Raw genomic sequence first — 144,179 nt, forward strand, 5'->3', positions numbered from 1 at the left:
TACCACAATTTTAATGAAGCCAAGGGGGGAAGAACGACTTTTTATACACACTAACATATACGTATTATTATTTACACTTATACTATTGTATTTTCATTATAAAAATTAAACATAGGTATACAATGTATATGCAGTCAATAATTACGATAAAAATAACACTATTCTAATTATTATGTACACTATCTTAGGAATAAAATTGTCTTCACTAACTAATACTGCTTTTTCGTATGGTAGTCTTCGAAACATGGATATACGTAAAATGCAAGATTGCAGTCGGTGCACATATATTTCGTGTCACTTCTTTTTTGAGCTCGAACTGCTGTATGTCTACACACATGGCATTGTCGTTGAGTTCAGTTTCTAACGGGAATATTTGCTCTTATACCTGAGTTAGTTGAATCGAATTCATGAATAATGGGCGTAAACTTACCCTGATCCCATTTACGATGATCAACTTTTCTCTTTTTGGATGTTGAACAACTAGGGAAAGTTTCATCCCCATCAGATTCGTCGGATGAGCTATCTGAATGTATTGGCAAATCATAAAGATCCTCGTAAACATCTTCATCTTCACTTTCGATTAAAATGTCAGCAATGTCTTGTTCATTCAAAGGGTTAACCATTTTTTTATAAAAGTAAAATATATAAATTGAACTAGTTATCAATACGAATCACAAAGTCAAATCACAGTAAAACACTGTCCAAATTATGAATAACCTAAAATAATAAAATGTCAATGATAATAACACTTTGTAGTCGGGCGTTTCAAACAATGGACTCTAGCCTATAGCGGATGTTTTTCGCGATTAGCACAAAAATATATCCTCATCCCTTTCGTTAGTATCTGAAGAAATTTTCGAAGGGTAAAAGAAAATATCAATTAAATAAATTCCACTAAAAACACGTCTGTTTTGTAACTCTGTATATCATAACTAAAGCACGTGTATATTAGCGCCACTCTATCTTCACAAGTAACGAGTACCGGGAATACATCCAATTGCTAAACAATTTTTGTGTTATCTCTCATTCAGGAAATGATTATTGTCATAACATCCTCGGGATTATCTCATAAAAGTAAAGGTCCAATGAATTTATAAGACGCCATAAAAATATAATAGGTACTCATATTCCCAGTTCAACTAACAAACAATCTTTGAAATTTAACACGATAAAATTGCCTAATTATTACGCGCAATCTCTCATTGAGCTGCGCAAAAGTATGTGTGTATATAAAAGAAACAACGGCTCATCTTTTTTTTGTTACATGTGTGTGTAGTTTGTAATGTCTTCAAGCGTTTAGATTAAATAGTCACGGGAAATAATGGGGTAACTTTACCTTCCTCGCCTTTGAAGTGGAGCCGGCGTAAAGGATATTTTTACCCGTCCCGCCGATAAGCACCAGTCGGCCGCGAGGAAAAATACCATTCCCGCTCATAGTGTGTATACAGTATAACGAATAATATTTCAAATAGTTCATAACACTAAGATTCACTATTGAATTTTGTTCAAACTGTCAAAAACTGTATTCAAACTGAAAACAAACACTGTCGGTACAATATATGTAATAAATATTCACATTCAAACACGTGAGGTAATTTTTAATGCAAGATGATTAGGTTATTCAGTGTAAAAACAAACAAAAACCACAAATTTCACTTCACAAAAGACGTCACTCGCAATAAAAATGTTGTTTACCACCAACTGCCAGACGGTGACGTCACGGAATATTTTAATTGTGAATAACTCCGTTGGTAATGTACCTAAATCGATAAAAACTTTTGCAAGTTATGACAAATTGTCCCTAGATAGCAGTAACTATCGGTTTTCCGGAAGAAATTCAATAGTTAATTAATTTTAGGCGCAACCGTACGGGTACGGTCATACTCCTTACGAGGATTTTTTTTCTCACCGTACCTGTACGGTCATACCACCGGACAGGTTAACAGATTTTTGAAAATGAATTATTATTATTATCTTTATTTAAGAAAGTTTGCACATTACAACTAAAAATGTATTAAGATTTATATTGTACATTAAAATACAAAAATAATATGAAGGTAAAAAAGAAAATAAAAGTACAGTTAGTTGAGGTTTCTCAAATATCGCCTCACTAGGCTAGCCTGTGTTGAGGCAGAATTTTTCAAGTTACTTCCTAATACCTTTGAACATACCTATACTTGTATTAAGATGTATTCACTCAATAACTGCTAATTTGGAGGAATGCACCGGTAAAGGTCCTATTCTTATTTTTGATCCAAGTTTTTACATTGTCTTTGAAATTTTTTTGTGAATCACATTGTTTTATACTGTCTGCAAGAATGTTGTAGAGTCTTGTCGAAAAGTATTTAAAGTTTCGTTGACCAAGAGTAGTATGCGTTATCGGTATTTGTAATAAGTTTTTGTTGTTGCTTCGAGTACATCGTGTATTTGAACTTTTTTCGTAGTAATTATGTATATTTGTGTACAGATGAGTTAGGATAGTAACAGATTGAGTCTATTTCATTTTTACTACACATAGAATTTAATATAAAATCTATGTATTCCAGCAGGTTGTTCTCCACCGAAAGTTTTCTTAAAAAGCCGTTTTTTTATGGTTAGTACTGCTGTAAAAAGTTGATCAAGAACTATCTTCTCATACATGAACAATTTATGATTTAAGAATTTACTGGAAACATAAGAGTGTTTCTTACTTGCCACATTTTATATTAATTTTGTGAGACAACTAGTCTGGATGTATTGTAAAGTAATTATATGTAACTCATTTACAAGACGGGACGACGCTCTTGCATGGAACGACACTTCATTCAGCCTTCCTCGTGACTTGTCTGTTTTTTCCGCCCGGCCACCAACACTCTGTGCGGTATATTTGATTCTATTCGCACTGAAATTGGCAATGGATCTATCCTAAATGACGACGATTTTTTAATTTGTATTATATTGTTTTGTGTATTTTTTTAAATAATAGAAGAATTTTTTCACTATCAAAAATATAAAGACTTGTTTACTTTCATTTTAACTTCATTCAATAAATGTTTCGTATCTGCCAGGCAACCTGTGATGGCTATTTTTTTTACATCTAGTCTTCTTTGATTTAAAATATATTTATTATTACAGATTATATATTACAGATTATATATATATATATTTATTTTTTCTGCACAAGAGTTCCAACTGCTCCTGCTACTAACCGGAGCCAGTGAGACTACGACATCCCCAATCGGTGTATGTTGTGAGGCTGAAGGGTACCTATAGGGAGAAGAAGGAGAAGGGAGAGAGGGAGGTTGGTAAGTACCTGACTATTCAGATCTGGTCATTTCAATTCTGAATGGTGGTCTTTAACCAGGGCTATACTGAAAGCATCTGGAATGTGCCCCAAGTATACTTAATACATTATTATTCTTGAATTAAATGTGAAATAACACAATTTAATTAAATAAAATTTACTTGCGCATGCAGGGATTCGACCCGGCGACACCCTGATTCATAGCCGAGGAACATGCCCGTCTACCCCGGAGGCCGTCAAGTTCACATGTATTAGAACTAATTGTGATGAAATTTTGATTGTTGTTAATAACGCGCAAGAGTACCAACTGCCCAAAGCCAAAATTTTTCCTAAAAATGAAATTTGTTGAATTTGGCATCATGGTAGGTCTCTTCAAGATCCATGTTCACTCCTTTCTCTCCTCAAAGAGATACTCCACACAGCATCCCCGAAGATGACATTCCTCAGTTATCTCCTCCCGTGTATAATGGTAGAAAAAACAGGTGTATTTTGTGTATATATTTATTTTTATATAAATAAACAGCTTCTCTTATAAACATAATCAGATTCAAGTGCCGGAATTTTATTTTTATTCATTTCCGGCATTACCAAATCATCATATCGATAAAATAATATTCGTTATTCTCTAATTATTATTAAATATTAAAATATATTATTTGTAAATGCTTAATGTTACAATAATAAACGATTCGAATCGGCGTACATTTTGAAATACAGACGAAAATGGATCATATTGTGAGAATTTATACTGTTTACCAGTAATGCTGCAAGAATTTACACTTTTTACCAGTAATGCTGCAAGAATTTACACTGTATATTATACTGTTTACCAGTAATTTAACATTTTGCACTGTTTGTGGATGACATTGCATGAGTTTATACTGTTTACCAGTAATGTTATTAGATTTTGCGCTGTTTACAAGAGTTTATCCTGTTTACCAGTAATGTTACAAGATATTTCACTGTTTACAAGACTTTATCCTGTTTACCAGTAATGTTACAAGATTTTGCAGTGTTTGCAGATGGACATTACATGAGTTTATACTGTTTACAAGTCACATTTCAAGAGTTTATACTGTTTCCCAGTAATGTTAAAAGATATTTCACTGTTTACAAGAGTTTATCCTGTTTACCAGTAATGTTACAAGATTTTGCGCTGTTTGCAGGTGACATTGCATGAGTTTATACTATTTATAAGTCACATTTCAAAAGTTTATGTTGTTTACCAATACTGTCACAAGATATTTCACTGTTTACAAGAGTTTATACTGTTTACCAGTAATGTTATAAGATTTTGCGGTGTTTGCAGGAGACATTGCATGAGTTTATACTGTTTATAAATCACATTTCAAGAATTTGTACTGTTTACCTGTAATGTTACAAGATATTTCACTGTTTACAAGAGTTTATCCTGTTTACAAAATTTTGCGCTGTTTGCAAGTGACATTGCATGAGTTTATACTGTTTACAAGTCACATTTCAAGAGTTTATACTATTTAACAGTAACGTTACAAGATATTTGACTGTTTACAAGAGTTTATACTGTTTACCAGTAATGTTACAAGATGGATGATAGGTGACGTTGCAAAACTTTATACTGTTTACAGCTGTAGTTTATAAATTCATTCAACATTCTCAAGAATCTATTTTCGTCTGCATTATAAAATAATACATTAAATATATATATTACTTAGTAATTTTAAACTAATTTATAATATAATAAATTGTAGTACATTAGCTATTTATAAAACTAACTTACTTGGTTTTACATAATATGTTCCTAATATGAATTTTTATGCATTTTAATATTCTGTTTTAATATATTTTTAATACATTTTATAAATTCTTAATATTTTCTTAGATTTTAAATAGATGATACACTTTCTTGAGATATATGTCTGATTCGGAGAAATCATAAAATTAACACACATAATTTAATTGGAAAATAACTACTTACGCTATAAAATATTATTGAATTGTTCATAGTACGTAGTAACAATATACCCTTGGGTTATGTCTATAAAGGCAGGCAGATGAAACACCAAACCACAATTTAATGCAGATGATATCAGAGTATGCTTTAAAATAAATAAACACATAATAAAAAAATCAATTAATTAAATTAAATTAAATTTCTTAATATTAAACGAAAACTTTGGTCAGAAAATACGTAAGTTAAATATTATATATATGTATATTTTTTTCTAAATAGGAATTTTTAAAAAAAAACTTTAAAATAACTTTTTAAATATAAATTCTAATAATAATCATAATTTGTTTCAGGATTGCCCGGACGTCAGTCAACATCCTTGTTGTAGTTTAAATAAATTACACAGCGTTTGGAAAATCATTGAATAATAATTATTATGAAATTAGCAACAGCGCCAAATTGAATACAGAAAAAATTATGCCAATTATATTTTTGCACAGCACCAAGAATTGAACACGTTAGGCTGCGTATAAACACGCAAACCAAACTGTCGAGCGAAATCGTGACTTATGCGAAAGGAACGAAGGAACCGCAAATGTCACAAAACAGCCCTTTCGGTTGCTTCGTTCTTTTCCCATAATTCGTGGCTAGCTCGTAATTTTTTTTTTCAAGTGTATAAGCAGCATAACGAACTACAATAACTGGAATTCTTAAACTATTTCAGAGTAAGAAATTTTGTACGTTTACCCCATTTGTTTCAAGCAATCTGGCAGTTTTTTTTTTGTACTCGATTACTGAGATTCTACTGCGTTACATTTCATCATTACATATCTTATTTTTCAGTATCCTATACATTCCGTTATTAGTAATTACATTCAGTAATCGGGAACTATCAAGTAGTATAATATAATGTCTGATTACTGAAATTCAACTGTATATCTTTTCATGTTATGGCGTACATTCCAGTAATCCGGCACCATTAAGTTTAACATACAGGGTTTTCCAATAAGAGGTGTTATTTTGAATAGCCCGCTATTTCGGTAGATGTTACTTTTGAAGCTGTCATTTTTTGACATTTGACTAGTAGAAACTACGCCATTAATAAAAATGAGACGATACACGCTTCAACAACGCATTGAAATTATTAAAATTCACTTGAGTGAATTAAATGCAAATCATCTTGAGTGATGAGACCCATCTCCACCTCGGTGGCTTCATCAACAAGCAAAATTGTCGCATCTGGGGCTCGGAAAACCCAAGAGTTATTGTTGAAAAGCCTCTCTATCCTCAACGTGTGACTGTTTGGTGCGGTTTATTGTCCGGCGGAGTCATTGGACCTTACTTTTTCGAAAACGAGGCTGGAGCAACAGTTACGGTGAATGGATTGCACTATCGAGAGATGATTAATGATTTTTTTTGGCCGGAATTGAATGGTATTGATCTGGACAACGTTTGCTTTCAACAAGACGGCGCTACGTGCCACACAAGCAACGAAACCATTGATCTTTTACGATTGAATATCAAAATAACACCTCTTATTGGAAAACCCTGTAGTTCCTGAATGCAGAGAATACACTACATTACTTTTCACATTCATGTTGCAGTATTTAATACATTCCAGTAGTAATCGGATAAATCCATTAGTAATCGGACAAATCCAGTAATCCGGCACCATCAAATTTAATATAGTGCTCGATTACCAAGATTCTACTGCAATAATGTTTAATATTTTCCAGTAATCCAGCACTGACAGTTTTTTTTATAGTTTCCGATTACCGGTATTCTAGAACCATCACTAAAAAATATATCAAACATTTATTACATTTAATATAAAATCATTTTATAAAAATTAATAGTGCAAAAAACGTTAATAATAATACTTAGTACATAAAAACTTTATAATAATTACATAAATCAAAACAAAATATATTGCTTCAAACTTAAATTATCTCAAACTTATTTTGATAACTTCAACACATTTCCATTCCCGTCCATCTCAAAATACTTAATAAATAAAAGCACGAAAACGTTTTTTAATCAATAAAAAATAAATCATTTTGTACTAATCTGTACTATAATTCTGAAATTTGTATAATTTTTTTTTGTCTGTCGCACAAAAATCTGCAAATGATACTTTTCTAGATCAACGCAGTTATTTTCAGCTTGCAATATTGCCTTTACGCCGAGCTATGATTCTTTGCAGTTTCCGTTGTAAAATTAACAACGATATTATGGCATTAACAATGTCATGTTAACGTCTCATTGAAAGTCTTTAATTTGTAAAAAAAAATATATCTGCGTGTTAACACCTCAAGCGATGGATACCCAAATTTGGGTAGGTACTTTTTATGAATTATAAATTCAACGATTTTTGTAAATTTTTTATAAAACTTAAAATATGGAATAAACAGTGTATTACGTTGTTCATAATGTTAGGTTCAATTGTATACACAAAAATAAAAATAATAATTTTATTAGACTTTAAAACTTTATCTTTTAAAAATATTCAGAAATAAAAATAATTTGTCATTGTTCGAGCACGGAGAAATTTCGTTTTTAGCCGCAGGACGCTATAGACCCACTGGCCCTAGACGATTGGATCTCTTGTAAGGTGAGGTATGATAAAATAATTTTTTTATGTAAGAATTTAAAAAAAAAAATTCCATCAAAATTCTTCGACAATCAATTTAAAAAAAATTAAAATAATAATTTTCGCTTTATTTACATTCATGTTTCCAGGATTTTTAATGGATATTCACTTTTCCCTAATGATAAAATAAGATTCTTATAATGTGAAATTGCATAATATGTATATACAGGGTGTAGCAATACATAATTAACTGACAGACAATTAATTTGTAGTAAAAAAGACATTTTTTGCAATTAAAAACAATGGGCGGTTTGATAAATTCCCCTATCTATTCCCAAGGATGCTGTCCTTGTTCTACCGGTATTACAATGGAAGATGCTCCGAGGAACTAGCGTCAATTATTCGGAAGCACGTCAAAGGTACGCCCAACATATGCACACGGTTGACATTGTGTCGCCTCTAAGACACGTTCTTGAGTTCAACAGCTTGGCCTTGTTCACTCCTTCCTCTCCTCAAAAAGATAAGCTGCACAGCATCCCCAAAGATGACATAGGCCTAGGGGGAAGGTATTTTCCTCAGGGCCTCCTGTGTGGAAAACTGGGTGGTGCATCACATGATACGAACTTCGTCTCTGATATAAAACACATAAGTATAAGTTATCCGAAAGCAAAATGACGTCCACATTTTTTACGCCAAATACGCTCGAGAATCGCCCGTTAAAATCTGTCGGGTACGTGATGATACACCCTGTATAAAATCTGTCCGGTATGTGATGATACACCCTGCATAAATAAAAAATAAAAAACTTTCGTTCAAACATCTAAAACATTAAAACTACCAAAGATAAAATCTAATAAAAAATAATTGTTCCTACACATATAAAACTAGTGATTGTGTCAAATGACTGTAAAAAGGCGATATTCATAATATATATATTATATTATAATAAATATATAACAGTACAAATAAAAACATATAAACGTTTGTCATAGTGTACATAGTGACTCTATTGTGTTTAAAGCGTAAAATACATGAAACACAATGTGGGCGTGCGTTTTGACACAAAAGTCTGACCATTCTTTGCTTAAATTTCAAATACAGAACTGTGTTCCATCATCATTATGAAATGTTCATTGTGATCAAATGTAATGACGATATACAATGTCAGGTAGTGTAAGAGACAGAGCGCGTGCTAAATGGGCTGGAATCAAAAAGTACTAAGTGGCAACATCGTTTTGCGTTCAAATCTACATGGAAAAGTGTCGTCTATTCAGTGGTAAAGTCACTATAACACTAAGGACGGGTTGTTTCGGAGAATTTGAAAAATTCTTCAAATTGCAAAGCTAATTTTCAAGTTCTGTGAAAGGTTTTTTCAAGTTCTGTTATTATTTCAGTTCTGTCAAGCAACTAGTCTGTAATGATATAATGATAGAACTTGAATGGGACTTTAACAGAACCCGAAAATTAACGTTGAAATTTGATGAATTGTTCAAATTTCAAAATTATTTGACGGCATCAGTTGGAGGAGTAACATAAAGAGTCACTACAACTGATGAAGTAACAGTATAAAATTGACTATGACTGCATCAGCTGGAGGAGTAATATAAATAGTCACTACGACTGATGAAGTAACAGTATAAAATTCACTATGACTGCATCAGTTGGAGGCGTAACATAAATAGTGACTACGACCGATGAAGTAACAGTATAAAATTCACTATGACTGCATCAGTTGGAGGAGTAACATAAATAGTCACTACGACCGATGAAGTAACAGTATAAAATTCACTATGACTGCATCAGTTGGAGGAGTAACATAAAGAGTCACTACAACTGATGAAGTAACAGTATAAAATTCACTATGACTGCATCAGTTGGAGGAGTAACATAAATAGTCACTAGGACCGATGAAGTAACAGTATAAAATTCACTATGACTGCATCAGTTGGAGGAGTAACATAATGAGTCACTACGACCGATGAAGTAACAGTATAAAATTCACTATGACTGCATCAGTTGGAGGAGTAACATAAAGAGTCACTACGACCGATGAAGTAACAGTATAAAATTCACTATGACTGCATCAGTTGGAGGAGTAACATAAAGAGTCACTACAACTGATGAAGTAACAGTATAAAATTCACTATGACTTCATCAATTAAATTACAACAACATTAGAGTCACTATGACAACATAATAATTACTTGCGGCAACAACGGCCAATCGATAACATTATTATTTATTATAAGAATCACTAAGACCCTACATTAATTATAGCAAAAAAAATATTCAAGGCGATATTTGACAATATATTCACTAACTTACTATATTATGAAGATTTCTAAGCCTCCTTTTATAATATATTTTTTTAATATTCGACCCAGTTTTCAACACAATTGTCTTTAGAGTCACTTTGACAGTGACACACGTCACTTCAGCGGTCAAACTGACCGTTTTTAGTGTCACTTTCAACTTAACAATAGTTTTCACGCACATTTCTACTTTGTTCAGTTTGGCATTCGTAGAGATATAAGAGAAATACTCACATACTGTAGAGAATTACCTTTAATTTCCTCTCTAATCAATTGGAATTATAGAGTCAATCATATTTTTAAATGCAGCATGGCTTGAAAGCCAATATGACAATATTTTTGGGTCATTTTGACACTCAAAAATAGTAAAAATGACACAAAAACGAAAGAATGAAATTCAATATTATTAAAACCATAATATGAAGTAATCTGTTTTGGTTTAGGATTTTGACCTTTGGACACTAAAACTGAAAACATATCACTTTCACTTTGGACACCACAAATTACGTGCAAAATTATTTAAGCACACATTCAACAATATTACGTGTTGTCAAACAAATTAGCTAGCAAAATCAACAACAGATAATAAATGATGTTTGGCGTATAAATAAAATGATTTTTTTTACCAAGTTCCTTCAAATTAAATCTCTTAATAGATATTAGCACATAAATCCATTGTCAAATGTTTAAATATGAATCATTTTGGCTGATTGATTCAATCAATCAATTGATTGATTAGTTTCAATCCATCAAACATTGATTTTATCCAAAAATTATTTATTGGTTGGTGTCAATCCATCAATTGAATGATTCAATTCAATAATTGATTTATTCAATCCGTCAAACATTGATTCAATGCAACAATTTGTGGATTTAATTGAATATAAATTAGCTGATCGAAATAATCAAAATAGTGATGGATTGATTCAATCAAATTATGGAGTATATCCATAATTGATTAAATCCATCAATTATTGTTTGATTGGTCTGAATCAATCAATCTGACAATTGATTTGTTTTCAATCCAACAATTTATTGATTAAATCTATCAGTTAATTGATTCAATATAATAATGGATTGAACCAATTGTTGCATTGGACCAATCTATTGACGGATTAAAACCAATCAATCAATTGTTGCATTGAAACAATGGATTGAAACCGTTCAATCAGTTGTTGAATTTAATCGACGTATGATGGATTGATGAAATCCATCATTTGATTGATTCGCTCCACCAATTGAGTCGCAAATGTTAAAAAATAATGGACAGCCCAAATGACGGTGAATGAATGGATTAATTCGGATGCACCGACCTGGTGTAACCCCCAAACTGGTACAATCACGAACTCGTTGAACTGTCGTCGACGTCTTCAATATCCTCCACATCGTCATCTTCTTCGTCATCATCATTGTCACCGTTGGAGCTGGTCGGGTTGATGATGTCCGTCTCTTCCTGGAAGTGAACCTTACGCTTGTTCGTCGCCGCTGTGGTCATCGTCAAGTCCGGGTGATTCTTCAGCAGCTGGGAGACGCTGATAGCATCGTTGCCGGACGCGGCGTCATCGGCAGTGTCGCCCTTTAAAAACTTCATATTTACAACACGGATCGCCGGTGATTTTAACATGATCGACTTTGGATCGCCCACAATCGATTTGGCATCAGGATCGACCGATTGATTCAGCTTAGGCGAGTCGATCGAGCGGTCGTCTTTACCGCTGGATCCGTCCTCTTCATCGTCTTCATTATCGTCGGACTGCAAGTCCGTTTCGTATTTTGGACACTGTTGTTTATCCGTCTTCCCATTGTTGGCCTCGTTGTCTTCGTGGCTTTGAGGGGAAGTAGAGGCTTCTTCCTTGATTGAAGTGTTGGGGTCTATGGTGTTGAGGTAGCTGGACAGCGTCTGAGGCGTCACGTTGAGCATCTCAGCCGCCTTGAAGAGAGTTATGTCTTTCATCTGCAGTTTGATGAGAATTTCGGCCCGACCTTGCTCCGTCCAGAAGTCTTGTACCCTATGGATAAATGTAACAAGGTCGTCAATATATAATAACAATAGATATTAGCCCTCTCATACTAGATTACATTAACTTCAATCTAAAAGTAACAACACCTAAGCCCGTCGTCCAACGGGTCGGAAAGCAATCAACCGAGTCCTGTAAGACCCTGCACGGAAAATGAAGTTCGTTATAGTCTGCAGTGTAATTCAGTGAGGAACTTTTCTGCGCAGAGTCTTGAGAAACTTGATGTAAACTTGTTGTTCAAACTTCTAAAAACATATGCGAAACCAGCAAAGATCGTTCATTTTGTGGCAAAAGTGTTGTCGTAATTTGTTGCGTAATGTAGTTATTTTGCTACAAATGTAAGATTTTCATCAATTGTTACTTTTATCGAACCTATCTATAAGATATATGTATTTTTTTAATATTCGTATAGCTAATTAAATTGGCCGTTAGAGCCCCCTACCTAAAACACTTCTAACTGCCTCAATTTCGCGTTTGAAATGATCTTCACACAACTAATCTAGTGAGAGTTGGGACGAACTTGCTCTGAGTAGACCAACAAAAGGTAAAAGCAATGATTCTTCCATCTTTCGATTTGAGATAATGCACTTTCATTTTGATAAACGTTTTCTTAACCTTCCAGCGGGCGCGCTGTCGTAAAATTTACGACAAACGCGCCTTATCGCTTCCCCCACTCTTGCGACTTAGTTGTAAGCATCGAGCTTCGAGCTATGCTAGAGTCAAATCAAATGTCAAACATTTACCGCAAGATATAAATGCTTTTCTCAAAGTGAATTACGGTAGGGCAGTTGAACCGATAACAGAAGAAGAAAACAGAAGCTTTCCAAAATGCCGTTTTTGTCGGTTATGTGCACTGGATAAGAAAAGATCCTCAGCATCAATGAAGTGTTGCCGTTGCCAGTCCTTTACATGCAAGAACCATTCTTCAGTTGAGGTGGTTTGTAACAATTGTAAGGATGATAATATTGATTCTGACTAAATAGGTCGATAAAATATTTAGTTTTGAAATATTAACATGTTTAGAGTGTTGCTTCGTTTTTTTTTAAGAAAGTCTTATATTTTTTTTTGTAAGTGCTGCCTTTTATGATTTTTCATATCCTTAAAGAAATTCCCTAACGTTTGTATAAAGAAAACACCACTTACATGGAGAAAACTTGATGACGTAAAATTTACGACAAGCGCCCGCTCAAGGGAAATTTCTCAACGCGCCCGCTGGAAGGTTAAACCAATATTTTTGTTTGATTTTACGATTCACATGCCTTTAACCTTTCCCTTACTGTGCTAAAAAAATCCATGCGTTTCGGTGTTGTGTAGTCAATACACATCTCAAAATAAGCGATTTAATATCGGAAATAATTGTAATTTAATTGCTGAAAACATGAAAAAACCATTGTCAGATGCTAAAAAAACATACGAGGAGTCCACATCTAACGACGGTCCGCGACCGACTGGCTGGCGGCTGGCACACACACAGCTATGCGCTCGTAGGTATCGACGGTCTAAATCAAAATACAACTGCGGACATGTGGATTTCTCATGTTCCCGCATAGCGAACTAAAGCGGGACATCAATAGCGTGTCATTTCCTCGCACAATCTTCGCGTAGCAGTGTCACACAGTTGATTGTATTGGTGTATTTGTTTCCGATTTTTAACAAAAATCTCTGATTTTTAATTGAATTTGAAAACTATGTAAAATAATATTTTTTAATTCAGTGCATAAATGTATAGCAGAGGAATACCTAAAACCTGAACCCAGAATTTATTATATTTATAGAGTTATTAAAGTCAAGGTGAAAAATCCCATACTAAGAAATGATATTCCGCGGCAGCTCCCCAATTGATCTGACCCCCTCTCCTTCCGTAGGAAGAGGAAGATAGCATAGTGTGACATCTCAACATATAATCTGTGTAGGCCACGCCCACATAAGCATTATTTTTAATAAGCTCAAAAATATGTCTCTAGCAAAAGATATATTAGAAAAAGTTTATAAAAGATATTTTAGAAAAATAATGGGGTAGCCTTATAAATTGATCAGCGATTGTAAAGATGACCGCATAAAACAGAACATGAAAAAAGAATTGGAAGAATAAGGAATGTGTGTCTAAAGGTATGAAAGAGAAAGCATGATAGTGTTTTACCTTCCTACACTGTAACGACTATTCCTTTGCAAATAATAACAGTATAAATCTTATTATTTTTTGACGATAAACTAATGTTTATAAGACAAGGTTTTTATGCATAGCACAAAGGACAACAAATGATTATAAGCATTAATTACTCGCCTGAAATATCCATACAAATTGAAAATATCGCCCGAGTAAAAATAAATTCCGCCGACGGGAATTGAACCCGCACCTTCTGATGTCAGGTCAGGTGCTCTGGATCACTGAGCTACGTCGCTTATTAAATATTTTTATTAGTATAAATCGATAGATATTTAATGGATGATCAGCTCATCATCTCAAAACGAGCACAGTTAGGTTTGGTTAGGTTGTTTCTTTTTCTACAATGTTTTGTTGTGTCGCTGTTCTGTTTAGTGAAACCATAAAAAGCTTGATGGGAGAGGGGACGGTACCTGTAAGGCCGGTTGATGCAGCCAAAGCAGTCTCGGTAGCGGCCGTAAAGGGTGCCGTACGACACGCCCAGCATCTCCGCAGCCTGCTTCATCTCCAGCTCCTTGCAGAACACAGCCTCCATCACCTGCGGATCGGAGATTCATTGTTATATCGAGACAATCCAAAGTACAAATAAACTTAATAGGGATTACCAGGAGGCCAAGATTTGGAAGAGACAATACTCCATATGATGAAATTGAACTACATTATTGGATAGAATCAAACAAACAATTTCTCAAAGTATTTTAACCTCTCAGACAAAGACATTTATTTACTATGTGTTCCTTTGAGAACTATCAAAATGTGATAATTTTTGTGTTATTTACGAGTTTTGCTAAAAGCTTCATAACTCACGTTTTGGGAAACGTAGCCTCATTCTAAAAAATGTTTTGGAAAGATTATGAAATCCACTATCGTATTGTATTGTTATACGTAAATATTTGCGTTTCTAAATATACATTGTATGAAAACGTCAAAAATATGTAAAAATTGCTGACCATTATTTCAAAGCCGTGAAAAATGTACTTTTTTCTGAGTATCATAAAGAAATAACACTTTATATATTGAAGAAATATAATTAAAAACTATTAGTCACCTCAAAATATTAACCGTCCAAACTAAAATATTTTTAATAAATTATTTAGAATCACAATAAATTATGAACGAACAAGATGACAGATCCAATCGGCTTAGATAATGCACCTCTACGTTCCATAGATATTCTTGAATACAGACGCGTAGCGTTATTTATTATCGATACTCTGTTTTTTAAATCATGGCAATCCGTATACTAGTGATGGAAATAAATCGATTTTTGTAAAATCTTGCGCGTTTACGTGAAAAGACGTTCTAATGTCTTGACCGCTATTATCATATTTACATCTTTTGACGTTCTAATGTTCTGAGTGGTTAACTTGCAAAAAGTGTATTTTTATAAAATAATCAAATTAATCTACGAATTATATGCAAAAATTATACCATACTTTACAGTTACCCTTAATAGCCAACAAGCTTTACAACATGACAATTGTTCTTGTCTGCAGATCACAATTTGTTCAAAAGCTGAAACAGACTAACGGCCGTTGTTCCCAATCCTACTGATCAACTGTTGAGCCGAATGTTTGGCTCAACACTGCTCAAACGCACAACTTCGCTCTTTCCAACGAAAAGGTGACGGACTGAGCGATTAACCAATTTAAGGAATCCAAACTATTGGATTAAACTTGCCTCAGTAAATGACTAGTTATAAAAAATGTCGGCAGAGTGAAAAATATTCGCGACGCCAAGACCCTTTGGCATAAAGTCAAGGTAACATTTTATTTTTAACATATTAAATGCGTTTGTTTAAACAGTACAGTATTTAAAAAAAAATATATGCAACAGTTAATTCGTCAATATTAATTTAACATTGAAAGTTTTTATTTTGATGTGATTTTATTGTCTATGAAAGTGGGCGGGGCCACTCAAGATAATCAACAGTAAAGATGTTTGGAAACAGGCGAATCGAACGTTACTGAACAAATCACTCGGCTGATCGGAGCCTGAGATCGATCGTTCGAAATGTTGGGAACAACGGCCGTTAGAATCGGCATTTAAACTTTGAACTGAATGCGAAACAACTGGGTCTAAATGATTTTTGTCCGTCACTAAACAAGTGAAGAAATATTATAATAATTACGATTTCTAGCAGTCTTGACTTGACTTGTCACTTCTGGTTTCTTTACCTTTACCCGTCTTTGGTGTTTGCTTTCATATACCAATTCAATTTCTCAACAATCTATATAAATAAATTTGTAAAAGTTCTTCACCAATTGCTTTGAAATTTTGACACAACGTTGCATACGAATACGCGTGTGTTTTTATATACTTTTATTAAATAGATGTCACCTGTGACAGGTAAAAACATGCCATTTTTGAAAAACATTTGTTGGACAAATTTGTTTTTTTTTTAAAAAACAGCGCCATCTATTTGACGTAAAAGCAAAAAGCCCTATTGATACTCATATAGCTAATAACTAATATAAAAAATAAGAATTGCGAAAGATTTAATGCATTTCTCTTCCATGATGTGTTTCGATGATGAAAATAAAATAAATTAAAAAATCACTCACTCTTTTAACATAGTCCTCAGCCCAAAACTGAGGTCTTCTACCCCGCACCAGGTAGTCGCTGAGCTTAACCACGTCCGCAAACTGCGCTAGGGTCCCCCCTGTCGCGGGGCCCGGAGTCGTGGGGGCCTCGGCCGCCACCGGCTTGTCCAGCGGGCTGCTGGTCGTCAGCGCCAGTGGATCCCCTGGGGGCACACAAAGGTTGGTGATGTTGCATTATACCAATATATATTCAAAGAACCGCAACTAATCAACTCCAGCGCGGTATGAGGTATGAGGAAGGTGCCAACCTTTGAACTGGGTAGAGTTCTGCGGTGAGGGGTGTGTGATGGGTGCATGGGGGCTAGACGGAGCCACCCCGTCCACCTCCATGACGGTGTCCAGGAACTGGGAGATGTCCCGTCCATCCAGGGATGCCTCCGAATACTCCGAAGACAGCTCCTCCGGATCCTGTACCAAGAGAAACAAGATTAAATTCAGCGAACAGAAACTACAAACATATTAAACAGGAAGAGATATAGCTTTCGAGAGAGAAAAAAATTACCACTCGATTATCAGACAACTACTATAATTCGCCGTTACTTTTACGGTTTTTTAGGGTTTTCCAATAAGGGGTGTTATTTTGATATTCAATCGTAAAAGATCAATGGTTTCGTTGCTTGTGTGGCACGTAGCGCCGTCTTGTTGAAAGTAAACGTTGTCCAGATCAATACCATCCAATTCCGGCCATAAAAAATCATTAATCCTCTCTCGATAGTGCAATCCATTCACCGTAACTGTTGCTCCAGCCTCATTTTCGAAAAAGTAAGGTCCAATAACTCCGCCGGACCATAAACCGCACCAAACAGTCCCACATTGAGGATAGAGAGGCTTTTCAACAATAACTCTTGGGTTTTCCGAGCCCCAGATGCGACAATTTTGCTTGTTGACGAAGCCACCGAGGTGGAAATGGGCCTCATCACTCAAGATGATTTGCATTTGATTCACTCAAGTGAATATTCATAATTTCAATGCGTTGTTGAAGTGTGTGTCGTTCCATTTTTATTAATGGCGTAGTTTCTACTTGTCAAATGTCAAAAAATGACAGCTTCCAAAGTAACATCTACCGAAATAGCGGGCTATTCAAAATAACACCACTTATTGGAAAACCCTGTACAATCGTGAGATGTAAATGCTGATAGATGTATTGAAAGAATGGCGAATGCAGGAAATTCCATTAATACAGGACTGAACGCGGTTCGTACCTACCCTGATGTACGGAACGTGCAGAGAAATGAGATCATAACGAGGCATATGTGTGCTAAAACCATGTTCAACCGTGTTACAAAGAATGGTGAACAAGATTGAAAAATGGACGCTAAGACAATTTTGACACATGAAATGGATGAACAAAGACATACGAAGAGAATTTATGATGCAAAAGCAAATGGTGGAAGTTAGGAAAGCCCGGGGAAAACGTTGCACGACCGAGATAGTGAAATGTTAAGAGTCTGAATAACAGAAGTATGAGACGGTGTATGAATATGCTAGAAGCAAGGAAAGTGCGCCAAGACAGAGTTGTGTGGCGGTATATCCTCTCAAGTATCTCCGATGATCTAGGTATCTTGGTGACTGCCGGCACAGGTCTGTGCCGAGGTTCGTACAGTCAATTTGGCATTCTCAGACTATAAAAATATTACCATTTGTTATTTCGGCTACTGGCATTAAACCTAGCTCTCTCATTCAAAATTTAGGCGTATTAGATTATCAAAAAATTTATATATAAAGATGCAAAAGTCGGTCATTTTAAATACATGTAGGATAACGAAAGATTTTTTAAATATTTATGTTGAGAGATCAGTAGGATTTATAGGCCCTGTTAGAAGTTCTACCGAGCCGAACCCTCTGATATGAAAATATCTGGAGTCGGTGAATTATTTTCCCATTTGATCTCTGGTGAGTTGACGTGTTGTTCTTGTATTGTTTTGTATTTATTTTGCTTATATAATGGACTTGCATAATGTGGATTGACCAGATGATCATTTGTGGAAAAGTGTGTGGAAGGGTTTAGTTTATCCTATGGGGAAGATTTAACCCGGACATAAAATCGGAAAAAGAAAATTATGATTTATTGTCTTCTTTTCTTAGTAAAATATAGAGATAATGATTAGGTTCACAATAATAATAGTAAATTTTAAAGTAAATATTTATATTTAAAAAGTGTTACCTCAATTCTGTCAGCGGGAGGCCTGACCCATTCTATCGGTAGTTCCTTCATGAGACTGAAAACATATAACCATCAATTTTAATATCAACCTATTGACACTACAAAAATAGTTTATTGAAACTATTCTATTTTATTATATTATTTATTTCTTATTTGTATTAGTAATATTTTCATTTAAAAAAAAAAAAATTAATTTAAAAAAAACCAATTATTGCACCGATTGTTTTCTATTCATGTTTATATCGTAAGACATTTCTCCAGAATGGGTTTCATTATTTTTACATAAACCTGCATACATGTCCTACATAAAATGAGCATGATATTCTTTGAAAATTAAAATATTTTAATTTTGAATGAAAATTAATTTCAACATGTACAGATAAATAAATTTTCTGGATAGTCAGAGAGGTAACATTCATGAAGTAAATATAAGCAACTACAGTGTTACAGTAGAACCCCGTTAATTCGAAAAACGCATAAATTTAAATTTTCGCCAAAAAAATATCCAGAGAAAAAATTTTCATACAAAATGGTTCTTTAATTCGAAATTCGTTAATTCGTAATTTATTTTTGTCGAAATTTTATGATTTATTTTCGCAAAATCAGATTTTTACGAATTTATTTAAAATATATGAATTTAAAGGGCCGGCCGCGACGGAAATCAGAAGCGAAATTTCAATTTAGATGGAAATATATTGTATTTTTACTAAATTTACTTGGAAAAAGTTATAAATTTACTTCGAAAAGAGCCGGAGTAGCGGAAATCGGCTGCAAAATTACGATTCACGTGGAAAAAACATATTTTTACGAATTTACTTCAAATATCTGAATTTAAAAGGACGGCCGCGACGAAAATTTGTCGCGAAATCTCGATTTACGCGGAAATATATCCAAATATCCGAATTTAAAAAACGACTGCGACGGTAATCGTCCGCTGAAATGTTTAGTATTTTACAATTACCGCCGACCGCGGCGATAATCGGCTACGAAAATTCGATTGACATGGGAATAATTCGTATTAATACGAATTTACTTCAAAGTTTGAAGGGGCGGCCGAGGAACTCAAATTTCAAAATTTCAAATTACGTCGAATTCGTTAATTCAAAATTTTATTTGTGATGTCCCGTGGATTACGAATTAACGAGGTTCTACTGTATCAGCGCAAGCGACTCTGATTTTCTCCTCAACACAGTTTTCAAAGCATAAAGGTTAAAATCGCATCGTAAAAAATTCTAGCATGAATAGATTAGAACATATTACCGAGCATGGCCATAAAAATTGTCCGTTAGAACTGTAAAAAACAGATTAAAAAGCAGGGAAATGAAATCTCACCTTTCTTCCGGAACTTTCTGCATGATTGCAATTTGGGGTGAATCCATTTTGATCTTTTTGGGGCTGGAGTGCTCTACTGTCAAAATATCGCTGAAATTGAAAATAAACACTATAACACATTCGCTGTATAGATAATCTACACAAGTGCGATCTACAGAGAATTTAAAAATTAAGCGCGAATTTTTAAGCGAAAACATCATTTTTATATGAATTTTGCAAATCATCGTGGGAAACTTTGACAGCCTCCGTGGTTGAGAGATTACCATCTTCGGCTACGATTCTGGACGTCGCGGGATCAAATCCCGTCATGCGAATTAAAATAATATAATGCGAATGCCAACGACTCACTGGCTCCAAACGGTTGAAAGACAACCATTCAGAATCGAAACATTACTTGAAAGTATCTGGTGACCGAATCTGAACAGCCAGGTACTTCACCATCTTCCTCCTCCCCATCTCCTTTTTTCTCCCCATTAACCTTCAGCCTCACACCGTACCCCAATTTTAAATGCAATAGTCTCACTGGCTCGAGACCTTTGGGACATCGGCGCGTAGATAAAAAAACAAATAAAAACGATCAGCACTATAAATAATACCTGTCTTGGGACATTTTAGGCTCCAACGGCGGTCGTCCTCTTCTTCTTTTGACCGCTTCCACGGGGGACGGAGTTTGGGTCACGTTTAACGGCGGTAATATCAGCGAACCTGCGCACAAATTACACATATAAGACATGAGAACCGGTATGGACAGTGCACTACCTGAGGGAACTGGTAGGACTACTAACGGGACTCTGCCACCTCAGGAGACACATGCAGTTGTTGGGAGTGCACTGATAGATGCAGGAAATGTAAATAGGATGAAGAGACTCCAATTCAGCTTTGATGACAAGCTCCAGCTCTGTTGCTCGAGTGAGAAGACACATTGTGGAACCAGGAGAGATAGCCAAATATCCAATTACAACCCTGGTCAACTTTATCAAGGTATCAAGGGATTAAGGATTAAGGGTTAATTTGTGTCAATTTCCGCTTTGCAATAAAATCCAAATAAATGTGACATTTCTGAAAGTATCCGAAAACTAAAAACTGTTTTTGAAAGGTGATGAAATACACATTCAAAATTTATTATTAGAAATTAATATCAAATTTTTAATCCAATTATAAAAAAGTTTTAAAATCGATTCACCCTACGTTTTTTCGTCTGAACACTGGACTAAAATTAATGATAACGAAGAAAAAAAACGCGCATTTTATTAGACAAATTATACTATAAACATTATTACCTCATTTTTAATTCGTTTCATAAATAGTAAATAAAATATTCAAAAAGTTTTTCTCAAATTGGAAAAGAGTGAGAGAAAACTAGAGGTTTTTTGTGGTTAACTTCAAGATTTGAATATAAAGCGTGGTGTTTTCTCTTTCAAACACCGCTTAGATCATATTTCTCACGATGAGAGTAAGGGAGATATAAGGATTTCAATGAGACCATAGTGCCATTAGCCCGAGAGGTTAAACCAATTAAAACTACTTACCATTAATGGCTAGCATTATCGGCTGAACGGGATGCACTTCTTCTATGTCCGCAATCAGCGGGTCTGTCCCAACCGAGCTCGTAATCGTCTCGGCCTTTGTAATGGTCGGGCCGGTCAAGGGCACCCCGATCGGGGGAGTCACATTGCTCTTGGCCGTAATCGCCGCCGCCACCGCTGTAATGTTGGACGCAATGTTTGACTGCAATTGGTTGGATGCGTAATTCAGTGGCGGTTCAATGTTTGAGGCATTGTTTGTTGTGGTGTTGGTAGCGTTAGAGTCCTTCCATGATACGTCAGCCAGTCCTTTGATTTTGAGTTCTTCAGCGGTTTTTAAAAGTCCTGCTAATTCCGTCTGAAATGGAAATGATAACAACGATTATTATTATTAAATAAGCAGGCAGCATATTAGTAGAATGGATGACATGTTGTGGAAGTTTGTTCCATGCTTCCACTACTCTATGTTAGTAGAATGGATGACATGTTGTGGAAGTTAGTTTCATGCTTCCACTACTCTATGTTAGTAGAATGGATGACATGTTGTGGAAGTTTGTTCCATGCTTCCACTACTCCATGTTAGTAGAATGGATGACATGTTGGGGAAGTTAGTTCCATGCTTCCACTACTCTATGTTAGTAGAATGGATGACATGTTGTGGAAGTTAGTTGCAAGCTTCCACTACTCTATATTAGTAGAATGGATGACATGTTGTGGAAGTTAGTTGCAAGCTTCCACTACTCTATATTAGTAGAATGGATGGCATGTTGTGGAAGTTAGTTCCATGCTTCCACTACTCTATGTTAGTAGAATGGATGACATGTTGTGGAAGTTAGTTCCATGCTTCCACTACTCTATACATATTAGTAGAATGGATGACATGTTGTGGGAGTTAGTTCCATGCTTCTACTACTCTATTTGCCAAGGAAGGATTTCCTGGGATTATTTGTTTTGTCATCGCATTGTATTATAAACTGTACATTGTTTTATATTATTTGATCTGTATTAGGTAAGGCACACTGTAGGAATAATTTTAAGAGCATGATCACTAATACTAATTACTATTTTTAAGTTAGTTATAGTAAAGCACAATTAAAGTGAAATGACACAAAACTGCGCTACATAAATGTAATGTTATATTTATCCTATTCACGGTCGGTAGTTTAGCAAGAAGCCAGTCACCACAGTATTCTGATGAGACTTACGTGGTGCACGCTGACCTCCCCCGTGTACATGAAAGCCAGCAGCTGGCGCAGGTGGTGCGGCTCGGTGCGGTCCAGCACGAGGGCGGGCTCGCCCCCGGCCGCCTCGTGGCTGTCCAGCAGCAGCGCCAGCAGGCCGGAGCAGGAGGCCAGCACGGCGCGGTGTGCGCGAAAGGCACATCCCCCGCACCACAGCGTCACATCGCAAAAGCTTCCTGGAACGAGACAGACGAACATGGTACAACAGATACACAAAAAATATACAGCCTTACTAATAAAAAAAAATCACTACCCAACCGTTGTTAACCCTTTGTGTGCCGGCTAAAAAAAATCGTCCACTTTCTGAAATATAACATGAAATTAATTATTGTTAACATTCTATTTTCGTAATAGATAACGAGTGAATAATCTACCATAAGAAAGTTTCCCTGATAATTTCCCATTAACTCAGGGAAATTAATTATTAGTTGGCGTGATGGAAATGTCAGCACTTGAGAAATTTTAAAAAAATGTTCTATTAACCTTTCCCTTACTGTGCTAAAAAAATCCACGCGTTCCGGTGCTGTGTAGTCAATACACATCTCAAAATAAGCGATTTAATATCGGAAAAATATGAATATTCATAGCTAATCGCTTATGTTTATTATGTTTTATATCAAATGAGATAATAATTGTAATTTAATTGCTGAAAACATGAAAATAACATTGACAGAGGCTAAAAAAACGTGCGAGAAGTCCATATCTAACGACGGCCCGCGACCGACTGGCTGGCGCACTGGACGCACACACACAGTATTGCGGTCGTAGGTATCGATGTTCTAAATACAACTGCGGAAGTGTGGATTTGTGATGTTTCCGCATAGCGAACTAAAGCGGGACATCAATAGCGTGTCATTTCCTCGCACACTCTTCGCGTATTAGTATCACACGGTTGATTGTATTGGTGTATTTTTCCCGATTTTTAACAAAAATCTCTGATTGATAATTGAATTTGAAAACTATGTAAAATATTATTTTTTAATTCAGTGCATAAATGTATAACGGAGGAATACCTAAAAACTGAACCCAGAATATATTATATTTACAGAGTTATTAAAGTTATTAGAAGCAATGTGTAGTAAATACGCAATATCAATCACAAAAAATAATTCAAAAGTCAACACTGGACGACAGCTAAACCCCAGGTACCGCCGCCCCGTCAAACATAAATTGGATAACTAACCTCTGCCATAGGTCACTACGATTGGTGATTTAGCAGGGGTGACCCTTTGACCTCTCTATCTGGTCTCTCTCGGCCTTGCGCCGCAGCACGAGGGATAGATCATTCGTTCGTCACTCCTGGACACACTGATCGCTAGGTTCCTACCCACCACTAATACACTTTTCCTTCTCAGAACTTCCTCATCTTCATTTCCTAATAAAGACCCTCCACAAAGCATCCCCAAAGATGACATAGGCCAGGAGAGAAATCAATTTCTTCAGGGCCTCCCGTGTGTGTAATGTAAAAAAAAAAAAACCATATGTAACTTTCATTTTTTAGACGGCTGTTAAACATCAGATTAAAGTTTATTAGTAAGATTTATACATAAACAGTTGTGTATTTAAAATTTAACACAAATGATATACAACTGTTTACAGTTGTGTAAATTTTAAACACGTTTATTAGTAAGACATTTAGACTGTAAATATGACGTCGGATAGAATGATTAAGATGATGATTTACCCTTCTCTAGAAGCTGTGAGAAGGTGAACTGGATATTTGTATTGTGGTATTTCCACTTAAGGCAGTACTGCTGTGGCAACATCCTGCTTTTTCAGCCAACCATCATCGGAACCGACAAATAACTGAAACCAATAAATATACATTTTATAATTAAAAAGTAAATCAAATATTTGCATGGGGTCATGTCAAGTGTCAGAGTAACAGAACAGTAAAGAAGATGTGGAAACGATAGGTCTTCTTATAGACAGACGAAAGATGTAGTAGTATCAGATCTTCTTGGTCCTCCAGCGAGATGCTCAACACCGTGGATGGTGGAGATGATGAACGACAAACTCCCCCAGGCCGACGCTTGACACCACGGTGGTGGAGATAAACGGTGGCGAATTCCTGTAGGCCGATGCTCAACACCGTGGATAGTGGAGATAAACAGTGGCAAATCCTGCAGGCCGATGCTCAACACCGTGGATAGTGGAGATAAACAGTGGCGAATTCCTGCAGGCTGATGCTCAACACCGTGGATAGTGGAGATAAACAGTGGCAAATCCTGCAGGCCGATGCTTAACACCGTGGATAGTGGAGATAAACAGTGGCAAATCCTGCAGGCCGATGCTCAACATCGTGGATAGTGGAGATAAACAGTGGCGAATTCCTGCAGGCTGATGCTCAACACCGTGGATAGTGGAGATAAACAGTGGCAAATCCTGCAGGCCGATGCTCAACACCGTGGATAGTGGAGATAAACAGTGGCAAATCCTGCAGGCCGATGCTCAACACCGTGGATAGTGGAGATAAACAGTGGCGAATCCTGCAGGCCGATGCTCAACACCGTGGATAGTGGAGATAAACAGTGGTGGAGTGTGGTCTTGGCGATGTAGTCGGTTTGTTAATCGCCGGTGAAGAGCATGGGACTTCCTGGACCCCAGTGTTTTGCGGTTATGGTGGAAACTGGATGAGTGGATCTCCGTGGTGGGCCCGACATGTGGATATCCACAGCAGACACGCCAAATTGTAAACTGAATTGTAAACTGAGTGCAGTGTGGCATGCTTTATATAGGCGCGGCGCTTTGTAGAGCCACCCGGAGGATTCTAGAAGTCGCAGGTAGACTGGAGCACTTTCATCGCGATACTAGAAGTTTCCTGGTGTGATTCACGCTGCCCGTAATAGAGAAAAGTCTCGAAAGTTCTAGGTTGCGCTGCGAATGGCTCGTATTATTCTGTTAGCAAACTAGATGGTAGTTGTTTCATTGCATAACCAACACCTCTGCCGGTCACCCCAAGCGGTTCGCTACCTTTAGTGACTTGAGCAGGGGTTTGTCCAGGTCTTGGCTGCGTTTGCCACCAACTGCGCAGCAGGCCACATTGGAAAAGGCCGGATGATGAGACCTTTCGACTTCTCTAGCGGGACTCTTTCGACCTAGACCTTGAACCTCAGTGGGAGAGATGGATTCATAAGTCTCAGATTCCTACTCACCCCACAGATTTAAAAGGGGATATGTGCATCAAGTCAATACCAACATTCAGGTGTTCCGTAAATGACATAATACCATGTTTACATTATACTTATAATAGAGATAGTAATTACTTATTAGGTATTTCATAAAATTGAAGTATAAACTGATTTTTGTTGTTTGTTTTTGGGGTGTTATGCCGTGTTGCGCTAACTCCTTCTTTAGCCGACGTTTCGGACAGCGTTGCAGTGTCCATCATCAGGGCAGATCCGGTACATCCGAAGATGTGCATCTACTGGATCTGCCCTGATGATGGACAGTGCAACGCTTTCCGAAACGTCGGCTAAAGAAGGAGTTAGCGCAACACGGCATAACACCCCAAAAACAAACAACAAAAATGCTTTTGGCCGTGAGAATCTAAAAACTTACCTATAAACTGATTGTATATTTCATTTATTGTCATTACATATTGGAAGGTGCAAATTTTCCTAGTTCCTTTTTCACTGTCAGCAAATGTCCAGGATGAAGACATTTTGGCCTACATTCAACATTTCAATGTACTTCACACAGATTTCAACAAACGTCCAGGATGAACACATTTTGGCCTACATTCAACATTTCAATGTACTTCGCACAGATTTCACCAAACGTCCAGGATGAACACATTTTGGCCTACATTCAACATTTCAATGTACTTCACACAGATTTCAACAAACGTCCAGGATGAACACATTTTGGCCTACATTCAACATTTCAATGTACTTCACACAGATTTCAACAAACGTCCAGGATGAACACATTTTGGCCTACATTCAACATTTCAATGTACTTCACACAGATTTCAACAAACGTCCAGGATGAACACATTTTGGCCTACATTCAACATTTCAATGTACTTCGCACAGATTTCACCAAACGTCCAGGATGAACACATTTTGGCCTACATTCAACATTTCAATGTACTTCACACAGATTTCAACAAACGTCCAGGATGAACACATTTTGGCCTACATTCAACATTTCAATGTACTTCACACAGATTTCAACAAACGTCCAGGATGAACACATTTTGGCCTACATTCAACATTTCAATGTACTTCACACAGATTTCAACAAACGTCCAGGATGAACACATTTTGGCCTACATTCAACATTTCAATGTACTTCGCACAGATTTCACCAAACGTCCAGGATGAACACATTTTGGCCTACATTCAACATTTCAATGTACTTCACACAGATTTCAACAAACGTCCAGGATGAACACATTTTGGCCTACATTCAACATTTCAATGTACTTCACACAGATTTCAACAAACGTCCAGGATGAACACATTTTGGCCTACATTCAACATTTCAATGTACTTCACACAGATTTCAACAAACGTCCAGGATGAACACATTTTGGCCTACATTCAACATTTCAATGTACTTCGCACAGATTTCACCAAACGTCCAGGATGAACACATTTTGGCCTACATTCAACATTTCAATGTACTTCACACAGATTTCAACAAACGTCCAGGATGAACACATTTTGGCCTACATTCAACATTTCAATGTACTTCGCACAGATTTCACCAAACGTCCAGGATGAACACATTTTGGCCTACATTCAACATTTCAATGTACTTCACACAGATTTCAACAAACGTCCAGGATGAACACATTTTGGCCTACATTCAACATTTCAATGTACTTCGCACAGATTTCACCAAACGTCCAGGATGAACACATTTTGGCCTACATTCAACATTTCAATGTACTTCACACAGATTTCAACAAACGTCCAGGATGAACACATTTTGGCCTACATTCAACATTTCAATGTACTTCGCACAGATTTCACCAAACGTCCAGGATGAACACATTTTGGCCTACATTCAACATTTCAATGTACTTCACACAGATTTCAACAAACGTCCAGGATGAACACATTTTGGCCTACATTCAACATTTCAATGTACTTTACACAGATTTCAACAAACGTCCAGGATGAAGACATTTTGGCCTACATTCAACATTTCAATGTACTTCACACAGATTTCAACAAACGTCCAGGATGAACACATTTTGGCCTACATTCAACATTTCAATGTACTTCGCACAGATTTCACCAAACGTCCAGGATGAACACATTTTGGCCTACATTCAACATTTCAATGTACTTCACACAGATTTCAACAAACGTCCAGGATGAACACATTTTGGCCTACATTCAACATTTCAATGTACTTCGCACAGATTTCACCAAACGTCCAGGATGAACACATTTTGGCCTACATTCAACATTTCAATGTACTTCACACAGATTTCAACAAACGTCCAGGATGAACACATTTTGGCCTACATTCAACATTTCAATGTACTTTACACAGATTTCAACAAACGTCCAGGATGAAGACATTTTGGCCTACATTCAACATTTCAATGTACTTCGCACAGATTTCAACAAACGTGCCGCACAGACAGGAGAAATATAACGACACCCGGTTGTTGGGTTAACGTTAACGGCTGTAAAGGTCATTATTATTATTGCGGGTCTTAAAGAGGCCCGGATTATATAAAGGACGAAAACAATCAATAATAATAATAATATTTGGATGATTTGTATAGCACCGTTTTATTGTGAAAAATCACCTCAAGGGCGCTGTAAAAATCTATAAATAGTGTAAAACAGTCGCTATCTGCGTCTGTCTGTTTGTGAGCTTAGTTCTTCTAAACTACGCAACGGATTTTAAGATTTTCAAAAGAAAGTAGAGAAAAGTCCATGTTTTGTAATTCTTTAAAGCGCTTACATTGCTAACGCTGGCTAAACCTTGTGAGATACATCAAAATAATGTACTACGGAATTGTATATCTTAAAAAGGCCTACAGAAAAGTCCAGGATGGTATAAGTCTATCTCCTAAGGATAACTCTCAGCAACGCTGGGTACAGGCCAGTTTATAATAATTTTCTAAAATAATTATCTTATTACTAACTATAGACTAGACAAACTATTATCAAGTTATGGCTAGCAAATTGCATCTACAGGTTCGTCCATCACTAATACAAAACTATATATACAATGCGTTTAACCAATGAACGTGATTCTGCTTTAGAATGTACATATATTATTATTTAATTTCATTCCGTACAGGCAGATAATATCGGAAGAAAATTTTAAGAGCTTCAAAATCTTAGATCTCCGAAAGTTCTTTTTGATTGCTTTGAAATTTTGACACAACGTTACATTCGAATACGCTTGTGTTTTTATATACCTATATTATATAGATGTCAACTGCGACAGGTGAAAAAATGCTTTTTATAAAAAAAACAGCGCCATCTATTGGACAGACATGCCACTTTTGAAAAAAGAGTTGGATGTAAAAGCAACACGCGCTATTGTTTCTCTATCTGCACTGACAGACTGAGCCACAGCGATGCGCAACGTACCTAATAACCGAAGAAAAAAAGAAGTGAAAAATATCTTTGACGTCAACAGGTTTAGGAAAATTCAATATTCGACATGGAAAAAATTATTCGGCTAGTGGTCTACGGAAAAAAAAAGTTTGGGAACATCTCATGTAAATGATGTGAGAAAATTGAGTTCTGTGACGGTCCATTCTCTCTGCCTACCACTCCGGGGAAACAATGTGATGATTAGTTATTTCAAATATTTAAGGAAGAAACTATTGGAAGAATTAACAGTAAAACCTTTTTATCATTATATAATTAATTGAAAACAAAACCTAATAAAAGTAATTTCAACAGTGGTAGGTACTAAAATGTTTATAGCCAAAATTATAAATTTTAAATTGAAAAATTGTTATTCTAATTTTAAAATAACCATAAAAAACCGATCAACAAAATTTCTAAAACGATTCAATTTACAAATAAATTATATAAAACATTTGGAGCACAAATTGAAACTAGGTACAAACAATTTACTTCTCAGGCCTCTGCCATATTTTTATAACGAAAAAATATATAAAAAGACACGTATTATAGGAGACAAATGTTACAGATTTTTGTTGTGTCGTATAAAAATAATTTTTTAAAAAAAATTCCAAATTCCATTCGGAACCTTTGGTATCATAAAGGTGCACATCTAGATTTGAATATAAAGCATGGTGTTTTCTCTTTCTAACACCGTTTAGATCATATTTCTCACCATGACAGTAAGGTACTTGACATAACACAGCTTTCTCTGTCCATCCACTCTGCATGTTCAAACCATCGGACAAAAATAATAATGAAACAAACATTTTAAATTGACAATCTTAATACATAAAAATTCAGCCGGCATATGTTAGTGTTCGCAAAATCAAAAAGTAGTCGACCGATTGTTCTTATTAATGCCAAGAGTGTTTAGAGAGAGGGTTTTAATGGTAGAAGGAGTCGGGGACGCCCAAGGAACACTTAACGCAATATCTCTGGAGTTGAATTAATCCCCTGCATATCCATTTTCTACCGATTTATAACAAGCTTCCTGTTAACTCTTTAAGTTTTTAAGTTCCAAAAAAAAAGAAGTAATTTTTGAAGATAATATCTATACATTTGTTATGCCGAAACGTTAATTATATGAAATTCCCTCGATAGAAAAAAATCGCAAATTAAGCTACAAAAATTATTAAAAACACACTTTGTTCTGTTATTTAATATGTTGCAGGCATGAAAAAATTCACAGTGTATCTTTAAATGCAACTAAAGCATTTGGCAAAAGATTTTTGCTCTATTTCAAACGAGTCGTGTTTTATTAAATATTTTCACTATTTATGCTTAATTATTATCGTTTTTTATATTAGCGCGCTCCCTCTAACATTTGTATTTACATATCTCGCTTTCAAACCAGCTTTGAACGCTTACTACTGGGCTTTTAAGTCGATGCAATGTAGTTTTTTAACAGTAACATTGTGATATACAGTAGTGAATGTTGGAAGAAGTCGGAGACGACCGATAAAGACATTAGCAATAGCGAAGCATTGCAGGAAACAATTAAAGCAGGGATTTCACATTTTCAGAAGAAGATAAATTAAATGAATGGTTAATATTATAAAGGTGGTCCATTAGGTACCCCAAATTTAAATTACTCTCCATCATAACTTTAATATTTCACAGTTGTCATCTGCTGTTACTGAGGTTACTAAAAATTAAATCTGGCGTATACGATGACCACCCTATACTAATAAAATGATATATATTTACATAACCGGCACGCTTTTAAAACAGGCACAAATTACGGAAATTAAATGTTTCGTCTCAAGTTAATTACTGCAAGAAACAACGATTTACGTCAGGATAGACGGTAAAAGATGTATTATAATTCCATTTTAAAGTTCTAAGTAAGTTAAAAATTTACCTGATAAAACGATCCCTTTATCGTCATTTTGGTTTCAGTTTGATTTTGTTTCGTTTCAATCTAAATACGCACAAATTACTTAACTAACCCAAACATAGAAACTAATAACATGTTTTGAGCATGTAAATAAGTGTTAATACGAAGCGTAATTTTCATAATCTGTGCCTAAAAATGCAACAGTTAAAAAAAACCTAAAACCAAAATAGTTCACTTAAAAAATTAAAATTGCATATGGAGTACAAATTTGGTATTAAAATAAACAGAATTTCAAAAGAAACAAACAACCGTAGCACAAATTTCACATATAAAATTATAAAAAAACAATAATAAACATAAATTCAAAATTAGAACTGACAAAACTTTAATATTAGAACTAAAATTCAAAATTAGAACTGATAATACATTAATATTAAAACAAACTCAAAATTAGAACTGACAAAACATTAATATTAGAACAAAAATTCAAAATTAGAACTGACAAAACATTCATATTAGAACAAAAATTCAAAACTAGAACTGGCAAAACTTTAATATTAGAACAAAAATTCAAAATTAGAACTGATAATACATTAATATTAGAACTAACTCAAAATTAGAACTGACAAAACATTAATATTAGAACAAAAATTCAAAAATAAAACTGACAAAAAATTAATATTAGAACATGATTTCAAAAATTAGAACTAACAAAACTAAAATGACGATAGTTGAAAATGAATCACAAAAATGATTAGGTTCAATCAAAACAGACTAATACAAACGAAAAACTTTGATTTAAGATGTGGCATTTCTAAAAGAGACAAAAAATAGCATAGCGACGTTGTACAATTTGAAATTCAACAATTTTTTGTCAAACTAGGGCCATTTTGTCAGATTCGTAGCCATCCGGATGTCAAAAACAAATAAATAATAATAATAAAAAACTAACCCAAAAAAACTAGTCCAAATACGGGAATATTTCACTTGTGAAGATTATGTGCATTTCCAACAATCATACGTAGTTTTCACTATTAAACCGAGTGTTATAAGTAATTGAAACGCTTTTGAAAAAAACACAGAGCACTCGAGAAAAGAGAAAGATCTACCTAATTAGTGGATTTAAAAAAACACGTAAAATGGACATTATTCCAAAAACTACCTTCTATATTCCGGTGAGATTCTGCTCAAATGGAGGTGTATTTTTGAAAAGTGAGCTCGTAAAATGATGAGAAAATCAATACGCCGCTTTCTCGGCCGCCGACGATTGTAAACTTGTGTATTTTTTTACATAAAAAACCGCAATAAAAACAAGACATAATTCTTACGAGACAGGGCGAACTGGAGTCGGCTAGCTGTCAGATACACAACACGAATATTACTCCGTACTAATACCAAAATAAGAGAAGCTCTCTTGAAAACAATACTAAATACCACACAACAAATAACACTATGAAGTAAAATTACAACTAAATAAATTTCATACAAAATATCATCAACATAAAACTCTCAACGCATTATTTTCATAGTTCTATTTTACGCCGCCAGTTTCTCTAGTAATTTCTTACGTGATAATTCTATTATGCTGCTTGTATTGAGATCACTCTCTTTGAGCGCATGCATTTTGGAAGCAGAAACTTTTTAACTATTGCCATCTACGTTTTAAAACTACAAGTAACTAAAATTTAGATTGTTTGAAAATAATTATTTTCTTTTGCCATGTTTGATACATGGTGATCGAATCAGAAAAGTGAGGAACTTTCTAACCTTCATCTTCTCGTCTTCTTCTCATTTCTACTCTCTTCAGTCTAACAAGACGCCAACTGGAATAAGTATTCGAAAAGTTTTAGAGTGTTTTATTTTGTTTATTTCTGTCGAATATCAAGTTTGAAACGTGATGCATGCAAGCAATGCATCTGTGTGAGTTATGTGTCCGATACAAATCTGGTTGAGATACATAAATAAATAAAAATTTATGGTAAGAAAATTGTATGCGTAATTTTTATAGTTCAAGTTTTTTCCGCAGTGTTTAATTTTTGGTTTGTTTTGAAGTATTGCTTCTGATATTGTCGTAGTAAAGTCAGCTTCTTGGTATTTCAAAATCTTATCTGACTCATATCTGTTATGAGATATTAGCTCTAAAGCATATATTTCTAGAGCATATATTCGCATAACATTGCTGTGTCAGTTGGAACTTTGTTTTTCCGAATTGCCGTTTGTATGAAATTCTTTTAATAATAACTACAATAACGGAACATTATAAAATGGAAAATGAACTATTCATTCTTTTCTGGGAGTAATTACTCATTATTTGTAGTAAATGAGTCAAGTTTCGACGACAAATGGATGAATTACAGTTAATTAATACCATTTTAGGCTGCATAATTAAACTTGCTAGGCGAAAATGGTCTTTAATAGTTGTTAAAATAGAGCGTACTTTTACCTATTTATCTATCAAAATGTCGAGCGGACGATCTCATTTTGGTTTTTTCGAATTTGGGACAATCCATTATTTTGTACGAAGGGGGACTTTATTTATTATTTAATATTTTACGTAATTATTTATAAATAAGTTGTGATTATTTAATTAACAAAAAAACGTTAATATCGTTATCTCAGTAACAAACAAAAGAAATATATACACTTGTTTATTTTTTGTTAATTCTACGTAAGATTCTCGACTGTTTGGAGTAGGTGAAACTATGTCACTCCCAATTAGGATATGTTGTTTGGTGGAAAGGTTAGATGTGGGAAAGTACTCGGATATTCAGATCTAGTCACCAAACATGGATAAAGCCATTTCAAACAATGCTTTGATTATAAATTGTATATTTCACTGGAAAAATCTGCGATTCCTAAATATGCTGTCTATTATAGATTAAATATAATTTGTTTGCACACGCGTTCTAAATGTGATTAGATACGTTTTGTGACTAGATATGAATATCCAGGTACTTCCCAACCTTCCTCTATCCCGTCTCCTTCCTTTCCCCAATGTCCGAATATATATATGGGATATACACCGCTCATTGTTCTACAACATTGTATTCAATATATCTCTCGTGTGGTATTAATTGTAACATGTGAACAATCAAATCTAACTTGAAACATCGATGTTTTGTGACTAGATCTGACTGGATGGGTGCTCGTAACCTTGCTCTTTCCCTTTCTGCCTCCCCTTCCCATTTCTTCCGGCTCAACTAACGCGACTAGCGACGTTGTATTCGACGTAATGATAATATAAGTTTTTTGAAATCGACTCTGAAATCTGAAAGCGAGTAGTAATGTCTACAAGGAGAAAATAAATTCAAATAAAATGACGTATGTATATCAAAAGGGACATATCAATTTAAATAATTAAAAAATTAAACAATTTTTTTTTTTCTTATTATATTTTTTTTAACTAATAATAATTCGGCTAGTGGTGTGAATTTAAAAATGCGTCTGATTCCTAGGTAAGTATCCGATACGTTTGACAATTTATGCATCTGTGCGTCCTTTTGTAAGATTCAACTTTTGTACCTGAAAAGTACCTTAAAACGTTGTAATTTGTAAATAAGTTATTTTTCTTTTTTCTTGTAGAAATCGCCTACATAATAATGTTCTCATTCCTACGAAAATACTAACAGTTCTATGTATATTATACTTTGATTTACTTTACCATTTCAAGTACTATTATTTAAATTTGATATTTCGTTGGTATTTTGCCATTACTTATTAGTTTTTTTTTCTTTATACAGGGTGTATCGGCAAGTACCCGACAAACTTTAACCAGCTATTCCTCAGCACATTTGGAGTAAAAAATGTCTTGGGCGCTTTGCTGTCCGGTAACATTTTTTTTTCATTAAAAACAAAAAATAAATTTAAAAAATCCACACTCCGTCACTGTCATTTGCATTGAATCTCGTGTTCAACAGCTGTTATTAGCAAGTGTGTCAAAAAGTGTCCTCGCTCTTTCGTACACACTAAATAATAATAGTTAAAAATGAGACGAATGGTGCCGTGCCATTTCGTTGTGATTGTAAAAGCGCGCCAACGTAGGTACGTACGTACATTATTCAACGAAACTCGAACAAAATATTGCCAGATGGGTTTTCAAACTTCGACAAAGGATAAAACATTGGTGACATGTGGTGAAAATATGAATAGTAAATTTTTTATTAAAAAAAATGTTACCGGACAGCAAAGTGCCTATAACATTTTTTACTCCAAATGTGCTAAGGAATAGCTGGTTAAAGTTTGTCGGGTACGTGCCGATACACCCTGTATAGTGACAACAGACATTATTTTTCTTCTTCTTTTTTAAAACATTTGTTTTATAATACATATTATATTTTATAATATATATATGTATTTATTTTCTATTTACCTGACGAGTAAATTATTTTACTGTTTTCAGTCTCACTGGGTTTTTCAACAAACATGAATAATTAAATGCATATATGAATGTACAATGTACATTCATTACTTTATACTTGAAACTTTTATTTATTTACAATATTATTTTATTTGGATTTTATGTTAATCTTAGTATTAGCATTTGATTTTTATCTTTTTTGTATTTAGTTATGCTATTACCCATTTATATTATGTTACACTTACATACACTGTCAATTTACCCTGTAAAAGCCCGATATGGAGTTTATGAATAATAAATAAAAATAAAATAAAATAAAAGTAAGTTTCAAATTGTATCTTATTTAACGAATTAAATACAAAATTTGTAAATTCTCAAATAGATTCAGATATACCTATACTGAAAACATTGCTCATAAGTAGAATTACTTTTTACTAATCTTCACTAATATGTAGATTTAGTGTTATTTTAGACTATGTGTGCCAATAATAATAATCTGAATATCTTATAATTACTAATAATGTTATGTACACATATTTACATTGTAATTGAACACGTATTTCTTGTTGACAAACTGCTTAAGAGGAAGCTACAAGCCAAAAATGTGTATATTCTTGATATACTTTATATTTTAGGTAATAGGAATTAAAATCGCTTGACAAACGGAGTCTAAAAACGTTCGATTTCAAGCTCAAAACTGGTTTTTATTTATTTGGTAAATAAATTTAAAAGAAAACAAAAAAGTTAATCAAGTGAAACTGTCACAGATAATCTTAGCTATAATACTGTATTTTTTAAAGTTGTTTACTTTATGCGTTCACACATTTCTAATGAAAAAATATTTCTTTTATTAGTACATTTATATATTTTATTGATTAATTTATTTATTTTATTTGTATTCTACTCAAGCGAAACGATGGGAAAACCTTCAATTTATCTAAAGCATATTTTTTGGTATTCATAATGTACACCAATTCGTTATAAAGATTAATCAAAATGGTGATTTGGCAATAAGCTTCGCCTTAAGATTAAAAACACACTTATATTAAAAAGTTTATGCTTACAAAAGATAAAACTGCACGCAGAGGACATTATATCAAAAAACACTGGTCATCGCATGACCTTAAGTCTGCTATAGTTTTTATTTTAATTTAACTGTATTTTAACTGTCTTAAAAAGCCTGCAAATTGTTGTTATCATTTTTATTTATTTATTTTTAATTATTATTTTTATTTATTTTATTTTATTTTTAGTATTTTTAACATTTTGTTAATTTAAATTGCCGTCGACTGTGAAAGTGGAGGTTTCTGAAATTATGGATACGACTGTCTGAAAAGGTGCGTTTTAAGTTTAGACCTAAATTCTGTCGAGTCTGCGATCATTCTCAAATCATGTGGCAGTCCATTCCAGGCTTTAGGTCCTGACACGGCGAAAGCACGCTCACCGAACTTAGTATCTGGTGTGCGCTTTGGTTCCTTCATCCTTCCGATAGCTGATGACGTTGCTGACCTAAGGGTTGACTGTCGGGAATTGGAATCTTCTGGAATACACAGTTCTGATAAGTAAGCCGGAGCCATTCCGTTAAGTGACTTAAATACCATCCAGCATACCTTGAACTGGATTCTTTCAGGACATTGGAGCCAGTGCAGATTTTTGAGATGCTCTGAAATGTGGGAGTATTTAGATACTCCGGTGATAAGCCTTGCCGCGGCGTTGAAAACGGATTGTAATTTGTTGATTTGACATTTGGGGAGACTTGCATATATTCCGTTGCAATAATCTAGATGTGAAACAACATAGGAATTGACTAGCAATTTAGTCGCCTCTGTTGGCAGGTTTCTCCGCACTGCTTTAATTTGCCTTAATTGAAAGAACCCCGTGATTACAGTGACATATAATATAACAGAACAAAGCGTATTTTTAATAATTTTTTGAGCTAACTTTGCAAATTTTTTCTATCGAGGGTATTTCATATATTTAACGTTTTGGCATAACAAATGTATAGATATTATCTTCAAAAAATTACTTTTTTTTGGAACTTAAAAACTAAGATTTAACAAGAAACTTGTTATAAATCGGTAGAAAATGGATATGCAGGGGATTAATTCAACTCCAGAGATATTGCGTTAAGTGTTCCTCGGGCGTCCCCGACTCCTTCTACCATTCAAACCCTCTCTCTAAACACTCTTGGCACTAATAAGAACAATCGGTCAACTACTTTTTAGTTTTGCAAACAATTTTTTTTTATTTTTTTTATAGTGAATACCTCACAAGAGTCCCAACTGCTCCCGTCTGGAGCCAGTGAGACTATGGCATCCCCAATTGGGGGATGTTGTGAGGCTGAAGGTAAGTGGGGAAGGGAAAGAGGAAGGTGGGGAAGTACCTGGCTATTCAGATCTAGTCACTAAACACGGCTAAAGCCATTTGGAGCAACGTTTCAATTCTGAATGGTGGTCTTACACCAGGGCGATACTGGTAGTATCTTCCACTCTGGAACGTGCCGCAAATATACTATATATTATTTTTTAATTAATTAATTGTGAAATAACACAAATTAATCAAATAAAATTTATTTGCGCACGCCGGGTTCGAACCCGCGACCTTCGGAATGGCAGTCCAATGCGTTACCACTGGACTATGCCGGCCGTCATATATACTAACATACATACGATGGCTGAATTTTTATGTAGATTGTCAATTTAAAATGTTTGTTTCATTATTATTTTTGTCCGATGGTTTGAACATGCAGAGTGGATGGACAAAGAAAGCTGTGATATGTCAAATACCTTTCTGTCATGGTGAGAAATATGATCTAAACGGTGTTAGAAAGAGAAAACACCACGCTTTATATTCAAATCTAGAAATTAACAACAGAAGAATTAAATTGTGCACCATTACGAAGCCAAAGGTTCCGAATGCAATTTTGAAAAAAAATCTGAAATATTGTGATTTTTTTTCTTCATATTTTTTTCGTTATAAAAATATGGCAGGGGCCTGAGAAGTAAATTGTTTTATAGTTTATTTGTAAATTGAATCGTTTTAGAAATTTTGTTGATCGGTTTTTATGGTTATTTTACGGCATAAAAAATGTATAGATATTGTCTTCAATAATACATTTTTTTAAACTTAAAGAGTTAACAAGAAACAAGTTATAAATCCAGAATGTAAAACAAATGGAAATTATAAATTCCGAATAAACAGGAACAAATTTATAGACAGACAAAAATTGACGTTAATTCAGAACACACTTATATTTACAGATGTCAGCCAACTTCCGTTATAAGAGACAAGCAGTAGAACGTGTCAAAAAAAATCCTTTAATTTTGTAAACTATGTTCAGTAAATTTTATAACGATTACCAAAATTTTATCAGAGCACCTTTTTACATGGTGCGTTTAATTTGTCGTCGAAACCGGCCAACATTTAACAGCTCCAACTTAAAACTCAAAATCGTACGTACAGACGCGCAACGTTGCGTTGTACAGTTTGGAAGTTTTTCCCGCTTCGAAGTGGCAACGTTGTTTTTTGACTAGCTAGCCACAAAATCAATATGGGATATGAAATTTTAGTTTATTTTAAAAACAGCCACGTCATATCGTGTTTGCATACAAGATAAGAATAGAATTTAGTATACCATACCGTTTTTTGGAACGATATTTTTTTTCACACCACTGTCGTTGTAGCTATGTTAGTACATATATTAAACTCACATTGCTGCAGGAAGTTAGTAACAATGTCAATGTTATTAACCCTTCATTACAAAGCTTCGTCAAATCGACTACACGAATCATTTTTGGCGTATTTTTTGATGCACAATAATTAAAGAAGTTGTTTTTGTTTTTAATTTTTGTATTAAGTGGTAGATCCATTAAGATCCTCAACTACAAATTCAAAAGTCGTGGATTTAAATATGTTATTTAACATTAAACATAATATAATATAATTTACGTTTGCGGCATTTTTCAACGCGGAAGATACTTTCAATATCGCCGTAGCCATAGACCACCATCAGAATCGAAACGTTGCATGAAATTGCTTTAGCCATGTTTTGTGGCACTACCTTCAGCCTCAAAAGATACCCCAAATATGGATTAAAAAAAAAAATTAATCCCACTCACAATAAAATTTCTCTCAGGGCCCATGACATCTTTGAGGATGCTGTGGGGAGGGGATGCCGTCACCGACAGCATAGACTGTTTTATCTTCTAATTTTTATCTGCTAATGAGTCCCAACTGCTCCCAATAGTCTGGAGCTAGTGAGATTATTGCATTCCCAATTGGGTTGTATTGTGAGACTGAAGGTAGCAGGGAGTGAAAGGAGATGGAAAAGAAGAAGGCGAGGAAGTACCTGGCTATTCAGACCTGGCCACCAAACACGGCTAAAGCCACTTCAAACAACATTTCATTTCTGAATAGTGGTCTTAAACCAGGGTAATACTGAGAGTATATTCCTCCCTGAAACGTGCTGCAACTATATGTGATATATATAGGGTTTTCCAGTAAGAGGTGTTATGTGTATTTAATTCCGGCCATAAAATGATTTTTTATGGCCGGAATGGGATGGTATTGATCTGGACAACGTTTACTTAAAAAAAGACGGCTCTACGTGCCACACGAGCAACGAAACCATTGATATTTTACGGGAAAAGTTTCCGGACCGTGTTATCTCTCGAAGAGGTGATCACAATTGGCCACCGAGATCTTGTGATTTAACACCTTGCGACTTCTTCCTTTGGGGCCACGTGAAAGAGGAGGTCTACGCCAACAGCCCAGCGTCGATTCAAGACCTCAAAGATGGAATTCGTGAGGCTATCGAGGACATAAGGCAGCCACTTTGCGATTTGGTTATGGAAAATTTCATGAAAAGGATATGGTCCTGTAGGCGTGGTCGAGGTGGTCATTTGACTGATGTTATTTTTCACTATTAACGGCATACCTTCCTCTTTATAATGAAATAAACATTCGATCATTTATATTTAAAAATGGCATTTTTCTTTGAATATCAAAATAACACCTCTTATTGGAAAACCCTGTATATATTTGTATATATATTATTTTCATAATTAGGATTTTAACCTGCGATCTTAGGCTTGCTAGTCGAAAGCCTTAGGTACCCCTCGACCACGAAAGCCGTCACTCAATTCACGGAGGAGTTGTTTGTCTGTAGCCATTTAGCATTACGTTTCGAATGCGTAGCCGAATTGACGAAGGTTTTTGAATTAGTGCATATTAAAAACATAGTAAGTAATTCAGGGTTAAGCACACAATCATTATTGTCTGTATTTAGTAACGTTAGCAAATACGTTTTGTTCTATGTACAGTGTACATACAGACACATATTGTTTTTATACCAGCTGACGCGTATCCGGGGTTGCTCGGGGAGTACAGTCATGTCGACTAGGCGTATCTGGTGGAAATCATATGATTGTATTTGTTTCACTTGATCGTGCCGTGTTTTTCAAGTTATACATACTTCTTACACCTCTTTCACTTCATGTACATGGTGGGGCAAAAGTAATCACTCGATGTTCTTTTGCAGTAATTTTTTTTTATGATAAACTTTGGTTCTGCTTGTTATTCCGCTTTTTTGAGGAGTAAACCGATTAATGTCCTTTCGATTTGTATTCTGCGTTTGTTTACTTCACAAATGTCAAAACCGAATTGACTTTTGGCGCCATTTGCAAAAGTGATAGCGTTTTCCAATAGGGTGATTTCTTTTGCCCCACATGTCTTGTCGATTTGTATTATGCGTTTATTTACTTCACAAATGTCAAAACCGAATTGACATTTTTGGCCCCATTTGTTATAGCGTTTTTCAATAGGGTGATTACTTTTGCCCCACATGTCTTGTCGATTTGTATTATGCGTTTGTTTACTTCACAACTGTCAAAACCGAATTGACATTTGGCGCCATTTGCAAAAGTTATAGCGTTTTCCAATAGGGTGATTACTTTTGCCCTACATGTCTTGTCGATTTGTATTATGCGTTTGTTTACTTCACAACTGTCAAAACCGAATTGACATTTGGCGCCATTTGCAAAAGTTATAGCGTTTTCCAATAGGGTGATTACTTTTGCCCCACCCTGTAGTATCATGATATTCACATTGTTACTGACATTTTGTAACAAGCCGCTAACAATAACACATGATTAAAAAACATGATTTTGCATTACTACGTATGGCATCGCCTTTAAAACTACTTATGTCATTCCACTGCAAGGGTAATGCGGTCTTTTACCACTAAAACCACTATCTAAACACCCCTGACACTAATAAGAACAAATTTTCAGTGAAATCGGGTAAATGGTAATAGGAACGCGTCAGGACAAACAAAAAACATTCATTTTAAAGTTTTTTTTTCTTGTTTTAGTAGAATGTTGTTTCTTGGTTAGGTCGGTAAAGTAGGTACCTCGGTTTCCGCAGTGCAATAAAAACATTTCCGTTCGAATGGCTTATAAATTTTATCAATAGGCTAAGTGACTGGATTATGAATTGTTTAATTTGATAAGGATTAATATTATGTTGGTCAAAATGGCTCACGCAGGGATAGCTTCACTCGACACCATCTCGATTAATAATATCGGTTCGAGTTAAATTGAAACGTCTGAACCACATGTTGTTCAATTTTAGTCGATCAACTAAAATCGCTCTGTCTGATGGGGCAATAAAGTTTTTGTTTTTTTTTTGTGTCAAAATTGATATAATAACGGTGTTGTACTCGTAAATGTAATGCGAATGACAAATAACATAAAAATACAACAGAAATCTCTATCGGATGCGTCACTGAGTTTTTTCAACGAAATTAACCTAGAAATCCCAGATAAGGGGAAATAATACGACAACTAAAAAACTACTAAAATTCTTAGAATTTAAATTAAAAAAATATTTTTTCTCTGTCATTTAATTATGTCTCACAAATTTCCCCAAATTGGTTTGCATTGCTGGAAAGATTTGAACAGTAAGGAATTCTAACCTTCCTCTTGCCTATCTCCCCTCCTCCCTCTACTTCATTCGGCCACACTACACACCACAATTTGGAAATACCAAGTATAGAATTATATTATACAGGGTGTATCGGCACGTACCCGACAAACTTTAACCAGCTATTCCTTAGCATATTTGGAGTAAAAAATCTTATGTGCACTTTGCTATCCGGTAACGTTTTTTTTTAATAAAAATTTTATTATTCATATTTTCACCACATGTCACCACTGTTTTACCCTTTGACAAAGTTTGAAAACCCATCTGGCAAATATTTTATTCGAATTCCGTTGAATAATGCACGTGTGTACCTATATTGGCGCACGTTTACAGTCACAACGAAATAGCACGGCACCATTCGTCTCATTTTTAACTATTATTATTTAGTGTGTGCGAAAGAGCGAAGACGCTTTTTGACATACTTGCTTATAACAGCTGTTTAACACGAAACGCAATGCCAATGACAGTGATGTAGTGTGGAAATTTTAAATTTTTTTGTTTTTAATTGAAAAAAAAATGCTACCGGACAGCAAAGTGCCCATAACATTTTTTACTCCAAATGTGCTAAGGAATAGCTGGTTAAAGTTTGTCGGGTTAGTGCCGATACACCCTGTATATTGGGATCTATTTTGTCGATCTAAAAAGAGTGTTAAAAACTGTCGAGTGGTTAAAAACGTTATCCCGAGTTAAGTCCGAGATCCTGGGTTCGATTTCCAGTTGAGACCGCTACCTTTTTTTATTTTTATGTGTCTTGTTCTGTTTCATGTTTCTATTAGATTTATTAGTATTATCTTCATCTGCATTTACTGTAACCTACCTCCCCATCGCCCCCCCACCAAAATTGATAAACGTTGTCCCTCTTCTATGTTACTTGTAAATAAACTGTAAGTCTGACAAATTGAATCAAAATATCTAAATAATATACGAGTAAAATAAAGTCGCTATCGGCGTCTGTCTGTTTGTGCGCTTAGTTCTTCTAAACTACTAAACGGATTTTGACAAGGTTTTCACTATCATTTAGAAAATTTCTTCCGGAAGGTTTATATATATAATACATGCATATTATATTTATAGAAAGTAGAGAAAATTCGATGTTTTGTAATCAAGTCGTAAATAAAATATTTTCGGGCGCTTACATTGCTAACGCTGGCCAAACCTTACGAAATACATCAAAATAATGTACTACGGAATTTTATATCTTAAAAAGGCCTACAGAAAAGTACAAGACAGTATACGTCTATCTCCTAAGGATAACCCCTAGCAACGCCGGGTAAACGTCAGCTGGAATAGAAAATGGTGGTATTAAAACTGAGTGATTTTATTATAAATAATTATCATAGAGAAGATTGACACCGGGCGGGCGGCGCACAGTGGGCTGAAAATCGCCTTTCTTAGACATAGAGACTTGAATTTTCAAGGGTATTTTTTTTGGCTAGAAATGGATTCTGCTGATCATTACTATGCTATAAAATTTCGTACGAAGCAATATGTAAAGCATTTAAGCATTAAAATGAATCATCAACATAAAAAAGTTTTTTTTTCAACAAGGATTTAAAAAAAAAAATCGCACGTTGCGCCACAATGTGAAGTATGTCAAAAAATTACAAATAAATAGTAGTATATCTGTGTGTAAAGATAGAATGGCCAACCTTATGATTCCAGAGATAGCCTCATTTTTAATGTCAGTGCCATACAATTTTTTCTTAAAAAATTGATAACTCCTTCATTTGTACACGCAATTGCTTCGTACGAAATTTTATAGCATAGTAATGATCAGCAGAATCCATTTCTAGCCAAAAAAAAATACCCTTGAAAATTCAAGTACCTATCCATGTCTATGAAAGGCGATTTTCAGCCCATTGTGCGGCGAAGATTTGATTTTTATACAACTCTTCAGCTTTAGAAATCTGGCACACTTGATCTTCAAAACAAGATGAAGATTACTGTGTTAAGTGTATTATGTCATTTACGGAACTCCTAAATATTGAGTTAAGGTAAATGGGGTCCGCTCGTATGTACCTCCATTTGAATCTCGTGGACCCGAAATTTTTTTCTCGCTGACATAGACCCCCAGCAAGCCGATATCGACCCCTGGGGGGGTCCATATAGACCACTTTGGGAACCTTTGGTTTAGGTTTACTTAAATTTATTAGTAGATGAATAATTAATTTCGTTTCAATTTAATTAATACAAGAAACAACTATTTACGTCGAGAAAGATAGTAAAAGATGCATTAAAGTTAGGTTAATATTCAATCAATGTTCAAAATTTCACTTATAAAAAGATTCCTTTGCCGCCATTTTAGATTTTTTTAGTATGGTTTTGACGTTTGCGAAAGTTTCAATTCAATCTAAGTATAAATTACTTAATTTAAAGAAACTAAGATCCCAGTAACCTATTTCGTTCATGTTCGTTCATGTCGTTCATGGGTTTTTCAATAAGAGGTGTTGTTTTAACCTTTTCTCGTAAAAGATCAATGGTTTCGTTGCTTGTGTGACACGTAGCGCCGTCTTGTTGAAAGTAAACGTTGTCCAGATCAATACCATCCAATTCCGGCCATAAAAAATCATTAATCATCTCTCGATAGCGCAATCCATTCACCGTAACTGTTGCTCCAGCCTCATTTTCGAAAAAGTAAGGTCCAATGACTCTGCCGGACCATAAACAGCACCAAACAGTCACACGTTGAGGATAGAGAGGCTTTTCAACAATAACTCTTGGGTTTTCCGAGCCCCAGATGCGACAATTTCGCTTGTTGACGAAGCCACCGTGGTGGAAGTGGGCCTCATCACTCAAGATGATTTGCATTTGATTCACTAAAGTGAATTTTAATAATTTCAATGCGTTGTTGAAGCGTGTATCGTTCCATTTTTATTAATGGCGTAGTTTCTACTTGTCAAATGTCAAAAAATGACAGCTTCAAAAGTAATATCTACTGAAATAGCGGACTATTCAAAATAACACCTCTTATTGGAAAACCCTATAAAACTTGTTTTTTTAGTAATTGTTGTTTGTAAGTGTAATTTCCATAATCTGTGCTTCAAAGTGCGGCGGTTAGATAAATAATGTCAATTTTATTTCTGAAACACGGCTTTGTTTTTGAAGTTAATAGAGTCCCTCACAGAATTTGAACAATTCATCAAATTTCAAAGCTGATTTTTAAGTTCTGTGATGGTTCTATTCGAGATCTATTATTGTATCATTATTGGCCAGTTGCTTCATACAACTGAAATAACAACAGAACTTGAATAGAACCTTCACAAAACTTGAAAACGAGCTTTGAAATTTGATGTCTTTATTAAGCAAAAAGTAGCTTCACCTGTTTTTTTCAAGTACCTAGGAACCTAATAAAATATTATTTTTCTTCCTTATGTTTGTAGCAAGTAATAATGATTCTTTATTTACTTCCAACTGACAGAAGGTGAGTGGTATTGGTAAGTGATGGTATGTCTGGGGAGAAGTCCTCAGATCTGGGGGATTTTCAATTTTAAAGGGAGAAAGTAAGAAATCTGGGGGATTTTGAGGATAAGGATAAGTGGTGAATCATTTAAATTTACTTTAAAGTTAATGTTCTTTATACAAATAGAACTGCGTCATATGCGCCTCACAATGTTTACCTCCTTTTTTGGTTGTTTTATTGGAAAATAGAATTTGATATTTTTTTGTTTTGAAAAATATCTGCTCTATTTGGCCCGGAGTATGTTAGAATTTGCTCTGAGTTTCAAACCAATTATAATTAATATAGAGAAACTGACTTTGAACACAGATGGCGCTAGTTTACACCTTATTTAAGGGCAGCGAAACTAGGTTATTTAAGGTCCAAATTTAATTTGGGAACTCACTTCTCTTCGATATTTTCTAGCTAAAGGAACGCAAAGTGGTGGTTGGTGGAGTGATCTCCACAGAGTGTCGCATAGCAATATAGACTTTGGAAAAAACGTAGCAATAAATCGGTGTAATTTCAATTTCTCAGAAGTGTTTTATTTTAAAAGAAGAATCTATTCTTTTGTTCACAAGTCCTAACTTTTTACATGGGTGTTTAAAATATTACTTGGCTATTATAGACTTAGAGGCCTTGTATTTTATCGGTAGGGAAAAAAATTGTTTACTTAAAAACCCTACTAAAATTGCATATTTTGGAGCATCAAATTTTTCTTCTCCAGCATCACCAGCAACCGACAGCGGCGATATAATACATGCATTTCTGTTTGTGTTATGTTGGGATCGGGGGGGAGATTCAAATGCGCATTATTGTAGGGAATCCCTCCGCATTCGCCTTTAAGGTTAAACGCAACGCTCGTTGTATTCTACGTGTTCACAGATGGCGGTAATTAATTAATTTTCTTTAAATACACTTTTGCAAGGTATTGCTTTACAGTATTAAGACAAATTATTTGTTTGCGCCCTCATATACGCAATATGAATATGAATAAATATTTTTGTCCATATAAAAACTCAATTCTATCGAGAAAGGCATACAAATACAATATTGGATTGAATCATCGGTAAAATATTGTATTTGTGTGCCTTTCTCGAAAGAATTAAGTCTTTAAACGAACAAAACTATTGATTCATATTCATATTGCGTATATACGGGCGCAAACAAATGATTTGTCTTCATAATGTAAAGCAATACCTTGCAAAAGCGTATTTAAACAAAATTAATTAATTAACGCCATCTGTGAACACGTAGAATATAACGAGCGTTGCGTTTAACCTTAAGAATATGGAAAATCGCAGAAAACCAATATCCAGGAGGAAACGGCCGTCAGTCAACTTGAAACATAAGCGGCCTTCAGTAACATCGGTAAATGATGTCCTGAATTTTGAGGTGTTTTGTCAGTTTTTATGTTAATATATACTAATGGTAAGAGAGAGAATAAAAATACATACAAATTATTAAATATTTATTTATTTATACGCCCATTGGGCTTTTACATACATAGTTCATAAAAAAATATTCTGACGATTGTAAGTTCACAATAGTAACAGTAATAATACATATAACCATATCCATTTGACATATTATAACAGCAAGTAAATAGTAAATGCATACAATATTTATTTATTTTGTCCTGTTGTACAAAAATAAGAATATTCCTACTCCTAAGGTATACAAACGTAAATTAGTTAAAAAGAAATGTAAATTTTATATGTAGATACTAGGTAGTGACAGCAGTAACATGATATCATACAACATATAGTGTATGAGGCCTTTGAATTAGAAAGTTAACGAAATAATTATTGGCGGTATTGTTATCAAAATATAGAGCGTTTGACAGGTAGTCGTAGCCTGTTAAATCGAGGGCGTTCAGTCTGCCTATATACATAAGCATTATAAATTTGGGAAGGGAGTCGGGAAATTATGTTAGCAGATTAGCGACGTGTAGAAGCATAGTTTGTCTGGAATGATTTGATTTGTGAAATATTATATGTAAGGTAAGGGGAGTTCCAATGTTTTCACAAACTAATATATCTATCTAGCTATGGCCCGGTAGCTTGACATACGAGTATTTAGTAATGGTTTTACTAGGCTTATCTTGTCAGGGCTGTAAGCTGGCCTGTATATCAGTTGCATTTAAAGCTTGGCTTGGGAGATATTTACATCTATCCAGTTGTTTTCTGATAGGAGCCATGGCAAGATAGATAAGCTTAGTAAAAATACTGATATACCGGCTTTATCTTTACTGATTGTCATCATTTTAGTTTGCTACTTTTACATTTAGTTTTTGTGTACCAACAGTTCTAATTTATCCCGATAAGGTATACAAAATACAGAATCAAAAGCTATTTTGTAGGAGGTAGTAACTATCATTTAATAGTATTGTTTTGCCAAAATCCTTGTAAGTCTTTTGACTAGCAAGCTGGAGGTCGCGCGTTCAAATCACGGCGTGCGTAGGTAAATTTTATTTGATTATTTGTTTAATTTCACAATTTACTCATTTAAAATAAAATATTTAGTATATTTGCGGCATATTCCAGAGTGGAAGATACTCTCAGTATTTCCATGGTGTAAGACCAACATTCAGAATTAAAAAATTGCTTGAAATGGCTTAGGCCGTGTTTTGGTGACCAGATCTGAATAGCTAGGTACTCCCGAACCTTCTTCTTGCCCATTTACTTCCTCTCCCCGCTACTTTCAGTCTCTCAACTTGAGTATGCCTTAGTCTCAATGGCTTCAGAGCAATTGGGACTCTTGTGCAGTTTGAAATTTTAAAAATTTGAAATAAAAAATTATTGAAAACAAAAATATCCAATCTTTGATATTTTTGTTCATTTTTCATGGATGAAGTACTGATTTTTTCGAATCTGGGGAGTTTTTATGAAATATGGGGAATTTTGAGGCTGGGGATATTTATTTTTTCGGCAGACCTCACTGATTGATATCTAAGCATATGTCAGATTACTGCGTGATGTGTCAAATTTTTCCAAATGTCATATGGAAATAAAAACCAAAACAAAATGAATAAAGCAATGGTAATTTTACAATACTTCCCGGTTAACGTGGAAATGTTTTTCTCTATTATGATAATAAAATAAAGAATGTGTCTTTAATGTAACTTGTTTATTTTTTAGGATTTAAAAACGTTTTCGAGTGACAACTTTGACGCGAAGGATTGGATAAACAGAGCGTATTCGGCCTCAGACAAACATGAAGACAAACAAGTAAATATCCACCCCTAGTTATTACTTGATTAACTTGTCGAATTCCGCCTCACGCTCTTGGTTTCAACTTAATAAATACAAGAAACAACTATTTATTTATTTATTTATTCATTTTCGGGAAATCGACAGTTTACATTTAATCAGTTTGTACATAAGTATTATTTAGTAAAATAAAACCAATTATGGATTTCCTCCTTGTGACTTTAACTGAGACAGCATAATATGGAATAAGTAATTTTTTTAGCACAGTAAGGGAAAGGTTAAACAAAAACCCTTTATTAATAATATTTAAGTCGAAATATGAACTTATGATCTTAAAATAGTTTCTTAGTTCTGGTTTAATTGAGAAATAAATTTAATAAAAACCATTATGATGTCAAAATATGGCATGAAGAAAAGATAAAGTTTTCAATTTTTTCAAATACTATCTAACTGATAAAAAGTGTTTTTATACACACAAAATACAATATGGTCTCCGCAACTCTATTCATATTACACATCTGTTATTCTGCCTCTAATAAGCACCTTGTATCGAAATACCAGTAAATTGAGCTATCTTTGTTTGCAGGTGTTTGTCAACAATACAATATCGACTCTACAACTCTACATGCAACAACTGAATCATGCTTTGGAAGAAACCACATCCCAAGTAAGTTAATAAAAAACAGTATAATAACCAACACATTACAAAGTGATAAAGAAAATTACAAATAAATATTATTGGCACACTAAATTACAGGTTTCGCCCAGCGACAGCTTCTTGTATTGCCCCCAAAATATTTAATTCCCTGATTATTGATACTAGGAAATCGAAAACTGGTGATCTTTATACCATAAGTGTTCAAAATTTATTTAAATACAAACGGCACGACATGTGCCACTATCATAAATTATAGTTATTATTTGTGTTCTTAAATATCAATAAATTACGACTCAATTTGGTTGGAGAGGTTTATTATAATACATACATCCAAAAAAATAAACGTAGAAAACACAAGCAGAACGTTTGCACAACGTAGGCAATTAACTCGGTATCGGTGTCAAGGTTGCTGTTACTGGACTGTGTACTGGTCCGTGCCGGGTCGCTTTAAACAACTCGGCTGGCGACGATGGAAGGTTCGCGAGACTACCGGTAAATTGACGAACCCTCGCATAATCCAGATTGTTCGGCACTGCTGTAATAATGCCTAAGCGATGGACTAGATACTTCTGGTAAACGCCGCCGAATCCAGACACATGCAATGTATTAGCGTAGATACTTCGGCGCGCGCTGCTGTAAGCAGGTAGGTACTGTCCGACACATTATTATGCATTGAACACCACAGATATACGTGCCTATAGATATGGCCGCCACAAATATAAAATTAAAAATCGTGCAGTACAAAGTATAAAGTATAATATAAGGTATGTAGTGTAAAGATTAAATATAAAGTAAAAAGAAAAAAATATAAAAAAACATAAGTACAAAAGATATGACAAAAAAATGAATATTAAAAAAAAATTATTTGCAATCCATTTATTGTCAGAATAACCAGTTACTTTTTATGGTTCAAGAAATGACAAAAAAAACAAACAATTGTAAATCAATTTTCTGTTAAATAAAAGCTTTAGTAAAGAGGAGCAGACAAAATGCCGATCAATTTGAAGAAATACAAAATAATGCACAAACATCGTCATGTCAAACATGCATATGCATGAAGTCATTTGGAGTTAGCGTCGATTATGTGGTCTCCATTTAGGCATTACATTAGACGTTAATTTCCCTAAAATAAAATATATAAATATAAATATCCCCTGCGAGGCAGAATTAGTCGGGTAAGTATTCTCGGAGGCAGGCCAACATCTGGGGATCTAGCAAGATCAAATTGATAACTTAACGATATCGGATCGATAGACTTAACTTACGACGATTTTATATCCCAAGCATGGTTGCGCTGTCGATAGCCAAACCGATATTGAAACAAAATAAAGAAGAAATCATTTTACCGTGGCAACACTTGGAAATCTGTCTATGGATTAACATTCCTAAACGTCAAACGGCTGTCAAAAAATTGACAATGTTGAATAAAATACTAACTTTAATATAAACGCGGCATCCAACGCGCGGACAGCTTTCTCATGTATAAATCTTGATTTAATATGTGACAGACACATTCTTTGGACATTTTCATAACCTCTGCTATCTCTCTCATTTTAATTCGGCGGTCGTTTAACATTATTTGGTGAAGTTTAGCAATGCTATCGTCAGTGGTTGCAGTTTTTGGACGTCCCGAACGTTCATCGTCTCCCAAGCTCTTACAGCCACGTTTAAATTCAGCTGCCCATAATTTCACTGTGGTAAATGATGGTGCAGAGTTCCCTTACACAGAGTCCAACTCATCTTTGATTTGTATTACCTTTCAAAAACAAAAATTTAATAACAGCTCGATACTCAATTTTTTCCATTTTCACAAAAACACACACATCGACTCACTCAAACGACTGTCAACTAAAAACTGCGCGTCCAAAATGGCCGAAACTTTGGTGAGTAACTGTCAAAAGATGCACAACTACATTCACTAGCTTTTATTCACGTGTACCGCCATCTTTGCGTTGAGGTCGGAAACTTTTCAAACCACCCTCATACATATTTTTTCTTATTTTTAAAATATTTTATGTGTTGTATGTAGTATGACTTTATGTTTGTGATTACTCTATGTTTGCTTCACTCAAATGTAAATTGTTAACCTCGATACAGGCATAGTCCTAGTGAGGTTTTATTTTTATAAGAAAAAATATGTTTTATATATATGTATTGTAATTCCTCGTATATGTGCACAATATAATACCAAATTTTACAGCATTGACATTTTTGGTAATAACCTAAAGAAATATCGATATGAAGTAATGCTTACAATCGATTATTAATATGAGAGTACGGAATGTATCGGGAGCATCTCCTATCCTCTTCCTATTTTCCTCTTCCTCTCCCCTTACTTTAACACAAAATTAATTTTAAGATATTAAAACTTCATTTCCAATGAACTTTATCACAAGAAACTTGTGGCTTTACTTCAGTTAACTTGTATATTTATATATATCATTGTATATTATGTAAAAGCTGTTTGTTTCTTACAAATAAATAAATAGTGAGATTCAATAAATAAATATGCATTGGCTGTCCCCGCATGTTGTACCTTTTGACATTAAAAAGGGAATTAATTAGTTACTAAAGTTTTCAGCCACAATTTATTTATTATTTTATTTATTGGATGATTTGTATAGCGCCGCTTTTGTGAGATATCACCTCAGGGGCGCTTTACAGTTAATGCAGATATTACAAAAAATACATAAATATTACAAATTGAAATTGAAATTAAGTTAAATAAAATGAAGTAGGTACAGAAACAGGTGACACGAAGATGGAGAATCTGCTGCAAGAATCCTAGGTGGTGAGAAAACTGGACCAGCTGCTGCAGCGAAAGAGACTACCGTGCCCACCAACAGTGCCAGCACGAGGTTCGTCATCCATCCAGGTATGTGTTTGCTGCTAATAAAGCGCTAACACCATATCCTCACTTAGATACCAGATCTTGGCAGCACCGCTGTGACGTTTGACGAAGATAGAAGATGGAGACTCTGCAGCAAGTATCTGAGGTGATGAAGAAACTGGACCAGCTGCTGCAGCGAAAGAGACTACCGTGCCCACCAACAGTGCCAGCACGAGGTTCGTCATCCATCCAGGTATGTGTTTGCTGCTAATAAAGCGCTAACACCATATCCTCACTTAGATACCAGATCTTGGCAGCACCGCTGTGACGTTTGACGAAGATAGAAGATGGAGACTCTGCAGCAAGTATCTGAGGTGATGAAGAAACTGGACCAGCTGCTGCAGCGAAAGAGACTACCGTGCCCACCAACAGTGCCAGCACGAGGTTCGTCATCCATCCAGGTATGTGTTTGCTGCTAATAAAGCGCTAACACCATATCCTCACTTAGATACCAGATCTTGGCAGCACCGCTGTGACGTTTGACGAAGATAGAAGATGGAGACTCTGCAGCAAGTATCTGAGGTGATGAAGAAACTGGACCAGCTGCTGCAGCGAAAGAGACTACCGTGCCCACCAACAGTGCCAGCACGAGGTTCGTCATCCATCCAGGTATGTGTTTGCTGCTAATAAAGCGCTAACACCATATCCTCACTTAGATACCAGATCTTGGCAGCACCGCTGTGACGTTTGACGAAGATAGAAGATGGAGACTCTGCAGCAAGTATCTGAGGTGATGAAGAAACTGGACCAGCTGCTGCAGCGAAAGAGACTACCGTGCCCACCAACAGTGCCAGCACGAGGTTCGTCATCTATCCAGGTATGTGTTTGCTGCTAATAAAGCGCTAACACCATATCCTCACTTAGATACCAGATCTTGGCAGCACCGCTGTGACGTTTGACGAAGATAGAAGATGGAGACTCTGCAGCAAGTATCTGAGGTGATGAAGAAACTGGACCAGCTGCTGCAGCGAAAGAGACTACCGTGCCCACCAACAGTGCCAGCACGAGGTTCGTCATCCATCCAGGTATGTGTTTGCTGCTAATAAAGCGCTAACACCATATCCTCACTTAGATACCAGATCTTGGCAGCACCGCTGTGACGTTTGACGAAGATAGAAGATGGAGACTCTGCAGCAAGTATCTGAGGTGATGAAGAAACTGGACCAGCTGCTGCAGCGAAAGAGACTACCGTGCCCACCAACAGTGCCAGCACGAGGTTCGTCATCCATCCAGGTATGTGTTTGCTGCTAATAAAGCGCTAACACCATATCCTCACTTAGATACCAGATCTTGGCAGCACCGCTGTGACGTTTGACGAAGATAGAAGATGGAGACTCTGCAGCAAGTATCTGAGGTGATGAAGAAACTGGACCAGCTGCTGCAGCGAAAGAGACTACCGTGCCCACCAACAGTGCCAGCACGAGGTTCGTCATCCATCCAGGTATGTGTTTGCTGCTAATAAAGCGCTAACACCATATCCTCACTTAGATACCAGATCTTGGCAGCACCGCTGTGACGTTTGACGAAGATAGAAGATGGAGACTCTGCAGCAAGTATCTGAGGTGATGAAGAAACTGGACCAGCTGCTGCAGCGAAAGAGACTACCGTGCCCACCAACAGTGCCAGCACGAGGTTCGTCATCCATCCAGGTATGTGTTTGCTGCTAATAAAGCGCTAACACCATATCCTCACTTAGATACCAGATCTTGGCAGCACCGCTGTGACGTTTGACGAAGATAGAAGATGGAGACTCTGCAGCAAGTATCTGAGGTGATGAAGAAACTGGACCAGCTGCTGCAGCGAAAGAGACTACCGTGCCCACCAACAGTGCCAGCACGAGGTTCGTCATCCATCCAGGTATGTGTTTGCTGCTAATAAAGCGCTAACACCATATCCTCACTTAGATACCAGATCTTGGCAGCACCGCTGTGACGTTTGACGAAGATAGAAGATGGAGACTCTGCAGCAAGTATCTGAGGTGATGAAGAAACTGGACCAGCTGCTGCAGCGAGAGAGTCCACCAACAGTGCCAGCACGAGGTTCGTCATCCGTTCAGGTATGTGTCTGCTGCTAATAAAGCGCTGACACAACATTCTCACATAGATAACAGACCTTGGCAGCACCGTTGTGACGTTCGAAGAAAATAGAAAACGGAGACTAAAAAATAGCAAGAATCCTAGGAGGTTGGAACATTTCTTCTCAATTGTTTACCGTGCTTGCATATATCGCTGACTGTCCATAGATGACGGATTCAGTCAAAAGGGTTTTATCGATCGACCGTGCTAGATAGTGCTAGTTTGAACTGGCTAGAAACCTTGGCTGTTTAAAACAAAATCAACTATCTCAAACGGTACCGTTATTTTCACCTGCATAAAGTGTGATTTTCCTTGTTCAGGTTCTGTCAGGACTGCCCCGTCTCATCATGGAAGCCTCTGCAGCGGAGGCCGGGGCCCTGGGGCTGGCGGGGCGCAGCTCCTCGCTGCAGCAGGCCATCGGAGAGGCCCAGCGCGCCGCCGGGCAGCCTCTGCTCACCTTGCAGCGCACTGATAGACTCAAGACAAGACTGGAGGTATGTTGGTCAGTCAGTGAAACAGTTAAAACTGGTTAAATGGATTTGTTTATAATGCGTGAGATTATTTATTTACACATATTATAATTAATTCAGATTTTTCCTTTTAAAAGTTTTAAATTTAATGTGTATTAACTTCAAACTCAGTCAATTGTTTATCAGTAGACTTAAAAAGTAAACAATGAAGCCAAAAGTACTTTCGATATCCACAGAATTAGACATTTTAAATTATTCCATGCAAACTACGTCAACAATGGATAAACATAATTTCAAGTTCAAGATGGCCATCATTTACAACACAAAAAACTTATGACTGACATTTTTTCACATCTCCCTCTAATACCTTAATAATCTTAATTCTATCTCACCGTGGTCATGTCCGAAAATCCCTTGAAAATTTTTTTTGTATGATACTAAGCATACGTCAGACATGATAGTGTTTACCTCCTTTGTCTGTATAGCAAAGAGAAAGAAAGGAGATAGCTTTGGGATAAAACTTGAAGTGACCCACTCATCATATGAGCATCAGTGGGAGGACATTATCCTATTGATGGCGGACCAGAGTTTTACGAGGTAGTGAGAATTCAGACTGTCTCTCAGTGGGGTCGTGCACGAGATGGGTATTTCTCACGTAGGCTGATTGCCATTCAAGTTTCCATCTATCTTCTGGAGTAATATGAGGAGCCTCTCTCTCCTTCCATCCAGAATGGTTTTCTGGACTTCAAGCGGCATGCAGGGTGAGAGACGACGCCATTGTGCAAAGGTATTGCGCTTTTCTGCAGTTCCTTCTTGTATTCCCTCAGTATTGCAATCTCTTGCCTGATATTTGGAGGGGTTATATGTGCAAGTACGGGGATCCGAGGGAGAGGTGGTATAGTAACTGAGTGTGTAAGAGTAACCTAATCCAAGCAGTCGTTGTACTTGACTTAGACCACTGAATTTGACAGACGAATAGCGGTGAATTATAGAGCTTGATTTTGTGCTTTCAGCTTAAAAAATAATTGTGGATTATAGTAGTTATCGGATAATCGAAGGGAGAATTACTGATGGATTACCGTTAATAAATGAGTTCATTGTTGTACGTGTGTTGGCAGTTGGCGCGCCAGGGCCTAAGGGAAGCAGACAAGTGGGCGGCGCTGGCGGGCAATCTGGAGGCCATCTTGGAGTCTGGTGACACCACCGACCTGGCCGCCATCACCAAGCTCATGGAAGACATCAACCAGTGTTTGGAGGTTAACACTCAGTCACTTATCAATCAGTTACTTATTTCATTGTACATATTATATACCCAAACCCATGAACCCTGACACCCCTGCTAAATCACCAAACATAGCGAACCACCTGGGGTGACCATTGGCAGGGGTGTTGGTTATCCAATAAATGGTTTCCGGAGCGGATAACAAACCCTAAGATTAATTGTTTTAATTATGATGACAGGTGCTCTCAAGTGGGGCCGACTATGAGGACAAGCGCCTGCAGCTGGAAGGTATGAGGAACAGGTTCGAGGCCCTGCTCAGCCCTGTGGTCGTAGAAGCTTTTACTGGAAGGCAGACAGGTACCATTTCCTACCATTTTTTTGGTCCGTTCGGCCGCATCCGCAAGGTTCAGTTTGGCATGATGCACTGAGTGTATTTTATTTATATTGTACAAAACAGAGAGTATACGTACTAGATATTTGCTATAGTATCTAGTACGGATATGTCCTAATTTATTTATTTGTGTTTTATCTTTTCCTGTTTCAAATTTTCGTGTAGGAATCTCTAATATTGTCTTTAATAATTAAATATAAATATAATTAATACAAGTTTTGAATACAAATATAGAAATATTTTTAAAATGGCTCACCTTAGATTTGTTGTAACTATAATTATTCATAACAAACATATCTATCCCTCAAGGACATTAGCGGTTCTACTCAAATTTGGGTATCTATCTCTCAAGGACATTAGCGGTGCTATCCGAATTTGGGTATCTATCCCTCAAGGACATTAGCGGTGCTACCCGAATTTAGGTATCTATCCCTCAAGGATATTAGCAGTGCTACCCGAATTTGGGTATCTATCGCTCAAGGACATTAGCGGTGCTACCCGAATTTAGGTATCTATCCCTCAAGGATATTAGCGGTGCTACCCGAATTTGGGTATCTATCGCTCAAGGACATTAGCGGTGCTACCCGAATTTGGGTATCTATCGCTCAAGGACATTAGCGGTGCTACCCGAATTTGGGTATCTATCGCTCAATGTCATTAGCGGTGCTACTCAAATTTGGGTATCTATCCCTCAAGGACATAAGCAGTGCTACCCAAATTTGGGAATCTATTCCTCAAGGACATTAGCGGTGCTACCCGAATTTCAGTACCTATCCATCAAGGATATTAGCGGTGCTACCCAAATTTGGGTATCTATCTGCGGATATAATTTTTAAAAGAAATTTGAAGTCTTTTTTGTCATAAGCTTCAATTAGGTGAGGGTGTTTCACAGAAATTCAAATGTAACTCTTTCATCAAAAGGCCAATCAGCGCCATTTTATTTTATGACATTTAAAAAGTTCCTGTTAAATGTTGATTGTATGTCCTTTTCAGCCATAGAATAAAGAATATATCACTAGATGCCTTCCTTGCAAATGTTCTATTTAATTTCATATGGCATTTACGTTATATAAAACATCACTTTCATGTAAGTTTTATTAAATTCACACCGTAAAAGTCAATTAAAAATAATGTGTGCGAAATAACCTCGCTTTTCCTATAAAATTAAACTATATTCATAACACGACATTTGAATGGATTAAAACTGACAAAAAATAGTAAATATATTGAATTATACTAATATAATAGGTGATTTGTCATTAGAATAGAAATTATTAACAAAAACATGATTTGAATCACACATCAGAAATATTAAATCAAAACTGATTGTGCGGGGAAACTGACGTAAATGCTCATGCGCAAAAGTCTACCAACATGTAATATTGTCAGTTCTTTTGCAGCGCAGTTACAGATATTTTTTATTAGTAGCAATTCGAAATAGAAATTGTACAGTCTTTGTACAATGTGTTACAAAAACACCGTAGTGATATTTTTACTAGTAAGGCTGATTATATATTTCCGTGACTTAACTGTCTCAAAGTTTAATAGATAATCTTCCTCAATTACGTAAATAACTTTTCTTTTTTTTTCTTTTCCTTGTCATTTGTATGAGGTTTTTTATCCAGTTAAGAATTTTTCCTCATAAAACTCATTAATGTAACATAAAATCAGTCAAGTAAATACAACCATCAGATGGTGATAGTAATAAGGCCAAATGAGCCGCAGTACTAGTCAGCTAGAAACATGAAAGGGTATTGCTATAAGCCCTAGCTAGTTAGAGGATTACGAAAGAATCCATAAAATCAAAAAAAAATATATATTCATCCTAGTCGCTTTGCTTATGTACATACTCGCATGTAATTGAAATTTGACTCTTACTACGTAAGGATATCAACAGAGCAGTGCGGGCAATCTGGTTCCATGTTAGAAATATCCAAGTTGGCATGGCAGTTCTCATATTTTTCAATATTTAATCAAATTTTTGGTATTCCAGACAGGTGTCGCCAGCTGTACTGCGCATTCGCCGCCATGGGCCGCTTGGGCGCGCTGGCCGTTTACCGTGCGCGCTGCGAGGACGCCGCGCTGAGGGGGCGTCTCTCCGGCCAGCTGGGAGGGCGGCGGAACGCGGAGCAGCTGCGCGACCTGCACGCCGCCCTTCTACGCCACGCCACTCACCAGGTACATACATGCAAAATACATTTTGCTTCCAATCCTAGGAAACACTTGCTAATAGAGTAGTGGAAGCATGGAATAAACTTCCACAACATTTTAATGCTACAAAGATATAATCAATTTATCTCCGGTCAGCTGGAAGTACAGGGCGAACACCGAATCAACTAATTCCTTTGTGTATTGCAGTTGGAATGGTCTCCACAAGCCTGTCCCGGCGAGGCTACACTGCCCTGGCTGCTGCGCCTGCAAGCCCCCTTGCTGGCGGACTGCGGCCGTGGGGGGCCACAGGGGACACAGGGGGGACAGGGGGGGCCCGCATGTCCCGAGGATCTGCAGCAGCTGCAGGCGGCCTGCGACCACTACGCGCAGGAGGTGCAGGCCACCCTCAACAGGGAGCAGGGGAAGAAAGGTAAGGCGCATTGAACACCAACCTTCTTTATATTAACCTTTAGAACTCCCTGAATATAACTAGCTGTTGGTCACTGGGGGGTTAATATCAGCTGTTTAACCCATTGGCCTCCGAATTGTTTGGCTAAAAAATTGTCCTTCACATCCGAATTAATTTTGTACCAAAAGTTTTAAGTGCAGTGGTGTACTAAATCTTACATAACTTTTAAACTAAACATGCAAACGAAACAATCTTTTTTAATTTACTTGTGCATTGAATCAAGGTATGTAAAAAGTATATGCACTGATTAAAAAAAAAAAATAATATGATTAAACGAGGATATGAAATTTTTTTTTTTTCAAAAACCGTTTTTTTTTCCTCATTTTTTTATAATTGGATTAAGAAAAGTTGTACATTATTCATACCGATTACCATAATATATATTTTTTGCCATTTGGGCTCTTGTTAGCCGCCCACCATGCGTTTTACGAACAAGCTTGTCAATTCCCGAACCACACGCCATTTTGAAAAAATTCAATGAAGCTGAAATATAACAAAATTTCAATCGTAAATATCAGGAAAAAATTGTACCAACGGAGTCCTGCCAATTACTACGAAATAAATGCTTAATTATCTACAGAGCGATTGGCATTTAAAATTTTTACACAGATGTCAATAATGTATCCCTTTTTCGTTTTTAAGCCGACAGACATCAGACCCTCAGTCGTTTGATTTTAAGACACATCGCCGTACACACGCCGGGACGGCGTCGTTTGAGGCCAATGGGTTAATGTCTTACTCTTACTCTTTAGTTGTCGAAAAAATTTTATTGAATGATCACCAGTTTCCTGCTTGTACTATGAATTTCCTCACGTGTTTCTCTCTGCCTCCAGGTGTAGTGTCAGAGGATGAGCTGATGGAGTTCACTCGAGCAATCTACTCCCCGGTGAGGAATGGGCTCGCCAATCTCGGCACAATCCTCGCAGCGGCAATGGCGGAAGATTTGGGCCCGATGCCACCTGTCGACGTGTGTATTCAACATTTCTTTTACATCTTTTGTACGGTTTCATAACAAACCACAAACCTAACCCGGAATTAACTAACCTAACGTATACTTTTGTCATATTCTGTTCTATTTAGTTATCCATTTGTATAAACATGACTGGGTTAACCATGTTCCAGGTGAACAGTTCTGAAGCTGGAACAGTCCTACAGCTGCGAGTGTCTCGCGGGCTCCGCAGTCTGAGGGAGCGCCTGGCCCAGGGTAGGGCTCTCTCGAGGGGCGCAGCACCCAGACACCTTGTTTACGCTGCACAGGTAAATATTACCCATCCCATCCCCCCATCATATTTTCATGTTTTGATACATTCCCAAAAAGAGTTGGAAATATAATATAGTACTCTCTCAATAATCCGTCCCTCGATTATCCAACAATTTCTATAATATGCTGTTATTTTCACTTGCGTGCCGCTCGATCGCCAAGCTTTGTAGACCGACGGTTGGGTTAACTTACTCTTAGGCAATCACCCCACGGGTCGGTAAGGAATCGATAAAAACGGCTTTGGAGATTGTAGGTTAATAAACTGTCGGTATTGCAGATTTCTTTTTTTTTCGCATTTATTGCCTTTATCTTATCATCGTTAAATTGACTCACAGGTACTATTATAAGGGTTCTATTGTAACAGGTAGTTCAATAAAATTATTTTAATTTTTTGCACATTTGTACATACGCACTATAATCACAGTACATTTCAAAACAGTTCCAACTGGCTACAACGTCATTATGACGTATAAAATGCCACTGGCTGGTAAGACTTGTGTCACCAACGTTGCCCGGCGTGACTTCAACGCCGCCGTATTCACAAATAAAACGAACATGTCATTTTGGCGGCAAATCGAAAATGGCATATTTTAAATCGTTATAAAAAATTTACATTCATTATGGTAATTTTTTTATTAATTTTAATTAGTGAGTCACATCATCATCATCACTTTTGGCTCTACAACCCCTGGTGGGTCTTGGCCTCCTCAAGAGTCTTCCTCCGCTCATCTCGGTCCCGTGCCAGCTCTCTCCAGTTTCGAAGCTCCAAGGCAGACAAATCTTTGAGGACGTTGTCGCTCCATCTTAACCTTGGCCTTCCCAGGCTCCTTCTCCCTATCGGTCTTGAGCTCAGCAGGGACTTTGGTTGTCGATTCTCGGTCATTCTCTCCACATGACCTAGCCACCGAAGTCTTCCCAGTTTTATGAACTTTGTGACGTTTAGCTCCTTAAACAGAGTATAGAGCTCATTGTTATAACGTCTATCATTGTTATAATTAGTGAGTACATGAAATAAAAAATAAAAAGTCGAAATTTTATTTTATTTAATTTTAATTTTTTTACCTAATGTTAATCTCTAAAATTACAGTGGCTCATAGATGAACTGTGCATGGGCTGGGGTGCGGTGAAGGAACTGCCGGGCTGCCTTTCCTTGCTGCGTAGTTACACACATCTTCAACAGCTGGTCAATGAGGCTGAAAAACTCTTAGAGGAGGCTAAAAGAGGTATGATAGTCTGAAAGCCATTACATAAATTATCTAAGATCTGTACAAATAATTATGGTGAAAAAATTTTGCTCAAAAAGATTGCGACTAATTGTCAATAGATGTCTGTGTCGTTACTTTGATTTATTTGACAATTTATTGTAAATAAGAATAATATGTTTTTGTTTTGTCACCAGCGGATCCCAAGGTGCCCCCGCCCGCCCTGTGTGGCGGGGGGTGGCAGGGGGTGTTGGGGGTATCAGGGGAGCCCCCATGCCCTCCGCTGGCGCCCCCGCAGCGACTGCACCAACACCTGCAGACCACAGCCAGGCACCTATTACTGGCACCCATCGGACAGCACCTGGGTAACAACACTCTCCAATTCTTCAGGCTAGATTTGCAAGATGAAACAATTATAAAATCATATATTTTTATTCATTTTTTTAGTACGCAGTAGTTTTTTTGTGCCCTTTACGGCGCAAACCGGGATGAACTCGTAAAATTTGTTCTACATCATTTTGTATTACTGTGAGATATATGATTTAAACAGTGTTATTTATGTTTAAAAGTTGACTGACATTTTTTTATTAATCAATAAGACCTCTCGATGCTTCGCTATTGTTAATGTCTTTCTCAGGCGTCTCCGACTCCTTCCACCATTGACTACTGCCAGAGATGTGCTTTATTTCAAATAAATCCATTTCAAATGGAAATGCAAAATGCAAAATGGGTATTTTCCATTTTTCATTTTAAATGCTTTTCTAAAAACCATTTTGCATTTTAAATGCTTTTCTCAATGCATTTTCAATTTTAAATGCTTTTTTGCAACATTCTTCCTATTATCTCCACTCATCTTTTTTTCATAAGCCCCAAATATCAGTCGGTCCTCAACCTCGCTATGAGAGATAATTTACATTTGTCAAGTTGCTCCCTGGTAGGAGCCCTGGCAATTGAGTGATACCATTACAAAAAATACTGATTCAAATACTGAACATGGGGCCATGACGCTGTAATATTCAATGTTAGATAGCAGTTTCTATGTTTTTACGTTGGCAACATTAGTCCCGCGCAAATTTTTTGTGGTTTCATAATCTGTAGTCGTGGTGTTTTTTGATTTACCATCATGTAATATGTTTGTTCTACATTGATGTCCATTATTAAATGACAAAATTGTTTAAACATTCTATAATTATTTTGATTGTTTGACCTGAGAAACCATTTTGCATTTTCAATGCATTTTGAAAATAGGTATTTTGCATTTTGCATTTGAAATGCTGTTCTAAAAACCATTTTGCATTTTCAAATGGAAAAGTTTTGACCCATTTCCATTTTGCATTTTAAATGGTTTTGGGTACCCATTTTGCACATCTCTGACTACTGTGTACCACAATGTTACTGTTAAAAAACTACATTACATCAACTTTAATTCGACTCCGTATCTTATTCCAGTGCAGAGATATTGCGTTAAGTATTCCTCGGTCGTCCCCGAATTCTTCTACCATTTAAACCACCCTCTAACCACTCCTGGCACTAATGAGAACTTTTCAGCGATATCAGTGGACTACTTTTGGAGTTTTGTGAGCGCAAACAAACGCTGGCTTAATTTTTGCGTATTAAGATTTTTATATGAAAAATAAGGCTCCTTGATAACTCAACACAGCGACAATTCAACACACCTTTAAAAAGTGATCTAAGTCACTGAAAGTGATGAAAAAAGTAACCTATAAACCTAACCTGTTTTTCATAGCTTTATATCACTTTAATGGTGTGTTGAATTGTCACTGCGTCAAGTCATCCGTTTCCATCGAAGCCAGAGTAAAGTTGGCCTCTCAGAAGCTGGGCGTACTGTACAGGGCCCGCAGATACTTTAATAGTACACAACTGCTGACCCTGTACAAATCGCAAGTGCGCCCTACTGTCGAATTTGGCAGCCATCTCTGGTCTGGAGCCCCTAAATACCTGAAAAAAACCCTTGACTCTGTGCAGAAACGGGCGGTCCGTTTGATAGATTCCCCAATCTTAACAAACGGACTGCAATCTTTAGAGCACAGGCGTCAGGTAGGTATGTTGTCCTTGTTCTATCGGTATTACAATGCAAGATGCTCTGAGGAACTAGCGTCATTGATCCCTTCGGCACCGGTGCGTAGTCGGGATACACGCCAAACGCGCGCCCAACATTTGTACACGGTTGACATTTGTCACATGAGAACGGGTCGCTTCTACGATTCGTTCTTAAGTTCAACAGCTCGGCTGTGGAACGAACTGCCGGCCTCTGTGTTTTCTCCCTCCTACAACATGGGACTCTTCAAGACCCATGTTCACTCCTTCCTCTCCACAAAAAGACCCTCCACACAGCATCCCCAAAGATGACATAGGCCCTGAGGGAAATTATTTTCTTCAGGGCCTCCTGTGTGGAGTTAATATAAAAATTAAAAAAAAATAAAAATAATGGTAGCGAGTAAATCGCAGATAGAGCCGCACGTCGCATTGTCGTAATATCGGTGGTCGAGCAAACTCACCGGCACGTCGACAGGAATAGGCAATGCACGACGTAAAAAGTTGCTCTTTGGCCAGAGCCTTCAAGTGATGGGATAAACTGTATAATGAAATAATATAAAACCATTTTCGACTGCATTCTTTGAAAATCTGTGTTAACCTTTCCTTATTTGTGGTGTGTATTTACTACACATTGCTTCTAATAACTTTAATAACTCTATAAATATAATAAATTCTGGGTTCAGATTTTAGGAATTCCTCCGTTATATATTTATGCACTGAATTAAAAAATAATATTTTACATAGTTTTCAAATTCAATTAAAAATCAGAGATTTTTGTTAAAAATCGGAAACAAATACACCAATACAATCAACCGTGTGACACTGCTAAGCGAAGAGTGTGCGAGGAAATGACACGTTATTGATGTCCCGCTTTAGTTTGCTACGCGGGAACTTGAGAAATCCACACGCCCGCAGTTGTATATTGATTTAGACCATCGATACCTACGACCGCATAGCTGTGTGTCTGCCAGCCGCCAGTCCAACCAGTCGGACGCGGACCGTCGTTAGATGTGGACCCTTCGCACGTTTTTTTAACATCTGCCGATGGTTTTTGTCATGTTTTCAGCAATTAAATTACAATTATTAATACTTTTGATATAATATATAATAAACATAAGCGATTAGCTATGAATATTCATATTTTTCCGGTATTAAATCGCTTATTTTGAGATGTGTGTTGACTACACAGTACCGGAACGCGTTGATTTTTTTAGCACAGTAAGGGAAAGGTTAATATTAATTTATTTTGAGTACACTGAATATTAATTTATTGTTTTCTTTTCACAGAGGGAGTGGAGAATTTGAATGGGTGGTCAGAGAATGAACAGTATGCATCAGATCTGCCTGACTTCAGTCTTTCTCCCCAGGAGTATGTGACGCAGGTAAATATTCAATGAGCGGAATGTACAATGCCCGCACATACTTTAATAGTACACAACTCCTGACCCTGTACAAATTGCAAGTGTGCCCCACTATTGTATTTGGCGGCCACCTCTAGTCTAGGAATGTTTGATAGATTCCTGTATCTTAACAAATGGATTGGAATTTTTAAAGCAAAGGCGTCAGGTGGGAATGGGAAATGTAAGAAATGCTGTCCTCTTTCTACCGGTATTTAAATGGAAGATGCTCCGATGAACTAGCTTCATTGATCCAAGTCGGAAAACATGCCAAACGCGCACCCAACGTTTGTACACGGTTGACATTTGTGACATGACAATGGGACGTTTCTACGTCTTGTTCTTGAGTTCAACAGCTCGGTTGTGGATCAATTTGCCAACCTCTGTATTTTCTCCCGCCTACAATATGGGTTCGACATCAATAAGATCCTCCACACAGCATCCCCAAAGATGTTATAGGTCCTGAGGGAAATAATTTTCCTCAGGCCTCCTGTGTGTTAATGTAAACAAAATAAATTGCTACTTCCATCACATAAAGCTCTTTGAACTATGCTTGAAATGGCTTTAACCACATTTGTTGACTAGATTTGTATAGCCAGGTGCTTTCCAACCTTCCTTTTTCCTATCTCCTTCCCTTCTCCACTCCCTTCAGTGTCTCAATATACTCCAATTGGGGATGTATTAATTCCACAATTTTAGACTCTTATGCAGTGTTCATACAAGAAAAACTTCTATAGGAATCAGACACGGTAGTGGCTCTGAAATTCGCCGAAGAATTATGCTGATGACAGTAGCCGACTGACTACCCTGCGTCAACCGTTCCGAGGCGTACAGAAATCACAATGCGTCGATTACATAGAGTGTGTATATTGATTGAATTAAATCAACTGAGCCAAAATTACGCCTTATGCTGCAAATAATGCTGATGAGCATTCTCTCCTCTATTGAACTCCAAGCTTGTGTCAGCTAAAATAGAATTTATTCCAAGTTCCATCGCCCTCTGTTGAATTCGACCGCTTCTTCAGCGATCTTGGGAAATTTCTCCGTCCAGCTGATTGGCAGCCTTCGGTCGTCAACCCAGTGAATTCTATAAATCGGCATATGGGTGGACGTTGACTCCTTGAGTTCGGTACAGCGCCTCATGCAATGATACTATATAGTTTATTGACCTTCTCAGTTTTAAACCTTTAGTTGGTAAAAGTTCATAAGTACTTACTCTGTTTTCACAGTCTAATTTTTAATATATTGTGTCTTTTGCACTGTTTTTTATACATAAAAAATAGGTTATACAATAAGCTGGGTCTTGGATCTTTAGTAGTATTGTTGCCAACATTGTTCGCCCATCCTATTGTCGCTCGCATCTATGCATAGCGGCGCCCCATCTGTTTCTGCTGAATCCCTAACGCAAATCTTCAATTACACGCATATTCACTTTGATAGTCTATGCAGTTTGTTGGTAGCGAGATGACAGTCGGCGTGCAAGCATTTCACATCTCCTGTAATAAATGTTTTCGCAACCTCTCAAATTGACACAACTACATGGGAAGCTGGTTAACATTTAGTTCGAATTGGGAACTGACTTACCTCTGGTCCTTAGGTAGGTAATCCAAACTGTCAGACAGGGACAGGAAATTAGATAAGGGAATGCAGGAACCTATGTTTGTGGAAGATGCATAGTTGCGTCAACATTTCCGTTTGTTTCTTTTATCTATCTTTTTCTGATGGTAGGTTGGACAGTATCTCCTGACTCTGCCGCAGCACTTGGAACCCATGCTGGACCGCGGGGAGCTATCTGCTTCCGAGGAAGATCCGGCTTATCACTTCCTAAATGAGGTAAGTCACTTGCAATATTGCTGAGATAAGTCACTTGCAGCATCTACTTTGAGAACATTTAAATACAGTGGTGTTTTTCTCTAAAGTGCGTTTGTGCAGTACTCCAATAGAAAAACGTGTTTTATAATTTTTCCACACTTTAAACAGCATGCTATTCAAATTCCATTCAAATATATTTATTTTATTTGTGAAAAAGCTTGTCGTAAAATTATGTGTCAAATGTCATAATTCCGATTTTCAATCCTCACTCGACTTATTTTTTTGTTAAGAACGCTTATTTAGCTGGAAAATATTATTAAACTCAGGAATATTATCTTATGTTTTTATTATGCTATATATTTTTAACGCGATGCACTACGTCGTGTAATATTTTAAATTGAGCCGCTATCAATAACAACCCTTACGTAGATGGCGATAAGGTTACAATTCCCGCTTAACACCATCCGCCTGTTTTGATTTATGCAAGAAAAAAACATGGCCAAAAAGTGCCTTTTATTTTATTTTCTGGATGTTCAGGCATAAATATTTAATTTTTTTTCGATCATTTTATAAATAACTTAATTTTCCACATTATACAATAAAATCATAACCGAAAATAGGTTCGTAAGTAGGAGATTTTGAACTTTAAAGCAGTTTTCATAGGCCTTATACATTTTTTTTTTTTTGGGCTTATAAAAAAAATTATCTAAAAAATACTCAATTATTTCAAAGGTCAAGATGTATTCTACTCGCAGTATTAATTGCAGTATTATTAATTAAAGCATCTGAAACATTTCTAGGCGACCAAATTTTCAAACCAAAAACACATGATTTCGCTTTACTACGTATGGCATCGCCTTAAATGTAACATATTATGTAAATAAGCTTTTGAAAAAAATATTATTTTGTAGCTATCCTGGGATAGTATAAACTACATAGGATAGATATATAGAATTTTTACAAATATATAAACATATTTACTGGTAAGATAGTAGAATTTACAAAAACATAATTTTGCGAAAAACAAGTAAGTTATAACGAAAATAGTGTTATCCTGCGTACGGCGGGCGATTGTCACTTTACCCCTGGCACACTTCTTAGTACTTCTAAGTGTATGTATACATTTGGGAAACAGAACGCTAACCGTACCACGAATTACAGGAAAGGAACGAATCAACTGCAAGCGGCGTTTCGCACCATTTGCAGTTCCTTCGTTTCTTTCCCATAAGTTGAGGTTCAGTTTGGCTGTTCGGCTCGCAGATGTACACGTAGCATTAGAGCTACAGTGCGCGTATCGGATTAAGTTTATCGAAACTCCCACCGTCAAAACTACTGATTTAGATTGTGGGTCTGTCTGTCATTGATTGTAACTCTGGTTCAATAAATTCGAATTTGTTTTCAATGTTAGTGTCATTTTCAAAATTGTCAAGATATGTCAAGAATTTTGATTTCAGAGATAAAGTACCTACCTAGAATAATTCTAATTTAGGAGGCCGTTATGGGTATTGCTAACCCGGGAACCATTTATTGGATAACCAAATCCTCTGCCATTTATCACCCCAAGTGGTTCGCCACATTTGGAGACTTAGCAGGGATGCTCGGGTTCATTGCGGTGAGGTTTGTCTAGGTCTCGGCGGCAGATTCGACCATTTGACCTCTCCAGCAGGACTCTTCCGACCCATCGCCAATCCTGGACCCACTGATTCCTCTCTCATCGATCTTTTTCCTTCCCAGAACTTCCTTTCCTTAAAGAGAACCTCCACAAAGCATCACCAAAGATTTGGGGTAGAAAAAAAGGTTTTATTTTTTTGCCAGAAAATTATTTTAACTCTATATTTGAGAAGTGTATTCTTAAGGTTAATCTTGACGTTAAAAGTTAAGTTAGATTTCGTGATTTTTCAAGGGTGTGCGCTTTTTCCATTTTCAAAACACCTTTTTTTTTACTGACTAACTAGATTTACTTTAACATAATATCCTGTGATTTTTCACTGGTCTGCACTTGTACCATTATGTTTTTGTTACAGGTTTGCAATTCCGCCTGTGAGATGATTTCTGCCAAGATTGACTCCATCCGGACTATGGACAGTCTCGGGTTGAGGAAATGTTCTACTGATATTGGTAAATATTATATTCTATTGATATTGGTAAACTCTGCACTTAGCATCTTTGGGAATGCTGTGTGGTGGGTATTTTTGATAAAAGGAGGAGTGAATTCATTTTATAGGAGGGAGAAAGCCAGCAAATCAATCCACAGAACAAGTTGTGGAAGCGATCCATTCTCATGTGATAAATGTCAACCGTGTTGAGCGCGCTTTTGGCGTGTTTCGTGACTGTAGATTTGGCGTGATTCGGTGGTAAAGGCATCTATTTTGTTAGTTCCTCGGAGCATCTTCCATTGAAATACTGGGAGAACAGAACAGCATTCCCAGCTGACGTCTGTGCTCCAAAAATTCTTTCAAATTGCTGCCCGTTTCTGCACAGTGTCAAGGGTTTGCTCGGGAATTGTGTGGCGCTCTTGCTGCCAAATTCAACAGTGACTATAATTTACAACGAAAGGATCTGCATACCTCATAACAGCAGCCATAAGGATTTTCATAGCCCAGTCAGAACCAGCCCTAAGCTAAATGATGGATTATATATTTCCTCACTATTTCCTTTCTCCTGGTTCCACAACTTCCTGGTATTCAACTTCCCGGATATCTGAGATTCCCATCAAAGTGGGGCATTACACCATTGATGTACAGGGTTTTCCAATAAGAGGTGTTATTTTGAATAGCCCGCTATTTCGGTAGATGTTACTTTTGAAGCTGTTATTTTTTAACATTTGACAAGTAGAAACTACGTTATTAATAAAAATGGAACGATACACGCTTCAACAACGCGTTGAAATTATTAAAATTCACTTGAGTGAATCAAATGCAAATCATCTTGAGTGATGAGGCCCATTTCCACCTCGGTGGCTTCGTCGACAAGTAAATTTGTCGCATCTGGGGCTCGGAAAACCCAAGAGTTATTGTTGAAAAGCCTTTCTATCCTCAACGTGTGACTGTTTGGTCCGGTTTATGGTCCGGCGGAGTCATTGGACCTTACTTTTTCGAAAATGAGGCTAGAGAAATAGTTACGGTGAATGGATCGCTATCGAGAGATGATTAATGATTTTTCATGGCCGGAATTGGATGGTATTGATCTGGGCAACGTTTACTTTCAACAAGACGGCGCTATGTGCCACACAAGCAACGAAACCATTGATCTTTTACGATTGAATATCAAAATAACACCTCTTATTGGAAAACCCTGTATGTGATTTTTTTTAACCTCTTTACATTTTCTTTTCAGCATATCTGACTTCCATTCTCGAGGAACTCGGAGCTGGAAGCGAGGGTCTTCAGCTCCTCACTGATTCCTTGGCCAGGAAGCAGGCTGCCCTGGAATAGCTGTAGAGCAGATAGTAGTGATGCTCAAATGCGGTGTGAATGATTTAAATCACTAAACTGTGTTAATTTGTTGACATCATTGTTACGGAGCAATCAACGAAATAATCCCTCCTCATGATTAGGAGTAGAGTCAATCTGTTCGCTTTTCAGAACATCTCATATGGTGTCATGTAAATTGTTGTCCCCCTTACAAGAAAGAAAAAACACTAAGCTCTTTACTCAAATCTAGAAGTTAACCACAGAATAATTAAAATATACACCTCTAAAAAACCAAAGGCTCTAACCACAATTTGAGAAATTGAGGTGGCAGTAATGTTTATAGTACATTTGTTTAATAAAATTTGTGTTTTTTTTTGTATATATTTTATAAACATGCTCTTTTATCTCTAAATAGTATCAAATAAAGTCGCTATCCGCGTCTGTCTGTTTGTGCGCTTAGTTCTTCTAAACTAGGCAACAAATTTTTATATAGTTTTTACTATCATTTAGAGAATTTCTTCAGGAAGGTTTACATATATAATACATGCATATTATATTTTATTAGTCTGAGGCAGTCAACTCTTAGATCAGCAACATCATCAGCTGTAGGCAGACTGATGGAACCTAAGCGCAAGCCAAATACTAAGTTTGGTGATCGCGCTTTCGGAGTATCTGGGCCGAAGGCTTGGAATAAACTCCCTCCGGAACTAAGATCCATAACAAGTCCAACAGAATTCAGGTCTAAACTAAAAACTTACCTTTTTAAGCTGTCATACCCTTAAATTAAATATACCATTCCTGAGAGAAAGTCCAGTTATATCCAATTATGTCCTAAATCCTGTATCTAAATTTGGCTAATAAACAATTAGATAATGTTAATTAAGTGTTAATCTCAAGTGACCTACCAGGCAAGTATTGTACTGTATATTATCTCCATAAATAGTTAGTAATAACCAGGGATGTGCTTTATTTCAAATAAATCCATTTCAAATGGAAATGCAAAATGCAAAATGGGTATTTTCCATTTTGCATTTTAAATGCTTTTCTAAAAACCATTTTGCATTTTGCATTTTAAATGGTTTTCTCAATGCATTTTCCATTTTAAATGCATTATTACTACTATCACTCATCTTTTTTTCATAAGCCCCAAATATCAGTCGGTCCTCAACCTCGCTATGAGAGATAATTTACATTTGTCAAGTTGCTCCCTGGTAGGAGCCCTGGCAATTGAGTGATACCATTACAAAAAATACTGATTCAAATACTGAACATGGGGCCATGACGCTGTAATATTAAATGTTAGATAGCAGTTTCTATGTTTTTACGTTGGCAACATTAGTCCCGCGCAAATTTTTTGTGGTTTCATAATCTGCAGTCGTGGTGTTTTTGGATTTACTATCATGTAATATCTTTGTTCTTCATTGATGTCCATTATTAAATGGCAAAATTGTTTAAAACTTCTATAATTATTTTAATTGTTTGACCTGAGAAACCATTTTGCATTTTCAATGCATTTTGAAAATAGGTATTTTGCATTTTGCATTTGAAATGCTTTTCTAAAAACCATTTTGCATTTTGCATTTTCAAATGGAAAAGTTTTGACCCATTTCCATTTTGCATTTCAAATGGTTTTGGGTACCCATTTTGCACATCTCTGGTAATAACATAGATCACTGTAGAAATGTATTATAAATTTGTACAGCGCCCTTGAGGTGATTTTGCACAAAAACGGCGCTATACAAGTCATCCAATTATTATTATTATCATTATTATAGAAAGTAGAGAAAAGTTGATGTTTTGTAATCAAGTCGTAAAAATATTTTTTCTGGCAATACATTGCTAACTCTGACTAAACCTTATGAGATACATCAAAATAATGTACTACGGAATTGTATATCTTAAAAAGGCCTACAGAAAAGTCCTTGATGGTATAAGTCTACCTCCTAAGGATAATCCCCAGTAACGCCGGCTACACGTCAGGTAGTAACATTATAATCCTATTTTTTGGATTTTATTGAGATATGTACACACAAATTATCCGTCTTTCTGACAGCATCTTCAGTTAAATTCAAAATCCAAATAAGTGGAATATTTATGAACGTATCCGAAAACTAAAAACTGATTTTGAAAGGTGATAAAGTACGCTTTCACATTTTATCATTGTAAATATAAATATAATTTTCGAAATATAAAATTTTTTAATGTGAACATAAAAAAAAAAATTCAAAAAAAATCTTACTTTTTTCGTAACTAAAATTACTGATAACGAAAAAATTTATGGAAACACATGTATTTTGTTAGACAAATGTATTACAAACGTTATTTTAACCTCACTTTTTTATCATTTCATACAAGAATATGCATTCAATAAAAGGTCGAAAATAATAGAATCCAATAATATAGACCTTAAACTGAGAATACTCCTCATCAAGACCTATGTATGGAGTATCTTGATGTACGGCTGCGAAACATGGTGCCTATCCGAAAGAGATAAACGGAGACTAGAGGCTTTTGAGATGTGGTCCTATAGAAGACTATTAGGAATTTCCTGGAGAGACCATGTTACAAATGAGGAGGTTCTCCAAAGAATCGAAGGAGGAAGGCACCTGCTCAGGACCTTGTCCGAAAGGCGTGCAAGATGGATCGGCCATGTTATACGACAAGAAGGCCTCTTGCATGTCATAATGGAGGGTATGACCGAGGGGACCAACTCTAGGGGACGCCCACGCCGAGAGTACCTGGAGGACCTGCTGGTGGACGTGCGCTGCTCATCATATGCACAAGTCAAAAGAGCCGCACAAGACAGGGAAGAATGGAAGAGGAGATTAGATAAAATTGCTGCAAACCAATCCCAGGATTGAAACCAGAGAGAGACAAGAATAATTCATAAAAAAATCACAAAGTTTCTTAATTTTTTTTTTTTCAAATTTCGATCGGTACTTTTGTTTTCATAAAAGTATACATTTAAAGTCTTCTGTAGTTAATTTCTAGATTTGAATATAAAGCGTAGTGTTTTCTCTTTCTAACACCGTTTAAATCATATTTCTCACCAAGACGATAAGAGAGATACAACGATTTCTATGAGACAATATGAGTTAAGTTGAAAGGTTAAAAAGTTGAATAAAACAAAATTAGATTTTTTGGAAACTGAATATTATAATATTGTTATTATTTTAAATGGTTACAAATAAAACATGTAATTCTTGACAATTTGTTTATTTTTTCTGTTTTTTTTTGTCATTGTCAAATGTTTGTATAAAGAAATATTCAAATGTATAAAGTTTAATCTTATATGTGCGTTAAACATTTGATATGTCAAATATTTATTTATATATAAAACATACAAACCACGTCAAATATTATTAAACTGATATGTTAAATGTATTTTACATGTCAAACATTTAATATTTGAACAAATTAATATGCAATCATTTAATACATTAAATATTCAACATGTGAAATACTTGGCCCAGTTGTTTCGCAGAAATTCAAATGTGAAAAGTAAATCAAATTCAGCGCCATTATGTTTTTTTGACATTTGAAAGGTTCCCATTAAACGCCGATTCTACGCTCGTTTGATAGTTGTGCTGTTTTGCTGAACACAATTCGCAAAAGCTAAAAACGGACTTAGAATCGGCATTCAATGGGACTTTTAAAATGTAAAAAAAAAAACAAAATAGCGTTCTGTTGTTGCGTTATAATAATTTCTGTTCTGTTCTGTAAAAAATCGACAAAATTGTCGCCGATGTACCGTGTACGGTTCAATTGTCTTTAGGATCGTATGCGGTCATGTCGATATTATTGATGTAGAGCTGATCGTCAATCCAATCCCTCAGATAGGCCACGTTCACGTAAACGCCAGGGGTGCTGTTCTCGCCGCATCCAATACCCCACGCCACGATACCGGACTGCATGTAGCGGTCGGGCTTGTCCTGAATTAAAGAGAATTGTTGTTAATATTGTGAGTTTGAGGCGGAAAGCATAGATACATTTGCTGGTACCTAATATTCTTGGATAGAATTCTTAAGGCACCGTTGAGGTGATTTTGCACAAAAACGGCGCTATACAAATCATCCAAATATTGTTATGGATTAAATGGAGTCTGCCGGCAGACTTACAACTTGAGAGATTAGGATAGAACACAATCATAATACTCGTTTTAACTTTAATGAAGCACTTATTGTACCTAAGCATACAAATAAATATGGATAAAGAATTTTAAACTACATGATTCCCGTGATTTGTTTTTGGGGTATTATGTCGTGTTGCGCTAACTCCTTCTTTAGTCAACGTTTCGGACAGCATTGCAGTGTCCATCATCAGGGCAGATTTTTATGTAGTTAGTTATACGCAAACATATTATTATTATGTGCAGAGCAGGCAGCATTCGGATGATGCGCTCATATCTGATTTGACAACAAGTTTGCCAGTAATTGAGTTGTTTTAAGTTTGAACTAAGTCCTTTCTTCTCTCCAAATGTGAATCCAATAGAGCTTTGAATTGATTTATATTTGTTGCATCGATGACATGTTGTGGGAGTTTGTTCCAAGCATCCACTACTCTATTTGCAAGGAAGTGTTTTCTAGGATTAGATGCAAAAGGCGTTTTGGTAATAGTGTCCACGGAGATTTATATTTTTATTAGTAGTGAAGATTTGTTGGATGCTAGGGCAACTGTAATGTCCAGATAAAAGTCTCCATCAAGTCACCCCTTTCTCTTCTTTCTTGTAAGGTTGGTAATCTTAGTTCCTTGAGTCTATCTTCGTATCGTAGATCTTTCAGAGCTCTTGGTATTTTGTCTCTGTACTCTCTCTAACAGATTTATATCCTTTGCGAAGTAAGGACTCCATATTTGGAAAGCATATTCCAGGAGAGGTCGCACATATGGTAATGTAGGAAACAGCAATGGCGTAAAAGGGACTGATCCTATAATGTGAGTTGTTAGTTATTTATTTGATAGTTGTGCGCTAGTGTGTACAAAGCTATTGAAGTAACTTACAGGCATCGGGCACACCAGAGGACTGCCTCCGTCTCCCTTACAGGTATCCTTTCCGGCCACTCCACCGGCACAGATGAAGGTGCGGTGAAGTTCAAAGTGCTGGCCGAGCCTGGTCCTTCTAAGAGACGCCTGGCACTTGGCGCGGTCTACAATAGGAAGTTCCACCTGGAAAAGAAAGAAAGAATGACGAAAAGTTTTAGTTTAATTTTTTATGTTTTCATATGAACTGATCCCCACTCTCTGATTGGGGCATATTGTGAGGCTGACATTAGAGGGAAGGAGAAGAAGATGGGAAGAGGAAGGTGGAAAACAAATCTGATCAGAAAACGCGGTTAAAGCCTTTTCAAGCAACGTTTTGTTTCTGAATGGTGGTCCTTCACCAGGGCAATACTGAAAATAAATTAAACATATTTGATTTGAATCCGCAACCGCTGGATTTGTAGTATAGGATCTTAACTACTCATGGAGGCCATCGAAATTAGTGAAAGGTCAAAATTGGTGAAATGTCGAAATTGATGAAAGATCAGGATTGGTGAAAGGTCAAAATTGGTGAAATGTCAAAATTGGTGAAATGTCGAAATTGATGAAAGATCAGAATTGGTGAAAGGTCAAAATTGGTGAAATGTCAAAATTGGTGAAATGTCAAAATTGGTGAAATGTCGAAATTGATGAAAGATCAGAATTGGTGAAAGGTCAAAATTGGTGAAATGTCAAAATTGGTGAAATGTCGAAATTGATGAAAGATCAGAATTGGTGAAAGGTCAAAATTGGTGAAATGTCGAAATAGATGAAAGATCAGAATTGGTGAAAGGTCAAAATTGGTGAAATGTCAAAATTGGTGAAATGTCGAAATTGATGAAAGATCAGAATTGGTGAAAGGTCAAAATTGGTGAAATGTCAAAATTGGTGAAATGTCGAAATTGATGAAAGATCAGAATTGGTGAAAGGTCAAAATTGGTGAAATGTCGAAATAGATGAAAGATCAGAATTGGTGAAAGGTCAAAATTGGTGAAATGTCAAAATTGATGAAAAATCAGAATTGGTGAAAGGTCAAATTTGGTGAAAGGTCAAAATTGGTGAAAGGTCATAATTGGTGATAATGGTGATGCAGTCAGTAAACAGTTACCTTCTTCAGGATGACCTGATAGCGGCCGTCCTTGCCAAACACGTCCTTGCCCCAGCCCGAGGCTACGCACTTCGCTTGGGGCGCGGCTGTGGCCTTGGGGGGCAGGCACACCACACCTATGTTCTCCGCGTCTGTGCTCACTGGCTCCTCGAGGATCAGCAGGGCGATGTCGTTAAAGAGACCACCTGGAAATGTTCCAAATAGTTTTTAATTAATTTGTATCAAGAAGAATTTCTAAAACCTCCAGTTATATATTTTACGACTCTCGACTCAGGGTCCCAGCAATTTTTTAAAATATTGCATTTTCAATATCAAATATATCAATCTCAAAATAAGCGATTTAATATCCAGAGCCATCTCCCAACTGCGCAACTCAACTGATGTGTTATTCTGACTCACAATAAACGCTGCGACAACAACACTATCATATTTTATTGTCTCACTACCAATTCCCATATATATAACTATGTATCTCAGCAGATTCGACTCCGAATGTGATGTATATTATATACCAGTTTCATCGCTTGTACTACGAGTTTCTAGATACCATGTATGAAAAAGTGTGGGTTTGTATTGTAGCTGCAAGCTACTACAATAATACTTCTTTGGTGATGACTAAAAACATTTGTTTCTCCAAGCTGGAACGGAATCAATTGATCGCGTCTTAGATAAATTAATTAAGTCTATTGATGGTGTACGATTTCTTTTAATTCCAAGAGCTTAGTTAGTTGACTTCCATTCATTAACCTTTCCCTTGCTAAAAAAATCCACGCGTTTCGGTGCTGTGTAGTCAATACACATCTCAAAATAAGCGATTTAATATTGGAAAAATATGAATATTCATAGCTAATCGATTATGTTTATTATATTTTATATCAAAAGTGATAATAATTTTATTGTAATTTAATTGCTGAAAACATGAAAAAACCATCGGCAGATGCCAAAGAAACGTACGAGGGGTCCACATCTAACGACGATTCGTGGGCGACTGGCTAGCGGCTGGCGGCTGGCACAAACACAGCTGTGCGGTCGTAGGTATCCATGGTCTAAATCAAAATACAACTGCAGACGTGTGGATGTCCCATGTTCTCGCATAGCGAATTAAAGCGGGACATCAATAGCGTGTCATTTCCTCGCACACTCTTCGCGTATTAGTATCACACGGTTGATTGTATTGGTGTATTTGTTCCCGGTTTTTAACAAAAATCTCTGATTTTTAATTGAATTTGAAAACTATGTAAAATATTATTTTTTAATTCAGTGCATAAATGTGTAACGGAGGAATACCTAAAATCTGAACCCAGAATTTATTATATTTATAGAGTTATTAAAGTTATTAGAAGCAATGTGTATTAAATATACACCACAGATAAGGAAAGATTAATAAGGCAGTTATTTTGCATAACAAACGACACTATCCTAAAAGTTATGCATATTAAAAGCTTTTCCGACATCTTGGAGTCAATGCTAAAAGCAGCGGCTTATGTTCACTGACTGTCAGAATCGTATTCTAACCATGCCCGCAAATATTGCTAACGGACCGTAGATATCATATTTACACGCCCCACTTGGGGCTGTCTCAGTGGTGGCTTGCCCTTAGGTCATTTGGACAGAGCCCCCATAAATATAAGATGACAATTTCATGAATAAACAATCCAATTTACCTGAAACCAACTGTTCCGTCATGCCGATTTGCTTTTGACAGGCCGTGTGCTAACCAATAGTATGGTCAGAATTTGAACTGTACAGTTTGAATTCACACACATCAACTATAATCACGGAGTGCCGTGAGCCGTACAATCGCATCAAAAACGTTCGTCTTGTCAAAACCAATGTGAGTACTATCGGCGGTTATTTATCGGAATAATCCCTTAAACGTATTTTATCGCAATCCAATTCAACATAACGAGTGCTACCGTACAACGATCACCGTTCCAGTGCTGACAGATGATTCTCGAGATGCAAATTTCGTTCGCCACCCGGTAAGCTGACTGTGAATTAACCTTACGAATTGTGTTATCGCATTCGCCTGTCATAAACCATAGGCTTTATCCATGCTTTATTTGTGTGGAATAGCCCTTTAAAATACGGCTATCCCAACCCTTGTTCGTTCTTCGAACACCAACAAATTGAACAGTGATGGCGGATGACAGCACCATCAAGCAGCGTCCAAATAGAATTGCATGTTACGTCGCCCCGAAAATATCCTTTTTCTCTATTTATGCAATTATTAACTCGTCGAATTTAATGTTTCAAAGACCCAATCCTGTCTGATTACTTCTAAAAGGGATCTAAATGATAATCTAGTCTCCTTCAATGGAAGCAATCTTCCGAACAGGCCTTCCATTAATATGCTTGGTGTAACTATAAGTGACCAGCTCAGGTATGGGGGCTCCATCGAAGCCAGAGTAAAGCTGGCCTCTCAGAAGCTGGGCGTACTGTACAGGGCCCGCAGATACTTTAATAGTACACAACTGCTGACCCTGTACAAATCGCAAGTGCGCCCTACTGTCGAATTTGGCAGCCATCTCTGGTCCGGAGCCCCTAAATACCTGAAAAAAACCCTTGACTCTGTGCAAAAACGGGCGGTCCGTTTGATAGATTCCCCAATCTTAACAAACGGACTGCAATCTTTAGAGCACAGGCGTCAGGTAGGTATGCTGTCCTTGTTCTATCGGTATTACAATGGAAGATGCTCTGAGGAACTAGCGTCACTGATCCCTTCGGCACCGGTGCGTAGTCAAGATACACGCCAAATGCGCGCCCAACATTTGTACACGGTTGACATTTGTCACATGAGAACGGGTCGCTTCTACGATTCGTTCTTAAGTTCAACAGCTCAGCTGTGGAACGAACTGCCGGCCTCTGTGTTTCCTCCCTCCTACAACATGGGACTCTTCAAGACCCATGTTCACTCCTTCCTCTCCACAAAAAGACCCTCCACACAGCATCCCCAAAGATGACATAGGCCCTGAGGGAAATTATTTTCTTCAGGGCCTCCTGTGTGGAGTAAATATAAAAAAAAAAAAAATAAAAAAAAAACTAATTTCAGTTGCTACTCTGTTTACTGTCTGTCTATAACTCCAGGTCAAGTGCAATGCAAATGAATTTTGAACATGGATTTGCTTTGAATTTAAGTGTTTGTTTGGAGTATTCAGACAAGCGAAAAAGAAGCTACATATAATATAAGTAAGTTATTAATTGTCCTGTGTATCACAAGTCTGCGTTAGGTTCATAAATAATGAATGTCAAAACATGAACCTGCCAACAAGAACAAAATATTAGGAGCGCAGAAACATGATTGGGTTTTTTCATTTGGTTATTATTATAAACATTGGTGCGATATTCAAATATAGAAGATTACCACATAATAATTCAAATGTACAATAAGTAAAATAAAAACGTAAGGGGAGCCATTTTTAAAACTTTTTATGTTTCATAATTTTATTTTGAATACAGACTTTCCGACAGTATCTTTAAGAAATGTAACGGTCAATATGCCAGAGGCCTGAAGGGTTAACCTTTCCGGGAGTAAGTTACGTAATGCTGGCCGTGCTCTGGGGAGTGAGTTTTTTTTACATAAATAAATAACAGCTGACATCTCTGTCGATAATGATGTAAAATGTTTAAAATTGGTGTAAAGTTACAGGAATATGCCCATAGATGGCAATACGATGCATATTTACAGAATATGCATGGAATATGAATATGCGACGCTTGTCGTCCATAGCCATCCATACTCCTTTGGCGAAAGTGTGTACCGTCGTTCATTAATGTCCATACTCTCGGAAAGGTTAAGTAGGGTATTTCGTAGAATTCTTATTCAAAACCAACAGTGATATATTTTAGGTTTGTTGTGCCATGTACGCACAGCCGTGGGCTTTAAGAATCATTTAACAGTAGCTTCATTCAAACAAAAGTGGAGTCTTGACGTAAGAACTAATGGAGGGACTAATCCTGTTCTTAAAACTGTTCGGGAAGGTGGTGGGTATCCTCGATTGAACTTACACTTCTGTACCCCTCGAGTCACCTCTAATATTGTCTATTATACGAAATGGCAAAAGATGTGAGTGTAACCTGCGTAATACTGGTCGTGGGTAACGATGGTGACCACGTTCCGGTCCTGGTGAGCGTAGATCTCGTCCTTGGTCTGTGTGTCCCATTCGCCGGCACGCACCTTCAGCTGCGGCGGGTTGGCGTCCCCCTTGCCTGCCACCACGCAGTGAGCTGCCGTCATCACCACCTTGGGATGGATCAGAGACCCGCCGCACTGGTACACGTTCAGCTTCTGCTGTGAGTTGGATACCGCCAGTGACCTGGAAGCAAGAGCGAGCCGATAACGTTTTATGTTAATATAATATATAAATAATCAGGAAAACCTTGCTCGACCAAACACCGGGCTTGACATTAAAAATATACAAAACATATGTGCAATCTCTCCTGGAATGTGCTTTCCAAATATGAAGTTATTATTTTGAAAAGGATAGATCATAGAGTGAAAGTACAGAGACAATATACAAAAATATAGTGACTTGATTGAGACTTTCAAATTTTTATCTGGAAATTATAGTTGCCCTGGCATTCAACAAGGACACTCAATAAAATTTTACAAACGCATTGCATCCAACCCTAGGAAACACTTCCTTGCAAATTACTAGATCTAGATAGAAACAGAGAGATAGGAGAAAACCATTAATTGAATGTGTAGCTGTTCTTAGACAGGAGAAAACCATTAATTGAATGTGTAGCTGTTCTTGGACAGGAGAAAACCATCAATTGAATGTGTAGCTGTTCTTCGACAGAAGAAAACCATTAGTTGAATGTGTAGCTGTTCTTGGACAGGAGAAAACCATTAATTGAATGTGTAGCTGTTCTTGGACAGGAGAAAACCAATAATTGAATGTGTAGCTGTTCTTGGACAGGAGAAAACCATCAATTGAATGTGTAGCTGTTCTTCGACAGAAGAAAACCATTAGTTGAATGTGTAGCTGTTCTTGGACAGGAGAAAACCATTAATTGAATGTGTAGCTGTTCTTGGACAGGAGAAAACCATTAATTGAATGTGTAGCTGTTCTTGGACAGGAGAAAACCATCAATTGAATGTGTAGCTGTTCTTCGACAGAAGAAAACCATTAGTTGAATGTGTAGCTGTTCTTGGACAGGAGAAAACCATTAATTGAATGTGTAGCTGTTCTTGGACAGGAGAAAACCAATAATTGAATGTGTAGCTGTTCTTGGACAGGAGAAAACCAATAATTGAATTTGTAGCTGTTCTTGGACAGGAGAAAACCAATAATTGAATATGTAGCTAATATTTGCAGGTATTAGGAGAAGATCAATCATTGACTGTGTAATTTTGGCAGGTGTTAGGGGGACTTACTTGAGAATTGCCACCATCCAAGGGAACTCTCCGAACTGAGACTCATTGTCCTTGTCTCCGGTGATGCGGAATCCAACGCCCTCGGGGTTGCGGATACCGCAGCCGGTGGGGGCAGGTACAGCGGGCGGGGGCGGCGTGATGGGAGTAATCGACACATCTGGCGGCAGGCAGCATACGTCCATGTAGTTGTCGCAGGCACCCTCACCGCGTCTACACACAGGTCAAAAGGGGTTACACGGGGCACAGTACCATTGAACAAAATAAATCAGGTCACACAGGGTTACATAGTTTTCAGGACAAACAGGCATCCTCGGTTAAATAGAGCATCTTAACATATGCGCAGTTATATTGGGCATAGTATAACGAGTCCACTAAAACAGAAAAACTTGACTATACAGGGCACTCAGGGCAAACAGGCATTCTTGGTTAACCAGGGCACCGTAACATAGGTCATAGTAATATTGGGCACAAAATTAAAAAAATGAAATCGTTGTCGCGTATGTTCCGCTCACAAACTACGCAGTGAAACGCGGTACATGTGCAAGTTTTGCAATGTGCCCCTGCATAAAGGAAAGTGTTTCGAACGCTATCACACATTGAAGCATTATTAGGTTAGAGTTTTTTTTTATGTATTGAAAATTTCTGAATAATCTTAATAATTAAATTTTGTATGAATAAATTTCGATATGTTATTTCGATTGTGAAATACTGTTTTTTCTATGATTCCCAAGAAAGTAGAAAGTTTTTGTTCATAAAAAAAGGAATTACACATACATTGCTAAGTAAATAAATAGAGACATCTTTTTAAAGTAAAACACTGAAAGTTTCATCGAAAAATATCAAATAGATCATAAGATATGAATATTTTGCGGAAAGTCTAATTTTGGCGCTAAAAAAACACCCGTGCTTTGCTCCCAATTTGGCGGTAAAATGCCCGACCATATAGTGTTAATAAGTCCCAACGACACGGGGAATTTTCTTGGTATTTCGGAATTCTCCCTAGGTATCTAAAATGTACTACTTATAACTTATTTTTGAAGTTTTCATTAAAAGAAATACTATTTTAGAAAGTAGATAAATTTATCTTTGAAATATTTGCATGTGAAAAAAACATAGATCTTTCTAAATAACAAAATTTTAATATCAAACATGAAAATGTTAACAAAAAAACTTACCAGGACATTTTGACTCAGAATGTTCATAATTTTGAAATAATACGATATTTATAAAATATATTCCTTTTGTGTAGGTAATAAGTAATAAAATATTCACTTCACTTTTTATACCGTTTATACAATAAAAAAATATAAATAATTTTTTAACTGTCAATGAAAAAATGCTGAAATTCATTATCATGCATCACTTTCGACAATTTTTTTAAATTTTATCCATGTAATAATATGTAAATATATGATACAAACTGTAAATAATAATTATTTATCTTTCCAATGACGAATATATCACATATCTACCCTCGTGTAGAACAAACATTCGAAAAAATTCCCCAATTCCTCGTATATGTGCACAATATAATACAAAATTTTACAGCATTGACATTTTTGGTAATAAACTGAAGAAATATCGATATGAAGTAATGCGTACGATCGATTATTAATATGAGAGTATGGAATGTATCGGGAGCATCTCCTATCCTCTTCCTATTTTCCTCTTCCTCTCCCCTTCCTTTAACACCAAATTAATTTTAAGATATTAAAACTTCATTTCCAATGAACTTTAGCATAAGAAACTTCTGTGGCTTGACTTCAGTTAAGGCGATGCCATACGTAGTACTGCAAAATCATGTCTTTTTGGTTCTGAAAATTTGGTCACCTAGAAATGTTCCAGATGCTTTAAATAAATACCGCGAGTATAAAACATCTTGTCCTTTGAAATAATCGAGTATTTTTTACATAAGTCTTTTTATAAGCCCAGAAAAAAATAATTTATAAGGCCTATGAAAGCTGCTTTAAAGTTAAAAATTTCCTACTTACGAACCCATTTTCGGTTATGATTTTATTGTATAATGTGGAAAATTAAGTTATTCATAAAATGATCGTAAAACATTTAAATATTTATGCCTGAACATTTACAAAATAAAATAAAAGGCACTTTTTGGCCATGTTTTTTTCTTGCCTAAATCAAAACAGCTGGATGGTGTTAAGCGGGAATCTAAGCCTTATCGCCATCTACGTAAGGAGTGTTATTGATGGCGGCTCGATTCAAAATATTACACGACGTATGGCATCGCCTTAACTTGTATATTTATATCTATCATTGTATATTATGTAAAAGCTGTTTGTTTCTTACAAATAAATAAATATGTACGCATTATAGAAAAAAAGATAAAAATACTTTTATAAATTTTTGACGCCCCGGTCAGATCTGTCCTTCAGCGGCTATAATGAAATATGATGTTTGTGGCTAGTTATGTCATTCGGAAGCGTGAAAGGTTAACACTCTGTTCTATATGACGATTTGATTCCGCGGCCTGCTAGTGCCTCCACACCAAATACCTTCCGGCAGAGAAAGAGTTAAAATTTAAAACAAACCACAGCTTATAATAAATAACCTAATTATGTTAATAACAGGTAATATAAAATGGTGCTTATCAAAAACCACATCTGTGATTACCAATAATACCAGTAAATAAAATAATAACGTGCAATTACACTAAAACCACACAAAATCATATTGAAATAATATTTAAATAATGATGTAAGTACCTACTTTTGTACATGTGGTGAGCTCAAACCAATTTTAATCTTTTTAAATGCATCTAATCGAATTTCACTTTCGTTTTCAGCAACAAATGAAATCTTGAAAGTGAAAATTAACCCACTTCCCGCCAACCAAACGAGCTGAAACTCGTCAGATAAACTCGTTGTCGATGACAATGCATCCTATCAACTTTTGGTAGCACAAACACGCATTTCTCTGAAATTGGATGACATTATAAAAATTTACCGAAAATGAATTTCGGTACCACCCAAATAAGGATTTGACTTGTTTCAGTAGAGTAGTTAGGACTCCTGTGCGAAATTCATATAATAATTTTTTTAAACTTAGAAAATGATGCATTTTTTATCAACAAAAAAAAGAGTTCCTGATTGTCGTTTGAACAGCCATAAATCATGTTTGTCAACTTAGGTATGTAACAGAAAAAGTTTGACTATTCAGATGTGGTCACCAAACAAGGCCAAAGCCATTTCAAGCAAGTTTTCAACTCTGAATGATGGTCTTACACCGGGGCGATACTGAGAGTATCTTCCACTCGGGAACATGCCGCAAATATACTATGTATTACTTTAAATGAGTAAATTGTCAAATACCACAAAATTATTTTAAAAAACGCACACTAAATCAAAAAAAAATTCCACACAAGAAATAATTGATGTATTATTGAATTTTACCCATATTGCAAACATTGTACGCATCCTGGTCTATTAAAATATCTCCTGAAAAAAAAGTAAGTTACCTTTAATACATTTAAATGGATTATTAAAATTATCCTTTACTTTAGGGATATTTCGGGAATTTAATGTAACATATTTACAGAATTATATAAAAAAAACGTCGTATATGAAATTTATAAAGAATATTTGATCAATAAAATTCACCCTTAGATAGCATAAGCAATAGATTTTAAACAAAGGTCTTTATAGCCATCCCAATGCTAAGAACCACCGCGGCTCAGTTCCACTGCTTGTTTTTAAGTGTGAAATGGTGCTATATATTACTGTCCAAAAACGGTTCCATGATATTTCATCAAAATGACAATTAAACACACCTTTAAAAGGTGATATAGAGTCATTAAAAGGGATAAAACAAAAACTAGGTTAACCTTTTCTTATCTGTGGTGTGCATTTACTACACATTGCTTCTAATAACTTTAAGCACTGAATTAAAAAATAATATTTTTAATAGTTTTCAAATTCAATTAAAAATCAGAGATTTTTGTTAAAAATCGGAAACAAAAACACCAATACAATCAACCGTGTGACACTGCTACGTGAAGAGTGTGCGAGGAAATGACAAGCTATTGATGTCCCGCTTTAGTTTGCTTTGCGGGAACATGAGAAATCCACACGCCCACAGTTGTATTTTTATTTAGACCATCGATACCTACGACCGCATAGCTGTGTGTGTGCTGGCACTGCTAGCCGTCAGCCAGTTGGTCGTGGACGGTCGTTAGATGTGGAACCCTCGCATGTTTTTTGAGCATCTGCTGATGGTTTTTTCATGTTTTCAGCAATTAAATTACAATTATTATCACTTTTGATATAAAATATAATAAACATAAGCGATTAGTTATGAATATTCATATTTTTCCGATATCAAACTGCTTATTTTGAGATGTGTATTGACTACACAGCACCGGAACGCGTGGATTTTTTTAGCACAGTAAGTATACCTATGTAACCTATTTAACCTAGATTTTGTTTCATTGTTTCGTGAAACAAAAACTAGGGTAAATAGTTACCTGTATAACCCATTTAAACTAGTTTTTGTTTCATCACTTTTCATGACTTTATATAACTTTTTGTAGGTGTGTTGAACTGTCATTTTGATGAGATACCCGGTCACCCGCCTTTTAAGCCCATTTTCATTTTGTGTAAAATTACTCCTCCCATAAACACAAGCTTCTGGAGCTCACCTTAAAGACTAGTAGATTACGGTTATAATTTGAAATCATGTATTATTTTGTAATAAATTTATAAAGACCTTTTGTTGTTTCACAGAATTTGAACTATTCATCAATTTTCAAAGTTAAAATTCAAGTTCTGTTAGTATTACTTGGGTGCGCCTTCATAACTAACTTGCCGATGGTATGTTGAAGAGAATCAATTCAGATATGGACATATTTAGCAATGAAGATCTCTGATGTGTTATCACTTGGAATGAGCTATCTACAGGTCAGAAGGGATGTACACGTTACTACACATCACTTCAGAGTGATTCGTGGATGGTTTCAAAACTCGTCTATCATGGAAAACATTAATTTCTATGTTCTCGATGGTTATCTACGTCACCCACAGTGTAGACTGTTTTATCTCCCAGCCTGCAGAACTAACTTGCCAATGGTCTGCTGAAGAAAACTAACTAACCGTCATGCCGTTTCACCGCAGGGGTAGGCAGAGAGGACGGACCACCAAACAACTCGGTCTTGGCACACACTCCTTGCCTCATTCACATTCATACATCGTCTCATACATACTCTTCTATTATTCTGACTCTTGACATGGCCCCACTCGAGTATCTGATACACTTGATCGTGCCATGTCCTCTCCTCGGGCGTCTCCGACTTACGCTCTACATGCCCAAACCATCTAAGCGTCCCTTTCTTAATCTCACTCATTACAGCCTTGCACTCTTTGCGGATCTCCACATTCCTCACACGATCAAACATGGTTTTACCACACATACGCCTCAGGGATCTGATTTCAACAGCATTCAATCTACTTTCATCCTTTCTTTGTCAGTTCCATGCCTCACTTCCATACATCAGGGTAGGAACCAGCACTCCTTCGTGGACTTTTCGCTTCTTTGGACAATTTTTTTGTTAGCGCCAACTGCGTTCAGTCCACCATAAATGGAGTTACCTGCATTTACCCCTCTTTCAACATCTCTGTCAGCCTTCCCATCTCTTTAGAACATACTTCCTAAATAGTTTGAAGAGAATCAATTCGGATATGGACATATTTAGCAATAAAACTGAAACTGTTTACATTTATGTAATTCTTCTAACCCTTAAGGCCTCTGGCATAGATGCTGTCAGAAAGTCAGAGAATTTGTGTGTATCTGAATTAAATACAAATAAATGTTAAATTATTTAATTAATTAATTAATTATGCGATTGCGGCCACACGCATACTAGGACGAGCCCTATGACCATCTCGTCATCCGCTGGACGAAACTTTAGTTATAACAACAATTTTTATTTTAAGGTACGTACATTCATATATTTATTGTTAATGTTGGCGAATCTTCTACAATAGAAGCTCTGGTTCCATCTACGTCAAATGTGCCTAAAATTAGCTACCTGTGTCCATCCAAGGATGACCAAACACCGTTGCACCAGATGTAGAAATGCTATTTGTGGTCCACATAATGTTGACATGTGTGGTCACTGTGTAGACTGATATTAATTTGTTCATTATAAACCTTACTTTTGTGCCATGTAACAAGTTCCTATCTTAATTAAATGATTTATTTCTAGTGTTTTATTGCGTAGTCCACTCGACGAAAGTGTAGTTACAATGAAACAATGAAAACAGTTTATTTATCTAGGGTTAAAATTTTTTACAAAGTTTCATACATTTTTCTCAAATTGCGGTCATAACCTTTGGTTTCATAGAAGGGTAGATTTTAATTATTCTGTGGTTGACATATTTGAATACAGGGTGTCCGTAAAGTGCATTAGCTTCGAGAGGTGATTCTACGAGGCGTATCCAGAAAGTAAGTGTACTGAGGCTCTCACGACCGAATGAATTTTATTTTCGACATGTTGACTACACTTACATGTAGCCTGACTATTCCCCTCCGCAACGAGACCGGTTCAAGGTCAGTACGTTGAGAAGTGTCGACGCGACAACACGTTTCGTGAAAAATGTCAATACAATCTCCCGCCAAGTGCGAAATACGCGGCGTCATCCGTTATCACGTTTGGAAGGGAAAACCTCCATTTGAGGTTTATAATTTGGTGAAAACTGCATATGGTGATAAAGCTATGAATCGTACGAGTATGTGCAAGTGGTATCGCGAGTTTAAAAATGGTTCTCACCTCTTCACCCTCCGCCAAAAAGTTCAAAACCACAATTTCAGCAAAGAAAATTATGGCATCCGTGTTTTGGGACTGTCAAGGCATAATTTTGATTGAATATCTGCCTAAAGGGGAGACCATCAACTCTGCAAGATACTGTGAGACCCTAAAAAAATTGCGGAAGGCGATTCAAAACAAGAGGAGAGGCATGCTGACAAAGGGAGTCAGCATGCTGCACGACAATGCCAGACCACACACGGCCAACGCAACGAAGGAACTGCTTGCTTGGTTTAAATGGGATGTACTAAACCACCCCGCGCATTCCCCTGACCTAGCACCTTCAAATTTTTATCTCTTTACCTCCCTGAAGCTGTACATGGGTGGAAAAAGGTTTTCAACAGACGAGGAGGTAAAGGGGGAGGTGGAGAAGTGGACGAAGGGGTTGGCGGGAAACTACTTCGAGGAAGGCATCAAAAAGTTGATACCCCGCTTCACCACCTGCATTGAGAGGAATGGCGACTATGTCGAAAAATAGCTTACATATGTACTTCGGTAACCATGTAATTTTTATGTTTCAATAAAGAAAATTGTAACCTACAAAAATTCAGTACACTTACTTTCTGGATATGCCTCGTACATGATGAAAATACAAATGTTTTTTTTTCGATATCAATGAAACGTACTTCTAATCCTCGGCAATGAGGAAACGATCGAAGAAGAAGGCTACATTTTGATGTTTGGTGATGTCGTACCTGATATCAATGATTCCCACTCCGTTATTGATGATGTTGTTATCGGAGCCGCAAAGGTAATACTGGACACATTCCCCCGGCTGGCCCTCGGAGGTGGTACATGTCTCAACATCGCCTGTGGACAAATTATTCATGTATATTTCATTATTCAGCACTGACTGAGATACGGGCTTGAATTAAGGCGATGCACTACGTCGTGTAATATTTTAAATTGAGCCGCTATCAATAACAACCCTTACGTAGATGGCGATAAGGTTTAAATTCCCGCTTAACACCATCCGCCTGTTTCGATTAACGCAAGAAAAAAACATGGCCAAAAAGTGCCTTTTATTTTATTTTGTGGATGTTCAGGCATAAATATTTAAATTTTTTTCGATCATTTTATAAATAACTTAATTTGCCACATTATACAATAAAATCATAACCGAAAATGGGTTCGTAAGTAGGAGATTTTGAACTTTAAAGCAGATTTCATAGGCCTTATACATTATTTTTTTCTGGGCTTATAAAAAGACTTATGTAAAAAATACGCGATTCTTTCAAAGGCCAAGATGTATTCTACTCGCAGTATTTAATTAAAGCATCTGTAACATTTCTAGGCGACCAAATTTTCAAACCAAAAACACATGATTTTGCATTACTACGTAGTGAATCGCCTTAACTACTACAGTTCCAGTTCTAACAGTTGAAGACATCTATAAAAAGGACTGAATCACATTAAAGCAATTACATATAACTTAATTCATCTTAAGCCACACGGGAGTGAAATTATTTTCTTCAGTTCCTATGTCATCTTTAGGAATGCTGTGTGGACGGTATGAAAAGAATGAGAGACAGATCTGGGAAGGACTGGTAGAGGGAGACATTTTGACCTCTCGACCCGTTGAATTACACCCGCAGTGAAAGGGATGGATTCATATGTCTGTTACTCCTGGAAATACTGATCCCTAGATTCCTACCCTCTCCTCATACCTTTTTCCTTCACAGAACTTTCTCTAACTCTCCATTTCCTTCCCTAAAAAGTCCCCCCACACAGCATCACCAAAGATGCTATTTTTCTTTAAATGATCTGTTTTATGTATTTGTGATCTGTGTTAGACAGCCGAATGGCACTAGACTATGTACCTCCGTCCCGGACTGGCGCGCCCGTCACAGAGTTGGCACCCACAGTTCCGGGGCTGAGGTTGAGCTGACCAGGAGTGAGGCTAGGCTTATTTCCTCCAGGCCTGACGAACACCTCGCTGATGAGGGAGTCCAGGTCGCCTTGCGCCAGGCATACACCTGCCAGGCACACCACGAGGAAAGCTCGTAACATTCTGAAACAAACACACAGACAATAAACATCAATACAGTCAATTATGAAAATAAAAGCAATATTGCCTATTCCTTTCCTACATTCCTTCTTAGCGTAGCAAACAAATATACAAATATTTATTTTTTGGAATAACTTTATTGAGTAAAACCTTAAATTGTAATATTCAATTATTGAAGACAATCTGAAACAGAAAAATCAGAAAAGGATACGGTCACATCTAGGACTCAAACCCAGGATCCTTGCCTTGCCGGGGCACCGCTCTACCACTGAGCTAATGGGACCTTATCCCCTTCGGTCACATTTAACTGTATCATACTTTGAATAAGAACTTCCAACATTATCTTCATTTTTTCACCGCACATTTTTTATTGGCAACTATATTTATGTATGATCGCAAGATTCAACCCGAACTAAATGCAATCTAGACAGCGTCTTTTTAGATAAACCTATCTTATTTATTTATTTTTTTGTGCGACATCTATTGACTTTTTCTGCAAGTCTGCGATGAATATTTATTTTTTGTAATAACTTTATTGAGTAAAACCTCAAATTTAATTATTGAAGACAATATTAGCGATTTCTAAACGAAAATCTGAAACAGAAAAAACAGAAAAGGATACGGTCACATCTAGGACTCGAATCTAAGGACCCTTGCCTTGACGGGGCACCACTCTTTACCACTGAGTATGACTAGATGTGACCGTATCCTTTTCTGATTTTTCTGTTTCAGATTTTCGTTTAGAAATCGCTAAAATTGTCTTCAATAATTAAATACACAAATGATGTTGACACTTTTAACAAGGCTCCAAAAAGAAGTATGACATGTTTTAACCCTTTAAATATCAGGAACCCAAATTCGTATGATATTTGGGAATAAATTTGGTCTCCTAATAATTAAAGGAGAGATAATTAATTGAGAGAGATATGGAAATAAGAACATTAGAGCAAGCGCACTAATGTTCACAAAATAACGCTGATAATTAACCCATGCTTTGCTATTGCTAATGTCTTTCTGTTTTGTTCTTCCACCATTCATTATTGTATAACACAATGTTACATCGACTCCGTATCTCAGTACGCTGCACCACTGCGAAATTTCTGTATGCCTTTTTAAGATATACAATTCCGTAGTACATTATTCTGATGTATTTCATAAGGTTTAGCCAGCGTTAACAATATAAGTGCCCGAAAATATTTTTTTACGACTTGATTACAAAACATCGACTTTTCTCTACTTTCTATAAATATTATATGCATGTATTATACAGGATTTTCCAATAAGAGGTGTTATTTTTAATAGACCGCTATTTCGGTAGATGTTACTTTTGAAGCTGTCATTTTTTAACATTTGACAAGTAAAAACTACGCCATTAAAAAAAAATGAACGATACACGCTTCAACAACGCATTGAAATTATTAAAATTCACTTGAGTGAATCAAATGCAAATCATCTTGAGTGATGAGGCCCATTTCCACCTCGGTGGCTTCATCAACAAGCAAAATTGTCGTATCTGGGGCTCGGAAAACTCAAGAGTTATTGTTGAAAAGCCTCTCTATCCTCAACGTGTGACTGTTTGGTGCAGTTTATGGGCCGGCGGAGTCATTGGACCGTACTTTTTCGAAAATGAGGCTGGAGTAACAGTTGCGGTGAATGGATCGCTACCGAGAGATGATAATGATTTTTTATGGCCGGAATTGGATGGTATTGATCTGGACAACGTTTACTTTCAACAAGACGGCGTTACGTGCCACACAAGCAACGAAACCGTTGATCTTTTACAATTGAATATCAAAATAACACCTCTTATTGGAAAACCCTGTATATATAAAGCTTCCGGAAGAAATTCTTTAAATGATAGTGAAAACCCTATCACAATCCATTGCGTGGTTTAGAAGAACTAAGCGCACAAACAGACAGACGCGGATAGTATTATATTACGTTAAATTGTATACTACGTATTTAGAGACAGATAGAAGATTAAGGCGAAGATGCCAAATCACTATTTTGATAAATCTTTATAACGAATTGGTGTACATTATGAATACAAAAAAAATATGCTTTAGATAAATTGAAGGTTTTCCTATCGCTTTGCTTAAGTAGAATACAAATAAAATAATAAATTACTCAATAAAAAATATAAATGCAAACTACTAAAAAAAAAATTTTTTTCAATGGAAATGTATGAACGCGTAAAGGAAATAACTTTAAAAAAATACAGTATTATAGCTAAGATTATCTGTGACAGTTTCACTTGATTAACTTTTTTGCTTTCTTATAAAATTATTTACAAAATAAGTAAAAACCAGTTTTGTGCTTGAAATCGAACGTTTTTAGACTCCGTTTGTCAAGCGATTTTAATGCCTATTACCTACAATATAAGGAATACCAAGAATATACACATTTTTGGCTTGTAGCTTCGTCTTAATAGGCGTAAGTGAAAATATTTAATGCAGCAGGACTTATTTAAAATAGAGCGAACATTTTTCGAGATCTAAGTTAAGAAGCATTTAAAGAAACACTGTACATTCATATCTATAACACGTTAAATAACAGAACAAGATGTGGTTTTTATAATTTTTCTATCAAGGAAATTTCAAGAAATTATTCAAAAAAACAACATACATTTTTTAAGGACTTAAATCTGACGACATTAATAAACGTGTTTTAAAATCGTTTACCCTACATTAATGATTGTTTAGCAGTTGTGTAAAATTTAAAACACGCTTATTGGTTAAGAATTATTATTTGTTTTAATGATAAACTGATGTTTATAAGACAAGGTTTTTTTATGGATAGCACAAAGGATAACAAATTATTATAAGCAATAATTAGTCGCCTGAAATATCAATACAAATTGAAAATATCTCCCGAGTAAAAATAAATGCCGCCAACGGGAATTGAGCCCGCACCTTCTGATGTCCGGTCAGGTGCTCTGGACCACTGAGCTACGTCGGCTTACTCGGGAGATATTTTCAATTTGTATCGATATTTTAGGCGGCTAATTATTGCTTATAATAATTTGTTAAGTTAAGAATTATGTTATAATTCGGTTAAAATTCTGAATGCGACATCTTAAATTTGTTATTTCAAAATATTTTTGCCGATAATTTCAGTTAAATTTTTTTTAGACAATTTACTAACCATTATTTTTATACAATTATTTTATGCAACAAATGGTTATTACAACCTCATGTTATTATAAATTTTTTTTATATTTATCCCACACAGGTAGCCCCGAGGAAAATAATTTCCTTCAGGGCCTATGTCATCAAACGTAGCGAACCACTTGGGGTGACCTATAGCAGGGGTGTTGGTTAGCAATTAAATGGCTCCCAAATTGCGCATATAAAAGAGTTATCTAATAATTACAATATCTCTGTAAATATACTAAAGCAGTTCACATTTTAGATGTTCCTCAATACTAGCTGAAGTCCCCAGAGTTGCCCAGGGACTTCATAATGAAATATACACATCGATATCGGAATAAAACTGTTGATTTAACAAAGTTACACGCGTTTTAAGAGGAAGCTACAAGCCAAAAATGTGTATATTCTTGGTAGAAGTCTTTGTGTGAGAACAAATAGCACGAATTCATACGAATTTATGGCGACAAGTGGAGTGCCGCAAGGCTCTCATCTAGGGCCCATTTTGTTTATAATATTCATAAACGACATTGTTGATGTATTTACTGATACAAACGTTCTACTGTTTGCCGATGACATGAAACTTTATAAAGAGATTAACCACATTAATGATTGTATTACACTTCAAACTAACTTGAGAAATCTTTTTGAATGGTGCTCAATCAACAAATTAGCATTAAACATAAATACATGCCAGTTCATTCATTTTTCCAAAATAAGTAATCCTATTTTTTTTCAATATTCATTAAATGATGAAAATTTAATTTGTGTTAGTAAAATTATTGATCTAGGCATTATGTTCCACAGTAAACTCACCTTTGTATGTCATATTAATAATATTATCAACAAGGCCCTAAAGACTCTTGGCTTTGTTTTGAGAGCTGCAAAAGATTTCAATAATTTAGGAACATTTATTATGTTATATAAAACCCTTGACAGATGCCAACTTGAGTATAACTCTACGTTATGGTCCATTTTTCAATATTCATTCAGATAACATTGAAAAGATTCAACGGAAGTTTCTAAGGTTTATAAATTATAAATTGCATATTCCTATACAAAACATAAATTACAATTACCTCTTGGATAAAATGTCTCTATTGAAACTTTCAGAAAGAAGAATAAGCACAGATTTAATACTGTTACAAAGAATACTACATTTTAAAATTGACTGTCCCGAATTACTTCAATGTATCAATATCCATGTTCCCAAAAAATCATGCCGACATTTCTTACCTTTTTACTTCAATAACACCAGGACACTAGCTTACCAAAATTCTCCGATTCCGAGACTTCACAATCTCGGAAACAAATATTCTGATCTGGGTGATATATTTCATTTGAAAACTAATCAGTATAAATGTTGTATATTCTATCACTTTTATTCTTCTAGACACAAATAGACCTATGTACCCATATAACTTCTCCGCTTCTACTATTTTGTTTTGTTGAATCTTTTAAACTCAATCAGATGCGTGAGGATTCATTTTTGCCATTATGTTTACATTCTTCTTTATTGTATTAATTTTTAAGTGTTTACTCTGATACAAAATGCTTGTATTTTTTTTAAAGAAAAGCCCACTAGGGCATGTAATAAATAAATAAATAAATATTGTAGGTAATAGGCATTAAAATCGCTTGACAAATGGTGTCTAGAAACGTTCGATTTCAAGCACAAAACTGTTTTTTATTTATTTTGTAAATAATTTTATAAGAAAGCATAAAAGTGAATCAAGATTTTCTCTTGATGCCACAGATAATCTTATTTCTAACTATTACCGTGAGCTGATCCGATAAAAAATTGACTCTTTGGACTTCAATATAATGTATTTTTGTATCAAAATAAATTAATTACTTAGGAGACAGCCTCATTCAGGCTATTCCGTGATTTTTCACGATTGTAATATACAAGTTATTAAAATACAAAAACAGGAAAGTATCTCAAGTTATCACCTATCCGACTGATATTAAATGAACTTTTTATTAGTCAAAGTTGACCTCTGATAAGGCGGGAATAACCAAGCAACCAATTTCCACTGAACTGATTTCATTCCAATAGATATGAAATATTGAATAACAATAATGTTTTATTAATTTACCTTATCAATTTACGAATTTCGGTTGTCTGTGATGACGTGCGTGATTCCTGCGTAAACTAACGTGTAATGTTATTCCCGTTCAATTCAACGAATCGATCGTGGAAACCAAGCTATAAAATTATTTTATTTTAATAATAATGTGTATTTCTTTTGTTTAAAATTTTTAGATATGAAAAAACGGTTTTTAAAGTTTGCTGACGGAGTATTGCTAATTTATTAAAAATCTCTTAAAATTATTGATAATCCGGTTAAAAACTGGATTGCAGGCCGTTTCCTAATAAACTTTTAGTAAATTTGTAATGATAATATACAATGACGAAATGCGGAAATATTAAGATTTTTGTGAACACGTGTTCCGTCATCGTGATAATAATAAGTTCGTCTTCTCTATCTTCTCTTCTCTTCTCTTATCTATCTCTATTATACTAATAAAATGTCGCTATCGGCGTCTGTCAGTTTGTGCGCTTAGTTCTTCTAAACTACGCAACGGATTTTGATATGGTTTTCATTATCATTTAGAGAATTTCTTCCGGAAGGTTTACGAATACATGTATATTATAGAAAGTTAGTATTTTACTACAAGTTTATTAGGAAACCCATCAATTCATTCGTAAAGGGCCTGCAATCCAGTTTTTAATCGGATTACAGAGATTGTCAATAAATTAACAATATTCAATAATAGTAATTTTTCTCCTTTCCGTAATTAGTTTGAAAGATAAATGATTGATCGTCTCTCTAACATTATTTTTCGATAAGCGATGATGCTGAGGTCAATATTATATAGAATCCTCCTCCAAAGGTCACTACAAGTGTTTCGCTACGTTTAGTGACTTAGCAGGGTGCATGGGTTCACGGGGTGAGGTTTGTTAGGTTAAGTCCCGGAGAGCCTGGTTGAGGACACCCTCAAAATAAATCAATCAAATAAATTCACCTGTGCACGTCGGGATTTGAACTCGCGACCTTCGGATTGCTAGTCAAGAGCCTAACCTTACAACTATGGAGTGATCGCAGCTACAGGGCCGGCCCTTTGCGAGCAGTTCACTCCGGGCGCAGTCTTGCCAAGGCGCCAAGTAACCAAGGCGCTGAGAATACCTAAGACAGCGCCCTAGCGCCAGTTTGACTCAGGGCCAGGTCTGACAGCGATAATTATCATATATACTAGGTACACGTTATGTTTATATTACAAGTTAACTAATCAAACCGTTTTGTTTACCCTGGACTTACCTACGATTGACCTTCTGGTGACCTCAGTTTAGTGGGTCAGGTGCGTGTATCTTCTTCAAGGTCAGTTTTAGCCACAGAGGTCATTAAATTGTCGTTATTCCACATTGATAGCAAGGAACTAGTTTTGATAGTCGTATATACAGGGTTTTCCAATAAGAGGTGTTATTTTAACCTTTTCCCGTAAAAGATCAATGGTTTCGTTGCTTGTGTGGCACGTAGCGCCGTCTTGTTGAAAGTAAACGTTGTCCAGATCAATAACATCCAATTCCGGCCAAAAAAAATCATTAATCATCTCTCGATATCGCAATCCATTCACCGTAACTGTTGCTCCAGCCTCATTTTCGAAAATAACATCCAATGACTCCGCCGGACCATTAACCGCAACCAAACAGTCACACGTTGAGGATAGAGGCTTTTCAACAATAACTCTTGGGTTTTCCGAGCCACAGATGCGACAATTTTGCTTGTTGACGAAGCCACCGAGGTGGAAATGGGCCTCATCACTCAAGATGATTTGCATTTGATTCACTCAAGTGAATTTTAATAATTTCAATGCGTTGTTGAAGCGTTTATCGTTCCATTTTTATTAATGGCGTAGTTTCTACTTGTCAAATGTTAAAAAATGACAGCTTCAAAAGTAACATCTACCGAAATAGCGGGCTATTCAAAATAACACCTCTCATTGGAAAACTCTGTATTAGACGGACTGAATTTGGAACGCTTCTATTGAGGTGCACGAATTGTTGATTACTAAAGTTTAATATTTACAAAAAAACTCGTTATGATTGCATTTCTAAGATATCGATAATACAAATTAAAAAAAAACCTTCATAATTTATTTAATGTTCTCGGAAGACATTGGTGTATTATTTTTAAAATTGCCAAATCTTCCAGGTAAATGAAAACGACCATACTTGGAATCGAACATTCGCGGAGATAAATGATTATTGCTTATTTATTAAGAGGAAGCTACAAGCCAAAAATGTGTACATTCTTGGTATGCTTTATTTTGTAGGTAATAGACATTAAAATCGCTTGACAAACGGAGTCTAGAAACGTTCGATTTCAAGCAAAAAACTGGTTTTTATTTATTTTGTAAATAATTTTATAAGAAAGCAAAAAAGTTAATCAAGTGAAACTGTCACAGATAATTTAAGCTATAATATAATTTATTATTTTATTTGTATTCTACTCAAGCGAAACGATAGGAAAACCTTCAATTTATCTAAAGCATATTTTTTGGTATTCATAATGTACACCAATTCGTTATAAAGATTAATCAAAACAGTCGTCTTGTTATTATATACAATTATTGAACTCTTTTGTATTGTTCCTGCTTATATCATTCATACTCAGTTTATCATGCAAATAAATAATATTTCTGAGTAATCAAAATTTCAAGCCAAAAACTACAATACTTTGTATTTAATATCCGCCATAATTTAATTTCACAATCAATATTTTCCCTCTATGATAATTGCATCAGGAGAAATTCTATTATTTTGTCATACATATATAACGGAATAACCAGCCAACCATGCGTCGATAGACAAGCAACAATAATCATTAAATATTTAATTTACTTCAAGGGGCCACTTGCACTAGTAATTCTGATTTATTAAAAACGCGACTGCAAGTGGCTTCCTGATAAAGTTTAAATATCGGAACACGTGTTCGATACACCTGCGATGGTCTTAAGGTGAAGCTAAATGCCAAATCACTATTTTGATTAATGTTTATAACGAATTGGTGTACATTATGAATATCAAAAAACTTTCCTATCGCTTCGCTTGAGTAGAATACTGAATAGAAATGTATGAACGCATAAAGGAAACAACTTTAAAAAATACAGTATTATAGCTAAGATTATCTGTGACAGTTTCACATGATTAACTTTTTTTTGCTTTCTTATAAAATTATTTACAAAATAAATAAAAAAAAACAATTTTTGCTTTAAATCGAACGTTTCTAGACTCCGTTTGTCAAGCGATTTTAATGCCTATTACCTACAATATAAGGTATACCAAGAATATACACATTTTTGGCTTGTAGCTTCCTCTTAAAAGTGCGAAAAAAATATGAACGCGTGTACGGACATCGTGCCGAAACTTAATTATTCTTATTCTTAATAAAATAGCATAATTTTTATCATGAAATGAATTTTAATGGTTTTTTTCAAAATCAGTTAGTCAAGTATTCCTGCAGATACACAAAAAGATGCATGATTATTAAAACTTTCAAAATTAAAAACATTCCTCAACGTGCCCCCAACTGTTCAGAGCCGATAGGACTGTGATGACCCCAATTGCGCAACTTTGGGACTGAACAGAGTGGGAGGAAGGCTTAGAGATACCTGGCCATTCATATCTGGTCACAAAACAAGGCTATTTACATTCAAGCAACAAAGTTTCGCTTCTTCATAACTGGATTATAAAAAAATCAAATTTTTTTATGTTTTAAGTAAACAGTTTTTTCATGCAAGTAGCTCTTTGCTAGATTTTGTTTCTATTTGTTCCTAATTCGGCATTCATTATTCCATTGTATTCTGTGAAACTGAGTTTTGTATGACTAGCCATTAGTCGTATAAACAATATTTCATTTCATATTACGTGGTGCATATATATTAGTCTGCAATTGTCTGTCGAACTCAGTCATTAGAGGCCAAATTATGCAATTTAAAATACGTGCGTTATGAGGGTTACGATCCATCTATTCTGACTTACAAACGAAACTGAAGGTTTAAATGATGGCTCAAAAGAAAAAGGATTTATGTGAAAAAATGCAGTGCTTTAAATTTCCTCCTTAAGGCGAAGCCTAATGCCAAATCACTATTTTGATCTTTATAACGAATTGGTGTACATTATGAATAGAAAAAAATATGCTTTAGATAAATTGAAGGTTTTCCTATCGTTTCGCTTGACTAGAATACAAATAAAATAATAAATTACTCAATAAAACATATTTTTTTTAATGGAAATGTATGAACGCGTAAAGGAAACAACTTAAAAAAATACAGTATTATAGCTAAGATTATCTGTGACAGTTTCACTTGATTAACTTTTTTACTTTCTTATAAAATTATTCACAAAATAAATAAAAGACAGTTTTTTGCTTGAAATCGAACGTTTTTAGACTCCGTTTGTCAAGCGATTTTAATACCTATTACCTACGATATAAGGTATACCAAAAATATACACATTTTCGGCTTGTAGCTTCCTCTTAATACCAATGCATACCCAATTTCTACTTATTTATAACTAGTTTCTCGGTAAATCTAAGTTTTTAAGAAGCTGAAACGTTAAATATATGTATTCCCTCGATAGTTGGAATAGTATAAGAGAGTTTTGTTATTTAATATGTCATAGGCATGAAAAAAATCACAGTGTATCTTTAAATGCAACTAAAACATTTTTGCTCTATTTAAACGATTCGTGTTTTATTAAATATTTTCACAATTTTCGCTTAATTACTATCGTTTTTTTAATATTAGCGCGCTCTCTCTAACATTCGTATTTATATATCTCCTTTTCAAATCATCTTACTACGGGATTTCCTAAAATAAAGACAAAATTATAACGACGTAAGTGAAGCAGCCGTGCATACAAAATATGCGACGCGCGGCTCTGGTGTATTAGACAGACACAAGGTTGAATTTGCCCTGGCAAATTTCTAAAATAATGTAAAAACAATATATTTTATTTAGCAATATTATTGTTAATATCGGAGCAAATATGAATGCTTTATATTCAATTTGAAATAGATTATCTTTGATTCTCATTGATTGTTCTAATTTAATTCAATTAATGCTTAACCGATATTAAGTGCGAGTCCGGTACACCGACACGCTCACAATACACTTCTGTGACTGTGGTAATATTTTTGCCAATAACATCTTTTTTAAAACTGTGTTTGTGCACGGACCGGTCCCACGGGGCTAAGTTTAGAAAAACGTTATTTTATGCAAGGTGGACCTTCGGTGTAAAAAAAAAACACGGTGTTCACAAAGTAACACCTAGAAAACAGGTAAAATAAATTACAAAATGTTCAAAATATGAAAAATGATTATTGCTCATTAATTTATTAAGAGGAGGCTACAAGCCAAAAATGTGTATATTTTTGGTATACCTTATATTGTAGGTAATAGGCATTAAAATCGCTCGACAAACGGAGTCTAGAAACGTTCGATTACAAGCAAAAAACTGTTTTTTATTTATTTTGTGAATAATTTTATAAGAAAGCAAAAAAGTTAATCAAATGAAACTGTCACAGATAATCTTAGATAATACTGTATGTTTTAAAAGATGTTTCCTTTACGCGTTCATACATTTCTATTGAAAAATATATTTTTTTAGTAGTTTACATTTATATTTTTTATTAAGTAATTTATTTTTTTATTTGTATTTTACTCGAGCGAAACGATAGAAAAACCTTCAATTTATCTATATCATATTTTTGGTATTCACAATGTACACCAATTCGTAATAAAGATTAATCGAAATAGTGATTTAGAATTATGTATTTAGTATGAACGTGTATAGCTAATATCTGTGACAGTTTCACTTGATTAACTTTTTTGCTTTCTTATAAAATTATTTACAAAATAAATACAAACTTTTGTGCTTGAAATCGAACGTTTCTAGACTCCGTTTGTCAAGAAAATAACAAGAATATACACACTTTTGGCTTGTAGCTTCCTCTTAATTAATTCAAGAGGTCCATAGTCATCAATTGATCGCATCTTTATGTGAATTAATAAAGTCCATGATCGTGTAAATGATTTCTTTCAGTTCTAAGAGCTTAGTTAGTTCCATTCATTAATGTGCATATTGACAGCTTACAACGCTAACTGACCATAGATGGCGTAATTCTTTAATATGGTATTGACATATGGCACTAAAGATCTTCCGTTTTAGACCTACAGAAAAGATTTTCTGTAACTTTTGACTTGAATGCAAACAATATACTGGGGTCTAACAAATACAAACGAGACTTCATTAATTTTCAAGCATTTCTTAAACACCGTGCGTTTATTGCAAAAATATTTGCGCGTTCCGTACATTAATTATACATATAAGTACGTTGGTGACCCAAGCTGATCCTAACCGGTTCTTCGTGGTCAAGTTCTGTCGTGGTGTAACCATATACCAACATACATACACTTACATAATGCACATACACATAGCAGAGCCGGAGCTATAGATAGTATCGCCAAGGGAGATGAGCCACGAACCTTTAAAAGACATAAACACAGGACCGGCGCAGAGCCAAACGACGCCTGGCGGTAATTTATTTATTTATTTATTTATTAACGGACATCGTCCAAATTACAAAATAATAACACGAATAAAGTAAAATGAAAAATACAGGAGTAGACAAAGGTACATGAAAGCAAAGACATATGGTAGATATAATATAAAAAAATAAAGTGACTAGTCGAATCAAGTCAAGACAACGCCGTGGGCATATACATATGAATATTAGTAGACCTGCCCTAAGTGATTAAAAGCGTATTATTCCCCACTCCCCATACCGGTTCCATTGGAACCGGCTGGGCTCGCGTATGGCTTCCCGTGAATCTTGAGAATGTGACGTCATCATTCTTGTTCGAACTAGCGTCGAGCTATGGTCGAGGCATTTTACGAAATAACACGGCAAAATGGTGGCTTAGCTATGAAAACTTGTAAAAATAGATGTGAAAAAGAGAATAAACCCAATTGTCGTATTACATTCCATATGTAAGCATTATTTTAAGCGTAATTACATCGTATAATATGGATCAGTTTGTAGAAACATATACTATCACATCGAGATATATCTGTACGCATCGTTGGTTACTGGGAACTAAATTATGAACACTTATAAAAGTGTCTTAACTAAATACGTAAACAAAATATTCGACTCTGAAAATAGAAGAATTTTTTTTTTGCCGAATTTGGACTTCGCAAATTTGTTCATAACGTGGCGAGTAATTTGCGCTCCCATGTAAAAATGTCTATTCATTCAAAAGCAGATTTTACTTTTAAGAACTAAATGGTGATATTATAATGCGAGATGCCTATATACTGTCAGATTGATTTATTGACGAATCACAGTCAGCTTTACCCCCTTTGTTCTTCAACAGTTGATTTTACCCCTCACCTTTAATTTCTAGTCTATATATTCTTATGTCTGTGGCCGTGGGTCAGGACCACAGGCCACTTATAATATTCCGTCACTTGTTTAACGACCGGCAAAAATCATTCAGACTTATCCCAAAAAAGTGAAGGTTTTGACTTGAGTTGACCAGTCTACACATTCTGGACAATGGTGAATAATATCCATAATTTGTCGAATGATGGTTGAGGAAGAGCAGTTCATTATTTCTGAGTCTGTGCGAGGGGATATTGAAGGGAATGAGTTGCAGTAGAGTAGGTGAATCAATAATACCATTTATAATTTTGAAGAAGCAAATGAGGTCATTTCTTTCCCGACGGACTTCCAAAGGAGAGAGGTTTAGAAATAGTTCAATTTCATCATATGAGTATTTGCCTTTTGCTAATAAAAAATAATCAATAAGTTTGTCACCGCGCGCGCTAATATAAAAAAAAACGATAATAATAATTAAGCGAAAATGGTGAAAATATTTTATAAAACATGACTCGTTTGAAATAGACAAAAAATCTTTTGACAGATGCTTTAGTTGTATTTAAAGATACACTGTGATTTTTGATCAAATAACAGAACAAAACGTGTTTTTAATAATTTTTTAAGCTTACTTTGCGATTTTTTTTTATCGACGGAATTTCATTTAATTAACATTTCTGCATAACAAAAGTATGAATATTATCTTAAAAAATAACGTTTTTTTGGAACTTAAAAACTTAACGTTAAACGTTAACTTAGTTAACGAGAAACTTGTTATAAATCGGTATAAATTGGGTAAGGGGCTTAATGCGAAGCTTAATGCAAAAGCACTATTTTGATTAATTTTTATAACGAATTGGTGTACATTATGAATACAAAAAATATGCTTTCGATAAATTGAAGGTTTTTATATCGCTTCGCTTGAGTACAATTCAAATAAATACATAAATTACTCAATAAAAAATATAAATGCAAACTAAAAAAAAAAATTTTTCAATAGAAATGTATGAACGCATAAAGGAAACAACTTTAAAAAATACAGTATTATAGCTTAGATTATCTGTGACAGTTTCACTTGATTAACTTTTTTGCTTTCTTATAAAATTATTTACAAAATAAATAAAAACGAGTTTTTTTCTTGAAATCTAACGTTTCTAGACTCCGTTTGTCAAGCGATTTTAATGCCTATTACCTAAGATATATGGTATACCAAGAATATACACATTTTTGGCTTGCAAGTTGGAGCCTGGAGCGGACTTCTCCAATTGCGCCAGCATAGGGCCGGCCCTGTATAAACATTATACTCCAAGCATTCGAAAACAGATCTGAACGGGCTGCCGTGTTAGAACAAAACCAGGTAACCCAAAAAGGGGCAATTGATGAAATCACCTTGAAGATTTCAAACAAGCCGTGTCGAGTTACTTGGATTTTCGCCGTATAGCGCCAATTACATCAAATTGTAATCATCTGAAAAGCTTAACAAGATGACAGCTGTTCTCTTGTGCTGATCACAATTTGTTCAAAAGCTGAAACGGACTTAGAAAGGGCATTTAACGGGAACGAGACGCTCCAATTTGTTCATGAACTCACCCGTGGAGAGAGCTATGTAGGTACTTCCTAAATGCAGTTAATCAAAAAATCGATATGTTTTTCTTGTCCTAAAACACATTTACAAAAAAATACTTTGTTTAAGGCGATGCACTACGTCGTGTAATATTTTAAATCGAGCCGCTATCAATAACACCCCTTACGTAGATGGCGATAAGGTTTAAATTCCCGCTTAACACCATCCGCCTGTTTTGATTTATGCAAGAAAGATACATGGCCAAAAAGAACCTTTTATTTTATTTTGTGGATGTTCAGACATAAATATTAAATTTTTTTTCGATCATTTTATAAATAACTTAATTTTCCACATTATACAATAAAATCATAACCAAAAATGGGTTCTTAAGTAGGAGATTTTGAACTTTAAAGCAGTTTTCATAGGCCTTTATACATTAGTATTTTCTGGGCTTATAAAAGACTTATGTTAAAAAATACTCGATTATTTCAAAGGCCAAGATGTATTCTACTCGCAGTATTTAATTAAAGCATCTGAAACATTTCTAGGCGACCAAATTTTCAAACCAAAAACACATGATTTTGCATTACTACATAGTGCATCGCCTTAAACGGTACAATCATAATGTCTAAGACCTTTACTCTGTAATATAAATTAAACAAAATGGCGCTGAATGGCCTAGTTAGAATCATAAACATAAAGCTATAAAGTTTTTAAAATCCTACAATAATAAATACACTTCTTCGTAATACGTTTATGTAATTCACTCTCTTTAAAGATATATATTTGTGATAGTAATACACATGGTGTCCGGAAACTCGTTGCACAAACGGAAAGTATTGAATCAAAACACATTTGGCGTCAATTTTGTGATGTTTAAAATGTATTTCGAAATGCTTCGAAGCTTAAATCTGGCTCCAAAAGTTTCATAACCCAACATTTTGCATAAAATTACAAAAAAGCAAAACTTATGTCTTTTTATCTATGTGATGTAGATTCCCTAGTTTCCCGCTTGTCTCACTAGTTTTCAGATATCTGTATATATACTAAATGTATATTTCTCTAGTTTACCGCTTGTCTCACTAGTTTCCAGATATCTGTATATTATGCTAAATGTATATTTCCCTAGTTTCCCGCTTGTCTCACTAGTTTTCAGATATCTGTATATATACTAAATGTATATTTCCCTAGTTTCCCGCTTGTCTCAATAGTTTCCAGACATCTGTATGTTATGCTAAATGTATATTTCACTAGTTTCCCGTTTGTCTCACTAGTTTGCAGACATCGGTATATTATGCTAAATGTATATTTCGTTTGAGAGTTGCCAATATTGTCTTCAATGAGTAAGTATTACAATTTGAGGTTATTCCGAAAAAAATCAATTCATCCTAGACTTGTGAAAAATTCAATAGATGTCGCACATTAAAATAAAAATGGACACATTTATCCAAGACACCACCAAGATTGTATTTAGTTTGGGAAGAATCTTGCAATTTTACAATAAAAAATAGCCAAGATGATGATTGTTCTTTGTCGAAGTATGATACAGTTAAATACGAAGGGGTTTGGGTCGGATTAGTTCCTCCCCGGAAACTCAACCCTCGGTCTTGGGTTCAATTCCTAGATGGGACCAAATAATTTCCTGGTTTTTCTGTTTGAGAGTAGAATTTTCATCTAGGGAAAATAATTTCCCTGAGGACCTATGTCAATTTTTTTAAGCAAAAGAATCTAGGGATCAGTGTCTCCAGGAATGACGGACATATCCTATATGTCGAGAGAGCAGTTGGAGAGGTAAACCAGTCTCTCCCGATCTGGCAAGCCATGAAGTTGATGGGCAGGCGTTTCCTGAACACACCTCTCCCGATGAACCCGGACAGTCCTGCTAAATCACCAAACTTATGACAGAGGTGTTTGTTACCAAACCCTGATCTCAAATTGTAAATATTGTCTTCAATATATATTTATAATAATTCCCAGTCAGGCCCTGAATTCCAGGAAGTATTGACAAGCAAGCGCGCTACTGTTTACAAACTAAATATTTGTATTTCAGATAAATTACAATATTTTCCTCAAATTCCATCATATTTTATTGTATACATAGAAACGTGCAATATCGAATATTTCATAATTATAAGTTTTTAATAATATGTTCTATATATCACAATTATGTATTAAATTGAACATCCCAATTTGAAAATATAAGCAACTAATTAAAATTTATTACGCCTTGGGGCAACCTCATCTACTATGTGGTATTTTCGTGTGGGGAAGTTCAAACGATTCCACTACAAAACGAGTTCTCATAGCATAAATGCAATTTAAGAGTCCTAATCAGAACCCCAACAGACTGTTTTTAACGCCCTGAATTTAATGTCTCAATTGAATAGATATTTAATTTTCCTCATTCGAAAACAAGGATAACTTTGCAAGTACAAACTCACAAGACACTGATTCGCAAGATCCTTATTACAAAATTAATTTCACCAATCTACTACAAAAACGAATTTTGGACAAAGATATTTGCAATATTTCTCAATGGTCAAGTGGTTTAAGATGCCTGTCCTGTAAGACTAGATATCCTGGGTTTGATTCCTAGTTCTGTTTCACGTTTCATTTAGACTTATTATTATTGTCTTCTTCTTCAAAAAGATTTTTAATAAAATCCGTGTAGAAGTTTCTTCAATATAATTTGAATGGAAACAAATGTTTTATTTAGTCCAATATCCCAGCGTTCTGCCTCATATACACTCGCCTGACATCGTAGATCTCCATCCCATTTGATTAGACAAATATTTGAATCATTACAAACGTGAAAGATAGTGTTATTATCATAATGACTGTATGGTTTAGGTTTGTTGTAAACGGAAGTGTCGCCCTCTGTTACTTAAGAAAAGAACAATCGAAGTTTTCAAACCACGGCAGCGAGTTTTTATGGTAATTTCTTTAATTTACACGTACACGTACAAGAAATAACGAAATACATTTTTAAATAAAATAATCACTACAGCGTCCAACATTAATTTCAACGTAAAGCCATTACGAACGTAAATAAAACGTATTTATTACCTAATTAACAAAGTTCACGAGAGTTATTGATAAAATAAAAAATAAAAACAAATTGAAATATAGTAACATATGGGACGATATAACCTCTTAGGACGGCTAACATTTCAAAGAAAAAAATGTTTTTTTTGTTGGTTTGACCGAGGATTGAACTTTCTTCCCCAGTCTCTTAAATTGGCGAGAACTTTTAAAACTTTTAAAACTTTTGGTTTGACTGAGGGTTCATCCTTCCTCTCAGCGGACTGGAGTCAACCTCGCTTACAACTACGTCAAAATACGATCGGGTAGGACTGATGTTTATTTATTATATTAACCGCTGCAATGTTATCCAATTTCAGAGAAAAAAATATATGTTTTTGTTAAAAATTTGATAGAATGCATTGTCATCGACAACGAGCTTCTCTGCCGAATTTCAGTTCGATCGGATGTCGGGAAGTGGGTTAATTTACACGAAAATAAATATGAAATTCAGTTACAATTTTGAAAAAATTACACTTACCTATATTCAAAGCAAATTTGAAATTAACCCATATTATTGTTATGAGTTTATTTTTAAATAATGTTTTAAGTATCGCTCTGGTGTAATACCATAATTCAGAATTAAAGCGGTGTTTGAAATGGCTTTAGCCATGTTTGGAGGCAAGATCTGAATAGCTATGTACTTCCCCACCTTTATTTTAACCATCTCCTTCACCTCCCCACAACTTTCACAAAACACCCTAATTGGAAAAAAATATATAAATATAAAAAAATGATGTTACTCAGTGCCGTTTAGCGAGGAGATCACTGTGAGAAGTATATACGATATGCATAAATACACGCAAATGTGTGTTGTTTAGTTCAACATTAAATGTACAAATATGAGTTAAAAACAAACATAAAAAAATATGTTAATTTGAGTTACTCCGAGCAATTAAATGTAAAAAAAATATTGTAATTACTGAGGAAAAACCAGCCAAAGACCTTGGGTTTAATTAAATATACATTATACTTGCAACATAATCACAGAAAAACCAACAATTATTATTTATATTTGTAATATGTTCATTATCACATTTATAAACATTAATAAAAACCATTATAGATTGTGTTTATAATATAAATATATTATTAATGAAAATAATGTAATGGATTCCCCACTAGAACTTTCCAAAATGGGTCAATTATTGAATGGAAAGGTTGCTTTTTAAATGAATACATCTACAAAGAGTAATAATTTGAACGTGCCATAATTTTTGCAAATGGCGTCAAATGTCATTGCGCTTTGACATTTGTGCTGTAGATAGAGAATTAGTTGGCAACAAGCTATGGAGTGATACACACCTGAAGAACGTGGAATTATTGTTAATAGCTTATTTGACCAATTTCCGGTCTGTTGTTCTGTCAACTTTATCGTCAAAATGCATCAAATAAAGAGATGGTCATTTGACCAATATCATTTTTTCAACATAGTGTCATCAATTTTACATCTAAAAACATTGCACTTTTTTTTAATTTCTTACAAAATGGCAGCCAATTCACATTATGACATTATTTTTGCGCCATCTTGTATTTGAAACCTTGAAAGTGGAAATTAACCCACTTCCCGACATCAGATCGAGCTGAAACTTTGCAGATAGACTCGTTGATGGCTTGAAATTGCCCTAATAAAATCGATCTTTCCGTAGGTTATATTTTAATTCTTTCCGATGAACGTATTACTAAATTCGCTAATATTTCTAGAGGGATCCCTCGGAAAGTTACTAATTCATCGTCTAGAAAAATAAAATCTGGTGATAACCGCTAATTTTATATTTAAAAAAACGTTATAGGTATGTTTTACATAAAAATATTTTAATGGTATGGTTCTGTTTTTATTAATCTTAAATATAAATAACTTACATCCGTAGAGATTCCTCTAGAAACATTTAAGATTTTAGTAATACGTTCATCATAAATAATTAAAATGTGGGCGTAAAGCAACCCCCTGGTTATTAGATTCTTATAATTTCTACGTCACTTAAGGCGAAGCTTAATGCTAAATCACTATTTTGATTAATCTTTATAACGAATTGGTGTACATTATGAATACCAAAAAATATGCTTTTGATAAATTGAAGGTTTTCCTATCGCTTCGCTTAAGTAGAATACAAATAAAAAAAATAAATTACTTAATTAAAAATATAAATGTAAACTACTAAAAAAAATATCATTTTTCAATAGAAATGTATGAACGCTTAAAGGAAACAACTTTAAAAAAATACAGTATTATAGCTAAGATTATCTGTGACAGTTTCACTTGATTAACTTTTTTGCTTTCTTATAAAATTATTTACAAAATAAATAAAAACCAGTTTTGTGCTTGAAATCGAACGTTTTTAGACTCCGTTTGTCAAGCGATTTTAATGCCTATTACCTACAATATAAGGTATACCAAGAATATACACATTTTTGGCTTGTTGCTTCCTCTTAAGTGTGTATACAACAAAGAAAACTTGTTTTCATAATTGACCCAAAATAAGAATGAGATAATTTAAGCCCGAGTGATTATATTACAAATTAATTTCTTAGTTCTGAGAACTTCTCGGAAAAAACATTGAAAAACTTTTACGTAGGAATATAACCGAAGTTTCGTTGCAAAAAATAAACCTGTTTTTAAAATGTCGGATTGAACGTGGAATTGATGTACAAACCTACATCAATAGCTACTCTCAGTATCGCCTGGAGGAAAACTGACATTAAAAAACGAAACGTTGATTGAAATGGCTTAAGCTATGTTTTGGGACCAGATCTGAATATAAAACCCTCCCCTGCTGCGTTACAACATACCACAATCACTCGAGACTGTTGACGTGTACGTGTTGTGTTAGATTTTCTCTATTTTTTACATGTCGAATATGCATGTTTTATATATAAAAATCTTTCGGAAGAAATTCTCTAAATGATGGTGAAAACCCTATCAAAATCCGTTGCGTAGTTTAGAAGAACTAAGCGCACAAACAGACAGACGCGGATAGCGACTTTATTTTATACTTTTTAAAGATGTTTCATGCGGAAATACGTAATTTTTATACTGATGCCATTAAAATTCTAAATATAGCCAAAATGAATAATTCGTATTTCGCGCCGACATTGATTGTAACAATCAATTTAATTAAAAAAAATAATATCTTATTTTTCATTATATGAACAAGAAAAAAGTGAAGTTATATTTTTCTTACAAATTTCGAGTTCTCTCAATTATTTTGCGATTAGAGTCAAAAATTAACTAAAAATTTGGTTAGCGTTTTTGAAAACATTTTTCACGTTTGATATTAAAATTTTATTATTTAGAAACAGTAATGTTTAATTTAAATGCACACATCGGAAAGATGATTGAATCTAGTTTCTAAAACAGTATTTGTTTTTACGGAAAATTAAAAAAACAACATGTATACAGGGTGTATCGGCACGTACCCGACAAACTTTAACCAGCTATTTCTTAGCATATTTGGAGTAAAAAATCTTATGTGCACTTTGCTGTCCGGTAACGTTTTTTTTTTAATAAAAAATTTATTATTCATATTTTCACCACATGTCACTGTTTTATCCTTTGTCAAAGTTTGAAAACCCATCTGGCAAATATTTTATTCGAATTCCGTTGAATAATGCACGTGTGTACCTATATTGGCGCACTTTTACAATCACAACGAAATGGCATGGCACCATTCGTCTCATTTTTAACTATTATTATTTAGTGTGTGCGAAAGAGCGAAGACGCTTTTTGACATACTTGCTTATAACAGCTGTTGAACACGAAACGCAATGCCAATGACAGTGATGTAGTGTGGAAATATTATTTTTTTTGTTTTTAATTGAAAAAAAATGCTACCGGACAGCAATGTGCCCATAACATTTTTTACTCCAGATGTACTAAGGAATAGCTGGTTAAAGTTTGTCGGGTTAGCGCCGATACACCCTGTATAGCGTATTTCAAATAGACAGAAAATATTGAAAACTAAACAAATGTGTGTCTGTAACAAATATATACCAGACGTATATTTGCGGAACGTTCCAGGGTGGAAGATACTATCAGTATCGCTCTGGTGTAAAACGACCATTCAGAATTAAAACGTTGTTTTAAATTGCTTTTGGTGAACAGCTCTGAATAGCCAGGTACACCCTCAACTTCCTCTTTACCATCTCCATCCCCTACTCACTACCTCCAGCCACACAAGATACCCCAATTAGGGATGCCGTAGTCTCACTGGCTCCAGACGGTTGGGAGCAGTTGGGACTCTTGGCCAATATTCACATAAAAAATATAAATTAAATGAATTTATTTATAATTTATAATTTTGTAAATTTCTTCCGAAAGGTTTACATATATGATACGTGCATATTATATTTATAGAAAGTAGAGAAAAGTCCATGTTTTGTAATGAAGTCGTAAAAATATATTTTCGGGCACTACATTACTAACGCTGGCTAAACCTTATGAGATACATCAAAATAATGTACTACGGAATTGTACATCATTAAAAGGTCTACAAAAAAATCCGCGGTGGTGTATGTTTATTTTCTAAGGATAACCCGTAGCAACGCCGGGAACACATAAGCTAGCAAATTAATTAAATAAAATTACGCCATCCATAAACCCGTATATATATACCCGTATTTTTCATAAAAAATGTCGTTTTCATAAATAAAATCATAATTATCAAAGTTTTAATTTTTAGGTCCGCCAAAACGATGGATTTTATTATTAAATCTACAAATTCATTACAATACTTTACAAATGTATATATTTCGGGACTGATTGCGAAACAAAAGGGTTTTCCAATAAGAGGTGTTATTTTTTTTCCATTATTTCTGGCTTTCACCCTTCAAGGGTGTTCTTGGCCATCATTTAAAATTATTGAGAAATGAAAGATGAATTTAAATATTAATTTTATTTAAATAGGCAAATTTCAAAATTATAATGAAAATTGGAGTCGAGTTCAGAGTTAGAAGAGATGAGATGTTGAATGGAGGGGAGGCAATTTTAGATAAGGCTTGATAGAAGAGAGGATATTTGTTTAGAGAGGGACAACCAAAAAATATGTGATCTAAAGTTCCCACTTCTAGACCACAGAATGTACAATCTGGGGAGTCAAGGACGTGAATTTTAAAAATATGGGAAGGAACGGAACAATGTCCGATCCTCATTCGAATGAGTGAAGAAATTTATTTTTTGGAAAAATGAGGGAATTGCTGAAACCACGGTTTTGATGGAATAGTCCTTTGTGTTGAGGCATAGCAGGCTCCCTTGGATTGACTAGCAATGTGCCAATACTCCGACCAAACATTGCGGGATCTATCTTTAATGATGGAAAAATGTCAGATAGGGGAATGTGGTTTACGAGGGTAACAACAGGGTTGGACGCTCCTTGTTTTGCCAAGGCATCCGCAATATCATTACCCATGATACCAACATGTCCAGGAATCCAAATCAGAGTTACAGTTTTACCAGAGCTTTGAATGGTGGCTATCATCTCTCGAATAAGGCATATAAGGATGAGGTGAGCATCAGGATGAAGAAGAGGACTGGATTTAAGTTTTTGGAGGGAACTGAGAGAGTCAGAGAGAACGAGGGAATGTTCAAAATTATTTTTGATTATATATTTGAGAGATTCTATTATTGCAATGCACTCGGCTGAAAATATTGAAAATTGATTTGAAATTGAATGAATTGAATTGAATTGAAGAAAAATGCCATTTTTTAATATAATGATCGAATGTTTTTTTCATTATAAAGAGGAAGGTATGCCGTTAATAGTGAAAAATAACATCAGTCAAATGACCACCACGACCACGCCTACAGGACCATATCCTTTTCATGAAATTTTCCACAACCAAATCGCTGCTGTGGCTGCCTTATGTCCTCGATAGCCTCACGAAGTCCATCTTTGAGTTTGACCTTCTCTTTCACGTGGCCCCAAAGGAAGAAGTCGCAAGGTGTTAAATCACAAGATCTCGGTGGCCAATTGTGATCACCTCTTCGAGAGATAACACGGTCCGGAAACTTTTCCCGTAAAAGATCAATGGTTTCGTTGCTTGTGTGGCACGTAGCGCCGTCTTGTTGAAAGCAAACGTTGTCCAGATCAATACCAACCAATTCCGGCCATAAAAAATCATTTTATGGCCGGATACATTTCTACAATGATCTATGTTATTACCAACTATCAGAGATGTCCTTTATTTCAAATAAATCCATTTCAAATGGAAATGCAAAATGCAAAATGGGTATTTTCCATTTTGCATTTTAAATGCCTTTCTAAAAACCATTTTGCATTTTGCATTTTAAATGCTTTTCTCAATGCATTTTCCATTTTAAATGCTTTTTTGCAACATTCTTCCTACTATCTCCACTCATCTTTTTTTCATAAGCCCCAAATATCAGTCGGTCCTCAACCTCGCTATGAGAGATAATTTACATTTGTCAAGTTGCTCCCTGGTAGGAGCCCTGGCAATTGAGTGATACCATTACAAAAAATACTGATTCAAATACTGAACATGGGGCCATGACGCTGTAATATTAAATGTTAGATAGCAGTTTCTATGTTTTTTCGTTGGCAACATTGGTCTCGCGCAAATTTTTTGTGGTTTCATAATCTGTAGTCGTGGTGTTTTTGGATTTACCATCATGTAATATGTTTGTTCTACATTGATGTCCATTATTAAATGACAAGATTGTTTATAAATTCTATAATTATTTTAATTGTTTGACCTGAGAAACCATTTTGCATTTTCAATGCATTTTGAAAATAGGTATTTTGCATTTTGCATTTGAAATGCTTTTCTAAAAACCATTTTTCATTTTGCATTTTCAAATGGAAAAGTTGTGACCCATTTCCATTTTGCATTTCAAATGGTTTTGGGTACCCATTTTGCACATCTCTGCCAACTATATAATATGGAGAAAAATTATGTGTTAAATACATTTATTTAAATTTCATTTTCGTTTTCCTGAATTATTACAAATCTTAGAAGTTGAGATTAACCCATTTTGCGACATCTGATCGAGCTGATACTCGGCAGGTAGACTCGTTGTTGATGAAAATGCATTCTATTAAATTTTACAGACAATTACGCAGACACGGACGTATACCATTTTTTCTGAAATTGATTGACATTACAGTAGTTAATATACTAAATAAATATCGGTATTTGGCGAGGGCGTTAAATTCTCAGTCAAAACAAAAAATTGTATATAATTTATTTTTTTTGAACCGACTTTTTATCGTTTAATTTAGAAAACATTTATTCGTGAATTATTTAGAAAAAATCCCGGTTGACATTGGTTTTCAAAAAACATCGCTTTTTTCGAACTTATTCCAAAATTAAATACTATTTTTGAAAGCAGTCTTTCAGCTTTTGCCAAAGACTTAGAACCTTTTGACTATTAGATCGAGAAAGCCAAGCGACACTTCGTTCTCTGTCTCTCTTTCAATGCCTAACATCGTGTATCGTCCACATTACATTTCTAGAATTATACTGTATTCACCGATAAAATTCAACATCTACGAGAAAAATTGGAACTGATTATCAAATTACAAAAATTATATTTTTTTCAAACTTTCTAGCAGGACTGCGTATCATTAACGTATAAACAAGTACACGTCAATATATTACGAACACTTAAGGTGATGCACTACGTCGTATAATATTTTAAATTGAGCCGCTATCAATAACAACCCTTACGTAGATGGCGATAAGGTTTAAATTCCCGCTTAACACCATCCGCCTGTTTTGATTTATGCAAGAAAAAAACATGGCCAAAAAGTGCATTTCATTTTATTTTGTGGATGTTCAGGCATAAATATTTTTTATTTTCCGATCATTTTATAAATACATAATTTAATTTGTCACATTATACAATAAAACCATAACCGAAAATGGGTTCGTAAGTAAGAGATTTTGAACTTTAAAGCAGTTTGCATAGGCCTTATACATTATTATTTTCTGGGCTTATAAAAAGACTTATGTAAAAAATACTCGATTATTTCAAAGGCCAAGATGTATTCTACTCGCAGTATTTAATTAAAGCATCTGAAACATTTCTAGGCGACCAAATTTTCAAACCAAAAACACATGATTTTGCATTACTACGTAGTGCATCGCCTTAAGTCATTGTAAAGTGTTGTTTTTTCGAAGGCGATCTGCAGTCATGCTCAACGATGACAAATTACCGACATTATCAATAAAACCTTCATCAATCGACCGCTTCTTAAAATAAATACATTTATCTCTCGATTTCATCAAATTCACATCTTTAATGTATATTTGCTAAACTCGTTACAACTGACACATATAAGGCATTTAGCCAATATAAATTATTGAAATCAAATGAAAATAATGCTAAATCACTGTTTCAGATTAAGTTTTACAACAAATCCGCTTAAATTATGAAAACCAAAAAATATGCTTTGGATAGATTAAAGTTTTTTCTATTGTTTTCTTTGAGCAGAATTAAAATAACATTATTAATTAATTTTTTTTAAATATAAGCGCAAACCACTAAAAAATAATTTTTTTCATTAAAAATTTTCTAAAACAACTTATAACATCATCTGTAAGATTATCTGTGACATTTTCCTTTGATCAACTTTTTTCTATTTCTTATAAAATTATTCACAAAATAAATAAAAACCACTTTTTGCGCTAAAATCAGGCGTTTCTAGACCTCGTTTACCAAGCAATTTTTAAGCATTTTAACGATATTCGTGGTGATATGAGGCACAATAAGAAAACACACGTTTTTGGCTTGTGTATTGATATTTCTTAGATCATAGATCTTCGATCGAACAATTATTTCTCCTCTAATGTGAATTACAATGATGTTGAAATTATTTAGTCGTAAATGTAAAGTTGAGACAATACAGAAGCGACCCTGAAAATTACACGGAAAATAATGCAAAAAACCATACTAAACAAGTTGAAGAAAAAAATATCTTACCTTCTATAACGCTGCGATCTGCTCTTAGAACAAACAAGAAAAACCAGTCAACTTTACAGCGTAATTTAAAGATTGGCAACGCGTCCTCACACTGCCCAGACTTGTCGGAGATTAATATTGCCGTTCGTCGGTGATGGCATGCCGAAAAATTATATCTCCCCAGCTTGATGTTAAAAAATCCCCAGATATCATTAAAATTCCCCAGATTTGAAAACGTCGGCAATTCAACCTTTATTTTCTTTTCCGATTTTATGTCCGGGTTAAATCTTACACACACTTTTCCACAAATGATTAACTAGTCAATCAACATTATGCAAGTGCAATATATAAGCAAAATAAATACAAAACAATACAAGAACAACACGTCAACTCACCAGAGATCAAATGGGAAAATAATTCACCGACTCCAGATATTTTCATATCAGAGGGTTCGGCTCGGTAGAACTTCTAACAGGGCCTATAAATCCTACTGATCCCTCAATATAAATATTTAAAAAATCTTTCGTTATCCTACATGTATTTAAAATGACTGATTTTTGCATTTTTATATATACATTTTTTGATAGATCTAATACGCCTAAATTTTTAATGAGAGAGCTAGGTATAATGCCAGTAGCCGAAATAACGAATGGTAATATTTTTATAGTCTGAGAATGCCAAATTCTTTTTATCATATTAATTATTTAATAATGTTATATTTTCTAATATTATGGCCAAGAAATACTATTTTACGATGGTAAAAAACTTTTGATTGAGTACTATAAAAACTGTTACTACACAAACATTAAATAGTTATAATTTGAATATGATTTAAGATTTTCACGGCCAAAAGTATTTTTGTTAATTGTTTTTGGGGTGTTATGCCGTGTTGCGCCAACTCCATATTTAGCCAACGTTTCGGACAACGTTACAGTGTCCATCATCAGGGCAGATGTGTGATGCAACACGGCATAACAAAAAACAAATAACAAAAAATTATATTTTTTGCTACGCATAAAACACCTTGTCTTATAAACATTAGTTTATCATTAAAAACTAATAATATTTGACAAGTAAAAATATTTCACCAACAAATGTAGATATAATATGTCTCGACGCCATCTAGTGAGAAATTTAGCACTAACAAAGCATTTCCTACAAAAATAAAGTTGGTGGCTTACAGATGGAAACAATATAATAAGCAGTAATTGTTGATTGAAGTACTAATACATATTGAATATTTGGCGGGTTGGAAATAGGCCGACGTGGCTCAGTGGTCATCAGAAGGAGCGGGTTCAATTCCCGTCGGCGGCATTTATTTTTACTCGGGAGATATTTTCAATTTGTATTGATATTACAGGCGACTAATTGTTGCTTATAATAAGTTATATTTTGGTTATAGTGTAACTAGGCTTATCTATGTTTCTTTGGTTCCTAACAGAGAACAAATCGACAGATGAAAATATCTCTTAAACCAAGCTTAAAATGCAACTGGTATACTGGTATACAAAATCATTTTATGTTTGCTATTAGAGAGATTTGTTGGTTCATGAAAACATTGAAAAACTTATCATAAACACAATCCTTTCCAGACAAACTGTTCTCAACAGTCTAATGGGATATGTCGTGAGGCCAAAGGTAGTGGAGAGGGAAAGGATACGCGAAAGAGGAAGGTTGGGCCTGGCTATTCAGATCAGGTCACCAAACACGGCCAAAGCCATTTCAAGCAAAGTTTCAATTCTGAATGGTGTTATTACACCAGGGCAATACTGAGAACATCTTCCACTCTGGAACGTGCCACAAACATACTATATTTCATGTAACTTGTGAAATACCTAAAAATTAAATTGTAAATTGATTCGAACCTGCGACCTCCAGCTTGCTAGTCGAGAGCCTTACGAGGCCGTCACAGATTGCTACTGAAAAAAAAAATTCTTACTTTTTTTTTAAACTCTCTTTCTCCCTTTGAAATAGAAAATACCACTGATCTGGGGATTTTTTCCCAGACATACCATCACTGGCTTATGTACTGGACTTGAAGAGGTACTAGTGACCGCTGGAAGTAGAAATAAGAGATACGGAGCGACATAAGTTCAATGTTATTAGAATACTGTGACGTTGCGAGGTAGTTTTATTTTGCGTCACGCTTCTGTTGTGGTTTGTCCCAACGGCAAATATATTCATTTTGGCCAACCGATTTCTTGAAATTATTTAATAACTGTAAACTTGATGCCTCGCGTCCAAAACAAAAGTTTTTACTATTGAATACCTAGATCAAATACCAAAATTTGCTCTGAAAGCATAATATTTTTAAGTAGGTAGGAACTAATTCAGGCTAATTTGATATATGTATTTAAATGTATACCTAAAATAAACCAAATTTTAGACAGCAAATTTAAAACCAAAATTATTAAACTTAACAATTTTATTTTTAGTTATCTTTTATATAATATAAAGTAAAATGTTTTGTCTAGACAAATTTTACAAACAGACGCTATTCAATAATATAATTGCAGATTTTTTAAGGTTACTATTTACGTCCGATGGTAATATTTTAAAAAGTATGATGTGACGTTTGCTTAAATCTAAATATGCACAAATTATCACCGACTAAGAACATATTTTGTGAATAATTTTTCCATCTAACCACTAGAGCGATTTTTGGCGTATGTTGCCAAGTTTGAAAAACGTTTTGGCGTATTCTGCCAAGTTTGAAAAACGTTTTGGCGTATTCCGCCAAGTTTGAAAAACGTTTTGGCGTATTCTGTCAAGTTTGAAAAACGTTTTGGCGTATTCTGCCAAGTTTGAAAAACGTTTTGGCGTATTCTGCCAAGTTTGAAAAACGTTTTGGCGTATTCCGCCAAGTTTGAAAAACGTTTTGGCGTATTCTGCCAAGTTTGAAAAACGTTTCGGCGTATTCTGCGAAGTTTGAAAAACGTTTTGGCGTATTCTGCCAAGTTTGAAAAACGTTTTGAACGATCGGTTGCGTAATGTGCCAAATTTATAGAACCTAAATTTATGGATAAACAACAAAATCTATGTGTAATAATTGGTTTAATCCGCAATAATCAGTTTCATATTTATGTACTCAACCAATACCTTGAGAAAATAGTTATTTCTTGTGTTGAAACGCTGTCCAAAACGCCGGATAAAGAAGGAAGTAGCGCCACACGGCATAATACCCCATAAATAAGTCAGATAGATTGGAGATAAGTTACAGAGACAATGCGCGTGGTTTCATTTAAGAGGAAGCTACAAGCCAAAAATGTGTATATTCTTGTTATACCTTATATTGTAGTTATTAAATTCGCTTGACAAAAGGAGTCTAGAAACGTTCGATTTCAAGCACAAAACTGGTTTTTATTTATTTTGTAAATAATTTTATAAGAAAGCTAAAAAGTTAATCAAGTGAAACTGTCACAAATAATCTTAGCTATAATACTGTATTTTTTAAAAGATGTTTCCTTTACGCATTCATACATTTCTATTGAAAAAATATTTTTTTTAGTAGTTTACATTTATATTTTTTACTGAGTAATTTATTATTTTAATTGTATTCTACTCAAGCGAAACGATAGGAAAACCTTCAATTTATTTAAAGCATATTTTTCGGTATTCATAATGTACACCAAATCGTTATAAAGGTTAATCAAAATAGTGATTTAGCATTAAGCTTCGCCTTAACTACGCGGGGCCGGTCATATGCAATTGGATTCACTTGGAGGGACTTGCCATGCGCTGATAATTTCTAATACATAGCTTATACAGCGCCCTTGAGGTTTTTACTAGCAACTGCCGTTTGACTCAGGGCCTACCCTGTCAGAACTAGGTCCAGTCACCAGTTACCAGTGGATATAAGTTACATTGGCTATTTATTAGATAAACAACAAACCGCCCAGGGAACTATTTATTTGATAGCCAACACCTCTGCCACCTCTGCCAAGTACTTTGCTACGTTTGATGACTTAGCAGGAGTGCCCGGGTTCATGGTTTGTCCGGGTCTTGGCGACAGATGCATCTACCCATATTTTCAGCAGGACTCTCTCGGACACCTCATCATCTTCATCACCTTGCGTCCATCACTCCTGGACACACTGACCCTCATATTCCTACCCACCCCTCATACCTTTTACCTTCCCAAAACTTCCTCCCCTTCCTCTCCAAAGAGACCCTCCACATAGATGACATAGGTCCTATTTTTGTCAGAGCCTCCTGTGTGGAACTAATGTAAAAAATAAATATAAGCCGTGTTACGTTACCTCCTTCTTTAGACAAATTACAATGTTCATCATCACACATCTGCCCTGATGATGTACACTGTAATGCTGTCCGAAACAATGGCTAAAGTAGGAGGTAGCGTAACACGGCATAACACCTCAAAATAATTTGGATAGATGTCATCATTTACATATGATCGGTAAATTTCTTCTTTTGAAAATTAACCTAAGGCAAATATTTTATTATAAATAAATAATTTAGAAGCAGTAGACTTAAAATTAGTTAACTTAAAATTAAAAATAGTGGACAGTACAGACATCTCTGGTCAGTTATAGTATAGATTTTGCTCTGCAGGTAAGTGATAATGATATACAGTCATCTGTGCATTAAGCAGCTGGATTCATCTGAATTATATTGTTTGACAAAAGAGGGCACCACTATTCCTGTTTGGTCGATTTAAGACTAAAAGATTTAAATATTTTTGTCACAAGAAAGTGACAGTTTTTGAATTACAATGTGTTAATTCAATTTATTCTAAATTCTACTCTCTTGAGAGCTTGTCGTGACAGATCATTATTTCATGGTGCGAATGCAAGTTTTATTGTGCTGATTGCCGTCGGCTGCCGAATTTGGAGATTAACCTTGAGAATAAGGAATCGCTGCCAATCTTAATGCGAGTGATATATTCGGTGAGTTCTCTGTTTTTTGTATTTGGTGGCTGGATGATAATTTGTTACGTTTCCTGCAGAGTGAATTTTGTAATCAACCCATTTTTTCATAGGGAATTATTTATTCCCTGATGGGCTGTGTGGGTTACAAGCCAGATCATCACCACATCCCATGATTTTTCACGCGTCTGCGCTAGTAATTTTACTATTTTCCTGGAATATTCATGAAATTTGAGCCTAGTTGAGTGTGTGTAAATAAGTTATTGCTGTGATTATTAACAATTATAATGTAAATAATACTGTAAAACTTATTTATTGAAAAGCAGTGTTATCTACATAACCACAATGATTATTTGTGGTTTTGTTCAAACAATGATTTTATCAAATCTCTAAATAGTATAAAACTATTTTATTATACGTTTCTTTTATCGCAGGCTGGCGGTTGGTTGAAAGCCATGGCAATTAACAGGTGGCATTTACAAACATAAGTTTTTTTTACACATACATAGTACAGTATTAAATTTTGATGAGTGAAAAATTAAAGAATTAAATTAAAACATAACAAATAAAGTAACAGCAAAGAAAGAAGCAATACATAAACCTGTTTTGTGTTATTAGTGCAGCTTTATACTTCACAACGGGCATATTAAAAGTATCTGCGATTTTAGCATAAAAGTTCCCAAGTTTGTGCAATTTATTTATAACTGACTTGTGGGACTAATTCATTGCTACATGTGACAATACTAACGCGAATTAAGGCGATACCATACGTAGTAATGCAAAATCATATGTTTTTGGTTTGAAAATTTGGTCGCCTAGAAATGTTTCAGATGCTTTAATTAAATACTGCGAGTAGAATACATCTTGGCCTTTGAAATAATCGAGTATTTTTTACATAAGTCTTTTTATAAGCCCAGAAAATAATAATGTATAAGGCCTATGCAAACTGCTTTAAAGTTCTAAATCTCCTACTTACGAACCCATTTTGGGTTATGGTTTTATTGTATAATGTGGCAAATTAAATTATTTATAAAATGATCGAGTATTTTTTAGATAAGTATTTTTATAAGCCCAGAAAAATATAATGTATAAGGCCTATGAAAACTGCTTTAAAGTTCAAAATCTCCTACTTATGAACCCATTTTCGGTTATGATATTATTGTATAATGTAGCAAATTAAGTTATTTATAAAACGATCGAAAAAAAAAATATTTATGCTTGAACATCCACAAAATAAAATAACAGGCACTTTTTGGCCATGTTTTTTTCTTGCATAAATCAAAACAGGCGGATAGTGTTAAGCGGGAATTTAAACCTTATCACCATCTAAAAAAGGGTTGTTATTGATAGCGGCTCAATTTAAAATTAAAATACTCGATTATTTCAAAGTCCAAGATGTATTCTACTCGCAGTATTAAATTAAAGCATCTGAAACATTTCTAGGCGACCAAATTTTCAAACCAAAAACACATGATTTTGCATTACTACGTAGTGCATCGCCTTAATATTTAGTTGCAGTTTATTACTAGATATTTTATTTTTCCTTCTTCCTGCTTAACAAAATAAGTGTCACTAACCTGCGTCATCGGCGTCACCGACGAGTAGGAATTAAGAATTTATTCCGGTAAACTTTATTTGAATCTGAACCTGCTTTCACTATGTGCGGTCTAATAAAGGGTTTTCCAATAGGAGGTGTTATTTTGATATTCAATCGTGAAAGATCAATGGTTTCGTTGCTTGTGTGACACGTAGCGCCGTCTTGTTGAAAGTAAATGTTGTTCAGATCCTATTCCGGCCATAAAAAATCGTTAATCATCTCTCGATAGCGCAATCCATTCACCGTAACTGTTGCTCCAACCTCATTTTCAAAAAAGTAAGGTCCAACGACTCCGCTGGACCATAAACCGCACCAAACAGTCACACGTTGAGGATAGAGAGGCTTTTCAACAATAACTCTTGGGTTTTACGAGCCCCAGATGCGACAATTTTGCTTGTTGACGAAGCCACCGAGGTGGAAATGGGCCTCATCACTCAAGATGATTTGCATTTGATTCACTCAAGTGAATTTTAATAATTTCAATGCGTTGTTGAAGCGTGTATCGTTCCATTTTTATCAATAGCGTAGTTTCTACTTGTCAAATGTCAAAAATGACAGCTTCAAAAGTAACATCTACCGAAATAGCGGGCTATTCAAAATAACACCTCTTATTGGAAAACCCTGTACATTTACATACAAAGCACCTGCACCAGTCGGCGGCATACGCGCCGACTGATCAGAAAGCCGAAACTCGCGTCCTTTGTGTTCATACAAGTAAGCTTAATTTTATGCGAGTACTGCACAAGAGTCCCAAATTCTCCCAACCGTCTGGAGCCAGTAAGACTATGACATCCGAAAACTTGGGTACGTGTTAGGCTGAAGGTAGTGAGGAGGGGAAGGAGATGGGGGAAGAAGGTTGTAAAATACCTGGCTATTCACATCCGGTCACCAAACCAAACATTTTAAGTAACATTTCGATTCTGAACGGTGGTATTTGACTAGGGCGATACTGAGAGTATATTCCACTCTGGAACGTGACGAAATACACTATATATTATTCTATATGAATTCAATTCAGTGCCGGCAACCCGGGCGAATACATTGTGATATAACACAAATTTACTTGCGTACGTCGGGATTTGAACCCGCGACCTCCGGATTATCAGTCGACCACGGAGGCTGTCGACTGATTTAATTACTAAATATCTTATTAATTGCAACAGGCTGCGTAACTAATGTCCTTGCGAAACGTTACTCATAAATAGTCTTTTGTAATCCTTTCACGTACCTTACTTACACCTATTATTACCTTTAAAGAACAAACGTTAGGTGAGAATGCTGTGTATGTTCCACCGTTATTTCAATGGAAGATGCTCAGAGGAACTTGCGTCATTGGCCCCATTGAAGACCCCCAGACAGCATCCCCAAAGATGACATAGGCCCTGAGGAAAAATATTTTCTAAATATTTTTTTTTTCATAAAATTATTTTTAAATTACGTTTTGTAAAATGCAACATGGAGTACTCCACTTTTACAGAATCGTTGTTATTGAGGAAAAAGCGGTTTGAAGCATCATATCAGCAAAGCGGACCTCAATTCGTTAGACCATGTGTAATCAATAAGTTGCGGTAATACCCGGTCAATACAATATATACATGGCTCCATTGGCTATCTGCCGCGAAGAAGCAATTTGTCAGACTGCCGAAACCACGCTCCGGTACACATTTGAACAACACGTTTTGCATCGCATGAATTACGACTAATAATAAAATATGTTTATAAGTTTTTTTTAAATTTAATTTTTGAAGACAACATAGTGATTTTTCTATTTCAAATTGTCTTCAATAATTAAATATTACTATTTGAGATTTACTGAATATGTTATACAAAATAAATAAAACATTTTCTTACATAAATTAATTTTATTATGTCTTATAAAACTTTAAAAAATGGTTTTACTGAACTTTGAACCTTCCTACGCAGGAACAGCCAAATGTCAATCGGGTAGGACTGAAATTTATTTCATATATTAACTGCTTGTTATTCGACTTCAGAGAAATGCTTACATTTCCGTGTGTGTGCGTGATTGTGATTGATATAATGCATTGTTATCTGTTATGAATTCCTCAACTTTGATTCATCAATAATTTACTATCGAAAAAAAAGTTTAAAAATTAAAATAGATTCAGGGTGTCTATCAACCTTAGATGACTTCATCACAGCATCTACTTACACAGATGCATAATTTACATACAGCATGTTTCGTTAAGAATTTAATGCAAATAAAACAGTTTAAGCCAAAGCGTGAAGTCAGTTATATATATTTTAGCGTTTTTATTTAATTGTTATTAAAATACTGAAGGTTAAAAACAATTTTATTTGAATGTGATAATTTACTTGTTGCATGTATCAACAATTAAGTTTATAAGAGGGGTTATGGGGTTCAAACCCCCTCCCCCCTCCCCACCAGCCTAAGAATTGGGTAGGAAAAAAGATAGTACTTAATAATAATAATACTTGGATGACTTGTATAGCGCCGTTTTTGTGCAAAAACACCTCAAGGGCGATTGAAGATTATGAAGATTATGTAGTGTTGATATATAGTTGTAGTTTGAAAACAGCTCAGTTGTGGTTGTAGGTGGCAGTAATGACGCCACATGACAGAGACAACATGTCGGCCATACCCGAATGGTTACGAGTAATGCCGATATAATGATGCATCTCAGTACGAGTTCACTGTTCACTCTCGCAAGAGAATAACTTAGAGCCTAATAATAATAACTAGCAGTTAAAAACCCGCTCCGCGGGTTTTTTTCTGCTAGGCCCTGCGGGCGGCACATGTTTGGGCTTCGCCCAGTTTAAGCGATACTAACAACAGTTACATTTAATAGGTAGATATTAGGTCATTCACAGAGAGAGGGTGAGTATATATTGTTAAAACACGGAACAGGAAGGCGTTTAGGCATAATAATAATGACAGTTGTTCGGGTAAAACTTTACCTTTCCCGAATAATTGCCTAAATGGCTAAAGGTAAATTAATATAGGTAAATATTCGGAATCGCTGGACACGGAAATTAGGAAATATTTTTAAATAATACCTTCTGATTTACCTTAATTACTATATAAGGAATCGAACAGCATTTGGGAAAATTTTAATTTTAGCTTTTTAATTTTTAATTACGTAAAATGAAAATTCGCTTTCGCTGTATGGGATGACAGCTTGAATAATTTCTGTTGATAACATTTTCTTTTGTCGGTATTCCTGAAATGAGCGGCTAGAGACAATTGAAAAACGTAAATTAAAAAAATATAATGTTATACAATATTCCGGCAAAATAGTGCCTACTTAGCACAAATGATTTATTTGACTATTATTTTATTTAACCTCACCTATAATAACCTAACCTAACCTATAATAATCCAGCCTAACCTATAATAATCCAACCTAACCTAAAATAATCCAACCTAACCTATAATAATCTAACCTGACCTAAGCTTACCTCACCTATAATAATCCAACCTAACCTAACCTATATCCTAACCTAACCTATAATAATCCAATCTAGCCTAACCTAACCTAACCGAACCAATCCTAACCTAACCTATCCTAACCTAACCTAACCTATACAAATCCAACCTAACCTATAATAACCCAACCTAACCTAACCCATAATAACCCAAACTAACGTTACCTAACCTAACATAACCTGACTTATCCTAACCCATAATAATCCAACTTAATCTAACCTTACCTATAAACTAACTTGAACTATACTAATCCAACCTAATCTAGCATAACCCAACCTAACCTATCCTAACCTATAATAACCTTTTTTTAAATATTTCCTTACTTGTAAAAGAAACCAAAATACCAAAATAATATTTGCATAGAGTAAATTATGGTAAAAATTCTAGACACTCATATCAGGAATACCAAAAAAAGAAAATGTCATCAATGGAAATTATTCCGGCTGTCATCCAATACAACGAAAGCAAATTTTAATTTTACGTGATTAAAAATTAAAATGCTAAAATTCAAAAATTCCCGAATGCATTCAGATTCCTTCTATATTAATTAAGGTAAATCCGAAGGTTTTACTTTAAAATATTTCGTATTATCCTTGTCCAGCGTTTCCGAATAATACCTTAATATATATTATATAAATATTTATACCTGGCAAAATGATTGTTTTATTATACATATAAGTACATGTCAGATTAGAGATTTGTTGGCTAATTTTACAATCAACGAAGCGTTTCTATCTTCCGATTGTCTTTCATGTTATTTTATTGGGTTGGCAGTGCCTATACTTTCGCGTATATCATATCGGTGTTCTGTCAAAATAATGCGAAATTATTATTTACGTAAATAATATTAAATTTCAATATTTTTCAAAATCTTACATGCAAAGAGTTGTTGTTTATTGTCATTAAGTTGAATCAAATATTTGTTTTAGAAACGATGACATTGCAAAGTTTAAATAAACTTCCAGAAGAAATCTTTTTATTTTGCATATTTAAATATTCGCGCCACCCCCTTGGTTCGTTCTTTCACCGCCAGAGGAGCGCTCTGTCGGCTATCTTTGACGCGGTGCGTATGAGGCCATGTTGAATGAACGCGTGCTTTTTTCGTCAAACGTCAAACGTAATCACGTAATTGTGGATAATTTTCACTGTAATGTAATTAATCCAATGGATCATGAACTTTCTAAAACATATTTTCTTCGATATTATCCAAAAATTGTATGAGCAGAAACGATATTTTTGAATAAATATCGTATTACATGTGGCGATTCTATTTCAGTATGAAATCGTGTCTTAATCTTTAAAGTCTTATTTAAACACAATTTAAATTTGACCAATCAGAGGGCCTACACCGTCCAGACGCTGGAGTATTAATAATATCAGACTAGCAGTTAAAAACCCGCTCCGCGGGTTTTTTTCTGCTAGGCCCTGCGGGCGGCACTTGATTGGGCTTCGCCCAGTTTAAGTGATACTAACAACAGTTACATTTAATAGGTAGATATTAGGTCATTCACAGAGAGAGGGTGAGTATATATTGTTAAAACACGGAACAGGAAGGCGTTTAGGCATAATAATAATGACAGTTGTTCGGGTAAAACTTCACCTTTCCCGAATAATTGCCTAAATGGCTAAAGGTTAATTAATATAGGTAAATATTCGGAATCGCTGGACACGGAAAATAGGAAATATTTTTAAATAATACCTTCTGATTTACCTTAATGACTATAAAAGGAATCGAACAGCATTTGGGAAAATTTTAATTATAGCTTTTTAATTTTTAATTACGTAAAATGAAAATTCGCTTTCGCTGTATGGGATGACAGCCTGAATAATTTCTGTTGATAACATTTTCTTTTGTCGGTATTCCTGAAATGAGCGGCTAGAGACAATTGAAAAACGTAAATTAAAAAAACATAATGTAATACAATATTCCGGCAAAATAGTGCCTACTTAGCACAAATGATTTATTTGACTATTATTTTATTTAACCTCACCTATAATAACCTAACCTAACCTATAATAATCCAGCCTAACCTATAATAATCCAACCTAACCTAAAATAATCCAACCTAACCTATAATAATCTAACCTGACCTAAGCTTACCTCACCTATAATAATCCAACCTAACCTAACCTATATCCTAACCTAACCTATAATAATCCAATCTAGCCTAACCTAACCGAACCAATCCTAACCTAACCTAACCTAACCTAACCTAACCTATACAAATCCAACCTAACCTATAATAACCCAACCTAACCTAACCCATAATAACCCAAACTAACGTTACCTAACCTAACATAACCTGACTTATCCTAACCCATAATAATCCAACTTAATCTAACCTTACCTATAAACTAACTTGAACTATAATAATCCAACCTAATCTAGCATAACCCAACCTAAACTATCCTAACCTATAATAACCTTTTTTTAAATATTTCCTTACTTGTAAAAGAAACCAAAATACCAAAATAATATTTGCATAGAGTAAATAATGGTAAAAATTCAAGACACTCATATCAGGAATACCAAAAAAAGAAAATGTCATCAATAGAAATTATTCCGGCTGTCATCCAATACAACGAAAGCAAATTTTAATTTTACGTGATTAAAAATTAAAATGCTAAAATTCAAAAATTCCCGAATGCATTCAGATTCCTTCTATATTAATTAAGGTAAATCCGAAGGTTTTACTTAAAAATATTTCGTATTATCCTTGTCCAGCGTTTCCGAATAATACCTTTATATATATTATATAAATATTTATACCTGGCAAAATGATTGTTTTATTATACATATAAGTACATGTCAGATTAGAGATTTGTTGGCTAATTTTACAATCAACGAAGCGTTTCTATCTTCCGATTGTCTTTCATGTTATTTTATTGGGTTGGCAGTGCCTATACTTTCACGTATATCATATCGGTGTTCTGTCAAAATAATGCGAAATTATTATTTACGTAAATAATATTAAATATCAATATTTTTCAAAATCGTACATGCAAAGAGTTGTTGTTTATTGTCATTAAGTTTAAATAAACTTCCAGAAGAAATCTTTTTATTTTGCATATTTAAATATTCGCGCCAGCCCCTTGGTTCGTTCTTTCACCGCCAGAGGAGCGCTTTGTCGGCTATCTTTGACGCGGTGCGTATCATCGGCCATGTTGAATGAACGCGTGCTTTTTTCGTCAAACGTCAAACGTAATCACGTAATTGTGGATAATTTTCACTGTAATGTAATTAATCCAATGGATCATGAACTTTCTAAAACATATTTTCTTCGATATTATCCAAAAATTGTATGAGCAGAAACGATATTTTTTAATAAATATCGTATTACATGTGGCGATTCTATTTCAGTATGAAATCGTGTCTTAATCTTTAAAGTCTTATTTAAACACAATTTGAATTTGACCAATCACAGGGCCTACATCATCCAGACGCTGGGACAATAATACTATTAGATAATTGGATGACTCGTATAGCGCCGTTTTTGTGCAAAATCACTTCAAGGGCGCTGTACAAATTTATAATACATTTCTACAGTGATCTATGTTATTACTAACTATTTATTTGACCGGTCAGTGGTTGAGTGGGCATAGCGCTTGGGTCTCACCCGAGCGTCGCGTGTTCGATTCCTCGGCTGGCTAAGTCCTCCATCACAACACAAGCAACATTTTCGGCTTTCTGTGGTGGTAGTAGGAGATTTTCAAACATTGTTGGGTTATTCGTAACCCGGGAATGTTTGTCTTTCTTTAAAAAAAAAATATATATATATATATATACAGTACAATACTTAGCTGGTAGGTCACTTGAGATTAACACTTAATTAAAATTATCTAATTGTTTATTAGCGAAATTTAGATACAGGATTTGGGACATAATTAGAAAATTGGATATAACTGAATTTTCTCTCAGGAATGGTATATTTAATAAGGGTATGACAGCTTAAAAAGGTAAGTTTATAGTTTAGACCTGAATTCTGTTGGACTTGTTGTGGATCTTAGTTCTGGAGGGAGTTTATTCCAAGCCTTCAGCCCAGATGCTTTGAAAGCGCGATCACCAAACTTAGTATTTGGCTTGCGCTTAGGTTCTATCAGTCTGCCTACAGCTGATGATGTTGCTGATCTAAGAGTTGAGTCTACTATTAGTAGGTAATGCCACATGATAGATACAACATGTCGGCCATACCCGAATGGTTACGAGTGATGCTGATATAATGTGAAAACATTTTCCAATGCCAATGTGTTAAAGAGCAATGGTACCAACAATGATCCTTGGGGTACTCCCGACGGTACGGTTACCCGACTCGATATATAGCCAACAACCCTACTGCTTGATATTTTATTTTATTTTATTAGGAACATTAACAGGTTTATAACATAACATGCATAGAGAGAGAGAAAAAATAAGTAAAAGAATTAGGTTAGAACCCAATAACCAATGTTCACATCAAATATACAAGACGAGAGCCATCTGAGGAGATCTCCGTGTACGCCGATTTGTGAAAGTTTCACCCATACAATTTATGAGGGGCAAATATACAACCAGACTATAGCAAAGCTTTTGATTTTGCACGAGTTGCTTCAAAAAATTTGAGCAATTCATCAAATTCTAATGTTGATTTTAAAGCTCTGTGAAGGTTCTATTCAAGTTCTGTAATTATATCATTACTGACTACTTGTTTAAAAAAACTAAATCAATAACAGAACTTGAATATAACCTTCACAGAACTAGAAAATCATCTTTGAAAATTGATGAAGTATTCAAATTCAATACATTCGTTGCATTCGAACACGCGCATGTTTTTATATACCTATATTTTATGGATGTCATCTGGGAAAGGAAAAAACATGTTTTTCTTAAACAGCGCCATCTGTTGGAAGTACAAGCAACACGGGCTATTGTTTATCTATCTGCACAGACAGACTGAGCCACAGCAACGCGTGGCGGTATACAGCTAATCAAAAATATATAAAGGCTTGTTTACTTTCATTTTCACTTCCTTCAATTTCGATAATTCTGGTAATTTTTTCGGGAAAATAATTTTCCTCTTGCCTTTTGCTAATAATAGTCTAAATATTTAAAATAATATGTTTTTCGGGAATTTACCGATAATATAACGTTTCTAATACCTACCTGTAAAATGCGGCATCTGTAAATAGTATATTCGAGTCTGTCTGTATGTGCGCTTAGTTCTTCTAAACTACGCAACAGATTTGGATAGGGTTTTCATTATCATTTAGAGAATTTCTTTTGGAAGGTTTACATATATGAAACACATATTTATAGAAAGTAGAGAAAAGTCGATATTTTATAATCAAGACGTAAAAAAATATTTTTGGGCACTACATTGCTAACGCTGGCTAAACCTTATGAGATACATCAAAATAATGTACTACGGAATTGTATATCTTAAAAAGGCCTACAGAAAAGTCCTGGATGGTATATGTCTATCTCCTAAGGATAACCCCTAGCAACACCGGGTACATGTCAGCTAGTTTCTTATAAAACGGAAAAGTAATTTTTGCTATGTTTTGTGACTAGATTTGAATCGCCAGGAACTTCCCAACCTTGCTCTTTTCTGCCATCGTCTGCTTTACAATATACCCCAATAATACAGGTAGATAAAAAAATACTTTTCTCAACTTAGATTTCTTCAGATTGTTGTTTTAAAAAGCGAGCCATTTTTAAACTTTTTTTATGTTTGTATTCAAAATTTTAATATTTAAAAAAAAAAGTTTATTAAAATTGAAAAGTGTATGTGAAATTGAAATCACCTTTCAAAAACAGTGTTTAGTTTTAGGATACTCCGATTTATACTGAATATGCTAGAGGCCTGAGTGGTTAATATTCCGGGCTTCAAAACGAAATCCAAATTAATCTGACAGTATACATGCAACTCGCATTGTAATGTTATCATAAAATCCCCCAAGAATTAAATATTAAAACATGCAAAACATCCTTCATCGGTTCAATAATAACTAAATAGTTGATTGGCTTGCAGATGATAGAAAAGAATGCCAGACACTAGATAAAGAATGCCAGATGATTGGACACTAGATAAATAATGCCAGATGATAGGACACTAGATAAAGAATGGCAGATGATAGAAAAGGATTGGCTTACAGATGATAGAAAAGAATGCCAGACAATAGATAAAGAATGCCAGATGATTGGACACTAGATAAATAATGCCAGATGATAGGACACTAGATAAAGAATGGCAGATGATAGAAAAGGGTTGGCTTGCAGATGATAGAAAAGAATGCCAGACACTAAATAAAGAATGCCAGATGATTGAAAAGAATGCCAGACACTAGATAAAGAATGCCAGATGATTAGACACTAGATAAATAATTCCAGATGATAGGACACTAGATAAAGAATGGCAGATGATAGACAAGAATGCCAGACACTAGATAAAGAATGCTAGATGATTGGACACTAGATAAAGAAGGTCACATGATAGGATACTAGATAAAGAATGCCAGATGATTGAACACTAGATAAAGAATGGCAGATAATTGGATACTAGATAAAGAATGGCAGATGATTGGTCACTAGATAAAGAATACGACTTGATAGGATATCCTTCATCGGTTCAATAATAACTAAATAGTTGATTGGCTTAGTGAGGGTGGAGTCTGAAAAACTATTAAATAATGTCAATTAAAATTTTGCATAGTTACCTATTAATGGCTCATTTAGTAAAAACTTAATATATTTTCAATTTGGATTAAAAAAATAAATAACTAAATAAAACAACAATACTTTAATTTTACAGAATACATTTTTAGCAATTTTAACAGCAAGGAATTAATATCGACCTGCAATTCATAATAACACTATATTTTTAATAGTATACAGTTATTGCAATATACCTTGTCATTTTTCCTATGTACATGTATCTAATGTAATTTAATAAATACAAATATAAAAAAATTTGATCCACGTAAATAAAATCTGCTTACGAATTACAATGGTTTTAAAATGAAAAAACTGTTGCGAAAAAACTTAACAAATACAGGAACGCAGGGACAGAAAACCATTGTTTTCTGTTGTTGATACCGGTTTTTGTCTATCGCTGACAGCATAGACTGTTCTATCTCCCAGCCTGCAGAACTAACTTGCCAATGGTCATATCGTTGGGGAGAGCAGTCTTGCTGTTGAACAGAATCAATTCGGATATCGGCATATTTAGCTGAAGAGGAAGCTGCCATCAAAAGGCAAGCACTGTTTTTATATTTATGTTATTTTCCTTGACAGATGTATTTTAAAATGCATAAAAATAAACAGTGCTGTAAATTTTTAAAAATAAAAACAAATTGAATTGAATTAAAAATGCTATTTACTAATTATGGTTCATGGCCCATTTGGCGATTTGGGCAAGGTGAAGTGAGGTTAGGTTTGGTTTCATTTATTATCTTAGTTTTCTTGGAATTGGTATCTGCTGATGTCGGTTTGGATGGGTATAAGCAAGATGGTATCCCAGATCCACGAGGCCAATCGGTGCATGTGAGAATAAATGCCTGGAACCCTCCGGCCTTGGCAGGATTCTGTCCAGGATACGATCCCGGTGAGCTTGTAGCGGCCTGGGTGATCCTGCAACAGTCAAGAGTTATGTCCAGTTATTTATTTACTAACTACTAGCTGTACTCGATAGAGAAACGATAGCGCGTGTTGCATTTACGTCCAACAGATAAAGCTAGATAAAGAGTGCCAGATGATAGGAAACCAGATAAAGAATGCCACATGATAGGACACTAGATAAAGAATGCCAGATGTAAGGACACTAGATAAAGAATGCCAGACGACAGTACACGCGATAAAGAAGAATGCCAAATAATAGGACATTAGATAAATCATCCCAGATGATAGGATACTAGAAAAAAGTGCCAGATGATTGGACACTAGATAAAGAATAGCAGATGATTGGACACAAGATAAAGAATGGCAGATCTTAGGACACTAGATAAAAAATTCCAGATGATTGGACACCAGATAAAGAATGGCAGATGATAGAAAAGAATGCTAGACACTAGATAAAGAATGCCAGATGATAGGACACTAGATAAAGAATGCCAGATGTAAGGACACTAGATAAAGAATGCCAGATGTTAGGACACTAGATAAATAATGCTATATGTTAGGACACTAGATAAAGAATGCCAGATGATAGAAAATAATGCCAGATGATTGGACACCAGATGAAGAATGGCAGATGATAGAAAAGAATGCTAGACACTAGATAAAGAATGCCAGATGATTGGACACTAGATAAAGAATGCCAGATGTAAGGACACTAGATAAAGAATGCCAGATGTAAGGACACTAGATAAAGAATGCCAGATGTTAGGACACTAGATAAAGAATGCTATATGTTAGGACACTAGATAAAGAATGCCAGATGATAGAAAATAATGCCAGATGATTGGACACCAGATGAAGAATGGCAGATGATAGAAAAGAATGCTAGACACTAGATAAAGAATGCCAGATGATAGAAAATAATGCCAGATGATTGGACACCAGATAAAGAATGACAGATGACAGAATGGTGGTACTGACCGGCATGGGGCACACGAGGGGCGCGCCCCCGTCCCCCTCGCAGTTATCCCGACCCTCTCCGCCGGCGCACAGGAAGGACCGGTCGAGTTTGAACAGCCTGCCCAGATTGGTCAAGCGCAGGCGCTTGGTGCAGCGCAACTCGGTCCATATGGGCAACTCCACCTGAAAACATACATTATAAATTCTTGTAGTAAAACGGGACGGCCAATCACTTACCACTGTATCTGCGAAGGCAGGAGCACAAAGAGTTATATAGTTCCATCTCGGGGTAATCCAAACGAGCGAATGTGAAAAACGATATAATGTACACGAACGATATCAACAACTTGCTTCCAAGGTAGTGCGAATCCTTCTGTTTTCAAAATGACAACATTAGTACGATTTTCTTGCAACTTTTCCAAATTTAAAATAGTTCGCCGGCGGTGATTGGTGATGGTTACGTAGAGGTAAGAACTGGATAAATAACATCCAGGTAGGAACCAAGCATATTCTCATTCAAGGATGCTTACCTTCTTGAGGACGTTCTCCAGCTCCTGGTCGTTGGATTCCTTGCCCCAGCCCGAGGAGAGGCAGCGAGTTGAGGGCTCCGGGGTGTCCATGTCGTTAATCAACGGCAAACACACCACCCCCACGTGGGGCTTCAGATCAAAGGGGCTCGTCAGGCTCAGCAGGGCTATGTCGTAGAATAACCCCTCTGAAATTCAATAATAATTGGTTGCATTTATAATTAATTGAGTGTCAAACCTGAAAATCTACAATAGTTACCCTAAGTTTTCCTTCAGTTTCCCTTAGGTACCCTCCACTTTCCCTTCAATCCCTCTCCACTTCCCCTTCATCTCATATTCACCTCGCACAAACTACCCGTGCCTTAGAAGACCTCCCTGCCCTACTGCAGTAGCTCCTCTGATGTTGAAAAAAACATTGGATTTACATTATTCGATATCTGTCTCATACCGAGGGATGAATCATAATTAGGAAGATAAATTCTGATCAAAACCTTGTACTGTTGTACCGCTCAACTCCTTTCCTAAACAACCAACACATATTATTAAAATAAATACAGTTTTGATCTCAAGTATCCTACAGGGAAGTATGTTCCTGTATATTCTCTGCCTGTACAAATAATAATATCATAAATAAATAATCAGCAGTTTCCAATCAATTCAGTTTCTCTCCACTTCCCCCTCACCCTGTACTCACGCTGCACAAACTCATCGTGCTGGTAGCTGTCGGCGACCTCCCTGTCTTGGTGCGGCAGCTCCTCGCTGTCGGTGCTACGGTCCCACTCGCCGGCGCGCACCAACAGACGGGGCGGAGCCTCCTCGCCCTTGCCCAACAGGCAGTGCGCCGCGGTCACCAGCAGCTCGGGGTGGATGAGCGCGCCCCCGCACACGTGCGCGTTGTTCTTATTCTGGCTGGAAACAATATCATCATTAACACATTCTTTGCGGGAAACGAGAAAACTCGTCATACGCCTTTTTACAGTAAGACGCGGGGTCATGTGTTTTCTATTGTCGGCGGTACCCGATCTATCTACCTGTCAATACAATGAGTTTGAAACACAGCAAAAAAATAAAAATAAAAAAATCGCTCTCGCGTATGTTCCGCTCACAAACTACACAGTGAAACGCGGTACATGTGCAAGTTTTGCAATATGCCCCTACATAAAGGAAAGTGTTTCGAACGCTATCACACATTGAAGCACTATTAGGTTATAGTTTTTTTTTTATATGTATTGAAAATTTCTAAATAATCTTGTATGAATATATTTCGATATGTTATATCGGTTGTGAAATACTGTTTTATCTATGATTCCCAAGAAAGTAGAAAGTTTTTGTTCATAAAAAAAGGAATTGCGCATGCATTGCTAAGTAAATAAATAGGCACATCTTTTTAAAGGAAAACACTGAAAGTTTCATCGAAAAATATCAAATAGATCGTAAGATATGAATATTTTGCGGAAAGTCTAATTTTGGCGCTAAAATTTGAAAAAACACCCGCGCTTTGCCCCCAATTTGGCGGTAAAATGCCCGACCATATAGTGTTAATATATACATTCCATTGTCACACATTCTCTCAGCTCGGCGGGAGCGTACCCGTGGCCCTGTGCAGAGCGATGCGGGCGCTCTTCAATACATGTACTGATGTTCTGGCTGCTTGCACAGTTGTTTCTCGAGCTTTTGAAGTAGCTAGATGCGTTTACGAAATAATTCTCGTATGTACAAGATGTAATTCGCGCTGCTCTCGAAATGTCTCGGACGTTCGATGTAGGTACTATGAATTACGCTAGTAGCTGCTTGCCGCTACATAAGTTCAAATAATTACAATGTAACCAAAACGATGAAGGAGATTGAAATGAGGGGGACGTAGGTATAGGAAGTAATAAACTCAAAGTTGTTTGTTCGAGAAGGTTCGTGTCTGGGGTAAGGCCAACCTGGTCAGTTTCAATGTTTCAAAAACCCAAGCGTGTCTGAGATCAATAACTGTCAATTGGTGCAATTTGGTGGAAGCACCTTCCCCAAGAAAGACGCCATTGAAATGCTTGGAGTAAGTTAAGTACATTAGACCGGCTCTAGTATCGGGACTCTATATAGAAGCCCGAGTAAATCTGGCTGCCAAGAAACTGTGCGTCTTGTAGAGGGCACTTGATTCTGTGTAGACGAGGGTGGTTCATCTGATTGACAATCCATTTTTTAACAGACCGATTGCCATCTCTAATGCACAGATGCAATGCAGGTATGCTGAGACTGTTTTACAGGTGTTTTAATGGAGCCTGTTTTAAGTAACTAGCATCATAGCACCGGTGCACGTACGTCTCACTTGAGCGGAACACCCGTCCACAGTTGATGTGGGATTCATCGAATGAATTGTTTCTTCGACTCGTTTTTGTGTAAGTCGGCTTGTATGCAGAACGAGCTACCGACATATGCGGTCTTCATAAAATCCGGGCCTCTTCAAAACACGCAGTACACTACAGTCTCTACCTTAACCCGCCTCGCAATGCTGCACAACATAGTTCCCCTGTCTTTACACTGTACAGACAGAGGTCAGGACAGAGGCTAGTATTATAACAAAATGACAAACAAAAAACTTACTCTAGAAGTTGCACAGTCCAAGGAAACTCTCCAAATTTGGCTTGCTTCTCATCTCCACTCCATTTAGTTCTTGTCCCCACTCCATTGGAGTTAGCGAATCCACACATAGGCTCATCTTGGGAGTTGACATTGAGGGAGATCTGGGGGGTGACCTGGGAAGTAACCTGGGGAGTGACCTGGACACCCGGGGTCTCTGGTGCTTTCTCAGAGACCAGGCTTTCTTCCGAATCATCGTATTGGATACTCGTATCTGGTGTCAAGTTGGTGTCAGCTCCCGGTGATTCGCAACAGACTTCCGTGGGATCTTGACATGGTTCTTCTGGATCGTCCTTTATCCTGAAAGTGTAATCTCAGTATCTATATATAATCTGTTGCTCGTTTATCCGAAATCTACTATTATCTGCCGTTAATGTTACTAGTAGACAAATAACCGGATAATAATTGAAAATCTCCCACTACCACCAGAGTAATCGGAAAATGTTGCTAGTGTCGTGGTGAAGGACTCACAACGCTTGGGTGAGACCCAAACGCGATGCCAACTAAGCCACCGACATTGATACTTACATATCGTGCGGGTTGTATACGCGCCACGCGTGACTACCGGGCATACTATTTTGCTGATGTGCGTACACGACGCAACGTGTCGCTAGTGGCCTGCTACCACCCAGTTCTTCTGGATTAAACACCTAAATAAATTTTTGTTGTTTGTTTTTGGGGTGTTATGCCGTGTTGCGCTAACTCCTTCTTTAGCCGACGTTTCGGACAGCGTTGCAGTGTCCATCATCAGGGCAGATCCGGTAGATCCGAAGATGTGTCTCTTCGGATCTACCGGATCTGCCCTGATGATGGACACTGCAACGCTGTCCGAAACGTCGGCTAAAGAAGGAGTTAGCGCAACACGGCATAACACCCCAAAAACAAACAGCAAAAATGCTTTTGGCCGTGAGAATCTAAAAACTTACCTAAATAAATGAATTAACAATAAAGATAATTTACCTTGCATCGATATTGAAGACATGTTTTGTTGTACACTCATCTGCCTTAACGCAGTTCCCAGGAACTCCACTCTTTGCCTTGCAACTTGAGATGAGCGTACCTGAACAAAATTGACATTATTAACCCATTGGGTAATTATGAGAGATATAATATTCCAGTCTGAAATGATCTCGTAAAAGTTATGCTATCTCGTTTTGTATGACTATGAAAATATGATATGGTTTATATTACCTATTCATCCATGAATATCTCTGTTCATTTCGACTCTGTCGTTAGGTCAGGTTAGCTTGGGCTACATGAAAATATAATATGGTTTCTATTACTTATTCATCCATGAACAGCTCTGTTCATTTCGACTCTGTCGTTATGTCAGGTAAGGTTGGACTAGATGATAATATAATATGGTTTCTATTACTTATTCATCCATGAACACCTCTGTTCATTTCGACTCTGTAGTTAGGTTGGGTTGAAAATAAAATAACGTATTTATTACCTATTTCTTCAGCGTTGTCTGTTGTTTTCTTGGGGTGGCTGCTTCCATTGTCAGTTGACGGCTGACCATTGATGGATGCCCGGTTTTTGGTCGGTTGAAGGAAAGGCTTTTTATTAGGTCTCGTATTTGAGGGTACGGTGTATTTGGTCGTAATCTGTTGAACGTTCTCTTTTCTAGTGAAGATTGAAACTGGAACATTTTCAGGTTCTTCATATTCGGCAGAATAGTCTATGGGGTCACCATCTTGCGCGAGGATGCCCATTACTAGTACGAAAAACAGCAGTCGAAAAAACATTCTGAAAATATTGAAAAATCATTTGTTAGGTATGTATTTTTTACACCATTTTTTTTATATAAAACAGAAGACTGAAAAATGTATTTTCAAAAGACTTACTTAACCTAACATAAGCAACATAACCAACATCTCTTCATAAATATATTGCTATATATGTATGAAGAGATGTACCAAATTCATCAAACAGCCAATATACTTGTTCCGTCACGCCGATTGCTTTTGACAGGCCGTGTGCATACCAATAGTATGGTCAGAATTTGAACTGTACAGTTTAAATTCGCACACGTCAGCTATAACCACGGAGGGCCGTGAGCCGAACATTCGCACAAAACCGTTCGTCCTGTAAAAACCAATATGTTCACCATCGCCGGTTGTTTATCAGAATAATCACTTAATACGTATTTTATCGCAATTTAATTTAAAATAACGAGTGCTAACGAACCACGATCACCGTCCCAGTGCTGACAGATGAGTCTCACCGTGCAGATTTCATTCGCCACCCGGTAATTTGATTGTGAATTAACCTTACGAATTGTGTTTTCGCATTCGCCTGTCACAAGCCATACACTTCATTTATGCTTTATCTGTGTGGAATAGCCCTTCAAAGTACGGCTATCCCAACCCTTGTTCGTTCCTCGAACAATACTGATCTATAGAATTCTTTGGGTGAAGACCAGTGGCTGACTATCACCTGGAAGGAGGAATTTCCCAAGATCGCTGACGAAGCGGTCGAGTTCAACAGAGGGCGACGGATTTTTAACTAGATTCTGATATAATAACAATCGTTTTCCAGATAATCAGTTAAGATGCAGAAATATCATTCAAAACATGCTAATTCGCGACTACATTGTTTTTAAAATAAGAACTATTGTGTTAGAGAGTGTTCCTATTGTCTATGGCAACAGGTGGCAAGAGAGGGGAGAGCGAGTAACTCAACACAACGACGTTATAGCTTTATACCATACAAACCATTGAAATAATAACTGTTTATATCGTACAAACCATTGAAAGAATAACCGTTTATATCGTACAAACCATTGAAAGAAAAACCGTTATTATCATACAATCCATTGAAAGAATAACCATTTATATCGTACAAACCATTGAAAGAATAACCGTTTATATCGTATTAACCATTGAAAGAATAACCGTGTATATCGTACAAACCATTGAAAGAATAACCGATTATATCTTGCAAACCATTGAAAGAATAGTCGTTTATATCGTACAATCCATTGAAAGAATAACCGTTTATATCGTATTAACCATTGAAAGAATAACCGTGTATATCATACAAACCATTGAAAGAATAACCGTTTATATTGTACAAACCATTGAAATAATAACCATTTATATCGTACAAACCATTGAAATAATAACCATTTATATCGTACAAACCATTGAAATAATAACCATTTATATCGTACAAACCATTGAAAGAATAACCGTGTATATCATACAAACCATTGAAAGAATAACCGTTTATATTGTACAAACCATTGAAATAATAACCATTTATATCGTACAAACCATTGAAATAATAACCATTTATATCGTACAAACCATTGAAATAATAACCATTTATATCGTACAAACCATTGAGAGAATAACCGTTTATATCGTACAAACCATTGAAATAATAACCATTTATATCGTACAAACCATTGAGAGAATAACCGTTTATATCGTACAAACCATTGAAATAATAACCATTTATATCGTACAAACCATTGAGAGAATAACCGTTTATATCGTACAAACCATTGAAATAATAACCATTTATATCGTACAAACCATTGAGAGAATAACCGTTTATATCGTACAAACCATTGAAATAATAACCATTTATATCGTACAAACCATTGAGAGAATAACCGTTTATATCGTACAAACCATTGAAATAATAACCATTTATATCGTACAAACCATTGAGAGAATAACCGTTTATATCGTACAAACCATTGAAATAATAACCATTTATATCGTACAAACCATTGAAATAATAACCATTTATATCGTACAAACCATTGAGAGAATAACCGTTTATATCGTACAAACCATTGAAATAATAACCATTTATATCGTACAAACCATTGAGAGAATAACCGTTTATATCGTACAAACCATTGAAATAATAACCATTTATATCGTACAAACCATTGAGAGAATAACCGTTTATATCGTACAAACCATTGAAATAATAACCATTTATATCGTACAAACCATTGAGAGAATAACCGTTTATATCGTACAAACCATTGAAATAATAACCATTTATATCGTACAAACCATTGAGAGAATAACCGTTTATATCGTACAAACCATTGAAATAATAACCATTTATATCGTACAAACCATTGAGAGAATAACCGTTTATATCGTACAAACCATTGAAATAATAACCATTTATATCGTACAAACCATTGAGAGAATAACCGTTTATATCGTACAAACCATTGAAATAATAACCATTTATATCGTACAAACCATTGAGAGAATAACCGTTTATATCGTACAAACCATTGAAATAATAACCATTTATATCGTACAAACCATTGAGAGAATAACCGTTTATATCGTACAAACCATTGAAATAATAACCATTTATATCGTACAAACCATTGAGAGAATAACCGTTTATATCGTACAAACCATTGAAATAATAACCATTTATATCGTACAAACCATTGAAATAATAACCATTTATATCGTACAAACCATTGAGAAAATAACCGTTTATATCGTACAAACCATTGAAATAATAACCATTTATATCGTACAAACCATTGAGAGAATAACCGTTTATATCGTACAAACCATTGAAATAATAACCATTTATATCGTACAAACCATTGAGAGAATAACCGTTTATATCGTACAAACCATTGAAATAATAACCATTTATATCGTACAAACCATTGAGAGAATAACCGTTTATATCGTACAAACCATTGAAATAATAACCATTTATATCGTACAAACCATTGAGAGAATAACCGTTTATATCGTACAAACCATTGAAATAATAACCATTTATATCGTACAAACCATTGAGAGAATAACCGTTTATATCGTACAAACCATTGAAATAATAACCATTTATATCGTACAAACCATTGAGAGAATAACCGTTTATATCGTACAAACCATTGAAATAATAACCATTTATATCGTACAAACCATTGAGAGAATAACCGTTTATATCGTACAAACCATTGAAATAATAA

The 144,179-nt window shown here is 35.5% G+C and overlaps 4 protein-coding genes across 5 annotated transcripts in view; 1 reads left to right on the top strand and 3 right to left on the bottom strand.

Moving 5' to 3' along the window:
- Positions 1 to 11,270: 11,270 nt before the first annotated feature.
- Positions 11,271 to 32,975, bottom strand: LOC149414246 (uncharacterized). Of its 2 annotated transcripts, none has more exons than XM_089643768.1 (11): positions 32,940 to 32,975; positions 24,845 to 24,966; positions 23,125 to 23,336; positions 21,926 to 22,277; positions 20,993 to 21,101; positions 20,397 to 20,486; positions 19,065 to 19,119; positions 17,149 to 17,308; positions 16,862 to 17,043; positions 14,711 to 14,835; positions 11,271 to 12,124 (listed from the first exon to the last, which is right to left on the bottom strand). In XM_089643768.1, exons 2-11 carry the CDS (start codon positions 24,924 to 24,926, stop codon positions 11,455 to 11,457), a joined length of 2,037 nt encoding a protein of 678 aa, XP_089499894.1. In that variant the 5' UTR covers positions 24,927 to 24,966; positions 32,940 to 32,975; the 3' UTR covers positions 11,271 to 11,454. The 2 variants fall into 2 exon arrangements, with proteins under 2 accessions (XP_089499894.1, XP_089499891.1); XM_089643765.1 differs by having other exon boundaries at positions 32,774 to 32,958.
- Positions 32,976 to 49,336: 16,361 nt separating this feature from the next.
- Positions 49,337 to 73,603, top strand: Cog7 (conserved oligomeric Golgi complex subunit 7). The gene is made up of 16 exons (XM_089644272.1): positions 49,337 to 49,426; positions 49,526 to 49,615; positions 50,184 to 50,264; positions 55,541 to 55,714; positions 56,809 to 56,946; positions 57,152 to 57,269; positions 59,297 to 59,481; positions 59,662 to 59,884; positions 60,757 to 60,890; positions 61,046 to 61,180; positions 62,272 to 62,407; positions 62,584 to 62,751; positions 65,732 to 65,826; positions 67,570 to 67,674; positions 69,678 to 69,771; positions 70,990 to 73,603. Exons 1-16 carry the CDS (start codon positions 49,382 to 49,384, stop codon positions 71,085 to 71,087), a joined length of 2,019 nt encoding a protein of 672 aa, XP_089500398.1. The 5' UTR covers positions 49,337 to 49,381; the 3' UTR covers positions 71,088 to 73,603.
- A 663-nt stretch (positions 73,604 to 74,266) lies between these two features.
- LOC149414248 (phenoloxidase-activating factor 2-like) lies at positions 74,267 to 117,692 on the bottom strand. Its single transcript, XM_089644270.1, has 8 exons — positions 117,571 to 117,692; positions 91,208 to 91,398; positions 90,083 to 90,197; positions 82,571 to 82,780; positions 81,268 to 81,506; positions 77,191 to 77,375; positions 76,065 to 76,229; positions 74,267 to 74,998 (listed from the first exon to the last, which is right to left on the bottom strand). The coding sequence occupies exons 2-8, from the start codon at positions 91,395 to 91,397 to the stop codon at positions 74,828 to 74,830; spliced, it is 1,275 nt and encodes a 424-aa protein (XP_089500396.1). The 5' UTR covers position 91,398; positions 117,571 to 117,692; the 3' UTR covers positions 74,267 to 74,827.
- Positions 117,693 to 134,111: 16,419 nt separating this feature from the next.
- LOC149414249 (phenoloxidase-activating factor 2-like) overlaps positions 134,112 to 144,179 on the bottom strand; it is a 21,496-nt gene continuing 11,428 nt past the window's right edge. Inside the window, exons 2-8 of the mRNA XM_089644269.1 lie at positions 140,658 to 140,953; positions 140,165 to 140,264; positions 139,169 to 139,504; positions 137,274 to 137,488; positions 136,583 to 136,767; positions 136,074 to 136,235; positions 134,112 to 135,107 (exon numbers count right to left, since the gene is read on the bottom strand). Of these exons, the coding sequence (XP_089500395.1) occupies positions 134,931 to 135,107; positions 136,074 to 136,235; positions 136,583 to 136,767; positions 137,274 to 137,488; positions 139,169 to 139,504; positions 140,165 to 140,264; positions 140,658 to 140,952 (1,470 nt within the window). The 5' untranslated portion in view covers position 140,953 and the 3' untranslated portion in view covers positions 134,112 to 134,930. The remainder of the gene's footprint in view (positions 135,108 to 136,073; positions 136,236 to 136,582; positions 136,768 to 137,273; positions 137,489 to 139,168; positions 139,505 to 140,164; positions 140,265 to 140,657; positions 140,954 to 144,179) is intronic.

The sequence above is a fragment of the Hesperophylax consimilis genome, chromosome 20 (assembly GCF_061612785.1).
Source record: "Hesperophylax consimilis isolate HC1 chromosome 20, BYU_Hcon_1.0, whole genome shotgun sequence".
Taxonomy (NCBI): Eukaryota; Metazoa; Arthropoda; class Insecta; order Trichoptera; family Limnephilidae; genus Hesperophylax; species Hesperophylax consimilis.

Bases quoted from the DNA above. Each gene is read 5' to 3' on its own strand.
- Cog7 (XM_089644272.1), top strand. From the start codon at position 49,382: ATGTCATATGGAAATAAAAACCAAAACAAAATGAATAAAGCAATG. The intron at 49,427-49,525 runs GTAATTTTACAA...TTTATTTTTTAG, and splicing joins ACAAAATGAATAAAGCAATG to GATTTAAAAACGTTTTCGAG. The intron at 59,482-59,661 runs GTACATACATGC...TGTGTATTGCAG, and splicing joins TACGCCACGCCACTCACCAG to TTGGAATGGTCTCCACAAGC.
- LOC149414246 (XM_089643768.1), bottom strand. From the start codon at position 24,926: ATGTTGCCACAGCAGTACTGCCTTAAGTGGAAATACCACAATACAAAT. The intron at 21,102-21,925 runs GTAAGTAGTTTT...ATTTGTGCGCAG, and splicing joins GATAATGCTAGCCATTAATG to GTTCGCTGATATTACCGCCG. The intron at 17,044-17,148 runs GTTGGCACCTTC...GTGTGCCCCCAG, and splicing joins GAACTCTACCCAGTTCAAAG to GGGATCCACTGGCGCTGACG.
- LOC149414248 (XM_089644270.1), bottom strand. From the start codon at position 91,397: ATGTTACGAGCTTTCCTCGTGGTGTGCCTGGCAGGTGTATGCCTGGCG. The intron at 81,507-82,570 runs GTAAGTCCCCCT...TCTTGCTTCCAG, and splicing joins TGGATGGTGGCAATTCTCAA to GTCACTGGCGGTATCCAACT. The intron at 74,999-76,064 runs GTAAGTTACTTC...TCTTTAATTCAG, and splicing joins CTCTGGTGTGCCCGATGCCT to GACAAGCCCGACCGCTACAT.